The 140,520-nt window shown below is 42.1% G+C and overlaps 1 protein-coding gene and 2 long non-coding RNA genes across 8 annotated transcripts; all 3 read left to right on the plus strand.

Moving 5' to 3' along the window:
• The first annotated feature begins 4,869 nt into the window (after nt 1-4,869).
• Nucleotides 4,870-83,223, plus strand: LOC115499444 (putative adhesion G protein-coupled receptor E4P). The gene is made up of 17 exons (XM_032595722.1): nt 4,870-5,125; nt 9,124-9,216; nt 12,795-12,845; nt 15,236-15,355; nt 19,989-20,138; nt 22,803-22,843; nt 23,702-23,837; nt 24,432-24,539; nt 27,834-28,018; nt 28,609-28,776; nt 31,117-31,311; nt 40,571-40,806; nt 42,758-42,824; nt 43,640-43,731; nt 44,924-45,104; nt 47,062-47,157; nt 82,620-83,223. Exons 2-17 carry the CDS (start codon nt 9,186-9,188, stop codon nt 82,854-82,856), a joined length of 2,094 nt encoding a protein of 697 aa, XP_032451613.1. The 5' UTR covers nt 4,870-5,125; nt 9,124-9,185; the 3' UTR covers nt 82,857-83,223.
• A 5,075-nt stretch (nt 83,224-88,298) lies between these two features.
• LOC116737958 lies at nt 88,299-97,521 on the plus strand. Of its 4 annotated transcripts, none has more exons than XR_004343327.1 (4): nt 88,299-88,659; nt 96,816-96,937; nt 97,092-97,228; nt 97,482-97,521. It is a non-coding gene; the product is annotated as an uncharacterized LOC116737958 (long non-coding RNA). The 4 variants fall into 4 exon arrangements; XR_004343330.1 differs by having other exon boundaries at nt 97,156-97,228; XR_004343328.1 differs by having other exon boundaries at nt 97,092-97,256; nt 97,482-97,518.
• A 97-nt stretch (nt 97,522-97,618) lies between these two features.
• LOC115499716 lies at nt 97,619-107,499 on the plus strand. 3 transcript variants are annotated; one of them, XR_003964254.1, is made up of 5 exons: nt 97,619-97,656; nt 100,059-100,174; nt 103,085-103,186; nt 105,206-105,501; nt 106,387-107,499. It is a non-coding gene; the product is annotated as an uncharacterized LOC115499716 (long non-coding RNA). The 3 variants fall into 3 exon arrangements; XR_003964253.1 differs by having other exon boundaries at nt 105,206-107,499; XR_003964255.1 differs by having other exon boundaries at nt 103,136-103,186; nt 105,206-107,499.
• Nucleotides 107,500-140,520: the final 33,021 nt, after the last annotated feature.

Genomic DNA, 140,520 nt, shown 5'->3' on the forward strand with positions numbered 1-140,520 from the left:
AACATAAAATTCACATTTCAACTGTTTTTTAAAGCGTATAGTTCAAGGGCTTTTACGACAGTCAAAATGTGTCACTGCCACCCTGCAGGGCCACGTTAAACCATCTCTGGTGGCAAGCACATTTGGCACGACAGGTTTGTTTGAAACAAAAGTAACAGTACTTTCGACACAGGGTTTAGGGGCACTGACCCCCATGCAGTCGAAAATCTGTGTATATCTTCTGACTCCTCAAAGTCATGACTATTAACAGCCTATTGTTGACTGGAAGCCTTCCTGATAACATAAATAATCGATTACCACATATTCTGTATGTTATATACATTATAGACCACATTCCTACCATAAAGTAAGCTAGAGAAAAGAAAACATTAAGAAAATCATAAAGAAAATACATTTACAGTATTGTACTGTATTTATATCTAGAAAAAAAAAATCTGCGTGTAAATGGACCCATGCGGTTAAAAGCCGTGTTGTTTCCAAGGTCAACTGCGTATTCCAAGGGCAAGGTTCGGTTGCTTTCCAGGGAACCAGGTGCTGACCAGAACTGTTTCAGCGTTAAGTCCAGGCTGCTGTTCTGATGCGGCACAAACACTGGGCTCTGCTTGGTTCTTGTGTCCTGTTCCTGCAGGGTGGAGGGCCTCACCGTGTTTTGTATTTCCAGTCAACGCTCCTATGGACTACCGCCATTTCAAAGTACGGGAAGTTTGCAGAGAAACAACTGTTTTAAAATGACAGGCACAGGGGCGCCTGGGTGGCTTGGTCAGTTGGGCGTCCGACTTCGGCTCAGGTCATGATCTCACGGTCCGTGAGTTCGAGCCCCGCGTCGGGCTCTGTGCTGACAGCTCCGAGCCTGGAGCCTGTTTCAGATTCTGTGTCTCCCTCTCTCTCTGCTCCTCCCCAGTTCATGCTCTGTCTCTCTCTGTCTCAAAAATAAATAAAAGTTAAAAAAAATTAAAAATAAAAAAAAAATTAAAAATAAAATAAAATAAAATGACAGGCACAAAGGGGTGCCTGGCTAGCTCAGTCAGAAGAACATGTGACCCTTAATCTCAGGGTCATGAGTTCAAGCCCCACCTTGGGCATGGAGCCTACTTAAAAAAAAAAAAAATTGAAGAGCACTGGGTGGTATATATAAGTGATGAATTACTGAATTCTCCTAAAACCAATATTGCACTGTATGTTAGCTAATTAAACTTTAAATTGAAAAAAAAAAAAAAAACAGGGTGCCTGGGTGGCTCAGCCAGTTAAGGGTCCAACTCTTGATTTCTGCTCAGGTCATGATATCACGGGTTAGTGGGTTTGAGCCCCACATCAGGCTCTGTGCTGACAGTGTGGAGCCTGCTGGGGTTCTCTCTCTCCCTCTCTCTCTGTCCCTCCCCTGCTTGCTCTCTCTCTCTCTCCTCAAAAATAAATAAACTTTAAAAAAACTGCTTAAATGAAGAAAAAAAACAAAAAATAAACAAAGACTTTAAAAAACTAGCAGTGGTTAAACGGCAGCAAAAGGGGAAGTGGCATTAATGTTTTGTGCTTCAGGTCTACATGTTGGTAAAGGATGATGTTTCCTTCTTTGCTTGAAATGTGGCTTCCCCTTGCAAGACAGTTAATAAGAAAGACTTGGCTTCTGGTTAGAATGAGTAGAGCCATTGTATTTGCTAGATCACCAGCTCGTTATGAGAGGATATAGGGGCCCCTGGGTGGCTCAGTTGGTTAAGCATCCGACTTCTGCTCAGGTCATAGTCTCATGGTCCATGAGTTCAAGCCCCCCCCTCCCCTGCATCAGGCTCTGTACTGACATCTCAGAGCCTGGAGCCCGCTCCAGATTCTGTGTCTCCCTCACTCTCTGCCCCTCCCTTGCCTTGCTCACACTGTTAATTTCTATCAAAAATAAACATTAAAAATTTTTAAAAAAGAAAGGATATAACTCAGGAGCATCTGGACGGAAGAGATGCACAGGGTGAGATGTGGGGAAGGGATACAGCGTTTCCCCACCCTCTGCAGGTGCACCACCAAGCTCCCCAAATCCCCACGTGTTCACTAACTTGGAAGCTCCTTGTACCCCATCCTTTTGGGTTTTTATAAGGGCTTTATTACACAAGCATGCTCGATCAAATCGTTGCGGGCTGGTGGTTGAATGCAATCTCCAGCCCCTCTCTCCTCCCAATAGGTTGGGGGATGGGAATGAAAATTCCAACCCTCTATTTTGGTGGGTTCCCCCTGGCAACCAGCCCCCATCCTTAGGTGCTTTTCAAAAGTCACCTCATTAGCTTAAACCCAGTTGTGGTGACAAGGTTCTTGTCATGAATAACAAGACACCCATTTCAGTGTCTACGAATATAACAAAAGATGTTCCCATTGCTTTTACTGCTCAGGAAATTCCAAGGGTTTTAGGAGCTCTGTGCCAGAAACAGGAGGAAGCCCAAATATATATTTCTTATTACAAATCAAAATGTCACAGCAGAGCTAAAGGAAACCAACAAAGGATTGGGGGGAGAAGTTGCTAGCAATAGGAGGGAAGTCTTTTCAGTCCTTGGCTTAAATGGGCAAGGGGATGGAGAATCTGGAAAACGCCTCACCCTATGACAGAAGAATCTAATCATTGCCCTAATGAGCAATCTCTGCAGGAGAGGAGGAGCTTGGAAAATAAAGATTCCCATCTCTCTCTCTTCCAGCCTTATTCTCTCCTTCCACTGCTACCATTGGTCAAACTGGGTTGGAGACAGAGCACAAGGGAAGCCTGGTAATTCAGTCCCTGCAGGACAACCTCTCAGGGCACAGAGCAGGGTGAAGAAGGATGGAGAACAGATTCTTTCACAATCACCCAGAATGAATTGTTATGAGCTTGTTAAAGTTTGAGAAGCAGCCATACCCTGCCAAACTGTTCCCTAGACCAGGTATTTCCTTCTTTGGATTGGATTGTGGAACAGACTGGGATTCTGTTGTGGTGACAACCTACTGTTCCATCAAGGAAATCTGAGATATCCTAAGTAGGGATTAAAGAAGTTCATTGATGGATTCTTGTGTCTGATGGCTTCTGCTTTTGTTGTTTCCCAGCTTGTTCATCACCTCATGGACCACTCTACCGTTTGTCTGTGTCCCTCTCTGGGGCTTCACATTCAAACTCTCCAAGAGAGAAGCTGAATGGATTGGCCAGTCAGCATTCAATATGGAGAAATACTCTAAGGTAGATTTCTCTGCTTGGGCCACCTCATAGGTTGTTGGTGCTGGATGGTCCCATCAATTGTGGTTAGAAGGTGAAGTCACACAGTACCATGCCTGACAACGTGTGTAAAAACTTCTTTCAGTCCACTTTGTGAAGTGTATCAGTTAGCCTTGGCTGTGTAACAAACCACCCCCAAATTTCATTTGCTTCAAATAACAACCATATTGTTTTGTTCATGATTTTGTAGGTTGGTTAGACATTTCTTCTGGTCTAGTCTAGCCTGACTGGTCTCTGATGAGCTCTTTCATGCATTTGTGGTCAGTTGATGGGTCAGCTGGTTGCTGGATGATCTAGCATAGCCCTACTCCTACTTCTGTCACTGGCAGGTTGACAACCAGAGTGGTGGATTGCTAACTAATGAGCCTTCACTCTCTTCCTCATGGCCTCTCATCCTCTAGTAGACTAGCTTGGGCTCCTTCACATTAAGATTTTGGGAATCAAGTGCAGCAACAGAGGGCAAGCCCCACTAGGCAAGAACTTTCCAAATCTCTGTTTCCATCCTGTTGGCTGTTGTTCCAGTGGCTAAAGCCAGCCACACAGTCAAGTCTAGAGTCAGCATAGGAGGACCATGCACAAAGATGGAGTATTCTTGCATATGTTTGTGCAAATTGTCATATGCAGAATCAGGCTGCAAGCACTTAAAATGCTCAGAATTTCAGGGACTTCTCTTGGGGTCAGGCATTTCAGGTTAACGTTCAGATACTTTTCATGTTAGCTCAGCTGACAGTGATAAACCTAAGCTCTCTTTCATTTGTCATTCAAAAGAAACATTCTCAATATCGCATGGTGCAAATATTTTGAGTCTTACATGGAGGGGCTAACTGCCTGTGGACCATATCTAAGTGATTATTTGAATATTTTACTGCATTGACTGTAATTAATTTACAAAATAAATGTCAGGGATAATAAGGTGATACTTGATAAATGCAACAAAATCAAGATAAGGAGTAAATCACTAGATAAGGATTTACTCCTTGTGTGTATTTGGACTTGTTAAACTAGGGTTTTTGTTTTTGTTTTTTGCTGTACCTGTGCTGGCTCTTAGAAAGATTCTTCTGATATGAACTAGAAGAAAATTTCAGGACACCATGCTAGTGGGACCAATCAAGACTTTCATCAGCCTAGTAGATGAGTATAATCGGGATGAGTGACCCTATCTCAAAGTCCAAGAATATGGGTATGTCATTTTCCCAAGATGGTAAACTGAGAAGTGACACCATAATAAGGAACTGGATGGTACATAGATACACTGGCACAGTGGGATACACTCTCCCACAGCCTGGCCTTCTCTCTCTTGCTAAGAAGTTCACCAAATTAAAGAAGCCTCTCCAAAGTTGGATCCATTTTCTTGGTGTGAATGGAAGTTGATGCCACTCTCCATTACCTGATTTTCCACATGGAACACCATCATCATTTCCAAACTCATTTTCTGAGACACTTCAATACGATCCACCCTCACGTAACGCACTATTTAAATTACCCAAATGAGGGGCGCCTGGGTGGCGCAGTCGGTTAAGCGTCCGACTTCAGCCAGGTCACGATCTCGCGGTCCGTGAGTTCGAGCCCCGCGTCAGGCTCTGGGCTGATGGCTCGGAGTCTGGAGCCTGTTTCCGATTCTGTGTCTCCCTCTCTCTCTGACCCTCCCCCGTTCATGCTCTGTCTCTCTCTGTCCCAAAAATAAATAAAAACGTTGAAAAAAAATTAAAAAAAAAATAAATTACCCAAATGAAAAGAGAACTAAGGGACCCTGCATTATGCAAGCTGCCCAGTCAACACCCCCAGCCTTCTCATCCACCCACGAGACTCCTTGAGAAATTGGAGTTCCAGATAAGAAGCGATGTACTTCCTTCTTCATTAGCTCTGATAAGCTGCCAGGGTAAGAAACAAGAACTTTTCATCTTGTGGGTGAGTAAGAACAGATTAGTGTCTTTCCATAGAAAATAGAAAATGTTTCACAGGTTATGTTGGGTCTAGGAAAATGTCTGGTACTGCAGAAATGTTCAAGGAGACCTCGTTCTATATCCTGTTGCTTTGTTTATTGAAAGCTGCTATTGTAGGGATCGTTTTCTAGCTTCTGGTCGTGCAACACGTGGTAATGCAGAACATACTGAAATGCCTCGGTGCTCTCGACAGATGATGAATTATATATTAAGGGGCTTCAGGTGAATTAAAATCCAGGCATACCTTATTTTACTGCACTTTGCTTAATTGCACTTTGCAAATACAGCATTTTTTTTTTTTTTACAACTTGTAGGTTTGTATCAAGAAATCTATTGGCACTATTTGTTGGACAGCATTTGCTCACTTCGTGTCTCTGTGTCACACTTTGGTAATTCCAGCAGTGTTTCAAATTTTTCATTATTATTATGTTTGTTTGGTGATTTGTGATCACTAATATGACTCTTGAAAGCTCAGATGGTTGTTAGCATTTTTCAGCAATAAAGCGATGTTTCTGTAACGGATGTACATTTTATATGGATATAATGCTATTGCATTATGTAATAGGTTACAGTATAATGTACACATATTTTTATATGCACTGGGAAACCAAAACATTTATTTGACTCACTATATTGAGGGGGTCTGGAACCCACTCTGCAATATCTCTGAGGTATGTCTGTAATAAAGTTTCAAGAAACGAGCCTGAAGCAGACGTAGCATATAACCAATTTGTTACTGAAAATGAAGAAAACAAGACCCAGAAAGATGAATATGTTTACTGAGGTCACATAGTGAATTAACAAGCTTTGTCACTCCCCACGCCTCACCTCCACGATAAACACATCAGCACAATTAAATGCAAGGCTCACTGTCAAAGGATTGTCTATTTCGTTCACGGCCAAGTGACTCACTGTACAGGTCAGTGTTTTTCCAGCTGTTTGTGACCCACTGGAGGGGGGCAGGGTCATGAAACCAACTTAGTGGGTATTATAACCAGCATTTTAAAAGGAATGCAAGGGACTATAATTATAAAATATCAAATGTAGCATGTTAATTTGTGAAACTTGGTTCAGTTTGCCCTCTCTCTCTCTCTCTCTAATGAAAATGTATTTCTTATAGTGGGTCATGGTCAAAAATCTCTCCGAGTTAGCATTCTAGGTACGTAAAAAAAAAAAAAAAAGCCAGCCACAGAAAGACAAATACTGTATGATCTCCGTTATATGTAGGAGTTACAATACTCAAATCCATAGAAGCAGAGGGTAGAACGGTGGTTGCCAGGGGTTAGGGGATGGGGGAAATGAGAAGTGATGGTCAATGGGTACAAAATTTCAGTTATGCAAGATGATAAGTTCTGGAGATATACTATGCAACATGGCGCCCATAGCTAACAACAGTATTATATACTTACGATATGCTGAGGGGATAGATCTTATGTTAAGTGTTTGTATCACACATGTATGTGTGCATACACATAAACACACACAAATAACCACAAAGGGGCAGGAGGAAACTCTGGGAGGTGATGGATATCTTTATGGCCTTGATGGTGGTAATGGTTTCATGGATATATACTTAAGCCCAAACTCATTGAATTGCACACATTAAACATGTACAGCTGTTCACATGCCAATCATACCTCAGTAAGGTGATCTTAAAAAGCCCAAAAGAGGGGCCCCTGCATGGCTCAGTTGTTTGAGCATCTGACTTCAGCGCAGGTCATAATCTCATGGTTTATGAGTTCGAGCTCCACATTGCACTTACTGCTGTGAGCGCAGAGCCTGCTTTGGATCCTCTCTTCCCCCTCTCGCTCTGTCCCTCCCTGGCTCGTGCTCTCTTTCTCTCTCTCAAAAATAAATAAACATTTAAAAGAAGACCCAAAAGACCAAATCAGCATTGCTAAAGGTTTCAGTGGTTCTGAAAAACATGATCACCTCTTTCACATAAAATGCTCACTTTAGTTAAACCAGTTTCAAAAGAGGCCTCAGAAAAGAATTATCCTCATCTAGACATGATTTTTTTTTTAGTTTTTTAAAAAGTAAGCTCTATGCCCAACATGGGGCTTGAACTCACAACCCTGACATCAAGAGTCACATGCTCTACTAACTGAACCTGCTAGGTGCCCGTAGACATAGTTTCTTCACACAAAGAGTTTCCACAGTATATTTTGGAAGTAGGTTTTTGGAAGGGAAGAGAGCCATGAATCAAATAAAGGAAATGGATGTTGAGAGAAGGGAAAGCATCCAGGAGATTACAAGTATAAGTCCTCCAAGATTCCCAGGTACAGAATTTGACTTGCAATTATACGATTTGTCCATTTCAGATATTAAAAGCTGGTGGCCCACTGGTTCTGCAATTAGGGAAAAAGTAGAATTGAATGTCTTTATTTTTTTTTTTAATTTTTTTTTCAACGTTTATTTATTTTTGGGACAGAGAGAGACAGAGCATAAACGGGGGAGGGGCAGAGAGAGAGGGAAACACAGAATCGGAAACAGGCTCCAGGCTCTGAGCCATCAGCCCAGAGCCCGACGCGGGGCTCGAACTCACGGACCGCGAGATCGTGACCTGGCTGAAGTCGGACGCTTAACCGACTGCGCCACCCAGGCACCCCAGAATTGAATGTCTTTAGATAGAGCCCAGAATCTTCAGTTCTCCACACTCCTCCTTGCTTCCCCAAAATGGCCTTGCTTATTTATATTACATGTTTTGCACCTAGGAAATGCTGAGGCTTAGTATCTCACTGCACTTTATATGTGGGTTTTGGACTCAGCCTGACTTTTCCAAGTCTTAGCTTTGCATTGTGCTAGCAGTGCCACCTGGAGCAGGTGACAGACTCTCTTCAAGCCTCAATTTCATCACTGGAAGAGTGGGAAGATATTATATGATCTACATCACAAGGTGGTTGTGAGCTTTCAATGAAACAATAGTGTCAAAACACTTAGTAAGGGACTTAGCCCACCACAGAAGTTCCATAAATGTTTTGGGGACGTGAGAATAGAAGGCTAACAGAAGTATGTGCAGCAAAATTTGACTTGCATGCTAGATGCCAGCACATAATGTGTGACTAGCCTGTTCAAGCCATCAGGACTAAGACTTTTTTCTGAAAGGGGCCTTCTGAGGCCACTACTTTGTTCCTGGGGGAGCTTCACAGGACCCTGTGAATTCTCAACGCCTCTTGATAATGGATCAATCCTTAACACACAAAGTCGTGGTTATAATTGGTGTCAGGAAAGAGACATGGGAGACCTCCATCACTACCATTGTCATCACCACCACCATCATCACCATAACCACTACCACAGTCCAGCAATTGCACTACGAGGTATTTACCCAAAGGACACCAAGTACAGATTTGAAGGGGAACGTGCACCCTGATGTTTATGGCAGCACCGTCAACAATAGCCCAACGATGGAAAGAGCCCAATGCCCATTGACTGATGAATGGATAAAGAAGATATAGTGTAAATATATTCATCAAAAAGAATGAAAGTTTGCCATTTGCAACAACACACACGGAGCTAGAATGTATTATGCTAAGTGAAATAAGTCAATCAGAGAAAGACAAATACCATAGGATTTCAGTTATATGTGGAATTTAAGAAACAAAACAGATGAACATATGGGAAGGGGAGGTGGGGAAGAGGAGAGAGGGAAACAAACCATAATTGACTCTTAGCAATAGAGAACAAACTGAGGGTTGATGGAAAGAGGTGGGTGGGGGATGGGCTAGAGAGGTGATGGGGATTAAGGAGGGCACTTGTTGGGATGAGCACTGGGTGTTGTATGTAAGTGATGAATCGCTGAGTTCTACTCCTGAAACCAATATTGCAGTGTATGTTAACTAATTAAAATTTAAAAAAGAAAAAAAAAGGCAGAAATCAAAATGTTTTGAGAAGCATTGGCCACCTGGCCCCTGAAGTCTGTGACCATCCGAAATTGACTTTCATGGGGTTTATTCATTCCAGGAACCCTTGGCACGTCCTGTTTGAGAGTGCTTCTCAATTGTTGCTTCTGATATCGCAGTGCTATGGGAAGCAGGTGTCTGCCCCTGCTCTCAGGTGAGTGCAACAAAGAATTCTCTCTTCTCCCCATGACCCTGATATCCCAGTTTGGGTTGCTCCCCCAAATTTGTCACTTTGTGCAGAAATGACTGTGTGAGCCAGTCCTATTAGAAACTCTCACACTGAGTCTCTTAGTTGCTCTCCCCAAGCATAACTAAGACAAAGACTTGGATGTAAGTAGTTCACTTGGGAAGGGATCCCAGGAGGCACACAGGAGGGAGTGGAGGATGCCAGATGGGACAGAGACAAGAGCAGATGAAGGATGTGTTAACAATGAGTTACCTCTGTGGGTAACTGCCATTCAACACTGCTGGGGAGCCCCCAAGAGGGAATACCTAACGTGCCTTAGCAGGGCAAAGAGACTGGGCTATACACCCTTGGTCCTCATCTCTCACAGCTAGATAGCCACTCCAGCATAACTTCTGAACATTTGGGGCTTGTCCCCCACAGGCTGCAGAAAATGCTCTCCTACTGAAAGACAGAGTAAGTTATCTGTATGGATAGGAGCCTTTTCAGGGGAAGACTATGGGGGGGACACTTCAAGGGTCTGCTATAGTGATCAACCACCAAGAGGGTCCGGGGTTGGACCACTGTAGTTTAGTACAATGACCTGGGCCTATACCTACCCTTCTGCTCTGGGATTTTGAATCTGCAAGGTATGGGTTAAACCAGGCTTGTTAGACGATCTTATTAGCAAGCATGTGATGTCCGGTATATGTCAGGAGTGGGCAAACTTTTTGTATCAAGGGCTAGATAATTACTATTCTCAGCTTTGTGGGCCATGTGGTCTCCCTCTGAACTCCTCAACTCTGCACTGCCATACAAGAGTACCCCCAAGCCTTCCTCCACCTGATGGGCATGGCTGTGTTCCAATAAAACTTGATTTATATTGACCATGTAAGAACTGTAAAAACCATTCCTAGCTCACAGGCCATACAAAAACGAGCAGTGGTCTGAATTTGACCTGTGGGCCATAGTCTGCTGACCCCTGCCCCATAGGGACCAAGTAATATTTCTTTTTTGTGAAGAAAGCATTCACAAGGATATTGCTGGTATTTGGGCTTTTTTTTTTTTTTTTTTTTTTTTTTTTTTTTTTTCAGAAATGGCCATGTCATATGATTCAGCCTGTTATCATGAATCCTTAAAGGTCATGTTTTTGTCAGTACCCATAATAGGAAGCATAGTAAATATTACAGAGGAGGCAGAAAGAGCCTTATCTTGTCCAAGAGATCTGTCTCATTTTGTGATCATCCAAACGGGCCATGGGCAGATTTCTTACTCTTCCCCCGTTGTCATACTTAAACCACCTGGGGGCTGGTGTTAGCTGTGAAAGCCAATGCCTCCAGATTTTAGCAAAGGATCCCAGCACAGCCTGCTTGTGAGGAAAGAGAAAAAAAATCCAAGAAAAAACATTTTTCAAGTGCCTGGTTATTTGCCACCTATATGTACCTTGAGGGAGTGATATTAGGAAACATGTGGAAAGCTTTCTGCATTTCTTTTTTTTTTTTTTAATTTTTTTTCAATGTTTTTATTTATTTTTGGGACAGAGAGAGACAGAGCATGAACGGGGGAGGGGCAGAGAGAGAGGGAGACACAGAATCGGAAACAGGCTCCAGGCTCCGAGCCATCAGCCCAGAGCCTGACGCGGGGCTCGAACTCACGGACCGCGAGATCGTGACCTGGCTGAAGTCGGACGCTTAACCGACTGCGCCACCCAGGCGCCCCTCTGCATTTCTAAATTCATCCCCAACTTTAAAAAAAAAAATTTTTTTTAACGTTTATTTATTCTTGAGAGAGAGAAAGAGACAGAGCATGAGTAAGGGAGGGCCAGAGAGAGAGGGAGACACAGTCTGAAGCAGGCTCCAGGCTCCGAGCTGTCAGCACAGAGCCCGATGCGGGGCTCGAACTCACAAGCCACGAGATCATGACCTGAGCCTGAAGTCGGTTGCTTAACTGACTGAGCCACCCCAACTTTCATATAAAGCTTCATCTAAAAATGTGGGAGATATTTTTAAGTCATCCTCAAAATGGACCATGCCCCAAACATGCTCATCCATTCCAAATTTCCCACAGTCTTGGACTTTGAGGCTTCTTATGGTCTGTGCTATTCAGATCCCCTCTTACTCCAGAGAAAGCACTGGTTACTAGGAGTTAGACCTGGGCTGTGTTCTGCCATAGCCACCAGGCACGCGTTGGTCTTGAGCACTAGAGAACAGGCCAGCCTGAATGGAGATTGGCCCCACGTGCCAAATGCATCTTTGGTCTCAAAGACTATCTTACACGCAGGAAAGAATGCAAAACACTTTATGAATAATTTGCCACATCTGGATTGCGGGTTGAAATGATCACATCTTGACTATTGGGTCAAACACAATAATAAAATTAATTTCACCTGTTTTTCTCAGCCTTTAAAACGCAGCTACTAGCAAATTTAAAAGGACCCCCGTGGCTCACATTATATCTCCCTCGGACAGTGTGGGGCTAGAGGTCTAGACAGGTCTAGGTGCACTGTTGCATGTGGAAAGGAGTTTGGCAGTTGGCCTTTCGGTGCTACGCTTGGAGAAAAGCTTTATGAGCCGCTGACTTTTCAGAAATCGGGACGCACAGCTAATGATATTGTGATTTATAATGAGATATACGTCTTTGGGCTTTGTCCCCATTTGGGAATTTCCCTGAGGAGCGTGATGAAACACGTGTCTTCTGTTATGGTAATAAGGTGATTTGGGTCACTCACGGCAGGGCGGGGCTAGGGCTGGGGGCGGGGCGGGGGCGGGGAGCGGGGCGGGGGCGGGGAGGGTGGGGCGGGGCCGGGGCCGGGGAGCCAATCACGTAATCAGCAGGCTAGCCCTTTCAGCCCCACCTCCTGATTTTCGGGGAGGGGCGAAGAGCTGGAGGGTGGGTAGCCAGCCGAGGGTCAAGGGTCTAATCAATCTTGCCTGTGTGAGGAAGTCTCCCTAAGACCCGAGAGGCTGCTGGGGCTGGTGAAGCTGGTCTGCGGAGAGTGGCCTCCCGGAGAGGGCAAGGAGGCTCTGCGCCCTTCCCCTGTTATCTTGCCCCATCCCTCCTCCATCCAGTGTTCCTGCGTGATACCTTTTCCTAACAGGTCAGCAATCTAGTAACTGCAATGTTTCTCTGAGCTGCTCCAGCGCATTAATGCAGCAGGAGAGGGAGGTGACAACTTAGGCTTTCTACGGCTTCTGAAGGCGGGGGGGGGGGGGGGGGGCAGGCTTGTGGGAGCAAGCCCTTAACCTGTGGGATCTGATGCTGTCTCTGGGTAGATGGTGCAGAAGTTGAGCTGAATTGTAGGACACCTAGCTGGTGTCAGAGCACTGATTGCTGGTGTGGGAAACACCCCCCACCCCCCACACAAACTTTCGCACATTGAAACTGGGTGTAGACCCTCTTACAGCTGCAATCAGATGGCCCTGGCCCGCTTCACTAGTATATGATGCCCTCCCTGACCCTCACCTTTGTAATCTGCCTGGAAGAATCTGCAATGAAGTCAGCAGGGTATGCCCGGCCCTATCCCCATTGGGCTTCAGCCAAGCTGAACTGTCCCCCTCTCTCTGTTCCAGGTCTCACTGTCCTGCTGGCTCTGTCAGGATCACTTGTCAAAAATTCTGAAGGTGAGCTTACTCATTGCCAAATTCCAGGGAACGGAAATTAGGGTCTGCGACCTGCCTCAAGGAGGGGGAAGGAGCCCTTTTCAAGGGAGACCACATAAATCCCTGCTGCCTTCTTCCTTTTGCCTGCAGCTCCCAAGGACTGCCCCCCGCCTTTGCATCGTCATCGCCATTTATGTAACTCGTGCTTTGCACCAGGCTCAATGCTAAGCAAATTGCACACTGATCCCATGCAATCCTGACATTCCTACAGAGAAGGTCCTGACCGTATCCTCACTTGACCAGTGGCCCTCTGGAGAAGTAGCTGGCTCAAGGTCGCACAGCTGGTGGATGGTGGACTGTGCCCTTTCTTTCCCAGAGCCTGTGTCCAAGTCATGGCAGGAGATACTTTTGCTTTTCCCCATGTCCTGGGTTGCGTCCCTCCAGAAGCACACCCTGAGAAAAGGACCTGAGAACAAGTCATTTATCTGGGAGGTTGATGAGTTTGGGGGTGATAGTTCATGGGGTCTGGAGCCTACGACCAAGAAAGAATTCTTGAAGACATCTTTGTTGCAAAAAGGTGATTTTATTGAAGCATGGGGACAGGACCCCTGGGCAGGAAGAGCTGCCCCGGGACCATGAGGAGAAACTGGTTATATACGTTGGGGTTGTAGGAGGTCTAATCCAGGGGAAGTTTCTAGTGAGATTTTCATATTTCCTAAGAAGACTCACAGGATACTGGAGGCCTAGCTATTGTCAGGCTAGGGTTGTTTTTCCCTCTAACAAATCATTAGCATTAAGACAGTAAGGAGTTCCTGTAGAAACATTTTACTCTGCCCGCCTCCTCAAGTATTTGTCAATGGGCTGCAGATTATAAGGAAATTTAGTTGTATCTGCCATTTCCTTCTGCCTTTGTTTCCCACATCACTATGGAGGGGTGGTGGAGACTTAGGTCCTGCAGGACTATGGTCTCTATTAATTAACCCTGTGTTTTCCCCCTTCCCTTTGTTCTTGGGCACCCAGGAGAGCCAGAGGAATATCACACATATATTGCACCTGGTGGGGAGGCGAGGGTTGCAGTGGCCTATCAGCTTGTTCCCTCATCAGAGGTGATTCTAGGAAGTGCCAGGTGGGAGTGGGAAATTACCTGGGAAGGTGAGGAGCCATAAGGATCCATTGTCAAGCAGGTTGCATGTAACAATGGGAGCTGGGATGTACTAAGGAGTGTGCACCCCAGCGTTATTCCCCTTGATGAGTAAGGAAGCTGTTATCTTCTTAAACTTGTGGTAAAATATACATAACATAAAATTCACCATCATGATCATTTTAAAGTGTGCAGCTCAGTGACATCAAACACATTTACACTGTTGTCTAACCATCCCCACCAACCACCTCCAGAACATTTTTCCTCTTCTGAAACTCTTCCCCATTGAACAATTCCCCATTTGCCTTCCCACCAGCCCCAGGATCCACCATGTGCTTTCTGTCTTTAGGAATTCGACTCCTCTAGGGACCTCCTGTATGTAGCATCAAACAGTAGTCATCCTTTGATGACTGCTTTATTTACCCACCGTCATGTCTTCAGAGCTCACTCATGTTGTTGTAGCAGGTGTTGGAATTTCCTTCTTTCTTAAAGCTGAATAACATTCCATTGTATGGATGGGCCACATGGTGTTTATTCATCTGTCAGTGGACTCTGGGGTGTTTCCACCTTTTGGCTACTGTGAATAATGCAGCTATGAACACAAGTGTGCAAATATCTCTTCAAACCCCTTCTTTCAGTTCTTTGGGATATATACCTAAAAACAGAATTGCTGTATCATATGGTAATTCTATAAATTTTTTAATTATTATTTTTGAGAGAGAGAGAGCATGAGCAGGGGAGGGGCAGAGAGGGAGAGACAGAGAGAGAGAGGGAGAGACAGAGAGAGAGAGAGAATCCCAAGCAGGCTCTGTGCCATCAGCATGAGGCCTGATGCGGGGCTTGAACTCATGAACTGTGAGATCATGACCTGAGCCAAAATTGGATGCTCAACAGACTAAGCCACCCAGGCACCCCCCCCCACCTTTTTTTAAACACCCTGACTCATGTCAGTCATTGATTGAGGGATCTGCTCCATTGCTATCCTGCCTTGTGAGCACAGAGGACTCTGGTGGCCAGAGAAAGCCCTCAGGTAGAGAGACTCAGGTGCTGACAGTGGGAAGTTCTGTTGAGCATAAGTGATGCTGGTGGCTGAGGCTGGATGTGTGTGGGGCAGACACTGCAAGCATCTGTGTTCAGCAGTAGGAGGGGTGGGCAATGGAGGCTAACAGCGCTATTCTGCTGACCACAGCATCTGAGACATCGTAAGGGCTTAAGGAATATTTCTTGAATGAATGAGTACATGAATGGAATGATCCTGTGTTCTCTGCAGGTCTCTGTCCCAAGTGCCCTGAAAATGCCAGCTGCTCCAACAGTACCCACTGTGCTTGTAAAGATGGATTTCAGTCCGTGTCTGGGAGGAAGTACATTGAGCCCCATGAGAAGTGTGAAGGTAATGATGGAACCCACATCATCCTGGAATCCCTGGACGAGGCAGGGGCATGTGTTCTATGGGTGTGCCAGTGACGTAAAGATGAAGTCGTGCTACAGGATGGAAATGTCAGGGCTGTCTCAGTGCCCCTAGAGAAGTCCCTACCCTTTGTGTCCCCTTCACTCTCTCTGAGGCTGGCTTCATGTTTTTCTTTAGAGGAAGGTAGAGTTCCCAGGACCCTTGATGTTTCAAGCACTGGTTTTTGTTTGTCTGAGAATCCATAGGGGTGGGGACTGTGTCTGTTTTGTTCATTGCTGTATGCTGAGGACAGAGAATAATGTCACATAACAGAGACCCAATAAAAATGTGTAGTCCAAGAGAACAAATGAACAACTTACTATCTTGACAATATCTTCCATGATCTGGCCCCAGCTTAGTATTTCAGTTTCCCTTTTCACTACTCCCTTCTGCTCCAGCCTAAATAAGCCTTTCTCATTTCCACAAATTCTAAAGGTCTATTTGAGTACACCAAAGACAAAAACCACTCCTGGATATCTGACCGGTAGAGATGGATAACGGCTTGGTGGAGTTGTGTAAATTCAGAAGGCAAAGCGAACCATGGTAGACTACTTAGGATTTACTCTATTTTATTGTGGCAAAATATATGCAATGTAAAATGTACCATTTTAACCATTTTGGGGTGTATCTTTCAGAAGCATTAAATACATGCATATTGTTGCGCAACCATCCCCACTGTCCATCCCTAGAACCTGTTCATCTTCCCAAACCGAGATTCCGTTCCCATGAAACACAGACTCCCCACCCCTGGCTCCCACCATCTACTCTCTGTCTCTGTGGATGGGACTCCTCTAGGGACCTCCTGTGAGTGAAATCAGACAATACTGGATTTATTTATTTAAATTATTTTTTTTTAATTATAAAATATACACAACAAAATTTATCATTGTAACTATTTTTTTTTACTTGTGAAACATTTTTTGTTTTGGTATGTTTTTTTCTTTACTTCAAATTTGTATGTAAATTCCAGTTAGTTGGCATATAGTATATCAGTTTCAGGTGTAGGATTTAGTGATTGGTCACTTACATACAAAACCCAGGGCTCATCCCAACAAGTGCCCTCCTTAATCCCCATCACCCATTTAGCCCATCCCCCAACCCCCCTCCCTCCACCAACACTCAATTTATTCTGTCATTAAGAGTGTGTTTTATGGTTTGCCTCTCCTTTTTTCCCCTATGTTCATCTGTTTTGCTTCTTAAATTATACATATGACTGAAATCATACGGTATTTGTCTTTCTCTGACTTATTTCACTTAGCATAATTATATATATATACATATATATCATATAGATATGATATAGATATAGATATAGATATCACATCTTCTCTATCCCTCCATCAGCTGAGGACATTTGGGCTCTTTCCCTAGCTTGGCTATTATAGATAATGCTGTTACAAATATCAGGATGCGTGTGCCCCTTTGAATCAGCACTTTTGTTTCCTTTGGGTAAATAGTAGTATAATTGCTGGTTCATAGGATAATTCTACTTTTAACTTTTTGAGGAACCTCCACAGTGTTTTCCAGAGTGGCTGCACCAGTTTGCATCCCCACCAACAGTGTAAGAGTGTTCCCCTTTCTGCATCCTTGCCAACATCTGTTGTTTCCTGTGTTAATTTTAGCCATTCTGACAGGTGAGAATCACTATAACTATTCTTAAGTGTACAGTTCACTGAAATTAAGTATATTCACAATGTTGTGCAACGATCCCTACCCTCCATCTCCAGGACTTTTTTCATCTTGCAAAACTGAAACTCTGTCCCCACTGAACATTAACTTCCCGTTCTCCTTCCCCAGGCTCCCATGATCATACTTTCTGTCTCCATTAATTTGACTCCACTAGGGACCTTCTATAAGTGGAATCATAAAACATTGGATGTATCTATTTTTAAAGCTTTTTAAAACAGCTCAGGGAATTCTGTATTACCCTTTGCCCAATTCCCCTAAGGTCAGCTAACAATATGACCATACTACAATGATGAAAACCAGGGAATTAATACTGGTCTAATCGTGTTAAATAAACCACAGACTTTTTTTTTTTTTTTTAACCAGTTTCACCAATTTTTCTCTCATTGTCCTTTTTTCCTGCTTCAAGAACCATTTCAGGATCCTATTTAGTTGCCATGCTCCTGAGACAGCAATCTGTGACAGATATTTGGCCTTTTCTCATCTTCCACGACTTTGACACGTTTGGTAGGACACCAGAGATGCCCTTTTGCACTTTGCTCTTTTTTCTTGATTAACAGTATATCCTAGAAATTACTCCAATTCATGTAGAGATATTCCCCACTCTTTTACGTAGCTGTGTGGGTAAACCATAGTTTCTTCAACCCTCTTCTGTGTGTGAGGGCATTTTAGTTGAACACTTAGGCTCTTTCCAATATTTGTGGGAGATGTGTCTTCAGGGTAGAGTCCTGGAGGTGAGGTGGCTTAGTTAAGAGGTAAGTCCATATGTACCTTGATTAGCTACCCCAAATTTAATTCCAGGAGAGTTGTACCAATTGACATTCCCACCACCATTGCATGAAAGCACCTGTCTCCCCACCATCTTGCCGACAGAACATGTTTTCAGAATGCATTGCCAGTATGCTAGGTGAGAAATGGTATCTCAGTAGATTTTTCACGGTCATCTCTAATTATGATACAATTTTTAAAGTCATCTCTATGCTCAATGTAGGGCTTGAACTCACAGCCCTGAGATCAAGAGCCAACCAGGTGCCCCTAATTATGAACAATCTTGAACATTTTATGTTAGAGGATCATTTTTGTATCTTCTTTCTGAATTTCTGTTCATGTCTTTCCCCTATATTTTTTACTGAGTGTTTCTTTTTCTCCCAATTTTTTATTTCTTTATAGGTTAGAGATCTGGGTCCCTTGTCAGTAGTATACATGGAGAATATTTTCTCTGTGTTTGTCAATTGTCTTCAGACTTTGTTTATGTATTTTATTTAGCCATGCAACTAATTTAAAAAAATTATATAGGCAAATTTACTAAGGAACTTAAGTCTTCATTACAATGTTTTCCCCTACACTGAGATCAAAGAATTCACCTCTGTTTAATTCTAGTATTTGTATGGCTCCATTTTTACATTTGAATCTCTGATCCACTTAGAGTTTATTCTTAAGAATTGTATGAGACCCAGGTCTCATTTTATCTTATTTTTTAATAAGACCCAGAACCAGGATGAAGGGGAACCCCGTTTAAAGAAGGGAAATGTACAAAGGTAAAATGTGCACTTGTTAGACTGTTTGAGACTATTTGGTTCTGCGGCAGAAGACAGAAAAAATCCAATGGGATATGTAAAATGCATAAGATGTGTAAAAATAGGTATAAGTAGTGGGGTGCCTGGGTGGGTCAGTTGGTTGAACATCTGACTTTGGCTCAGGTCATGATCTCATGGTTCGTGGGTTCGAACCCCACGTCAGGCTCTCTGCTGTCAGTGCTGAGTGAGCTTTGGATCCTCTGTCTCCGTCTCTCTGCCCCTTCCCTGCTCATGCTCTCTCTCTCAAAAATAAAAACACTTAAAAAAATAGCTGTAAGTAGTTAGTGGGTAGAACGTGTGTGTTAAACATAGAATGGAATGGAGAGAACAACAGTATTCATGAAATAATAAATATACTCAAAGTACATAGGTGCTAAATGTTCATAGCACATAAATAAGAGGCATTTGATGCCCAAGATGTACAATATAAACAAAATATACACAAGCACTTAATATTTATGAGGTCTTAACTCAGTTACTCATTAGTGATAACCATTCCGGTCCATGTACCTTCTACCCAACACACACACCCCTAGACCAATAAAACCCATAATAGACTAATAGCAAGTTGCAGCTTTTGGCTAAGTGTGCTTGTCCTGAGTCCTTCCCACAGAGGGAACAAGTGTGAGTCATTGATTGGCTCAGGGCACCTTCCATCTGTGAGTCCCTTTGCTTGAGTCGCAACTCTGGTCCGTCAGATAGATGTGGCAGATAGATGCAGGACGTGTGAATATTGCACGTGCCAGGACTTAGGTAGCAAAAGGTGAGCCTTATGCTTCACTTGTACCATTTCTTAAAGGCATGTGCACCTGCCCTATCTCTTTCCCCTTGCTCCTTGCTGTGTGTTTTAAGTTGATATAGCAAACTGTGTGATCCAAGCATTGAAAGAACCACTCAACCTTCCTTCAGTGTTTTGACATACCACCATCATCAAAGCTCCATATGCACTAGTGTCTGTTGCTGGGCTTTTGTCCATTCCACTAGCCTACTTCTTGGTTCAGGCACCAGCACTCGTTCTATTGAGGCTTTAAAGTGTATTTTAGCGTCTAGCAGGGCAAATCCTCACTGCAGAGCTTTTCTGGCTATTCTTGCATGATTGTATCCACTGTCTTGCTCCTTAAAGTCCGGCTAGATGCTTTTCACTAGTTAATTTATAAATCCACTTGAGAAGAACTATCACCTCTATGATACTGAGTCATCTTATCCAAGAACAGGTGTTGTTTATAAATGATGCTGGGTAGCTGAGACTCCATGTACAAGGGAGGATGGTATAGTTTGAGAACAAAAAAGTGATGTTTCCTCTCGATTTGCAGATATCGATGAGTGTGAGACTGGTCTGGCAAAGTGCAAGAAGAAATCCTACTGCAGAAATGAAATTGGAAGTTACTACTGCAGCTGTGTCCCAAATTCTGTCTTCAACTTTGTGGCTGGCTTATTTAAATTAGATTATAAAGAGTGTTATGGTAAGGATTTCCAAATACTCTTTCCACTGTGAAAAAGGAGGGGTGAGGGAAGACTTTGAAAGCTCCATTCATTTCAGGCCAGGGTAAGAGAACAAATATGTCCTGGCCCTCGTCCTGCATCCCCCCTGTTGTCCCTGGTAATCTTTTCTCAGAAGGCACCACCCAAGCCCCCAGCACCAATCATCATCCCTGTGTAGCTGCCTTGTAAGAGTAAGTCTCCTGTCTGGGTCTCTTTCCTGGGCTTCCAAAATGACATCTCTGATTTTCTGCTGGACTTCCCTACTTGTTTCTCCTCTGCTTACTTTATTTTTTTTAATTTTTTAATGTTTATTGTTTTTGAGAGCAAGAGAGACACAGAGCAAGCAGGGAAGGGGTATAGAGAGAGGGAGACACAGAATCTGAAACAGGCTCCAGGCTCAGAGGTGTCAGCACAGAGCCCGACACGGGGCTCGAACTCACAAACCGTGAGATCATGACCTGAGCCGAAGTCAGATGCTCAACTGATTGAGCCACGCAGACGCCCCTCTCCTCTGCTTACTTTAAATTCAATTTCTATATTTATCTGTCTACATACTAAACCCTGCAAGTTCACATGGACACCTCCAATTCCCATCCATCAGGGCTTGCTCTAGCCTTCCCTCTGTCCTTTGTTGTAACTTTCTCTGACACAAGAACCTGGCTCTCGCTCACCAGAATATGCTCATTCTTGTTTTGAGTTCAATACATTGGACTTCTGACTCTACCACTTAACCAGATGACTTTTGCGTAATGCCCTAACTTCTATATGCCTCACCTATAAATGGGAATAACAATAACACCTACTGTACAAGCGATGTGTTGCTGCATAGTAAATTACACCAGTGGTCATGGCTTAAAAGAACACCTATTTTCCTACAGTGTATGTAGGCCAGGAATCTGGACATAACTCCCTTGGGTCCTCTGTTCCAAGGTTTCTCACAGCTACGAAGTGTTAGGCAGGGATGCAGTCTCATCTGAAGGCTCATCTGGGGGTGAATCTGCTTCCAAGCTCACTCACGTGGCTGCTGGCAGGATTCAGTTTTTTAAAGGCTACTGGGTTAAAGGCCTCAGTCCCTTTCTGGTGGCTGGTGAGAAGCTGTCAGCCTCTCTGGCTTGCTTTGCTATAGCAAGCACATAAGAATAGCTGGAAAGAGAGTGCAAATGAAAGAGAAGTTGAAGTCTTTTATGACCCAGTCTCAGCAGTGACATCCTATCACTTTTGCTGAGTTCTATTCATTAGCAGGGGTCTGATCAGGGGAGGAGGGATCCAAATGGCAGAGATCACTGAGAGTCCCTTCAGACACCTGCTTATCTCATGTACTGGGTGGAACAGAATTTCTCCAAATTTATGCCTATCTGGAACCTAGAGACATGATCTTATTTGGAAAGAAAGTCTCTACATATCTAATAAAATAAAAATGAGGTCATACCAGATGAGGGTGGGCCCTTAATCCAATATGACTGCTATCCTTATAAGAAGAGGGAAATTTGGGGGTGCCTGGGCGGCTCAGTCAGTTAAACACCTGACTCTTCATTTTGACTCCTGTCATAATTTTGTGGTTCATGAGAGCAAGTCCTGCACTGGGTTCCATGCTGACAGCACAAAGACTGCTTGGGATTCTCTCTCTCCTCCTCCCTCTGTCCCTCCCCCACTCACACATTTTCTCTCTCTCTCAAAAACAGATAAACTTTAAAAAAAAAAAAGAGGGAAATTGGATGTAGAGACACATACACTCAGACATGCAAAGACAGACACAGAGGCTGGGGTTCTGCTGCCACGAGCCAAGGAACAGAGAAGATTGCAACCGCCAGAAGCCAGAAGAAGCAAAGAAGGACCCTCCTTAGAACCTTCAGAGAGAGTGTGGCCCTGCCAATAACCCTTGATTTTGGACTTTTAGCCTCAAGAACCATGAAAAAGCACATTTCTATTGTTTTAAGCCACCCAGATTGTCGTACTTTATCACAGCAGCCTTAGGAAACTAACACACCTCGCCTACCCATTTTGATTATTAAGGTGTGTAAAATACTCAGTGCAGTGCTAGGTACCTAGGAAGGCTCAATAAATATTAAGTCACATGACCCTGTTCTGGAAACTTCTGTGTTTCTTTACACGAAATAGTGTGTATTAAGACACTTTATATACCATGTTGTGTATACAACTGCCGGTACTATTATTGCTTCTATAATATTAACCCAGTTAATACCCATTCCTTCAGGAAGGAAGCCTTCTCTGCACCCCACATGTGCTGGAGCTTCTCTGTGCACTCCCAAGATATCTCATCCTATTAAGAACATGCTGGTACCTTGAGATGACTTACTCATTTTTTTTCATCATTAACCTAGTGACTTTCCCACCAGACTTCAAACTTCTTTGTCTTCTTATCAACTTCTACCCATAAGGTTCAATACTGTTCTTGGCTTTTAGTAGCTGTGCAAAAAATACTATTGACTGAATTATTGGACTGGAGGCCCCACCCTAATTCTCTTTTAAATTCTACTGTAGAAGATACTTGGGACTTCTTAGAGGGGACTTGGGCAAGGATGGGAAGCATCAGAGAAAGACCCAACTTGAGAGTGTTTGGAAGAGAGATGTGAGCTAGGCATGTTATCTCCCACATCCCACTCAATGGCTACTTTTCTTTTCAGAGGCCACTGGTGAGGAGATACAGGTCTCAAGGGACATTCAGGTGAGTGAGGTGAAGCCTAGGTCTGGGAGACATCTGGCCAATCTTTCCATGTTATTCTCTCATTTAAATAACTACCACGGTTCCCTCTGCCGTTTAGGACACACCAGCTGTCACATAGGAATGATTTTGTCCTCTCTCCCAGGGTACATCAGAAAACGTCTGGGGACATTTCTGATTGTCACAACTAGGGTGCTACTGGCATTGAGTGGGTAGAGACCAGGCATGCTGTTATGCTACATTATCTGGTCCCAAATGTTAATAGAAATTGAGAAACCATGGGAAAGGCTTTTAGTGCCTCAGCTGTTGTTCAAAGACCAGCACCAGACATCTCGAGTTTCATTCCACCCCTATCATCACTTCCATCCCTGTCTTCCTCTGTAAAGTACTCTTCATGAGTTTCAGACACCTCACCCTTTAGGCCCTCGTGCTCCCATAAATACAATGGAGTGAATGATTCTCCCTTCACAGGGCTATGCATGATAAATGAGAAGACAAGCTCCAGGTTGAAAGCACAGAGCTTTGCCTTCTAGGCTCACCCAACCACACTCAAGTAAATTCCTGCTTTCTTTTTTTTTTTTTTTAATTTTTTTTTCAACGTTTATTTATTTTTGGGACAGAGAGAGACAGAGCATGAACGGGGGAGGGGCAGAGAGAGAGGGAGACACAGAATCGGAAACAGGCTCCAGGCTCCGAGCCATCGGCCCAGAGCCCGACGCGGGGCTCGAACTCACGGACCACGAGATCGTGACCTGGCTGAAGTCGGACGCTTAACCGACTGCGCCACCAAGGCACCCCTTAAATTCCTGCTTTCTTAAGTTCTAGTACAAGTCTACCTAATTAGCTTTATTTCTTTGCAAGGAAATTCTGATGAACAATGGAAGCAAAAATCACATTGCAAAAGTGGCGACCCAAGTACTTCAAGACACGGAACTGATCGTATGGACTGAGACTTTAGCTTTTCCAGGAAAGTATGAGAATTCTACGCTTGGTATAGGTAAGAAACAGAGCATTTTCCTTATGACCAAAAAAATTTTATGAGCGTGATCTTTTGTCAGACTTTGTGTTTATGTGATGTGGAGAATTCATTCAAGGGATTTTTCCCAAATGCAGACCTGCTCCAAAGTGACTTTTCTGGGAAAACTTTTAAATGTTTAGCTTCTCTTGCTTAAAAAAAGTAAGTCCCCCCCCCCCATTACCAGGTACTCCAGTATAAGATGATTTAAAATTTTTGATCTTTAAATATTTTTTTTCAATATATGAAATTTATTGTCAAATTGGTTTCCATACAACACCCTGATCTTTAAATATTGTATGTAAAGTCTGAGCTTGCTCACCCTAGTTCCAGCTTCAAGAAGCATGGCCATCTCCTCTCTTCCCCTGGGTGGCTGTGGCCAGTGCGTGCTGCTTAGGTCATTTTGACCATCTCATCCCTATCAGCCAGAGATGTGGAAGGGAGTGCCATCTGGTCTACCTTGCATACAGAAAAGGAAATCACCAGTAGGGTGCCTTTCAAAGAAGGGAGTTAGTTCTTCAACAAATTTCATATGTGTGAGAAGTGAACAAAGCAGGACTCTCTTAATGTTTCCAGTTTATGAAACCAAGAGGTGCAATGACACAAGTGAGAAGACTCTTCTGGAGGCTGGAAATAACACTATGGATATCAACTGTACTGATGCTTTCAAAGGAACCATAGGAGGTACTGTGTTCAAGTTGGATTCTCCTGACCTCCAAATTCTAGGCACTGTTGTCTCATTTCCAGGTGGCTGGGGCAGGAGGTGGGGACTTAAAGTTTTTGAGGCAGGGGGGGACTCTACATAGTGATCACTAACCAGGCAATTTGAGGGACACACTTGGGTGTGTACTTTATGACACACTGAGGTTCATACAGGTGTCCTTGACATGCTTCCTTAAAAGGGACAGGCTGATGTATGCTTGGTTTCCATATGATGGTCTGAAAAGACAGCACTAGCGGGTGGCAGATGATTGTTGCCTTGAACACTCTTTCCCTTGAGAAGTACTTTATAATCACCCTATTTAAAATTTTTTTTTTTCTTTTCCAACGTTTTATTTATTCTTGGGACAGAGAGAGACAGAGCATGAACGGGGGAGGGGCAGAGAAAGAGGGAGACACAGAATCGGAAACAGGCTCCAGGCTCTGAGCCATCAGCCCAGAGCCTGACGCAGGGCTCGAACTCCCGGACCGCGAGATCGTGACCTGGTTGAAGTCGGACGCTTAACCGACTGCGCCACCCAGGCGCCCCTAATCACCCTATTTTAAATCGTCCCCCAGTCTTCCTCTGTACTACGAGTTGGCAAACTTTTTCTGTGAAAGGACCAGGTAGTAAATTTTTTTTTCTCAAGTTTTTGTTTAAATTCCAGTTAGTTAACATATAGTGTAATATTAATTTCAGATGTAGAATTCAGTGACTCATCACATACATGCCCAGTGCTTATCGCAAGTTCCTTCTTAATCCCCATCACCCATTTAACCCATCCCCCTGCCCACCTTCCTCCATCAGCCCTCAGTTTGTTTTTCATAGTTAAGAGTCTGTTTTATGGTTTGCCCCTCTTTTTTCTTTTTTCCCCTGTATTCATCTATTTTGTTTCTTAAATTCCACATATGAGCAAAATCATATGGTATTTTTCTTATTCTGGCTGACTTATTTCTCTTAGCATAATACACTGTAGCTCCATTCACGTCTTTCCAAATGTCAAGATTCCATTCTTCGTTCTTATAACTAATATTCATTATATATATATATATATATATATATATACACATACACATTATATACATTATATATATATACATTATATATATATACATATATATTTATATACACACACACACACACACACACATACATACATACACACCACATCTTCTTTATCCATTCATCAGTCAGTGGGAATTTGGGCTCTTTTTGTGATTTAACTATTATGTACCCCTTCAAATCAGTATTTTTGTATCCTGTGGGTAAATACCTAATAGTGCAATTGCTGGATTATAGGGTAATTCTACTTTGAACTTTTGGAGGAACCTCCATACTGTTTTCCAGAGTGGCTGCACCAATTTGCATTCCCACCAGCAGTGCAAAAGAGATCCTCTTTCTCCACATCCTCACCAACATCTGTTGTTGCCTGAGTTGTTCATTTTAGCCATTCTGACAGGTGTGAGGTGTATCTCATTGTGGTTTTGATTTGTATTTCCCTGATGGTGAGTGATGTGGAGCATCTTTTCATGTGTTTGTTGGTCATCTGTATATCTTCTTTGGAAAAATGTCTGTTCGTATTTTCTGCCCATTTTTTAACTGAATTTTATTTTCTGGGTGTTGAGTTTGATAAGTTCTTTATAGATTTTGGATACTAACCCTTTATCTGATATGTCATTTGCAAATATCTTCTCCCACTCTGTAGGTTGCCTTTTAGTTTTGTTGATTGTTTCCTTCACTGTGCAGAGATTTTTTATTTTGTGAAATCCCAATAGTTTATTTTTGCTTTTGTTTCCCTGGCCTTGCTTAGGCAAGGTGATCTTTGTTATAACTACTCAAGCCTGACGTTGTAGTGGGAGAGCAGCGATAGACGATATGTAAATAAAAGGGCATGATAGTGTGCTAATAAAACTTTATGTACAACAACCAGTAGTAGGCTGGATTTGACTCTCAGGTCATAGTTTGCCACCCCTCCTTTATTCCATCATCTTATTTAAATTTCCACACAGAATCCACACTATGTAATATTTTCTTAATTAGTTTGTTGCTCATCTCCTGCTATAATATCAGCTCTCTGATGGCAGGAACTCAGCCTCTTTTCTTCATTGTTGTATCATAATGCCTAAAACACTATCTGGCACACACTAGATGCTCAATAAATATTTGAATGAACGAATGAATAAATTAATGAATGAATGCATGAAAAAATATTTCAAAGAGAAAGACCTGGTTCTCTGGAGAGAGTGAAATACCAGCTGCATTTTCTTCAGAAAACCCCAGCTTTCCACAGTGATTAATCTTCACTCCGTATTATGAGCTGTCTGATGGAGAAGGGAGAGGGAAAAGATCTTAAATGAGTTGATTTTTTAAATGGAGTAAATAATAATATAGGTGGTAAGTGGATTTGACTAAAACTGGGATGGTGGCTGATGAATAATTGCAGTTTAAGAAATGTTACATCATGTGGGGTACCTGGGTGGCTCAGTTAGTTAAGCGTCCAGCTCTTGATTTCAGCTCAGGTCAAGATCTCATGGTTCATGGGATCAAGCTCTGCATCAGGCTCTGTGATGGCAGCATGGAGCCTGCTTGGCATTCTCTGTCTCCTCTCTGCCCCTCCCCGACTCATGCTCACATGCACTCTTTCTCAACATAAATAAATAAACCTTAAAAAAAGAAATACTACATCATGCTACAGAGTATCATATGTGCATTTACCTTCTGTGAATTAAATTATTTTTGCATGAAAAAAGGAGGGGAAGAGGATGGGAGGGAGAGAAAGAGAAACAGAAAGAGGGAAGAATGAGAGAGAATGAATTAAATACAATGCATCATCCTGCATATCTTCCCATACTTTTCTAAATTGGATATCCCAGAGTGAGCTTGAGATGGACAATGGGAAGGTGTGGTTTCCTCATCCTACCTGAGTGCCACCTGCCTTTCTGAGGACAAACATCTGGCCTCATGGCTCTGATTTTGATATCTAAGTGCTCATGTATATTTTTACAATACATCACTGGATATGTTGCATGTATATCTCTTGTGTGTGGTGCATTATAATATGTATTAATTATGTATGCATGTGTATTAATATGTACTTCGTATACAAAGTGCTATACCCGAAACCACACATAATGTATTGATGGGGCAACATAAGAGCTTTCCAAGGGCAATTTTGACTGTATGTAACGTTTGCCTTATGACTCTCACGCAAGATACTAGTGTACCAATTTCCCATAATATGGATGCTTTCTAAAGCGATTTCTCTTCTGTTTTCTCAGATAGAAGTGCAGTTGCACTTATCACTTATCAATCTCTTGGGGATATTCTGAATGGATCTTTTTTTAATGATGGAAGAGGGACACAGGAAGTGAAACTGAACTCTCGTGTCACAAGTGGCACCATTGGTATGAAGGAAAAAGTATATCTCTCTGAACCTGTGTTCCTGACCTTCCAAAATATACAGGTGAGCAAACGCCAGGGCTGGATCTCTGTGCATTACCTCAAAGAGGTATGTTATTAGGGTTCTGGCAAGAAACTGAATCCAACTCTGCTTATTCAGAGTTAAGAGAACCAACAAGAAATGTTAAGGCACCCAGAGATTGCCACCAAGGGAAGTTATTATCATATTTAAGCCTAAAAAGGCAATGGAAGGGTGAGCATTATTGAGCCCAAGGAAAGCTGGAGGGTTGCCCTGCTGGAGATGGAGGCATCCTGGAACAGAAGAAGCATCTAGCAAAACACCTGACCTCCTCCTCCTTTCATCTAAGGACTTCTCACTGGTACCTCTCACTGGTTGTCCCAAAGACAAAGAACGTGGGTAAAGCAGTTCATAAGGGTCAGTCCCTGGGGCTCTGAGATGACCAGAGAATGGCAGAATAAATGAAGAATAAACCCCACAGTAAATGTGGTCATATGAAAGTCTTCCCCACGAGTGTTCTCCACGATAGGATTTTCTCTGATTCCAGTTTCCAAAGCAATGCATCCATGACTAACCTATAAAATTGAGATAATCAAACCAGAAAGAGCTCTACTCTCATGCTATTCTCTTTCCAGCCTGGTGGTGCAAGAGCAAAATATTTCTGTGTCTCCTGGGATGCATCAGAGGAGGGGGGCGCCTGGTCAATGGAGGGCTGCTCTCATGTGGGCAGCAACGATTCACACACCCGATGCAAATGCTTCCACCTTTCCAGCTTTGCTGTTCTCATGGCTCTTGTTCCCAAGGTACCAAGATTCATGGCCCCCTCCTGGAGTCTGTGTCCTACAAAGGGTGAGGTCATCCTCTCCATGTCTTAGAAAGAGACTCTAAGATAAGGAATCAAGTGGCAGTGGCTCCCTTGAGAGGTAATTCCAGGAAGCACCAGTAAAGGGACTGGGGAAGTGAAATGAGAAAAGAAAAGAAAAATCAAGCTAATGTGGACAGCATTATCAAGCCAGTCACCACCGTGGGCATCTGGAACTTAATTCCTTCTGGAGTATTCTGGGAATCAGTGTAGGAGACACACCTGAGTCATCCTAACTGAACAGTGGGAGAGCAGGGGTATTTATACACCACCTCCTCTCAGGCATTGGTTGAAAGCTGCACCCAGGGGTTGTTAATTTTGGCATTTCCATGGGCATGAGCAGAGTAAGCTTAAGCTATCAGATAAATCCTTCAAATATTGGACAGTTGGGTTGTCAGCCCCTGTCAAACATTGGACAGTTGGGTGGAATCTAAGGTGATCTGGAATCAAACATCCATTATTCTGCAAGCAGTGGTTACAGCTGGTCAGATGGGAAGGAAAGCCACTGACTATCACTAACGAAAAAGCATAGCTCCTTCAACTTCCCAGGCCCCAACTACAGCTACGATAAGCCATGTTTAAAGAAATTTGCCTAATTTCTTCCCCTATTTCTTTTTAGCTCTCATTTATTGAACAGTTACTGTATGACAAAACATTTTTTAGCTCTCATTTATTGAACAGTTACTGTATGACTGCATGATAAAATGAGGTCATGCATTATATTGCACATTTAAATGCATGACCTCATTTTATTCGCTCAACAAATTCGTGTATGACTGCTTACTATATACTAGATGCTGTTCTGGGCATTGAGGATACAGCAAAGAACAAAACAGATAAATCCCAACCTTCATAGAGATGGCTTTGGAGAGCCCTGTTGTCCAATAGGATCACCAGCCACACGTGACTATTGGGCACTTGAAACGTGGCTAATGTCACTGAAGAACCAAATTTTTTTTTAATGTTTATTTTTGAGAATAAGAAACAGTGTGAGCAGGGGAGGGGCAGAGAGAGAGAGAGACCCAGAATCTGAAGTAGGCTCCAGGCTCTGCGCTGTCAGCACAGAGCCTGACATGGGGCTTGAACCCACAAACTGTGAGATCATGACCTGAGCTGAAGTCAGCTTAACCGACTGAACCACCCAGGTGCCCCCCAAATTTTTAATTAAAAAAAAAATTTTAGAGAGTGTGTGAGCAAGGGAGAGGGGCAGAGAGAGAGAGAGAGAGAGAGAGAGAATCTTAAGCAGGCTCTGTGCTGAGCATGGGTCAGGGCTTGATCCCATGACCCTGGGGTCATGACCTGAGCCAAAATCAAGAGTCGGATATTCAACTGACTGAGCCACCCAGGTGCCCCTCCCTAAATTTTAAATTTTATTTAATTTTAATTTATTTAAATTAAGAAGCAGTGTGAAATGTTTTTCCATTCAACACAACTTCATTGGCAGGACTTCATTTCACTTCTATCATCAAAAATAATGGGATCTGGGGGTGTCTGGGTGCCTCAGTTAAGCGTCTGACTTCCCTTCAGGTCATGATCTCACGGTTCGTGGGTTCGAGCCCCACGTCAGGCTTTGTGCTGACAGCTCGGAGCCTGGAGCCTGTTTTGCTTCTGTGTCTCCCTCTCTCTCTGTATGAAATACACACTGGATTTTGAAGACTTAATGTGGAAAAAAAGTACCAAAGATCTCATTAATAATTTATTTACATTGATTGTAATTTAAATTGATTACACTTTTGCTATATTGATCATATTATATATAGTACATTGGACTGATAATATTTTGAACACACAAATTAATTTGAGCTGATTCTTTGCACATTAAACATTTTTTTAATGTTTATTCATTTTTTGAGGGGTGTAGAGGGGCAGAGAGAGAAGGAGACACAGAATCCACAGCAGTCTCTAGGCTCTGATCTGTCAACACAGAACCCAATGCAGGTCTCAAACTACACAAACTGTGAGATCATGACCTGAGCTGAAGTCAACCTTCAACTGACTGAGCCACCCAGGCGCCCTCTTTTCACATTTTAAAATATATGGCTACTAAAAAATTTTAAATTCCACATGTGGCTCACATATTTCTGTTGAACAGCACAAGGCTAGTGGTTTTGGGTTTTCAATAACCTTGTGTGGTAAATGCACCCATTTTGAAGATGGGAATATCAACTCTTAGATTAAGTCAGTTGTTGGAGAGACTGAACTGGGACACCCATATAACTCTCCATCAGGCACATAAGCACAGAGCTGGAAACTATAACAGATTCTTCACTTTGGCTCATAGGTGGATCCTGTGCTGACTATGATCACCTATGTGGGGCTGAGCCTCTCCCTGCTGTGCCTCCTCCTGGCAGCCCTCACCTTCCTCCTGTGCCGACCCATCCAGAACACCAGCACTTTCCTCCACCTGCAGCTTTCCATTTGTCTCTTCCTGGCCCATCTGCTCTTCCTAACAGGGATTGACCAAACTAAGCCTGAGGTAGGTGCTATTTTGTCTGTTGTCATAATCAAATCTAGCCATTTTGTCTTGAGGAAGGATGGGGAGAGAGACAAGAGTCAGCAGTGATAGTATTGGGGGAAAAAACAACTTTCCATTTCAATTCTCCTCATCTGTAACTCTGAATAAGACTGGTACTTTCTGAGAAGCCATTTAGCAAGCTGATAGAGAGTCAGACTGATAGCATTAACCAAGGTAACAGTAGCTGCTGTAACAAAGAAACTCCAAAATGTTTGTGGCTTAGCATAAGAGTGGTTAATTTCCCACTTATGTATCCACAGAGGGTGAGAAAACTGGTTTGAAGGGTGTCTATCCTCCAGCCTGAGGTTGGAGCCTTCTTTGTCTACCATACACAGCTTTCAAGGTCATCCAAGAGTCCTTTCCATTTTAGCCAAATGGAAAGAGAAAAGAACAAGGCAGAGTCCCGTGAGGGAAGTCTATATGGGCCATCTTGGAAAATGGTGCACATCACTTCCCTTCTCATCCTATTGGCTAGAAATCAGTGATGTGGTCACACCCAACTACAAAGGGTGTTGGGAAATGTAGTCTCTGGCTGGGAAGTCCCATCCCAGTGACATGTCTATAGTCTGGAATCAGGAGTGGAGTGAGTCTTGAATTTGGGGTGGACATTGGCTTTGCCACTGTTAGCTTTTGTCTTCATCATGATTACATTCATCATCATATTCAGGAAGAATTGGAGCTAAATGTTTTCCAAAGCTCCTTTTAACCCTAAAAGACTATGATCTCACAGCTAGAAGGTTGTGAAAGCAGTATTTCCCCCCTTCCCAGGGAGGCAGTATATTATTACAGTTAAGAGTAAGTATAGTCTTGGTGGAGGAGCCAAGATGGCCATTCCAAGATGGCAGAACAGCATGGAAGTTTTTTGTGTGTCTCGCGTCCACGAAATACAGCCAGACCAACACTAAACCATCCTGCACACCTAGAACACTGATCTGAAGATTAATACAACAATCTGCACAATATGAACCACAGAATTCAGCAGGATGCAGCACGGAGAGGTGAACCGGGGGAGAGAGAAGCCACAGAGGACAGGCAGTCACTTTTGCGTGTGGAGAGAGGATGGAGATGGGGGGAGAATATGGGGAAAACACCCCTCCCCAAAAGCAGCTGGAGAGAAGGTGGAAAGTTGGAAACAGCCTCAGGGACTGAACTAAAAAGGGAGACAGAATAAAGGAGAGGGTTTAAATTCCATTAAGACTGTAAACAGGGGGAGCGCAGAGTCTGAAACTCTGCAGCTGGATACCCGGCGGTGCTCTGGTGGGAAGGGCGAATCCCCAGGAGCAGAGTGGGGCCCGGGAGACTCTCAGGCCACACAGGGAGAAGTGGCTTCACTGCTGGAAGGACATTTGATAGAGGCTGTGAGGCCACCTGGGCCCAGCAGACCCTGGAGAATGGCCACATTCTCTGGTGCTAGAACAAGGTCATTAAGGGTGAAGGCTGGTGCCAGATGTGTGTTGTGATTTTCCATAATCCCTGAGGTGTTGCTGCTACACTGTCTTGTGAACTTTTTCTGGGCAGGCTGGCACCTGGCCGCAGTCTCTGGGCATCAGCAGCAGCATGGTCCCACAAGCGTTCCTGGATGTGGCCAGCACCCAACCATTGCTTAGTGAGGGGTGGAGGGGGTCAAAGCCACAGTCCCTCAGAAGTGGGGGGCCGTGGAAGACAGCTGCATCTGAGACAAAACTTGGGAGGGAGGTGCTACCTGGGGCTTGGTCATGGACAATGTAAAAGTGGGGAGTGGACAGAAGCCTAGACAAAGGACGGGTGTGCGATTGCTGATTGGGGAGAACAGAGTTCTGATACTAGAGACTGGGTAGCTGGGTGACGCCATTTTCACCACTCCTGCGCATGCACATACACACCTACAAGTCCCACAACAATCCACCCCAGTAAGCTAAGCAGCGCCAACTAGTGGAGAACAGAGCCATTACACTAAGCCCCGCCCAACTTCACCAACCTCACTCTTCAAGAACACAAATCTCACCTCCTGCTTAACTGATGGACTATATAAAGTGCTTCATAGTTTGACTTTTAGGGGAAAATGAAGTAATTCCAGTCATATTTCAGTCTGTTAGTACAACTATTCAATTTTCTTTCTTCCTTTCTTTTCTCTTTTTTGTTTCTTTTTCTTGAATACAGAAAGAAAAAATTCATTTTTATTTTCAATTTTTATTAAAAATATTTTTCTTTATTTTTTTCTACTATATTTTTTACTTTTGTGTAATTTTTTCAAATTCTGTTTTACTTCCATCATTTCATTTTAGTCTACTTCACTGTATTCATTTTTTCAAATTTTCAAATGATTTCCTTTTCCCCCCTCCTTTTTTCACTAATATATCAAACCACTTTCAACACCCAGGCCGAACACACCTAGGATCTAGCATCATTTATTCAATTTTGTGTGTGTGTGTGTGTGTTTGCTTTTAATTTTTTAATTTTAATATTTTCTTAATTTTTTATTTTAATTTTTTCTACCTCATTAATTCCTTTTCTCCCTTCAAAATGATGAAACAAAGGAATTGACCCCAAAAGAAAGAGCAGGAAGATATAACAGCCAGGGACTTAACCAACACAGATACAAGCAAGATGTCTGAACCAGAATTTAGAATCACGATAATAAGAATACTAGCTGGAGTCGAAAATAGATTAGAATCCCTTTCTGCGGAGATAAAAGAAGTAAAAGCTAGTCAGGATGAAATAAAAAGTGCTATAACTGAGCTGTAATCTTGTACAGATGCTGCGGCGGCAAGGATGGATGAGGCAGAACAGAGAATCAGTGTTATAGAGGACAAACTTATAGAGAATGATAAAGCAGAAAAAAGAGGGAGACTGAGGCAAAAGAGAACGATTTAAGAATCAGAGAAATCAGTGACTCATTTAAAAGGAACAACATCAAAATCATAGGGGTCCCAGAAATGGAAGAGAGAGAAATAGGGGTAGAAGGGTTATGTGAGCAAATCATAGCGGAAAACTTTCCTAACCTGGGGAAAGACAGATCAAAATCCAGGAAGCACAGAGAGCTTCCATTAGATTCAACAAAAACCGACCATCAATAAGGCATATCATAGTCAAATTCACAAAATAGACAAGGAGAAAATCATGAAAGCAGCAAGGAAAAAAAAATCCTTAACCTACAAGGGAAGACAGATAAGGTTTGTAGCAGACCTATCCACAGAAATTTGGCAGGCCAGAAAGGAGTGGGAAGATATGTTCAATGTGCTGACTCAGAAAAATATGTAGCCAAGAATTCTTTATCCAGCAAGGCTATCACTCAAAATAGAAGGAGAGAGAAAAAGTTTCCCAGATGGACAAAAATTAAAGGAGTTTGTGAGCACTAAACCTGCCCTGCAAGAAATTTGAAGGGGGACTCTCTGAGGGGAGAAAAGATGAAAATACATACATACATACATACATACATACATACATACATACATACATAAATACCAAAAGCAACAAATATTAGAAAGGACCAGAGAACACCACCAGAAACTCCAACTCTACAAGCATCATAATGACAATAAACTCATACCTTTCAGTACTCACTCTAAACGTCAATGGACTAAATGCTTCAATCAAAAGACTTAGAGTAACAGAATGGATAAGAAAACAAGATCCATCTATATGCTGTTTACAAGAGACCCACTTTAGACATAAAGACACCTTCAGATTGAAAGTAAGGGGATGGAGAACCATCTATCAGGCTAATGGTCAACAAAAGAAAGCCTGAGTAGCCATACTTATATCAGACAATCTAGACTTTAAAATAAAGACTGTATCAAGAGATGAAGAAGGTCCTTATGTCACAATTAAGGGGTCTATCCACCAAGAAGACATAACAATTGTAAATATTTATACACCAAATGTGGAACACCCAAATATATAAATCAATCACAAACATAAAGTAACTCATCGATAATAATACCATAATAGGAGACTTCAACACCCCACTCACAGCAATGGACACATCATCTAATCAAAAAATCAACAAGGATGGGGAGCCTGGGTGGCTCAGTTGGTTAAGCGTCCGACTTCAGCTCAGGTCATAATCTCGCGGTCCATGAGTTTGAGCCCCGCATCAGGCTCTGGGCTGATGGCTCGGAGCCTGGAGCCTGCTTCCGATTCTGTGTCTCCCTCTCTCTCTGCCCCTCCCCCGTTCATGCTCTGTCTCTGTCTATAAATAAATAAATAAATGTTAAAAAAAAATCAACAAGGAAACAATGGCTTTGAATGACACACTGGACCAGATGGACTTAACAGATATATTCAGAACATTTCATCCTAAAGAAGCAGAGTATACATTCTTCTCCAGTGCACATGGAATGTTCTCCAGAATAGACCACATACTGGGACACAAATCAGCCCTCAGCAAGTGCAAAAAGATCGAGATCATACCATGCATATTTTCAGACCACAATGCTATGAAACTTGAAATCAGCCACAGGAAAAAATTTGGAAAGGTAACAAATACTTGGAGACTAAAGAACATCCTACTAAGGAATGAATGGCTAACCAAGTAGTTGAAGAGGAAATTAAAAAGTATATGGAAGCCAATGAAAATGGTAACACCACAGCCAAACCTCTGAGATGCAGCAAAGACAGTCATAAGAGGGAAGTATATAGCAATCCAGGCCTTCCTAAAGAAGGAAAAAAGGTCTCAGATGCACCTTACACCTTAAGGAGCTGGAAAAAGAACAGCAAATAAAACCCAAAACCAGCAGAAGACAAGAAATAATAAAGCTGAGAGCAGAAATTAATGCTATCAAAACCAAAAAAAAGTAGAACAGGTCAATGAAACCAGAAGCTGGTTCTTTGAAAGAATTAAGAAAATTGATAAACCACTAGCCAGTTTGAACAAAAAGAAAAAGGAAAGGACCCAAATAAATAAAATCAAGAATGAAAGAGGAGAGATCATAACCAACACAACAGGAATAAAAACTATAATAAGAGAATATTATGTGCAATTATATGCCAATAAAATGGGCATTCTGAGGGGCGCCTGGGTGGCGCAGTCGGTTAAGCGTCCGACTTCAGCCAGGTCACGATCTCGCGGTCCGTGAGTTCGAGCCCCGCGTCGGGCTCTGGGCTGATGGCTCGGAGCCTGGAGCCTGTTTCCGATTCTGTGTCTCCCTCTCTCTCTGCCCCTCCCCCGTTCATGCTCTGTCTCTCTCTGTCCCAAAAATAAATAAAAACGTTGAAAAAAAAATTTAAAAAAAAAATGGGCATTCTGAAAGAAATGGAAAAATTCCTAGAAACATATACACTACCAAAACTGAAACAGGAAGAAATAGAAAAGTTGAACAGACCCATAACCAGTAAGGAAATCAAATTAGTAATAAAAAATCTGCCAAAAAACAAGATTCCAGGGCCAGATGGCTTTCCAGGGGAATTCTACCAAACATTTAAGGAAGAGTTAACACCTATTCTCTTGAAGCTGTTCCAAAAAATAGAAATGGAAGGAGAACTTCCAAACTCTTTCTATGAGGCCAGCATTACCTTGATTCCAAAACCAGACAGAGACCCCACTAAAAAGGAGAACCATAGACCAATTTCCCTGATGAACATGGATGCAAAAATCCTCAACAAGATATTAGCCAACTGGATCCAACAACACATTAAAAAAAAAACTATTCACCACGACCACGTGGGATTTATACCTGTGATGCAGGGCTGGTTCAATATCTGCAAAATAATTAATGTGATTCATCACATCAATAAAAGAAAGGACAAGAGCCATATGATCCTCTCAATAGATGCAGAGAAAGCATTTGACAAAATACAGCATCCTTTCTTGATAAAAACCCTCAAGATAGTAGGGATAGAAGGATCATACCTTGAGATCACAAAAGCCATATACGAAAGAACAACTGATAATATCATCCTCAATGGGGAAAAACTGAGAGCTTTCCCCCTAAGGTCAGGAACAAGACAGGGATGTCATTCTAACCACTGTTATTCAAAATAGTATTGGAAGTCTTAGCCTGTGCAATCAGACAACACAAAGAAATAAAAGGCATCCAAATCGGCCAGGAGGAGGTCAAACTTTCACTCTTCACAGATGACATGATACTCTATATGGAAAACCCAAAAGATTCCACCAAAAAACTGCTAGAACTGATTCATGAATTCAGCAAAGTTGCCCGATATAAAATCAATGCACAGAAATCGGTTGCATTCCCATTCACCAACAATGAAGCAACAGAAAAATCAAGGAATCGATCCCATTTACAATTGCACCAAGAACCATAAAATACCTTGGAATAAATCTAAGCAAAGAGGTGAAAAACCTATATGCTGAAAACCATAGAAAGCTTATGAAAGAAATTGAAGAAGACACAAAAAAATGGAAAAATATTCCATGCTCCTGGATAGGAAGAATAAATATTGTTAAAATGTCGATACTACCCAAAGCAATCTACATATTCAATGCAATCCTTACCAAAATAACACGAGCATTTTTCACAGAGCTAGAACAAATAATTCTAAAATTTGTATGGAACCAGAAAAGACCCCGAATAGCCAAAGCGATCTTGAAAAAGAAAACCAAAGCAGGAGGCATCACAATCCCAGACTTCAGGCTGTACTACAAAACTATAATCATGAAGGCAGTATGGTACTTGCACAAGAACAGACACTCAGATCAATGGAACAGAATAGAGAACCCAGAAATAGACCCACAAATGCATGGCCAACTAATCTTAGACAAAGCAAGAAAGAATATCCAATGGAATAAAAACAGTCTTTTCAGCCTGTGGTACTGGGAAAACTGGACAGCAACATGCAGAAGAATGAACCTGGACCACTTTCTTACACCATACACAAAAATAAACTCAAAATGGATGAAAGACCTAAGACAGGAAGCCATCAAAATCCTCGAGGAGAAAGCAGGCAAAAACCTCTTTGATCTTGGCCACAGCAACTTCTTAACACGTCTCTGGAGGCAAGGGAAACAAAAGCAAGAATGAACTACTGGGACCTCATCAAAATAAAAAGCTTCTGCACAGTGAAGGAAACAATCAGCAAAACTAAAAGGCAACTGACAGAATGGGAGAAGATATTTGCAAATGACATATCAGATAAAGGTTTAGTATCCAAAATCTATAAAGAACTTATCAAACTCAACACCCAAAACACAAATAATCCAGTGAAGAAATGGGCAAAAGACATGAATAGACATTCTCCAAAGAAGACATCCAGATGGCCAAACGACACATGAAAAAATGCTCAACTCACTCATCATCAGAGAAATACAAATCAAAACCACAATGAGATACCACCTTACACCTGTCAGAATGGCTAAAATGAACAACTCAGGCAACAACAGATTTTGGCGAGGATGCGGAGAGAGAGGAGCTCTTTGGCACTGATGGTGGGAATGCAAACTGGTGCAGCCACTCTGGAAAACAGTATGGAGATTCCTCAAAAAATTAAAACTAGAACTACCCTATGGCCCAGAAATTGCACTACTAGGTATTTATCCAAGGGATACAGGTGTGCTGTTTCAAAGGGGCACATGCACCCAAATGTTTATAGCAGCACTATCAACAATAGCCAAAGAATGGAAAGAGGCCAAATGTCCCTCGGTGGATGAAGGGATAAAGTAGATGTGGTATATACACACAATGGAGTATTACTTGGCAATCAAAAAGAATAAAATCTTGCCATTTGCAACTATGTGGATGGAACTGGAGGGTGTTATGCTAAGCAAAATCAGTCAGAGAAAGACAAATATATGACTTCACTCATATGAGGACTTTAAGAGACAAAACAATGAACATAAGGGAAGGGAAACAAAAATAATATAAAAATAGGGAGGGGACAAAACAGAAGAGACTCTTAAATATGGAGAACAAACAGAGGGTTACTGGAGGGGTTGTGGGAGGGGGGATGGGCTAAATGGGTAAGAGGCACAGATTCAAGGAATCTACCCTTGAAATCATTGTTGCACTATATGCTAACTAACTTGGATGTAAATTTTTTAAAAAAGAGTAAGTATAGTCTTGGGGTGCCTGGGTGGCTCAGTCAGTTAAAGCATCCGACTCCGGCTCAGGTCATGATCTCACAGTTCATGAGTTCAAGCCCCGCATTGGGCTCTGTGCTGACATGTCAGAGCCTGGAACCTGCTTCAAATTCTGTGTCTTCTTCTCTCTCTGCCCCTCCCTGCTCTCACTCTGCCTCTCTGTCTCAAAAATAAATAAGCAATAAGAAAAATTTAAAAAGATTAAGTATTGTCTTTAAAGATGGTTTGCGTTTCAAATCCATTTTTATTTTTTAGTTGTATGATCTTGGGTGAGATTTTAATCTCTTTGGGCTTTAGTTTCCTCATTAGAAAATGGGCAGAGATTGGCAAATGACAGTGCTGAGGCTGAGTCAGGCCTACCTTCTGTTTTTGTAAAAAAAAAAAAAAATCTGTTTTGTAAAATAGTCTTTTTTTTATTGGAACCATAACTACCAACGTCTGAGGGCTTGAGAAGAGAGATGTCCCAACTCAGATAGATAGAGCAAATTCTCTCTTCCTCCATAAAAATTTAATTTAGGCTCTCCATTGATTGGATGATGCCCACCCTCATTGGTTAGGGTGATCTTCTTTGCTCAGTTTACTGATTCAAATGGTAATATATACCTGAAACACCCTCACAGACACACCCAGGAATAATGTTTTACCAGTTATCTGGGCATTTTCCTTAGCTCAGTTGAGTTAACACAAAAAAATTAAGCATCTCACCTACCCAAAGGATAAGGGCCATGGAATATTCATCTACCAACTTTGATCCATCATGGATCTGAGGACTGTTTGTGTGGTATTTATTCCTCAGCACTTCTGGCCTGCCCCATCCATGGGGTAAGCATGGGCCAGCGAGAGCTCCCCAAAATGTGTTGCCCGTAGGCAAAATGTCGTGGGTGTTAGGATTGAAAATGCAGGGGGCATCTGGGTGGCTCAGTCGGTTAAGCCTCCAACTTCGGCTCAGGTCACAATCTCGCAGTTCATGGGTTTGAGCCCATGTCGGGCTCTGTGCTGACAGCTCAGAGCCTGAAGCCTGTTTCAGATTCTGTGTCTCCCTCTGTCTGCCCCTCTCCCACTCATGCTCTGTCTGTCTTTCTCTCTCTCGAAAGCAAATAAACATTAAATAAAAAGAAAATGCAGGTCAACATCCAGGAAAAGTCAACTGCTGAGGATCGGATCAGGTGGAGACAACACTGCTAACTCTCGTCTCCCCTGCAGGTGCTGTGCTCCATCATCGCTGGTGTGCTGCACTACCTCTACCTGGCCTCCTTCACTTGGATGCTCCTTGAAGGGCTACAGCTTTTCCTAACCGTCAGAAACCTCAAGGTGGCCAACTACACCAGTGCAGGCAAATTCAAGAAGAGGTTCATGTGCCCTTTTGGCTATGGGGTTCCAGCTCTGATTGTGGCTGTGTCTGCAATAGTAGGACCCCAAAATTATGGAACATATGATCGGTAAGAATGATGTGTGCCTTTAGGGTAGAAGTTGTGCCCATGGCTGATGCGAGATCTGAAATCAAAAAACATTTCAGCACATTTGCTGTTGTGAGTTATACATCAAACCAGTCCTTTTTTTTTTTTTTTTTTTTTTGAGCCAGAATTCTATTTTCTCTTCAAAATTCCTAGAGGAATGGTTCTCAGCATCTTTGGGGTTGGATCCTCTTAAGAACTTTGGTAAAACCTAGAGCCTATTTCCCCAAATAGGGAAATGTACCTTTCAGACAAATGTACTTACACATAAAATTTTGAATTCAGTTTAGGAAATTAGGGAGAAAAAAAAAGCACATTTGGGAAACTCAGGAACATAAAAGCCCACCTGTGGCCTCTATGTTCTGTAGGATTCTGAAAGAGTAGGTTGAATAGGTTGAGGTTAATCCCCCAAATGTAAAGAGTAACAACAATAGAAATAAATCTAGAGGTCCTGTTCTGTATCAGAGAGAACACAGTATTTTCTTATTCTCCCCATGACCCTGTGGAATCAGCACTGTTCGTTACTTCATACACAGGACACCTGGTACTTAGTCCATCTAAGAAACTTTCTCAAGGTCACAGCTAAAAAGAGAGTAAGTTCAGAATTCCCAAGGCAGCATTTTTAGCCTGACTAAAGAAGTTTAGAAAGCTCCATAAAGTTAGTTGAAGAAGCTGGTATATTGGCAATGGGGCTTAGGTTAGGAAGTAGGTATACATGTACTAAGGTATCATGTACAAAGGTGTCCCTCTTGAAAAAAAGAAGCCCCATCTCCAGCTTGAACCATACATCCTGCCAGAATGATTCTGGAGATACAGTGGCAGGGTAGATCAGGGGTTGGTAAACTTTATAAAAGGCCAAATTGTGCCTGTTTTTGTCTCTATGGGTCGTATGGTCTTTGTGGCAATTACCCAGTGTTGTCCTTGTAGTGAGAGAGAAGCCAAGTCATAGACCATATGTTAATGGATGAGTGTGGCTGTGTTTCAATAAAACTTTATCTATAAAAACATGGGGTGAACTGGATTTGCCCTGTGGGCTATTGTTTACAACCCTTAGAATAGAACTTAAGTGTGGGAGCTTTTCTGCCCACTCAGTGTTGGCAATTGCTTGTTAAATTGACCAGTTTTATGCTGTGAGGTCTCTGTTTAGAATAAATTATGCTAACTTTGCCAACATAAGCCATGACATAATAAAAGGTATTTGGGCAGCTGAGTATTTGGTATATGGAACATATTTAATTTGTGTTGGTAGTTTTTCTTGCTGTAGCTGTTACTATTTTTACTCTCTTTCTTATAGCAATCATTATTAGGGTACTGTTTATTGAGCCTTACCTCTTTGCCAGGAACTGTACTCAAATTTGTATACACATTATCTCATTTTAATCTTTCCTACAAGATCTATATTAGGAAAACTGCAAAATCCTGATGAAAGAAATAAAAGAAGTTTCAAATAAACAGAGAGATAGTCCATGTTCATGGATAGGAAAACTCAATATTGTCAAGAAGTCAGTCTGTCAGTTCTTTCCAACTTGATCTGTAGATTGAATGCATTCTCAACCACATTCTCAGAAAATTATTTTGTAGATATTGATAAAATTATTCTAATGTTTGTACAGAGAAGAAAAAGACCCTAAATAGCTAACACAATATTGAAGGAGAACAAAGTCATAGGAGTGACCCTACCTGACTTCAAGACTTTGCATATAACCACAGTAATTATTTAATCTTTTAATACTTCTGTTTGCCCCCACTCTACACTTGGGGAAACTGAGACTTAGAGCACACAGCTTATGTCAGATGAGGACCCATGTCTGATTCCACCTAAAGTCCAGGCTCTGAATTAAATGATTCCTGGCACTGGTTGGATCTTGCTATAGGAGTCTGAATTCAAGACCTTTGCCTTCTGAGAAATAGCTAATGCACACCTTTCTCTCAACAGCTGCTGGCTCAAGCATGATAAAGCGTTCATCTGGAGTTTTATGGGACCAGTGGCAGTCATTATCTTGGTGGGTGACTAGTGATAGTTATTGATGTGCCTGCCCTAGGTTTGCCAAGCATAGTGTGTTTCTTTCTGTTAAAGCAGAAGTGAGGTGAAGATAAGGAAAATATAGTCTAATGTGATTTACCCCTCTTCCTGAAAACACAGTCTTTGTATCTCTTTCCCAGGCTCCCTCCTGGTTCACTTGTTACTCTGATGTAATATAACCCTCTGCTGGAGATTCTTCTAAAAATCCCACATTTGTTCATTCAACAACTATTTAGTGGGGCATCTGTGTGGTTCAGTCGGTTAAACATCCAACTTCGCTCAGGTCATGATCTCGTAGTTTGTGAGTTTGAGCCCTGCATCGGGCTCTGTGCTGACAGCTCAGAGCCTGGAACCTGATTCAGATTCTGTTTCTCCCTCTCTCTATGGCCTTCCCCCACTCACACTCTCTTTCCCTCTCTTTAAAAAAATAAGTAAACATTTTTAAAAAAATTTTAACAAATATTCAGCAAGTATCTACTCTTCATAGAGTGATATGTTTTCCTGTTTGTAAGCAGCTTCCTGATCACGTCATTGTCCTGGCATACCTATCAAGAGTACTCTTTCACTTTCTAGGTGTCTTGGTTTGAATGATAAATTATATAGTCACCCTAATCAAGCACCAAGTGCCACAAGCTCATATATACACAATGTGCTGTATAAAAGACCAGACCATAGCATAGCATCCAACGAGGCCTGTATCTTTTGGGGAAAGATTCTTAGGTCCAACTCAAACTAGGTTGCATGACCTGGACTCCAGAGAAAATTCCAAGTCAACTTTTAGTTCTGTGTCCACAGATAAACTTGGTGTTCTACTTTCAAATCCTGTGGATTTTGAGAAGTAAACTTTCCTCCCTCAACAAAGAAGTTTCTACCATTCAGGATACCAGGTAGGAAGGCCCTAGAATCCGTGGTATCCACAGATTTTTTCCTACAGGACTACTTTTCTTTCTGACTGGGAATGAAAAACCCATATAAAAATCTAATATAAAATGTCCTGGTACTTGGTAAAGGGTAAGGGGGGTACAATTTCTAGAAATAAAAACTATAATTTTCAGGTAGCTTAATGTACTCCTTGATCTCTTTCCTCAACAAATATTCATTGGGTGCTCCTTTGTGTAGCATACTGTTAATATGAAATTCATGCCAAGAGTATCAATATTATCATCTCTCCCCAACCTCGTGAGTCCACCCACTTCTGGGGGCTCCATTATCCTTGGGTGTAGACACTCAGTTCTTACTGGCACTGATCTAAATAATTGGAAATAATAAGAAAAACTAATGTTAACTAGGAACTTGATAGATGATGGGAATTTACCAATATTGTTTCACTGAATGCCTATAACTCCAATCTATGAGGTGGGCATGACTACTATCCCCCATTGATATGAGGAGCAGGTACTCATGTTACCCAAAAGTGGGCAAGAGTCAGGTGCATTGGTGAGTCAGATGAACAAAACTTAAGGAGCATCTTTCCAACTTCAGACCCTGGCTTTGATCTCCTCTACTTATCATACAAACCAACATCTCCTAGCCTTGGTGTTTTCTGCCCTAGAGGGTCAGAGTGTCCCCCTTCTTAGTGTTTCCTCATCCTTCTACACATGTGTGGATGAGTGTAGGCTCACACACCATGTGCATGCACACACACACACACACACACACACACACACACACACACACACTCACTCACACACGTCAGCTGTCCCAGACAGTTGCCATCAACAACCCTTCTATTTGACAAAACACAATTTTCTTGAAGAAGCACAACAGCATGCTATGATCTGAAGTCATGATATCATCATCAGTACACATTTTCAGAACAACTTTCTAGAAGGCACTTTCCACACATCTTCCAATAGGTTCAGATAAATCATTTCCAAGAATAGGGGAAAGCATTATTCTCAGAAGCAGTGATTGAAAGCATGGGTTCTGCCTCATCTTCGAGTTGTATGACTTTGCATGAGTCACTTAAGCACATGAGGTGATGCGAAGTTTAAATCAGGTAATGCGTGCAAAGCATTTAGCACAGTGCCCAACATATAATGATCAGTGATAGTTATTATTACTCCTGTTCCTTCCCAGAGTCATGACATTTAAAGCCATTGCTCAGCTATTTATACTGGGCTGTTCTTGGGGCCTTGGCTATTTTATGGTTGAAGAGTTCGGGAAGGTGATCGGATCAGTCATTGCCTACACATTCACCATCATCAATGTCCTGCAGGGGGTTTTGCTCTTTGTGGTACACTGTCTCCTTAATCGCCAGGTAAGGCTAATTGTTTTATTTATCACCAGCTGAGTCCCACCATCTTATTGAATGGCTATTCACATTCTCACCCTTTTCTGATCTTTTATATTTGTATCTTGTGGTTGCCTTGATTCTGGGAAAAAGGTTTAGGTGCTGCTTGCGTATGCTGTGTGTTCTGGGTGCATCTAACTAAATTTCACATTCCAATCTATATCTTAAGAGTGTGCTTTTGTCAGCTGGAGATGACGGAACAAAATATCATAGATCATGTGGCTTGGACAACAGAAATATCTCTTATGATTCTGGAGGCTGGAAATCTGAGGTCAGGGTGACTGTGCAGTTGGGTTCTGGTGAGAATGCTCTTTTTTTTTTTTTTTTTCAGAAGTCCACCTTCTTGCTGTGTCCTTCCATAGGAGAGACAAGGAGAGAGAGCTTTTATGTTTCTTCTTAATGGGACACTAATCCTATTGGATCAGGGCTCTACCATTAGGACTTCATTTATTCTTAGTCACTCCTATAAAGGTCATATCTTCAAATACGATCATCCTGGGAGGTTAAGCCTTTAACATATGAATTTTGAGGAGACACAACTTAGTCCATAGCAGAGAATTTATCAGTCAGGATAAGGGAGATTATGCTGCAGTAACAAATAGCCACCACCCCCTAATTTCAGTGGGTGACAACAATAAAGTTTATTTCTTGCTCATGCTACATAACTGTGTCTTGATCTACATTGTCTTCACTCTGGGATACAGGCTGAAGGGGCAGCCCTTATTTGGAATATTGGTATTCTTGTGGCAAAGGGAAAGGAGATCCTGGCCAACTGTACCTGAATTAGTTCTCTTTCATTGGCTGGAGCTAGTCATGTGGCCATACCTGAGTTCACCAGAAAGAGGACACATAATCCTCTTACAGTGTAGTGCACTTTAGGGAGGGGCACTGGAAAATTTGGCATAATATGCCAAAAACAGAGAGACTTCAGCTCTAGTGTTAGGTTTTACACTGAGTAGGCTGCTGTGTGGGCAGCTTTCTTACCCTCTCTGAGCCTCAACTTCTCATCTGTGTATATGGTAATACGTGCCTCACAGGGTTGAGAATTAAATGAGATAATGCAATATGAGTCTCCTCGCGCAGTTCTTGTGAGGGTCATTATTATAATTTTACTCCTCATAGAATATTGGAAACAATTTTCCTGACTTCCCCACCCTCCCTTTGCTATTGAGTGGAACTACCATCAATTAAGATGCTTGTGGCAAAAAGACCATCGTAACACTTTATTAATTTCTCTGTCGTCTTCTAGTGCCTTCTCAATGCTTGGTACTCCTCACACCCAAAAATGAAGTACACCTTAAGTGTCTTGGTAAAATAATGTTGAGTATTAAGTATTTAAATATCTTTTTCAGACATGTTAAGCAGGTTACATGAAGGGAATCCATGTAATCACAGGGGGTGTTTGTACGTAGTGGTTAGTTTGGGGCCCTGAGTAAGAATCATGAGGTGTTGAATTCTGTCTGTATGACCTTGGGCAAGTCCATGTACTTCCACAAGCTTCAGATTCTTTACCTTCAATTGCTGATAAGGGAAGAGCCTTTCTCCTTTGGTTTATGGAAGATGACATTGCATATGGTGCAAAGTGTATTGAACATAGCTTCATCCTTATAATCACCACCAGCAGCATCACCATAATCACCTTCACCATCCTCCTCCTCCTTGTTCTCAGCATCATCATCACCACCACTTTGATGAACCACTGGGTTCAAAGTCTCTCTGTAGAGACTTTGTAGTGCCCAACATCTAGTAAATGCCTTTTCCACAATGAGAAAGTTGAATTTCAGAATGAATTAACAAGAGGACTATACAGAAAAGTAATGAAAAGGCAGTCATAGGGCTTGGCATCTATATCTTTGGCCTCCTATTTGGGGTCCTTTCTCTCTAACCAAGCTCTGGACATGACACAAACCCCTATATTCCTCAGGTGCGAATGGAATACAAGAAGTGGTTTAGTGGGATCTGGAAAGCGATTGAGACTGAAAGCTTTGACGTATCTCGCTCTACGATCCAAACCAAAATGGTAAGTGAGACCAGCTTCTCTGCAGTGATGTGTACTTGCTAAACCCAACGTCTCCTACAACCAAGAGCTTCCTGGTCCTTGATCTAAAAGAAAAGAGAAATTTCATTAGCTTCCTGCATTATGCTGCTGGTTTCTGGTTTTTGAGACCAAAACCAGTGGAGTTCTGCTTGCTTGCTTGCTTTCTCTCTCTCTTTCCCTTTCTCCCTCCTTCCCTCCCTCCCTTCCTTCTCCCCTCCCTCCCTTTCTTCCTTCATCCCTCCTTCCCTCCTTCCTCCTTCCTTCCCTATCCTCTATCCCTCCTTTATCATCCCTCCTTCCCTCCTTCTTCCCTCCTTCATTCATTCCTTTATTCCTTCCTTCCATCCCTGTCTTTCTCTCTCTCTCTTTCTTTCATCCTCTCTCTCTCTTTCTCTCCCTCTCCCAAGTCTTTCCACAAATTTGGATATTCCACAAATAATCCAAATGATAATTTAACAACATTCATTTAACAAATATTTATTGATTATCCAGTACATGCTAGATACTGTATTAGGTGTTGGGGAAACAGCAGTGGACACATTGACAAAAATCCTTGCCCTCACAGGACTGATGTTGGAGTGGGGTGGGGGGGGCTGACAATAAACCCCCAAGTGTAGATTATACAGTACATCACAGAGTGATGTGTGCTATAGAAAAATACAGAGCAGTGAAATCAGGACGCATGGGGTGAGGGGAGTTTGGTTTTCAGTAAGGTGGTCACAGTGACAGCCCTTCACAGTCTCTGTCACTACATTCTATTTTAATTATCTGTGTGATGTGCCTCTCTGTATGATATTTGTCTTAGTCTTAAAAACATTGAAGTATTTGCTTTTGGTCAGCCTCTGCTCCCCTGTAAGTTTCACTGTTGTGGTCACTATTGTTTTCCTTCTACCTAGAGCAATGCCTGGCCCACAAAAGATGTTGAGTGTCTAAATTCCTTGCTTACAGATGAGCAAACAGACTGGGAGAGTCCACATGATTTGCTCAAAGCTACTCAGCTGGGTAGAGGGTTCCAACTTGGGTCTGTTTTTCTCTGAAAGTTGACAGCTTTCCTTAGTTGTCACCACAGTTGTCACCCCAGATTGTCAACAATATTGGGACCAGCTTGATAGGACATGCACTCTCATATTAAGGACAATTCTGCTTAGTGGCTGCTGACTATGTCCTATCAGTGTATGCCACAGGTTCACCTCTTGGCTAGAATCAGCAGCGGCCAAAGGATATGTCAACCTGAACTGTGTAAAAGAACTTTCCCAATGCTTGTAGTCCCCCAAAACATGTCACATAGTAGAATCCATAGTGTGGATTCTGGGGTTCGCCAGATTTGAGTTCGTATTTTGACTCTTTCAGATTTTGGGCAAATAATTTAACTTCTCTGAGCCTCAATTCATTCATCGTTGAAATGCCCAATTGATTGAGGAACGAAACAATGTACATGAAAGCACTTTGCTCTACTCTGAACCATGTCAACGCTGCTTTTTATTAATACCAAATTATCAAAAGTCAGCTACATAGAAGGCCCCAAACAGTAATCTTGTCCCCTTATCTTTGGACAACACTTTTCTCTGTAAAAAGCGCATATCCATCCTTACAGTCATTACTGATCCTCTGTAGCATTTAAGTGATTCGTCACTGTTTGAATGGAGCCAACATGCCTGGGTTCAAGTGACAACTCCACCAGTTCCAGGCTGCATCAGCTTACGCTAGCAACTTAATGTCTCTGTGCCTCAGTTTCTTCATCTGTAAATGAGGATGATAATAGTATCTATCTCATCATGAGAAGTAAGTGATGTCATATGTGCTAAGAGCTCAGGACGCTGCCTGGTCCACAGTAAACACCCTGTAAATGTTTGTGAAAAAATCAAACAAATAAAAAGACCATTGCAGATGGTGTTTGGGGACAGGAGAGGCTGTAAGCCATATATTAGGACCTCTTTACTGAGCTTTGGACCTTAAAGAAATTCTTGATTGTTCTATCTAGGCACTGCTGGAAGTCCTAGGTAATTTCTGAGGTGTTAATTTCTCTTCAGTTTTTTCTACACATTATTTCCCCCCAAATAGGAGGAACCAACAACATCATCAGAATTCTATCGCAGAAGAGACGCTGCGTCTGTTCAACCACAGCCTCAGACTCTGATCTCTGCTCTTTGGCTAAAACCAGCAAACTGAGCTGCTGTGGACAGCGCCCTCTGTGGTGACACATGGATGGGACAAATGCCACCATCTGTCTTTCTCCTGAAAGCAGTCGTGACTCTTTTCCCTATTTTGGCTTCTGTCTCCGTAGAAAGAAAGGGGTGTCGAGAGACTACTGAGACCCCCAAACCCAGAATTGCATATCGTGTGCCATTAAATGCTCAGAGAATTCTTTAACAACGAGGGAAATAAGGGGATTTTCATCTTCCAGCTAATACTACCTTGCCCAGGATTTATTGGCCAACATCTGGATTCAGCTTGCAGATTTCTCTCTCTGAATTTTTGGCTCCACTTTATACTCCTGAAGATCTTGCATCACTCAACATTTTCATAGTTCAATAACTCCCATATGAATAAATATTAAAAACAGGGTTGTATTCTTGCGTTGTAAAAATACACCTCCATCCCACTCAGGAGGGCGTCCTAAGGAAATGTCTAGTGGTCAGGAGACCAGCACTGTCTTCTTTGCTTGATGACTTTCAAACCTACTCATATACTCAGGTTAATTTTAGTGTGATCTCAAGCACTCGTTTTAGTAGCACATATACTTAATGTCACATCATGTCCTCATGGAAATGCTCCCAAACCAATAGCGGCGGGGGGGGGGGGGGTGTCACAGCAGTCCTTTGGCCTTATGTATTTAGTTTTAACATTTCTAATTTTGTTTTCAAAGTCATTGGATTTAGTGTGCTTTTCAGCACCAAAATAAATAAATGTATGGCTAACTTTGTTACCAGCCAGTATTTTAAAAGCAACTTTAAATAATAACAGCAGGAAATGTAAAAATAGCAGCTGAGACTCACCGTGATTCATTTGAAGAGATTTCTTGTGCAGTTTTTAAGGCATGAACCAAAGACTGTCCCTTTTTCTGCTTAATCAGCTTAAGTGTCTCTTCCACGTTGTGGTGGTGCAAACAGAACGCATGATTCACTCCACTTGCCGGCTTTAAAATTACGTGATTCGTCTCAGGGAGACAAATTGGGGAGATTCACGTGGTTTCAAAATGCATGCCTGCGGTGTGACTTTTTATATCCTGCAATTTCAAATATACACGAATAGAACTCGCATGAAATGCAACCTTCCTGGGCAGTTGACAAATCCTTGTGCTTAAGCCCCACTAATGTCGCTGCTGTTTTTGCATCCAAAACAGTTGCAAAAAGTGAATAAACAAGCCAAATGTTCTAGGCGCTTCGGGTTTGGACCTCTCTATTCAATATTTTCACTTCCTCCCAACATCAGGTCGGCTTTCTTTCTCTTATCTGCCTTGCTCACCCCCTTCGCTTTAAGAACTACTGTCTTCATCCTTTGAGAGCCCTTTATTCTTCTAGACCTCAGTGAAATTCCTTACTCTGTTACTGTCAGTATGACGTGACTTACCCTATATTTTGTGTGCTATTGCACACATGATACGTGTGTGCTTGTAAATCATTCCTGCCTGGACTATAAACTTCTGGAAGGCAAGAATGATAGATGTTTTAATGATCAATTGCAAGGTGGTAAGTGATAGTTTCCCTGCCTCCACCTAGAACATTAATTCTCAAGCTCTGCACTGTTAACATTTTGGCCTGGATAATTCTTTTTGCGGGCAGGAGCTACTGTGCATTGCAGGATTTGCAGCAGCATCCCTGGCCTCTACCCGCTAGATGCCTGTAACCTCCCCCATCCCACACACATCCACTGTGACCATCAGAAATGTCTCCAGACATTGCCACCTGGGAACAGAAGTGATCTTATTGAGAATTACTGGCTTAGGCATTAGTTCATAGTGAAAAAGTCCTTTGTGGTCACCCAGCTGTTCCAGGAAATGAATACTCAATCAGAATGTGGTGATTACGCACATGCTCTGCACTCCAAGGGGGTGGTACGTCTGGGGAACACCTCTTGTCTGGCCAGCTTTCTTTTCTGGGAACTGCCCACCTCACTGTGGCAGAGACTATTCATCAAAACCCACATCTGCTTCTTTGCAACATGTACTTTTGCTTAGAAGGGTCCCCTGCTTGGGTTTGTGCTGCAGAGGAGAGGAAATAAAATTAAGAGATTCCAAGCCGGGGGCTCTTAAGATTTTCTTTTATTGCATCACAGAATACTTTGAGAGTCAGATTTTTAAAAAGTGAGTCTTTTCCCTGCAAAAATACATATAGGCAGTGCATGAATCATGGATGTTCTCAGTTGCAACTGATAGAAATCTAGCTGCTCTGGGGGCGCCTGGGTGGCGCAGTCGGTTAAGCGTCCGACTTCAGCCAGGTCACGATCTCGCGGTCCACGAGTTCGAGCCCCGCGTCGGGCTCTGGGCTGATGGCTCAGAGCCTGGAGCCTGTTTCCGATTCTGTGTCTCCCTCTCTCTCTGCCCCTCCCCCGTTCATGCTCTGTCTCTCTCTGTCCCAAAAATAAATAAACGTTGAGAAATCTAGCTGCTCTGTTTTGCTGCCCAAATGTGGCCTGAAAATCAGCAGCATAGTGACATGCAAATCACTTGGAAATTTGGTACAAATGCAGAATCTTAGGCTCCATCCCAGATCCAGTGAATAGGACCCTTCTTTTTAACATGATCTCCAGGAGATTCTATGCAAGTCAAAGTTTGAGAAACTTGTGGTCTACGGATCTGCATCATCAGCATGGCCTGGGATATTGTTAAAAATGCAAATCTCAGATGTCACCTGAAAATCACCACCAGACACAGAATCCCTACAGTTGGGGGCCCAGGAATCCATGGCTTAACAAACTCTACAGGGGATTCTTTTTTTATGTTTTGAGTTTTTATTTAAATTCTCGTTAGTTAACATGTGGTATAATATTGGGTTCAAGAGTACAACTGAGTGATTCATCACTTACATACTACACCCAGTGCTCATTACAAGTGCCCTCCTTAACACCCACCACTCATTTAGCCCATCTTCTGACCTTCCCTCCAGCAACCCCCAGTTTGTTCTCTCAGGGGTTGTCTCCCTTTTTTTCCCCTTCCCCTATGTTCATCTGTTTTGTATCTTAAATTCCACATATGAGTGAGATCTTCTGGTATTTGTCTTCCTCGGACTGACTTATGTCACTAAGCATAATACACTCTAGCTCCATCCATGCTGTTGCAAATGGCAATATTCCATTCTTTTTACGGCTGAGTAATATTCCAGTGTGTGTGTGTGTGCGCGTGCATGTCTTTTTTATCCATTCATCAGTCGATAGACATTTGGGCTCTTTCCATAATTTGACTATGCTTTTTTTTTTAATTTATTTAAATCCAAGTTAGTCAACATCTAGTGTAGCAATGATTTCAGCAATGGAATTGAGTGACTCTTCACTTACGTGTAACACCCAGTGCTCATCCCAACAAGTGTCCTCCTTAATGCCCCTTGCCCATTTAGCCCATCCCCTCACCCAACACCCCTGCAGCAACCCTCCATTCTCTGTATTTAAGAGTCTTTTACAGTTTGTCTCCCTCCCTGTTTTGATATTACTTTTGCTTCCCTTCCCTTATGTTCATCTGTTTTGTATTTTAACTTCCACATTTGTGATATTTGTCTTTCTCTAATTTCACTTAGCATAATACCCTCTAGTTCCATCCATGTTTTTGCAATTGGCAAAATTTCACTCTTTTCGATTACCAACTAGTACTCCGTGTGTACCCACACACACACACACCACCGCCACTGCCACATCTTCTTTATCGATTCATCACTCAATGGATTTGGGCTCTTTCCATACTTTGGCTATCTATTGTTGATAATGCTGCTATAAACACTGGGGTGCATGTGCCCCTTTGAAACAGCATACCTATGTTCTATGAATAAATACTTAGTAGTACAATTGCTGGGTCATAGGGTAATTCTATTTTTAACTTTTTGAGGAACCTCGACACTGTTTCCCAGAGTGGCTGCACCAGTTTGCATTCCCACCAACAATACAAAAGTGTTCCTCTTTCTCCGCATTCTCACCAACATCTGTTGTTGCCTGAGTTGTTCACATTAGCCATTCTGACAGGTGTGAGGTGGTGTCTCATTGTGGTTTTGATTTGTATTTCCCTGATGATGAGTGATGTTGAGCATTTTTTCATGTGTCTGTTAGCCATCTGGATGTCTTCTTTGGAAAAGTGTCTGTGTCTTTTTCCCATTATATCCTGGATTATTTGTTTTTTGAGTGTTGAGTTTGATAAGTTGTTTATAAATTTTGGATACTAACCCTTCGTCAGATATGTCATTTGTGAATATCTTCTCCCATTCTATCGGTTGTCTTTTAGTTTTGCTGATTGTTTCCTTCACTGTGCAGAACTTTTTATCTTGATGAAATCCCAATAGTTCATTTTTACTTTTGTTTCCCTTGCCTCTGGAGACATGTCAAGTAAGAAGTTGCTGCAACTGAGGTCATAAAAGGTTGCTGCCTGTTTTCCCCTCTAGGATTTTGATGGCTTCCTGTCTTATGTTTAGGTCTTTCATCCATTTCATTTTTGTGGTATAAGAAAGTGGTCTAGTTTCATTCTTCTGCATGTTGCTGTCCAATTTTCCCAACACCATTCGCTGAAGAGACTGTCTTTTTTTCCACTGGATATTCTTTTCTGCTTTGTCACGGATTAGTTGGCCATATGTTTGTGGGTCCATTTCTGGACTCTTTATTCTGTTCCATTGATCTGAGTGTCTGCTTTTGTGCCAGTACCATACTGTCTTCATGATTACAGCTTTGTAATACAGCTTTAAATCCAGGATTGTGAGGCCTCCAGCTTTGGTTTGCTTTTTCAGGATTGCTTTGGCTATCCAGTGTCTTTTCTGGTTCCATACAGATTTTAGGATTGTTTGTTCTAGCTCTGTGAAAAATGCTGGTGTTATTTTGATAAGGATTGCATTGAATATGTAGATTGCTTTGGGTAGTATCGACATTTTAACAATATTTGTTCTTCCAACCCAGGAGCATGGAATATTTTTTCAATTTTTTTGTATCTTCTTCAATTTCTTTCATAAGCTTTCTATAGTTTTCAGCATATAGGTTTTTCACCTCTTTGGTTAGATTTATTCCTAGGTATTTTATGGTTCTTGGTGCAATGGTAAATGGGATTGATTCCTTGATTTCTCTTTCTGTTCCTTCATTATTAGTGTATAGAAATCCAACCAGTTTTTATACATTGATTTTATATCCTGTAACTTTGCTGAATTCATGGATCAGTTCTAGCAGTTTCCTGATGGAGTCCTCGGGTTTTCCAAACAGTGTATCATGTCGTCTGTGAACAATGAAAGTTTGACTTCCTCCTTGCTGATTTGTATGCTTTCATTTTCTTGTGTTGTCTGATTGCTGAAGCTAGGACTTTCAACACTATGTTGAATAACCAGTGATGAGAATGGACATCCTTGTTGTGTTCCTGACCTTAGGGGGAAAACAGATGATATTAGCAAATATTATTCCTGTATCTCAGGCATAAATCCCACTTGATCATGGTGAATAATTCTTTCAATGTATTGTTGGATATGGTTGCTAGTATCTTGTTGAGGATTTTTGCTTCCATTTTCATCATGGAAATTGGTCTGTAGTTCTCTTTTTTAGTGGGGTCTTTGTCTGGTTTTAGAATCAAGGTAATGCTGGCCTCATGGAATGAGTTTGGAAGTTTTCCTTCTATTTCTATTTTTTGGAACAGCCTCAAAAGAATAGGAGTTAACTCTTCTTTAAATGTTTGATAGAATTCCCCTGGAAAGCTATCCAGCCCTAGACTCTTGTTTGTTGGGAGATTTTTTTATTACTGATTCCATTTCTTTGCTGGTTATGGGTCTGTTCAAAAATTTTTAATGTTTTTTTTTAATGTTTATTTATTCTTGAGAGAGACAGACAGACAGAGGGTGAGCAGGGGAGGAGCAGAGACACACACACACACACACACACACACACACACACACACACACACAGAATCCAAAGCAGGCTCCAGACTCTGAGCTGTCAGCACAGAACCCAATGCAGGGCTTGAACTCATGAACTGCAAGATCATGACCTGAGCCGAAGTCAGAAGCCCAACTGACTGAGCCACCCAGGCGCCCCTCTGTTCAAATTTTTTATTTCTTCCTGTTTCAGTTTTGGTAGTTTATATGTTTCTAGGAATTTGTCCATTTCTTCCAGATTGCCTAATTTGTTGGCATATAATTGCTCATAACATTCTCTTATTGTTCGTATTTCTGCGGTGTTGGTTGTGATCTCTCCTCTTTCATTTGTGATTTATTTATTTGGGTCTTTTCCTTTTTCTTTTTGATCAATCTGGCTAGGGGTTTATTAATTTTGTTAATTCCTTCAAGGAACCAGGTCCTGTTCATTTATTTGTTCTGTTTTGGGTTTTTTTTTTTTAATTTCGATAGCATTGATTTCTGCTCTAATCTTTATTATTTCCCGTCTTCTGCTGGTTTTGGGTTTTATTTGCTGTTCTTTTTCCAGCTCCTTAAGGTGTAAGGTTAGGTTGTGTATCTGAGATCTTTCTTCCTTCTTTAGGAAGACCTGGATTGCTGTATACTTTCCGCTTATGACCGCCTTTGCTGCATCCCAGAGGTTTTGGGCTGTCGTGTTTTCATTTTCATTGGCTTCCATGTACTTTTAAATTTCCTCTTTAGTTTCTTGGTTAACCCATTCATTCTTTAGTAGGATGCTCTTTAATCTCCATTTGTTCATGGTCTTCCCAAATTTTTTCCTTTTTTAAATATGAAATTTATTGTCAAATTGGTTTTCATACAACACCCAGTGCTCATCTCTTATGGTTTGGCTTCTTCCCTCTCTAACCTTTTTTTTCCTTCCCCTCCCCCATGGTCTTCTGTTAAGTTTCTCAGGAAACACATAAGAGTGAAAACATATGGTACCTGTCTTTCTCTGTATGATTTACTTCACTTAGCATAACACTCTCCAGTTCCATCCACATTGCTACAAAAGCCTTTCATTCTTTCTCATTGCCATGTAGTATTCCATTGTGAATATAAACTACAATTTCTTTATCCATTCATCAGTTAATGGACATTTAGGCTCTTTCCATCATTTGGCTATTGTTGAAAGTGCTGCTATAAATGTTGGGGTACAAGTGCCCCTATGTATCAGCACTCCTGTGTCCCTTGGGTCAGTTCCTAGCAGTGCAATTGCTGGGTCATAGGGTAGATCTAGTTTTACTTTTTTGAGGAACCTCCACACTGTTTTCCCAAGTGGCTGCACCAGTTTGCATTCCCACCAACAGTGCAAGAGAGTTCCCATTTCTCCACATCCTCGCCAGCCTCTATAGTCTCCTGATTTGTTCATTTTAGCCACTCTGACTGGTGTGAGTTGGTATTTCAGTGTGGTTTTGATTTGTATTTCCCTGATGAGGAGTGACGTTGAGCATCTTTTCATGTGCCTGTTGGCCATCTGGATGTCTTCTTTAGAGAAGTGTCTATTCATGTTTTCTGCCCATTTCTTCACTGGATTATTTGTTTTTTGGGTGTAGAGTTTGGTGAGTTCTTTACAGATTTTGGATACTAGCCCTTCATCTGATATGTCATGTGCAAATATCTTTTCCCATTCCATTCGTTGCCTTTTAGTTTTGTTGATTGTTTCCTTTGCAGTACAGAAGCTTTTTATCTTCATGAGGTCCCAATAGTTCATTTTTGCTTTTAATTCCCTTGCCTTTGGAGATGTGTCAAGTAAGAAATTGCTGAGGCTGAGGTCAAAGAGGTTTCTTCCTGCTTTCTCCTCTAGGGTTTTGATGGTTTCCTGTCTCACATTCAGGTCCTTCATCCATTTTGAGTTTATTTTTGTGAATGGTGTGAGAAAGTGGTCTAGTTTCAACCTTCTGCATGTTGCTGTCCAGTTCTCCCAGCACCATTTGTTCAAGAGACTGTCTTTTTTCCATTGGATATTCTTTCCTGCTTTGTCAAAGATTAGTTGGTCATACTTTTGTGGGTTCAATTCTGGAGTCTCTATTCCATTGGTCTATGTGTCTGTTTCTGTGCCAATACCATGCTGTCTTGATGATTACAGCTTTGTAGTAGAGGCTAAAGTCTGGGATTGTGATGCCTCCCGCTTTGGTCTTCTTCTTCAACATTACTTTGGCTATTTGGGGCCTTTTGTGGTTCCATATGAATTTTAGGATTGCTTGTTCTAGCTTCGAGAAGAATGCTGGTGCAATTTTGATTGGGATTGCATTGACTGTGTAGATAGCTTTGGGTAGTTGTGACATTTTAGCAATATTTATTCTCTGAATCCATGAGCATGGAACGTTTTTCCATTTCTTTGTAACTTCTTCAATTTCCTTCATAAGCTTTCTATAGTTTTCAGCATACAGATCTTTTACATCTCTGATTAGGTTTATTCCTAGGTATTTTATGATTCTTGGTGGAATTGCGAATGGGATAAGTTTCTTTATTTGTCTTTCTGTTGCTTCATTGTTAGTGTATAAGAATGCAACTGATTTCTGTACATTGATTTTATATCCTGCTACTTTGCTGAATTCATATATCAGTTCCAGCAGACTTTTGGTGGAGTCTCTCGTATTTTCCATGTATAATATCATGTCATCTGCAAAAAGCGAAAGCTTGACTTCATCTTTGCCAATTTTGATGCCTTTGATTTCCTTTTGTTGTCTGATTGCTGATGCTAGAACTTCCAACACTATGTTAAACAACAGTGGTGAGAGTGGACATCCCTGTCGTGTTCCTGATCTCGGGGAAATCTCTCAGTTTTTCCCCATTGAGGATGATATTAGCTGTGGGCTTTTCATAAATGGCTTTTATGTTTAAGTATGTTCCTTCTATCCCGACTTTCTCAAGGGTTTTTATTAAGAAAGAATGCTGAATTTTGTCAAATGCTTTTTCTGCATCGATTGACAGGATCATATGGTTCTTATCTTTTCTTTTATTAATGTGATGTATCACATTAATTGATTTGCGAATGTTGAACCAGCCCTGCAGCCCAGGAGTGAATCCCACTTGATCGTGGTGAATAATTCTTTTTATATGCTATTGAATTCGATTTGCTAGTATCTTGTTGAGAATTTTTGCATCCTTATTCATCAGGGATATTGGCCTGTAGTTCTCTTTTTTTGCTGGGTCTCTGTCTGGTTTAGGAACCAAAGTAATGTTGGCTTCATAGAATGAGTCTGGAAGTTTTCCATTCCTTTCTATTTTTTGGAACAGCTTGAGAAGGATAGGTATTATCTCTGCTTTAAATGTCTGGTAGAATTACCCAGGGAAGCCATCTGGTCCTGGACTCTTATTTGTTGGGAGACTTTTTGGTAACTGATTCAATTTCTTTGCTGGTTATGGGTCTGTTCAAGTTTTCTATTTCTTCCTGTTTGAGTTTTGGAAGTGTGTGGGTGCTTAGGAATTTGTCCATTTCTTTCAGGTTGTCCAATGTGTTGGCGTATAATTTTTCATAGTATTCCCTGATAATTGCTTGTATTTCTGAGGGATTGGTTGTAATAATTCCATTTTCATTCAGGATTTTATCTATTTGGGTCATCTCCCTTTTCCTTTTTAGAAGCCAGGCTAGAAGTTTATCAATTTTGTTTGTTTTTTCAAAAAACCAACTCTTGGTTTCATTGATCTGCTCTACAGTTTTTTTTAGATTCTATATTGTTTATTTCTGCTCTGATCTTTATTATTTGTTTTCTTCTGCTGGGTTTGGGGTGTCTTTGCTGTTCTGCTTCTATTTCCTTTAGGAGTGCTGTTAGATTTTGTATTTGGGATTTTTCTTGTTTCTTGAGATAGGCCTGGATTGCAATGTATTTTCCTCTCAGGACTGCGTTTGCTGCATCCCAAAGCATTTGGATTGTTGTATTTTCATTTTCATTTGTTTCCATATATTTTTTTATCTCTTCTCTAATTGCCTGGTTGACCCATTCATTCTTTAGTAGGCTTTTCTTTAACCTCCATGCTTTTGAAGGTTTTCCAGACTTCTTCCTGTGGTTGATTTCAAGTTTCATAGCATTGTGGTCTGAAAGTGTGCATGGTATGATCTCAATTCTTTTATACTTATTAAGGTCTGTTTTGTGACCCAGTATGTGATCTATCCTGGAGAATGTTCCATGTGTACCTGAGAAGAAAGTATATTGTGTTGCTTTGGGATGCAGAGTTCTAAATATATCTGTCAAGTCCATCTGTATCCAATGTATCATTCAGGGCCCTTGTTTCTTTATTGGTCTTGTGTCTAGATGATCTATCCATTGTTGTAAGTGGGGTATTAAAGTCCCCTGCAATTACCACATTCTTATCAATAAGGTTGCTTATGTTTGTGATTGTTTTATATATTTGGGGGCTGCCGTATTTGGTGCATAGACATTTATAATTGTTAGCTCTTCCTGATGGATAGACCCTGTAATTATTATATAATTCCCTTCTTCATCTCTTGTTACAGCCTTTAATTTAAAGTCTAGTTTGTCTGATATAAGTATGGCTACTCCAGCTCTCTTTTGACTTCCAGTACCGTGATAGATAGTTCTCCATCCCCTCACTCTCAATCTGAAGGTGTCCTCAGGTCTAAAATGAATCTCTTATAGACAGCAAATAGATGGGTCTTGTTTTTTTTTTTTTTAATCAATTCTTTTACCCTATGTCTTTTGGTTGGAGCATTTAGTCCATTTACATTCAGTGTTATTATTGACAGATATGGGTTTAGAGTCATTGTGATGTCTGTAGGTTTCATACTAGTAGTGATGTCTCTGGTACGTTGTGGTCTTTGCAACATTTCACTCACAGAGTCCCCCTTAGGATCTCTTATAGGGCTGGTTTAGTGGTGATTAATTCCTTCAGTTTTTGTTTGTTTGGGAAGACCTTTATCTGTCCTTTATTCTGAACGACAGGCTTGCTGGATAAAGGATTCTTGGCTGCATATTTTTCCTGTTCATCACATTGAAGATTTCCTGCCATTCCTTTCTGGCCTGCCAAGTTTCAGTAGATAGGTATGCCACTAGTCTTATGGGTCTCCCTTTGTAAGTTAGAGCCTGTTTATCCCTAGCTGCTTTCAGAATTTTCTCTTTATCCTTTTATTTTGTCAGTTCACTATGATATGTCGTGCAGATGATCGATTCAAGTTACGTCTGAAGGGAGTTCCCTGTGCCTCTTGGATTTTAATGCCTGTTTCCTTCCCCAAATCAGGGAAGTTCTCTGCTATGATTTGTTCAGGTATACCTTCAGCCCCTTTCTCTCTCTCTTCCTCTTCTGGAACTCCTATTATACAGATATTGCTCCGTTTGATTGCATCACTTAGTTCTCTAATTCTCCCCTCATACTCCTGGATTTTTTTTACCTCTTTTTCTCCGCTTCCTCTTTTTCCATAATTTTATCTTCTAATTCACCTATTCTCTCCTCTGCCTCTTCAATCCGTGCTATGGATGCCTCCATTTTATTTTGAACCTTATTTATAGCATTTTTTAGTTCCTCATGACTATTTCTTAGTCTCTTGATCTCTATAGCAATAGATTCTCTGCTGTCCTCTATCCTTTTTTCAAGCCCAGCGATTAGTTTTATGACTATTATTCTAAATTCTTGTTCCATTATATTGCTTAAATTGTTTTTGATCAATTCGTTAGCTGTTGCTACTTCCTGGAGTTTCTTTTGAGAATTCTTCCATTTCATCATGGTGGATAGTCCCTGGAGTGGCGCAGAACTGCAGGGCACTTCCCCTGTGCTGTCTGGAGTAACTTGTGTTGTGGGTGGGGCCACAGTCAGACCCGATGTCTGCCCCCAGCCCACCACTGGGGCCACAGTCAGACTGGTGTGTACCTTATCTTCCCCTCTCCCAGGGGCAAGACTCACTGTGGAGTGGTGTGGCCTCTGTCTGGGCTACTTGCACACTGCCAGGCTTGTGGTGCTGCTTCGATGGGATCTGGCATATTAGCCAGGGTGGATCCGCAAGGTGCAGAGGCAGGAAGGGCAGACTTAGCTCGCTTTGCCATGGGTGATCCCCTGCAGGAGGGGCCATGCGGCACCAGGAGGGAGGCCGATCCATTGGAGTGATGGATCCACAGAAGCACAGCGTTGGGCATTTGCTCAGTGCAAGCAAATTCGGTGATGGGAATTGGTTCCCTTTGGAATTTCGGCTGGTGGATGGGAGAGGGAGATGGTGCTTGCCAGTGCCTTTGTTCCCCGCCAAGCTGAGCTCTGTCTTCCAGGGCTCAACAACCCTCCCTCCCAGTGTCCTCTCGCCCTCCCTGCTCTCCGAGAGCAAAGCTGTTGACTTTTAAGATTCCAGATGTTAAGTCCCACTGGCTGTCAGAACTCATGGAGTCCAGCCCCTCCACTTTTGCAAGCCAGACTTGGGGGCTATGCCTTGCCCAGTGGGCTGCCCCTCCATGGCCCCAGCTCCCTCCTGCCAGTCCGTGTAGCACACACTGCCTCTCCACCCTTCCTACCCTCTTCTGCGGGCCTCTTGTCTATGCTGGCTCCATAGAGTCTGTTCTGCTAGTCTTCTGGTGGTTTTCTGGGTTATTCAGGCAGGTGTGGGTGGAATCTAAGTGATCAGCAGGACAAGGTGAGCCCAGAGTCCTCCTACACTGCCATCTTCTATCCTCCCAAATTTTTTCTTGTGGTTGATTTCAAGTTTCATAGTGTTGTCGTCTGAAGATATGAAAGATGTTATCTCTATTTTTTGTATTTTTTGAGGGCTGATTTGTCCCAGTATGTGGACATTCTGGAGAATGTTCCATGTGCACTCGAGAAGAATGTGTATTCTGTTGCTTTAGGATGAAATGTTTTGAATATATCTGTTAAGTCCATCAGTCCAGTGTGTCACTCAAAGCCATTGTTTCTTGGTTGATTTTCTGCTTAGATGATCTGTCCATTGCTGTAGGTGGGGTGTTGAAGTCCCCTACTATTATGGTATTATTATCAATGAGTTTCTTTATGATTAATTGATTTATATATTTGGGTGTTTTCACATTGAGGGCATAAATATTTACAATTGATAGATCTTCTTGGTGGATAGTCCCCTTAATTATAATATAATATCCTTCTTCATCTCTTGTTAAAGTCTTTATTTTAAAGTCTAGATTGTCTGATATAAGTATGGCTACTCCAGCTTTCTTTTGATCACCATTAGTATACTAGATGGTTCTCCATCCCCTTTGTTTCAATCTGCGTGTTTTTAGGTCTAAAATGGGTCTCTTATAAGCAGTATATAGATGAGTCTTATTTTCTTATCCATTCTGATACCATATGTCTTTTGATTGGAGCGTTTAGTCCATTGACATTGAGAGCGAGTACTGAAAGATATGAATTTAGTGCCATTGTGTTGCCTATAGAGTTGGTGTTTCTGGAGATGTTCTCTGGTCCTTTCTAGTCTTTGTTGCTTTTGGTCTTTCTTTTGTCTTTTCTCACTCAGAGTCCCCCTTATAATTTCTTGCAGGGCTGGTTTAGTGGTCATGAACTCCTTAGTTTTTGTTTGTCTAGGAAATTCTTTAACTCTCCTTCTGTTTTGAATGACAGGCTTTCTGTATAAAGAATTCTTGGCTGCATATTTTTCTGATTCAGCACATTGAATATATCCTGCCAACCCTTTATGGCATAGGAGATTCTTATGTATATTTAAGTTTGAGAAACACTGTCCTACTCAAAGCATGGTCCTTGTGCCAGCAGCACAAGCATGGACTGCACTTGTTAGAGATTCAGTATTGCAGCCTTCACTCTAGACCTACTGAATCAAACCTGCATTGTAACAAGACTCTCAGTAGTTATGAATATTCATTCACACTTGGGAGGCACTGCCTCAAGCATAAAGACATTTAATGATCTCGCATGACAAGGAGTCCAAGTGTGAACAATTGAAGTCTGGTGAAGCATCCTGATGAGGTCATCAAAGACACAATCTCCTTGCCTTTTCCATTACATTAAAATGTTCATTACAAGCAGCTGGAGAATATCCTGGCAACTAGTCTACATTCAAAGAGTAAAGAAGGAGCTACTGCAGTAGCCATTTTACTGGTTCCTCAACATCTGCTCTCATGTCTCTTATCAATGTGGCATCCAGCTGGGGTGATCAGCTGTCCCATTTTTCCCAGGACTGAAGAGTTTCCCCAGATGTGGGAAGTTTGGTGCTAAAATTGGGACAGCGTAAGGAAAACTGGGATGGTTGGTCACCTGAACTCGCTTCAATACAGAAGTCAGATCAGGTTACTCCTCTTTTCAAAATCTGAGTTCCTATAATCAAAATCCAGAGTGGTCATGGAGCATCTCCACGAATCAGGCACTTGACCACCCTTACTTCTGGGAGTCAGCATCCTACTATTTTCCTCCTAGTTTCCTTGTAGTTCTCTTTCCAGCTGAACTGCTCTCCTCACTCCTTCTCAAACAGAACAGACTCACTCCTGACTCAGGAATGGCAGAGGGCTTTCTGTTCCCTCCCAGAATATTCTAATGTCTTCTAATTCTAATTCAGAATATCCCTAATGTCTTCATGATTCATGTGCATTGCAGGTCTCTCTCCAAACACCACCTTCACAATGAAGCTGTCCCTGATCGTTTGATGGTTAATGGTCCCAGATTTCTCTATCACCTTTCCTTACTCGACAGTACTCAGCACTGCTAAACATACATTTTGCTTATTTGCTTTACTTCTTCTGTTACTCTACCAGAGTGTCCATGCCATGAGGACAGGGCTTTTGTTTGTTTGTTTCATTCACTGCTGTATACTCAGTGCTTACAATAGTATCTAGCACATGGTACGTGCTCAATAAATATTCTTGTGTATGATGAACTTGCTGATTGGTCCATCCTGTTCCTGGTTTAGTTCTTACACTTTCTGCTACCATCTGTCTTGATCATCATTTCTCATCCCCATGCCTCCTTTTATTTATGTTCTATTTATGCTCACACACAGATATTTACCTGATAGAAAAGACAGAAATCTTGTTGATGGCTACATTTAGAATACAACATTGCTAGTGTGTCAGCTTTCTTCCATGATACCTGTCCCTTTGGCACAGAAAGTGCACCCCACATGCCATATAACTTTATCCCCACTGGCCATTGCCAATTGCAATAGTGTGGCCACCCAGGAGGGGTCAAGTCATTGACTTTTTGTCTAACCAATCAGATGTCCTCTCTTAAACATTTGAACAAAGAGACCAGAATGGACCTAGTGGGTGTTCAAAAAACAATATTATTCTAACTATTAAAGAGAAATTCATTTAAAGACACTTGTTAGAGAACAGTAAGGCAGACTTTTTTCAAGAGGGGTAAATTTGCGATGGGTGTAGGGACCAGTGCAATAGGGTCTTGTAGTGGGGAAGGAGATTGGACTCAGTTCTGATTCCATCAGAGATAAGTAGAGATTTATATACAAGGATCAGGGTCAGGGAATGGAAAATTACCAAGAGGAAACATCAGGGGTCAGAGGCATTCTTACCCAGGGCAAGTGAGGATAGTAAGATAAGGAGGGTGTTCAGACACCAAGGGTGGGGGATGTCTGCTGAATTGATTTAGGACACTTGTTCAAACTGGATTCTATAAGGGCAGAGAGGAAAGCCCGGGTTGAACCTAGTCTAGCTGAGGTCTGGAAGACGGTCTCTGAAGTCCCATTGAGTTGGCCATCAGGAACCATGTTCACCATCTGGAGAAAGTCTTCAGAGTGAAGACAACTGAACCAAGTTGTAGGGAAAAGGAACAGTAAACATATGACTCTATAGCACAGCAGTTAATGGCTGGAGCTGACGGTCAGAGGTACCCGAGTGGGGAATTCCATTTTCAACAGACCCTGGTGAAAGTCGCTCAACCCTCCTGACCCCTCTCTCCCCCCTCTCCTGCCACAATGTATGAAATCTCTGAGTTCTCAGTGCTCCTCTTGGAATAGCACAGTATTCCCTCAATATTGATGTCAACTCCAGATTTCACTACCTAGGACATAGACAAGATGTTTAATTTAGCTTACTTACTAGAAAAATCATCCACTCTTCAGCAAGAAGTGGAGGGTGGCAGCAGGTATCTCTAATGGGGATCTGGGCTACCCGGCGGGTGAGATCAGACAGAGGGAAGTTCTAAGAAGTGAGCCCTTTGAGTGTAAGGAACTAGGAAAGAGGACAAGTCTTATTTGTATGTGTGCTTGCAACAGTCAGGGTCAGGGTCAGGGTTAGGGAGAGGATAAGAAAACCCATTTCAATGTAATTTCTGCATGGCAAAAATACCATGAAAAGCAGGAAGAAAAGTCACTTCTCTACTTCACAAATCATATCCTAAAAGTCTGAATTATAGAACTGAAATGTCCCTATTTTACTATTATTTGTTAACTCATTCTCGCATTTACTTACACTAAATTTCACACATTAATATTTTATATCTAGTTCTGTGGTTTTGATTCAGTTCATTTTTTTTTCTCTCCCTGCCGAGCTTTACTGAGGTATGGTCAACAAATAAAATTGTATATAATGAAAATGTACCACGTGATGTTTTGATATACATTGACACTGGGAAACAATCACCACAGTCAAGCTAATTAACGCACCCATCCCCTCACATAGTTACCATTTTTTGTTTTTGACGAGGACATGGATGATGCCCTGTCAGTATATTTCAGGTATACAAGCCAGTATTGTTAGCGCTAGTCTCCATGCCCCCAGAATTCATTCATCTTGCACAACTGAAACTTTACATGCTTTGACCAGTATCTCCCCATTTCTCCCTGCCCCCAGCTCCTGGACCTGTCCTACCCTCTGCTGTTAGGTACTTGACTTTCTTAGATTCCACATATAAGTGAGATCATGCCATATGTGTCCTTCTGTGACTGGCTTATTTTACTTAGTATAACATCCTCCAGATTGATTCGTGTTGTTGCAAATGACAACATTTCCTTCTCTTTTCAGGCTAACAAGTGTGTGTGTGTGTGTGTGTGTGTGTGTGTGTGTGTGTGTATGACACATCTTCTGTATCCACTCATCCCTTGATAGACCTCAGGTTGTTTCCATATCTTGGCTATTGTAAATAATGCTGCAATGCACATAGGAGTGCAGGTATGTTTTACATGTTGCCAAGCATGCAGCTTTGGCATGGTGGGTGCTGGCTTGGCTCATTAGTGCCCCAACGTCAGCAATGCTCTACTTGCCTAGTCCTTATTTCTGGGTCCCACGAGTGATTAAGTGACCAGAGAATTCTGCGGTGAGCATGATGTGGATACCCATGGTGTATAGAAATTTGTATTTGTGATGTTGCCTTTAATTAGACTTTGACCTGACCTGTGGAAATTACACCAACAAATTGTGGTCCTCTTGAAACCTCCAAGACTCCTTGAGAAATAGGAAATAAGATTCTACAGTTCCCTCTCTGTTATCAGTTAGAAGGTGGGGGAGCTATGACCAAGAGGAGAAACTCTCTCCTGTGTGGTAAGTGTTAAACATCTTATTTTCTTTGGTTCTAGAACAGCTATAGTATTCAATTGGATCTGATGGAGGGCTGGCCTGAGGGGCAGTTCCTGAGAGGGGCATGTCCAACTTTCTAAGACTGTGTTAACATAGGCACAGTCAGTTTTTAAATTGTTTTTATTTGCTTGCAGATACAAAGTCCAATATCCTTAGAGGTACAAAGAATATCAAAAGTAGTGGTCAACTGAGGACCATTTGGCACCCCCACAGCAGACAGTAATGTTTGCACACAGTTTTGGTGGTCATGATCTGGGGTGACAGTGTGCCTGTCACTTAGTGGGTGGAGGCCAAGGGTGTTACCTAACACCTTCCAGTGCAGCCCAGCTCCTGCAATGAGGAATTATCCAGCCCAAAATGTCAATAGTGCTAAGGCTGAAACACCTTACCTTAAAGGAAGGCATGAGAATTAGAAAAAAAAAAAGAAAGTTTAATGGTACGAGCTAAAACAATAACAACAAAAACCTGCCAAATGGGGGCGGGAAAATTCATAGAAAAATTTATTGGCAAAAAAGTCAAAATCTCCATGAAATTTTGACCACTAATATGGCTGACCTTTTTTTTTTAAGTTTCAGTATAGCATATCTTGCTTCTCTGGACTTGTCAGCATGTCTATATGAAAATCAGAAGGTGACAGAGGACTTGGAATTTGGAGACAGCTTCAGCCAGTGCACGAGGCTCTTCAGGGAGCCCCAAGTCATTTAAATGGAGTTGGAAGAGTATTGAATTCTCTGTGTAGTGTTAAAAGAATCTGTTCCAAATGGGCAGTGAGGGAATCTTACCATTCTCTTTCTCTCCTCTCTCTATGGCACAAAACAGGACACTTTTTGGTCCCCGGGACAGTTGGTGTAGTAATCACAGTGTTAATAAAAGGGGAAAGATCTCAGAAACTAAGGTTGTGAAGGAGCGCTTAACAAAAAAGCCTGGTGGGGGTGTAGCACTGTGACAGGCTGGGCTCTGTTGCTTACCTGCTGTGGTATCTTGGGCAAGTTCCTGAACCACTATGACCCTCAGATTCCTTTGCTGTAAAATGGGGCAGATAAGAGGCTCTGCTTCTTGAGAATGTCAGGGGGGAATCCATGAGATAGTCTACCTGGAAGGTGCTTATCAGGGGTAAATGGTTACTTCACCCTGGCTATCACTGTTGGTCATACTCCTTCCCTGTGTACCTGCTCCATCTGTTGTAGCTGTCCACATCAAAACCACTATTTTTAAATTTAATTTTTTAAAACTTATTGAGACATAATTGGCACATAACATTGTATAACTTTAAGGTGTATACCATGTTGGTTTCATATGCTTATATATGGCAATGGAATAACCACCTTAGCTTTAACTAAACTCCCATGGCATCACATAATACCATTTCTATTTTGTTGCAGGAACAAATGAGATGTGGTCTGTCAACTATATATTACCATATATTACCATATAATACCATATATTAAGGTATATAATACGGTGCTGCTGTCTATCATCACTATGGTGTGCATTAGATCACAGACCTTACCTGTGTACTAGTTCCAAGTTTGTGCCCATAAACATCTCCCCATTTCCAACCCACCCCCCCATCCCTGGTAGCCACCATTCAACTGTCTGGTTTTATGAGGTCAATTTCAGCACCACTATTGAATTGGATTGGTAGGAGATAGACTTAAACAGAGAGGTAGAATTACAGGACTCCACGGTCTTACATTCAGGAGAGGACATGTTGCTTCTTCAGCGTTTAAGGAGCCTCACCCTGGCTGATGGGTCCAAATGGTCCCCCTTCCCCTCTGCTCTCCTATTGTGTCTTCTCTTCTTTCCCCTTCCCCCTGGTAAAATCTAAGCCAGAGTTACAGGGCAAGGTGAGCAGGGACGAAAGTGTTAGGGAGTGGTCAAGCTGTTTTAGTTCCTTCTGGGGAAGGCACTTGAGGTCTGCAGTAACCACATCCATAACTGACCACCTGGGTCCTGCTACCTCTCAGGATCTTTGAGTTGCCCCTAGTTTCTGGGGTATAGGGGAGGGGGCTGTTCCCCTTAAGCTGACCTTGGAGTTGATGGTGGTTCACAACCCACTTGGGAAGTTCCCAGGTGTGATCTGAAACCAGCTCCCTTGCTCAAGGGCAGGGAGACACTGCAGAAAGAGGCAGGCCCCTTCAGGTATGGAGGTCACAGTTTTAATAAGCAAAGGGAGCTTACATATGATGTTTGTCTTGGGCAGGAGCAAGACAAATAGATCCCAACATTCATCTGCCAAATCTTGTAAGTTTATAGAAAGAGAGGAGGCCTTAACTGGGTTCAGTCACACATAGACCACATCAATATCCCAAGGCTATGTCCTTAGAACACCCTCTGGAAGCAGGAAAGGAAAGAGGAACCCATATTCCAAGGAAAGGGGTCGGAATAAGGAGGCTCTGAGTGCCTGGTTTCTGCTCATGGGTCAATCTGTGGTCATGTCTTTTCGATGACCTTCCCCAACAGTTGAGCTGGCAGGTTTAAGAAATAGAAGCAAAGTCTGGGTCCTAGTGGTTTTGTCAAACAACCAGAACTGACTCATACAAAAAAGCCAAGGTGGGGTTTAACTGCTAAGGCAATCAAACTTTTTGCTTAAAAAGCAGAACTTTGTTCATTAGTAAATGGACATTTGGGCTCTCTCCATAATTTGGCTATTGTTGATAATATTGCTGTAAACATTGGGGTGCATGTACCACTTCAAGTCAGCATTTTTGTATCCTTTGGGTAAATAGTATTGCAACTTCTGGATCTTAGGGTAGTTATATTTTTTAACTTTTTGAGGAACCTCCAATGCTGTTACCCAGAGTGGCTGCACCAATTTGCATTCCCACCAACACTGTTCCTCTTTGTCCGCATCCTCGCCAACATCTGTTGTTGCCTGAGTTGTTAATGTGAGCCATTCTGACAGGTGTGAGGTGGTACTCAGTGTGGTTTTGATTTGTATCTCCCTGATGATGAGCGACGTTGGGGATCTTTTCATGTGTCCATTTGCAATGTGGATGTCTTCTTTGGAAAAGTGTCTATCCATGTCTTCTGCCCATTTCTTCACTGTATTATTTTTTGGGAGGTATTGAGTTTGATAAGTTCTTTGTAGATTTTGGATGCTAACTCTTTATCAGATATGTCATTTGCAAATATTCTGTAGGCTGTCTTTTAGTTTTGCTGATTGTTTCCTTCCCTGTGCAGAAGCTTTTTATCTTGGTGAGGTCCCAATAGCTCATTTTTGCTTTTGTTTCCCTGGTCTGTGGCAGTGTGTCTACTAAGAAGTTGCTGTGGCCAGGGTCAAGGAGGTTGCTGCCTGTGTTCTCCAGGATTTCGATGGTTTCCTGTCTCACATCTAGGTCTTTCATCCATTTTAAATTTATTTTTGTGTTTGGTGTAAGAAAGTGGTCCAGTTTCATTCTTCTGCATGTCACCATCCAGTTTTCCCAACATTTGTTGAAGAGACTGTCTTTTTTTTCCCCACTGGATATTCTTCCTGCTTTGTCAAAGATTAATTGACCCTATAGTTGTGGGCCCACTTCTGGGTTCTCTATTCTGTTCCATTGATCTATGCACCTGTTTTTGTGCCAGCACCCTACTGTCTTGATGACTATAGCTTTATACCTTAGCTTGAAATCTGGAATCATGATGCCTCCAGTTTTGTTTTTCTTTTTCAGGACTGCTTGGTTATTCATGGTCTTCTGTGGTTCTACACAAATTATGCTAAGTGAAATAAGTCAGTCAGAGAAAGATAAATACCACGTGATTTCAGTCATATGTGGAATTTAAGAAACAAAACAGAAGAACATATGGTAGTGGAGGGAAGAGAGAGAGAAACAAACCATGAGAGAATCTTTTTTTTTTTAACATTTATTTATTTTTGAGACAGAGAGAGACAGAGCATGAACGGGGGAGGGTCAGAGAGAGAGGGAGACACAGAATCCGAAACAGGCTCCAGGCTCTGAGCAATCAGCACAGAGCCCGACACGGGGCTCGAACTCACATACCGCAAGATTGTGACCTGAGCCGAAGTCAGACGCTTAACCGACTGAGCCACCCAGGCGCCCCGAGAGAATCTTAAAGATAGAGAACAAGCTGGGGGTTTATGGAGGTGGGGGTGATGGGCTAGATTTGTGATGGATATTAAGAGGGAGCAGTTCTCAAACAACAGCAGACAGATTTGTGCCCGTTTGTCAAGGCTGTCCCCCAGCTGTGGAGAGGGAAACACCACTCTGTCCTTGCAGGTCTGAGCTCTTTCCTTTGGCTCTAGTTGCAAATGGATGCTTTCTCCACCAACATCCCCACACACCACCTTTTAAGTAGACTTTGTTGTGTTTTTTTAAGAGTTTTTTAAAATTTGCTTTTTAAATATTTATTTATTTTTGAGAGACAGAGAGAGAGCGAGAGAGCACAAGTGAGGAAGGCACAGAGACAGAGAGGGAAACCCAGAATTCAAAGCAGGCTCTAGGCTCTAAGCCAACAGCACAGAGCCCAACGCAGGGCTCAAACTCACAAACTGCGAGATCATGACCTGAGCAGAAGTCAGATGCTCTAGCGACTGAGCCCCCCAGGCGCCCCAAGTAGACTTTGTTTTTTAGAGCGGTATTGGATTCACAACAAAGTTTAGCAGGAATAGAGAATTTTTATATACCCCCACCCCCTCCTTGCACAGCCTCACCCACTATCAACATCTGGCACCAGATGGTCCTTTTGTGAACCTACAATGTCATGTCAATATCACCCAAAGTCCATAGTTGACACTAGGGGTCACTCTTGATGCTGTACCTTCTATGAGTTTTGTCAAATGTATGATGACGTGTATCCACTGTTATAGTAACAAACAATAGTTTCACCACCCTAAAATTACACTAAAAAACTCATCTATAAAGGGTGCCTGGGTGGCTCAGTCAGTTGAGTGTCCAACTTAGGCTCAGCTCATGATCTCACAGTTCATGAGTTCAAGCCCTGCATCAGACTCTGTGCTGACAGCTCAGAGTCTGGAGCCTGCTTCGAATTCTGTGTCTCCCTCTCTTTCTGTCCCTCTCCCGCTCACATTCTGTCTCTCTCAAAAATAAATAAACATTAAAATTTTTTTTAAAACTCATCCATATGGGTTGTTTAAAATGTCCTTTTATTTTTTTGAGGTGGGGCATGGAAGAGCACAGGGGGAGGGAGGGAAGGAGACAGAGAGAGACAGAGATAGAGAATATCTTAAGCAGGCTCCCTGCCCAACACAGGACCCGACACAGAGCTCAATCCCGCAACCCTGGGATCATGACCTGAGCTGAAATCAAAATGTTGGATGTTTAATTGACTGAGCTACCCAGGCACCCCTAAAATGTCTTTTAACAACAATTTTATATATCTAGGGAGTACATCATGATAGTTTGATATACATATACATAATGAAATGATTACCATATTCAAGCTAATTAACATATCCATTTCCTCACATTTACCTGTGTGTGTGTGCACACATATGTGAATGTGCCTGAAATCTTTTAGCAAATGTCCAATATATATTACAGTATTATTAACTAAAGTGATCATGCTGTACATTAGGTGTCAAGACTTATTCATCCTACATAACTACAACTTTGGAATATTTGACCAGTGTAGATGGATACTTAACCGAATAAAAACCAAAAACTACTATAAAACTGGAAAGTATTGAAAGACAGACATGCTAAGGAACTGAGTCTACTGAGACTTCCCTTCTTAGGATATGAATCAAGTGAAGATTCTCAGAATTGGTCTCAAGTGGGGTTTGCAAATTCAGGGGAATCTTATTTCACAGAGATACTTCGGAGCTCATACACATAGGGGGGTGTGGGACGGTCCCAGAAAAGCTTTAAGCCCTCTCAAACCTCTGTCAATGAGAGGAAATACCTCCTCTTTCATGGTTCATGTCAAATTTTGTTTATCACATGGCTTAATGTTGGGGAAAGGCAATGAAAAGCAAAAATCTTAACCCAGAAAGATGTGCCACAAAAGTCTAAGAGGAGCAAACCGGTTTTATTATGGAATAAGTGTTAACCAAGCATGCTTTTGCTTTTCAAGTGCCTGATACTGGGCTTCCGGGCTATTGGTAGATTTATCCTGCCAAAATGCAAGCTCAAATTTGTTTGAATAAAGGACGTTGACCTTGCAAAGGCTTCTTCCCTTCATATAACAAGCCTTGTTTCTGACAGGGCATCAGGGATTCCTACCTTGTTCTCACAAACCTCACTTCCCAGTTAACCGCTGGAAAGCACAAAAAGAAAGCAGTGCTAGTTACACTCTACCTGCAGAGTGTGGAGGAGGGCTGTCCTTGCAGCTGCATCCAGAGATATGGAAGAAACACGGAAGGTGGAAAGGCAGTATGAGTAAGGAATCACAACGCTGGTAAGCACATCTCCCCTTGCCCATTGCCAGGTCTGTTCTAACGAGTTTGTACATCACCCCACAAAATCCTCCTGGCTGTGCTGGAGTATAGATGTTCCCACCTCTATTTCAGAAAAAAGTGTATAAGGTCTTGGCCTCCTAAATGTTGGAAGAGCCAGGAATTGGACTCTCCAACTTGGTCCAAATGTGCATTCTTCTCTCAACCAGTACACAAACAGCTGGTCATTCTGGAATTTCATTGATGTTATTGTTTTCTTCATGGACCCACAGTCCAAAGTTTGGAGCTAGCCAATTTCATTAGGTACTACGATGTCAGAAGAAATAAAGAAGATGTGGCTTTAATTTTAGATTAGAGACATCTCTTTATGTCTTAAAAATTTTCGAGGAAATACAGGTCAGCAAGAAGATAATATAAACCATCTATGATTCTGGAGAGTCAGAGAAAGCTACTCTAGCTTAGTGTATTAGTTAGGGATTGTTGCATAACAAGGGACCACAAACATCACACTTATAATTCATAGTTTCCATGAGTCAGGAGTCAGGGCATGGCTTTTCTGGGTGTCTCACAAGACTGAAATAAAGTGTTGACCAGGTCTGGAGTCTCATCTGAAGACATGAACAAGGGAGAATTTGTTTCCAAGCTCACATGGTTTGTTGGCAGGATTCAGTTCCTTGTGGGATGTCTTGGGCCTTGGTTTCTTGCTGACCGGAGGCTGGAGGCCTCCCCCAGGCCCACGTGGGCCTCTTTCTAAGACAGCTTTTTTGATCAAAGTCAGTAAGAAAGCGTCTGCTAGCAAGGTGGGAGTTATAGCCTTACGTAGCATAATCGTGAACATGATACCCCATCACTTTCACCATATTCTATTGGTTAGAAGCAAGTTGCCAGACCAGCCCAAATATAAAAGGAAGCACTTCCACCAAGGTGTGGATACCAGGAGACTGGGGAGTGGGTCATGGAGTGCCATCTTAGTTTTCCACCATGCTCAGTGAGGTGGTTCCTGCATTGGATGCTCATTAGGATCATGTGGGACATTAAAAAAAGGAAAATACTAGTGGAAGACCCACTTGGGGATGGAGCCTGAGCATCAGTAATTTTAAAGCCCCCCAAGTGATTCTGATATACTGCCTGGGTTGAGAAGTACTCGGTATACTGCTTAAGGGCCAGACCTAGTTGACTGACCTGGGTTTAAAAGAACACCTGGTAGATGCATGGCCTTGGGTTAGTATCTTTATCTCACTGAGTCTCTGTTTCTATACCTAGAAATCTTGTATATATAAATGTTATATAATATATAATTATACATTATTTAAAATACATATAAGTTACATATGCTCCTATATGTGTATATGTTATACTTGTATATTATATATATATACACACACACACACACACACACACACACACACATATATAGAGGTCAAGATATCCTAACCTCCTCTTCAAAAAAAATAAATTTGCAGTGATACCATTCATATGATCTTTATTTTGTGTGTGTTTGTGTGTGTATGTGTGTAAAATATGCTATTCCTATTTTAAATATACTAATGTTGCCAAGAATGTGACTTTACTCTTAATGTTAAGGATGGAAGGGTTTTTTTTTTATTCTTTTTATTTTTTTTTAATGTTTATTTATTATTGAGAGACAGAGAGACACAGAGCATGAGTAGAGAGAGGGGGAGACCCAGAATCAGAAGCTGTCAGCACAGAGTCCGACGCGGGGCTCCAACCCACAAAGTCAGTCACCTAACCAACTGAGCCACCCAGGCGCCCCTTTAAATTCTTTTTAGTGTTTATATATGTTTGAGAGAGAGAAAGAGAGACAGAGTGAGAGCAGGGGAGGGGCAGAGAGAGAGAGGGAGACAGAATCCGAAGCAGGTTCCAGCCTCCCAGCTGTCAGCACAGAGCCCGATGCGGGGCTCGAACCCACAAACTGGGAGATCATGACCTGAGCCGAAGTCAGGCACTTAACTGACTGAGCCACCCAGGTGCCCCTGGGAAGGTTTATTTTTGATACGAATGTGTGCAGATGCTGGTATTTCATTCCATGGGGGGTATATTATTTTGAGTCCTTTGTGGTTCCTCATGGCTCTAGGCTCAGAGAGCAGAGGGCATAGGGAAACTTCAGTTACCTACAGCTGGGTGGGAAGGTTCTCTCAGAGCTTGATACTGACATTAATCAAGGTGTACATAAAGGAAGCACTGAGTACACTCTTTCCCTTTTCATGGAGTGTATGCTGATAAAAAAAAAAAACGCAAGGGAGCTAAACCAGAGTGCATATTTTCTGCAATCCATGAGGCTAAAGGACCTCACCAGTCTCATTCACTGCTATGGCTTGGCTCATAATAGGTGCCCAAAGGGTATGTGCATTAATGATTTCCTGTAATCATATGGTAACTCCTTAAGGCAGTCGCTATTATTATCCCAATCTTGTAGATGAGGAAATTGGAGATAGGGAAGATTAAGACACTGGTCCCAGGTCACCCATAGCACCTCACACATAGCAATCGGAATCCCAAACACCATGATTCTTGCCAACATCGTTTTGAATGCACTGCCTCTCTTGGTGATTTGGAAATTGTTCTGTCTGCTCTGCCTTCCCTTCCTGGCCTGTGATTCAGTGCTGGGTTGAAGAGCAAAGGGCAACAGCCCACACCCACTTGGAAGGCTAGTATCAGAAAACAGAAAATAACAAACATTGGTGAGGATGTGGAGAAATTGCAGCCCTTATGCATTGCTGGTGGGAATGTAAAATGGTGTAACTAGATGGAACTTTTTTGGTTCCTCAAAAAACTTAAACACAGAATTACCATATGACCCGTAAATTCCACTTCTGGGTATACACTCCAAGGAACTGAAAGCAGGAACTAAAAGAGATATTTATACATCCATGTTCACAGCAACATTATTCACAGTAGCCAATAGGTGGAAACAACCCAAGTGACCATGGACAGATGAATGGAGAAACAAAATGTGGTCCATCCAGACAATGCAATATTATTCAGTCTTAAAAAGAAAGGGCGTTCTGATACCTGCTACAATACAGATGGCCCTTGGGGACATTATGCCCAGTGAAACAAGCCAGACACAAAAGAAAAAATGTTGTATTATCCCATTCATAGTTGGTCCCCAAGGGAGACCCATCCATAGAGACAGAAAGTAGATGGTGGGATCCAGAGGCTGGGGGAGGGGAGTTAGTGTTTGCTGGGAACAGAGTTTCCATTTGGGAAGATGAACAGGTTCTGGAGATGGATGGTGAGGATGTGAATATGCTTAATGTCACTGAAGTGTGTGCTTACCCATGGTTAAAATGGTAAATTTCCTGTTATGTGTATTTTATCACGATAGGAATAAAGAGTGAAGGTGGCTGGTTAATTCCTAGTTTACTTTTTGAACTTGGCTAAATGCCCAGGGGGTTGGCCTTTTTTCTCCACACTAATCAGGAGTAGTCAGTCCATGAGCATTCAGGCTTTTCTTTTTGGTATTTGGTGCAGAGGATTATCATATTGGAGCAGGCGGGCAAGTGGATGTTGCTGTTGACCAAACATTCTCTGTGTTTTAGACATTGAAACAGGGACGCTTAAGAACTGCACACTGAAGAAGACATTCAGGCTGAAGGCGGAAAAACAGACCATGGATGTTCACTGAACCACCATTGAGCAGGAAAGCTTGGGAGGTAGAGTAAATGGTGGCCCTAGAATTTAGACAGTAGTCCAAGAATCTTCCCAATGGAATTTCATGTTGCTCCTATAAAGCAGTTCCTAGAAGCCCTTTATTGTTACTTAGTAAGTTCTGCGACGACAATATAAAGCCAGAGTCTGGGAGATTCGCATTGGGCTTTCATAGCCAGAAAAAGAAAAGCATCCAATTTCCTATTCTGTTTACTTGGGATGTGTTGGAGCGAGACTAGAGGGGATATTAATGATTTCCCAGGTTGGTTCCTGGCTTAACTTGCCTCTACCCTGCTCAAGGCTGGTTTTCTTAAACGTGAATGTCTTTTCCTTGCACCTGAACAGTGAATGGCTCCCAATTTCCTAGAGAAAGTTGACAAACCTTTTAGCACTCTCTTATTTTAACTTCTGAATATCTGTTTATATTTTATGCATTTATTTTTTATTTAAGTTTTACAATTTTTAAAAATTTTGGGGGCGCCTGGGTGGCTCAGTAGGTTAAGTGTCTGGCTCTATTTCAGCTCAAGTCATGATATTACTGTTGGTGGGGTCGAGCCCCACTTTGGGCTCCACGCTGACAGGAGGGAGTCTGCTTGGGCTCTCTCTCTCTCTTTCTCTGCCCCCCCCTTTGTCTCAAAATAAATAAATAAACTTAAAAAATACATAGAAATAAAAACATAATTTTTAAAAATTTTTACTTGAGGTATAATTGACACAGAACATTATATTAGTTTCAAGTGTACATCATAATGATTTTATATTTGTCTAGCTCATTTTTAAAACTGTGCATAGTCTATCTTTCATTACCTTTACGATTTTTCTTTGATTACTTTTCATAAGACCTTACTCTCCTGCGAATTTACCTGCTAGCAGTCTTTTCCTCCTCATTCACTTCCTTGCTCCCTCCTTCATTTCTTCCCTGTACCCCCTTCTTTCTCTCTCCCTTCCTTCCTTCTTTCTTCCTCTTTTTCTGTCCCTTCCCTTTCCTTCCTTCTCTCCATCCACCCATTCATCCACCCATCTGTTCTTCCCTGCATCCATCCATCCACCCATGCCTCTATCCATTCTGCCATCCATCTACTTACCCACTCATCTATCTACTAACCTTCCTGCTTTCTCACCTTCCTTCCTTTTTTCCTTCCCCTCTCCCTTCATTCCTTCCATTGATTCATTGACTTAGCTCGAAAATTTTCAGGAATATAATAATGACTTCACCTTTTCCTAGCTCCAACATAAAGTTAGTTATTTAATATCTTTAATCTGTTCCTTGACTGTAAAATGCCAAAGAAAATTATGCCTATGCTTATCTTAAGAGTGGGAGTAAGGATGAAATTATCATTTAAAAGAAAAAATACATTAAACATCAAATAATTATGACTTATGTGAATGGCTCGACAAATTGTCCCAAAAGGCTAAATAAATGGGAGCAAAAATTATTTTTTTCCAATGGTCTAGCATCCTATTCAAAAATGAGCATTAACACAGATGATCCCTTACATCATTTATTTTGCCATCAAATGGGCATCATTGAAACTAGGTGCAGTTTTCTTCTTTATCCCAAGTGCTGTTGCATTTATATCTTATGCTTCTATTGGTCTCCATAATTGATGAGAGCTTTGCATCTGAGGAAAACCTAATGATGAAGGAAAAATTGCATAATTTCTACCTGAACTCCAAGGTAGTAAGTGGTACAACAGGATCCAGGAAGAACACCTCACTCTCCATATCCATTAATTTCGCATTTTACCATGAAAAGGTGTGTGACAACCAGGTGACTCTATTACATCCGGAGGCATTTTGTAATTAAATGAGAATATTTCCATGCCGAAGAATTCACCAGTGAGAAGTCTTTAAAAATGAGGTAGAGGGGCGCCTGGGTGGCTCAGTCGGTTAAGTGGCCGACTTCGGCCCAGGTCATGATCTCGCGGTCCGTGAGTTCGAGCCCCGCGTCAGGCTCTGTGCTGACAGCTCAGAGCCTGGAGCCTGTTTCAGATTCTGTGTCTCCCTCTCTCTGACCCTCCCCTGTTCATACTTTGTCTCTCTCTGTCTCAAAAATAAATAAACGCTAAAAAAAATAAATAAAAAAAAAATTAAAAAAAAATAAAAATGAGGTAGATTCTCACTTGGGGCACCTGAGAAGCTCAGTGAATTAGATGTCTGACTCTTGAATTCAGCTCAGGTCATGATCTCACAGTTTGTGAGATGAAGCCCCAAATCAGGCTCCAAGCTGAGAGGGAGGAGACTCCTTGGGATTCTCTCTCTCCCTCTCTGTCTCTGCCTCTACCCTGCTCATTTGCACTCTTGTGCTCTTTCAAAATAAATAAATAAACTTTTTTTTAAAAAAAAAAAAGAGTGTCACTCATCTATGAGACATGGTGTTGCAAAATCCAAAATGAGCCAAAGGTGATGTGGTGCCTTGGAAATTGGGGTACCCATGAGCTGTACTGGGGAGATAACTTCAGAATCAGCCCCTCAACTGTCCTCCAAGGCTCTGGACCGATCTGACTGGTCAAATTGGTCCAAATAAAAGTGGTCAGGTTTTAAGAAGGCACCAATCCAGAGCTAGCACAGGAGATGAGTGACATTTCAATAGAGTTTCTAGATTTCAGAACTTTGCCAAAATTAAAAATGATTCTGCTTTCTTCAAAGGGGTTCTACTTGCTGTGTAACTGATTACCCCAGAACTTGGCAACTTAAAATGATATGCATTTATTATCTCACTCGGTTCTGGGAGTGAGGAATCCAGAATGGCTTCTTTGGATGGTTCTGGCTCAAGGGTTTTCATCAGGTTGCAGTAAAGATGTTGGCTGGGGTTTGTCACCTGAAAGCTTCACTGAGGCTGAAGGCTTTGTTTTCAAGGTCGTTCCCCCACGTGGCTGTTGGCTTGAGGCCTCTTTCTCGCCACCTGGGGCTCTCTGAGAGCTGCCTCAATGTCCTCATGGCATGGCAGCTCGCTTCTGTGAGTGCTCCGTGAGAGACTGTACTTAAGGGAGTAGAATTAGGCTTGGCATTTTGATGGGAGTGCCAAAGAATTGACGGACATTTTTTCTTTTTTTAAAATGTTTATTTATTTATTATTTTGGAGGTGGGGAGGGGCAGAGAGAGAGAGAGAGAGAGAATTCCAAGCAGGCTCCACACTGTCAGCATAGAGCATGACGTAGGGCTCAATCGCACAAACCATGAGATCATGACCTGAGCTGAAATCAAGAGTCAGATGCTTAACCACCTGAGCCACACAGGTGCCCCAAGAATTGATGGATATTTTTTAAACCACTAAAGGGAGATTATAGCTTCTGGAGCTGAACAGTATGCATTCAAGTCCCACCTCCCTTCCCACTCACTTCTTAGGAAAGTTACCAGCCTTCCATGCTGAGTTCAGCCCAGAATGCTGTGGTTCTGCTACTGATAATAGCAACATGCATTGTTGACATGTGGGACAAATAAGTCAATGTATATAAAGCCCTTAAAATACTAACCAACCTCAGCAAATGGTACTGGGAGTATTGGATATCTGCATGCCAAAGAGTGAAGTTGGACACCTACCATATACAACATGAACACAAGATGGATCAAAGACATAATGTAAGACCTAAAACTATAAAACTCCTAGAAGAAACATGGCAGCAGTGCTTGATGACATTGGATTCCACAAGTGTTTCTGGGTATGACCCCAAAAGAACAGGAAACAAAAGTAGAAATAGACAAATGGAGTATATCAAACTAAAAACTTCTGCATGTGAAAGGATACAGTCAATGGAGTGAAAAGGTATCCCAGGGAATGGGAGAAAATACCTGATAATGGATTAGTATCCAGCATACATAGAGAATGTCTACAATTCAACAAGAACAAAATAACTCGATTTAAAAAAAAAAGGGCAAGGAATCTGAATAGACATTTCTCCAAAGATGCTATACAGATGACCAAGAAGCACATGAAAAGATGCTGAATGTTACTAACCATTAGGTAAATGTAAATCAAAACCACAATGAGATATCACCTCACACCCATTAGTATAGATATTATATATAAAAAAAAAAAAAACAGCGTGAGGACATAGAGAAACTGGAACCACTGTGTAGTGCTGGTTAGGAATATAAGATAGCACAGCCACTATGAAAATAGTATGATGGCTCCTCAAAACCTTGAACCTAGTACTACCATATGAAATAATACAGAATAGTATTTCACTTTAAAAAGAAACACAATTTTGATATATGCAACAACATGGATGAACCTTAAGGACACTATGCTAAATGAAATATGCCAAACACAGAAAGACAGTATTTACTTACTGTAATATTCCACCTGCATGAGGTCCCCAGGGTAGTCAAAGTCATAGAAACAGAAAGTATAAGGGTGTGTGCCAGGTGGTACAGGAAGAGAAATGAAGAGTTGTGTTCTAATGGGTATAGAGCTTCAGTTTTACAGAATGGAAAAATTCTAGAGATGGGTTACACAACAATGTGAATATACTTAACATTACTGCACTGTCCACTCAAAAATGGTTGAGATGGTAAATTTTATGTTATGCATTTTTTTACCATAATAGAAGCTTTTTTTTAAAAAAAGTCTGACACATGGTAAGCATCCCCAAACTTTAGATACTGTTACTTTTTAGGCTTGACCTTTGATTTTTTTAAAAAATTCAATTAGATGGGAATTTCAGGACACAAGCAGTGGTGAGCACTTAGAATATATTTTTGCTGCCCTTTTATTTCCTATCAAAGATATTCCTAAGCAGTATTCAGACACCATTCCCTCTTTTCCAGCTCCTGGCTGAACATAGGATATCTTTTTTTTTTTTCTTACAAACACCCTTAGACCTAGATTAAGGAGAGAAATAGACTTTGTCTCCAGCATGTAATCAAACTTTGTGGGCATGATTGAATGTGTGAAAGTATTTTGGCCCCGTTTATACCTCCCAGTGGGGCCCATTATAGTAAAGTTGTTCATTATAGTAAAGTTTGATAGGGCAAATCTTTTTATGTGTCAAAGAACAGTCAGCCAACATTTTTGTGTACATACTGTATTTGGGGGGGGGGTGTTACTTAACCTCTTTGTTTCTCTGTCCCCTAACACATAAATCTGGGACAGTAACAGAACCTACACCACAGATTGCTGTGGGGGTTAACCGAGTTATTCTATGTTGAGTCTGTACAATGGTGCCTGCAAATGTAGATATCTGTCAACGTTATCTGTGGTGGTGATGAGGACAATTACAAGGGACAAAAGAACTATTAGTTGGGAATTCAACAGATATAGTCTCTTCTCCAGGAAATCACATTGCCTTGACATCAAAAATGATCTTTTTCCTTCCTCTTCTCATTTACCTTACAAGTGAGACACACAGTCAGGTAGGGTGGTTAAGATTCATAAGCATCCACTGGACTGAGAACCATCTGCTCAAAAATGGTTAAGATGGTAAATTTTGTGTTGTGTTCTGTATGTTTTACCACGTTAAAAAAAAAAAAAAAGCTGCCTGCATTTAAAAACTGAGATTTTGCACGACAATCCAGATTTCCAGGTTTTTGTATTTTGATTTTTTTTTTTTTTTAAGAATGGAAGCACTGGCGATATTGAGCTCACATTCTTGTGTGGAAACCATTGCTGGGGCTGAAAGTAATGTGGCTTTCCAGACGGGTCACGTGGCACAGTTCCAACCCCTGTTTATTCATTCCCTAACGGTGGCCTGTTCGACAGATACATGCTGCCTGCCTGACCCTCCACAGGCATTTGAGTTTGCCACCATGAGCTGACGTAGAGAAGTATCAGGAGTCAACCTAAGCATCCTGCTCTGCTCAACTGTGTTCTGTTTACCTCGCATCCCCCTTCCCCAGGGAATGGTGGACATTGTTCTCCGTGCACCTATCAGATTCTCCCAACCCTTGTCTCCCCTGCAGGTGCTGTGCTCCATCATCGCTGGTGTGCTGCACTCCCTCTACCTGGCCTCCTTCACCTGGATGCCCCTTGAAGGGCTACAGCTTTTCCTAACCGTCAGAAACCTCAAGGTGGCCAGCTACATCATTACGGGGAAGTTCAAGAAGTTCATGTATCCTTTTGGCTACGGGGTCCCAGCTCTGATTGTAGCTGTGTCTACAGGTGTTGGACACAGCAGTTATGGGATACATACTAAGTAACCACGGTGTCTTTGTCATGAGGAAGTAATAATATATGTATGAACTCCCATGTATTGAACATCTACTACCTGCTCTGTTGTAGGTGCTGTGGGCACCCCAGGAAGCAAAGCAGACAATAAGCAAATAGACATGGAATATGATATTGGGCTACAATAGGTGCCACCACAGAGAGGCAAACTAGGGAAATGGGAATGTGGTCAGGGAAACCACTGAGAGGTAAACTTCGTATGTCATATGTTATTTGACTTTTTAGATGTCTTACTTACTGTATTAATTTCCTATTGCTGTGCTAACAAGTTAGCTCAAACTTGGTGACTTAAAACAACGCAAGTTTATTATCTTATTTTGAATTCTGTAGGTCAGAAGTCCAACCAGGTATCACTTAGCTAAAATCAAGGTGCCAGCAAAGTGCATTCCTTTTTGAGGTTCTAGGGGCTTTTCCAGCTTCTGGGGGCCACCCACATTCTTCAGCTTATGTCCCCCATCCTCTATCTTCAGGGCCATCAACATTGCACATCTCTGACCATCCTTCACATCTCTTTCTGACTTTCTTCTGTCTCCCCTTTCCCCTTGTAAGAACACTTGTGATTACATTGGATCCACTCAGGTAACCCAGGATAATCTCCCCCATTCCAAAATCCTTATGTTCAATTATATCTGCAGAGTCCCTTTTGTGTCACAAAGTAGAAATTCACAAGTTCTGAGCATGAGAACATGGATATTTTGGGGGTGGAGAGAGGCTCACATTATCCTATCACACCTACAAATTGACCTTCTTTTTTAATTTCTTCTATCTTGCAAAATTAAATTTAGTAACAAGTGGGCAACCCTGGGTTTAAGGTGTTGATAACTTTTGGAAAAGGAATAACGCACAAGAGTATCCATTGAACTAATCAGTGAACAACTTCCTTTTGAAATACAACTTGAAAAGGCACTGTCATTTATGGATAAAAATTGGAGTTGAAACTAAATATTTTTGTTACCAAAAGCCAAATATACATTTATCCTATTTTTGGTCCATTCCAGTGGTTTTCAACTAGGGGTGATTTCATGCCCCACAGGGGACATTCAGCAGTGTCTGGAGACCTTTTTGGTGGTCACAACTTGAGGGAGGGGGTGGCCAGAGATGCTGTTAAATGTTTTGTGATGCACAGGCCAAACGCACAGTGAAGAACCACGGGCCCAAAATGCCAGTAGAGCCAAGGCAGGGGAGCTCTGGTCTATTCAAAGCCCCTGCTCTGAGTTTGTAACTGAATTCTGATAGTGGAAGGACATGGTGGCATTCATTGAGTCCTCTATGCTTAACTGAATGTCCGGGGTTACAATGCCCAGAAGGTAAGTCTTCCATGAATGCTAATCATTGTTAATTTTTTCTCAGTGTTAATGGTTGTCACCTATTATATTATTTGTTTCCCCCTGACCCAGTTGCTGTACCCATTTTTCCCGCAATGTTTTAGTTTAGGGAAAGGTTTTTTAAGTGCATTTTCTTCTTTTTATGAAGAGCTGGAAAGTTGTTTATTCTCTTTTTCAGCTGCTGGATCAGCTTCCTTTGAGCCTCATGTGGCCTGTTTTTGTTATTATTTTGCTGGGTTTATAATTTTTGTCATTACTTTGAATGTAGAAAATATGTTTCACTGATGTGACAAAGGGATAATTTGATAATGACCTGTTTAAATTTTCTCTAGAGTCCTTGAACTTAAGGCAGAACATGCCAAGAGATTGTAGACCCTTTTCTTGTGGAAAGAGTAACATCTGAGTTGAAACTGAGACATCACATGAAATAAAGTTTCTGATGTTTATCTTGCCTGCACCACTGATGATGTGGCTTTTTAAAAAATATTTGGCCAAGTCAGTTGGAGAAAGACAGATATCATATGTTTTCACTCATGTGGATCTTGAGAAACTTAACAAGACTATGGGGGAAGGGAAGGGGAAAAAAATAGTTACAGAGAGGGAGGGAGGCAAACCATAAGAGACTCTTAAATACAGAGAACAAACCGAGGGTTGAGGAGGGATGGGGGAGAGGGGAAAGTGGGTGATGGGTATTGAGGAGGGCACTTGTTGGAATGAGCACTGGGTATCGTATGTAAGCATGGTAATCTACCCCAAAAACCAAGAGCACATTTTACACTATATGTTAGCCAATTTGACAATAATTATATTTACAAAAATAAAAATAAATATTTTTTTTAAGTTCAAAACCAAAAGAAATAATTTTGGCCAAGGTCAATCACCTTTTTGAAATTATAATGAGAATATTTAACATGAGCTCTATTCCTGTTAGTAAAAGTTTAGGTGTAAAATGCAGTGTTGTCGGCCATAGGCATGATGTCATACAGCAGAGGTCTAGAACATAATCACCTTGCGTGACCCAAACTTTATACCTCCTGAATCATAACTCCTGATAGCCTCTCTCCCCCTCACCATCTCCTGAGACCACCATCCTACTTTCCACTTCTATGAATTTGACTTGAGTTTGACTGTTTTAGGTACCTCATGTAAGTGGAATCATACTGTATTTGTCCTTCTGTGACTGGCTTAGTTCACTTAGTGTAACGTCCTCAAGGTTAATCCATGTGGTCACATATTGTAGGGTTTCCCTCTCTTAGGGCTAAATAATATTCCACTGTGTCCATCTGATTATCCAACTAGCTATTTCTATCATAAATTATTTATCCATTCATCTGTTAACGGACACTTAGATTGTTTGCACATCTTGGCTATTGTGAATAATGCTGCAATGAATGTAGGAGTGTCGTAGACTCTGGGTCTGGAGTTCTCTCCTGTCCAGCAATGCAGGATTGAAATGCAAGAGAGGCTTATGTCTGGGAGGAGACAAGAGCTCTGAGTAAGGGTCCTTGCTCCATTTTTATTAGGATCAGAAGGCTTATAAGCACAAAAAGACAATGAAACTGTGAACATTAACTCATGGGCATGGGGGAAAGGGGGTTTTGAAGATATGTGGTGTTAGACGGTTGGGTTAATACAGAACAAACTCCTGGCCCCGGGGGGATGGTTGTTTACAGCAGACATGAGGCCCCACCTTTGTTTACCTAAACTTGCCTAGGGGATAATAAAGAGCATGCTACCTCAGGGTCAAGAAGGCATCTTTCTTTTGTTAATTAGCTCAGGCTCTGGGAGACTTTGCTGCTGATCTAAAGTCCTTTTTCCCATTTTCGTCCTTCCTTCCTGTAAAAGCAGCTTTCTGCTATTGTACTAAGCTGGGGGGCGTTTCTGCCCTGAATACCTAATCTTGTTTACCTCATTTTGGATGCTTCCATCCTGAGATTTCTTATTCCTGTACCTTTGTGTCCTATACTGGGGGCCTTTGCCCTGTTTACCTAACCTTGTTTACCTGATCTTGGATGCATGCATCCTGTGACTTTCTACTTCTTTATGCCTTGTTAATCCATCAGTGCAAGTTCAGGGAATTCCTGTTATTCCCCACATAGGAGTATGTGTATCTCTTTGAGATTCAGATTTCAATTCTTTAGGATAAGTACCCAGAAGTGGGATTGTTGGATCATATGTCAGTTATATTCTTAGTATGTTGAAGAAGCTCCATATTGTTTTCCACAGCAGCTACACCAACGTATTTCTACCAACAGCACACAGCATTCCAATTTCTCCACGTGCTTCCCAACACTTGTTATCTTTTTCATTTTCAAATAACTTAAAATTCACAAGAAGTTGTAAAAATAGTACAGAGTCCCACATACCCTTCACTCAGCTTTCCCTAAAGATATTAGGTTTTTTTTAATGTTTATTTATTTTTGGGAGAGAGAGAGAGAGAGAGAGACAGAGAGCAAGTGGGGAGGGGCAGAGAGAGAAGGAGACACAGAACTCAAAGCAAGCTCCAGGCTCTGACCTGTCCACACAGAGCCTGATGTGGGGCTCCCAATCCATGAACTGGGAGATCATGACCTGAGCTGATGTTGAACGTTTATCTGACTGAGCCACCCATGTGCCCCAAGATGTTGAAAAACATTTAATACATGATTTTAAAATACGATTATACAAAAGGCATGCCAATGGGGGAGGAAACAAAACCCTCAAAACCTTAGAGAAGATAAGCACCAAAATGGAAATAGTGCTTATCTCTGTGTGTGAATTTCTTCTCTGGAATTTCAGATAAGTTCTGTTTGTTTTTCTGCATTTTCCTAATTTTGGATAATGACCATATGTTGCTTCTCTGATCAGAAAAAAAAAATGGAAGCTAATTTTTAAAAAATCAAGGTGTATACCCACTGAGTTTTAGAAATCCTAAACATATTTTATAAGTTTTGAGAATGAATACCTGTCATTTCCTATTAATTAAAAATATTGGGGGGGCGCCTGGGTGGCTCAGTCGGTTAAGCGTCCCACTTCAGCTCAGGTCATGATTTCCTGGTTTGTGTGTTCTAGTCCCACGCTGGGCTCTGTGTTGACAGCTCAGAGCCTGGAGCTTGCTTCAGATTTTGTGTCTCCCTCTCTCTGCCCCTCCCCTGCTTGTGCTCTGTCTCTCTCTGTCTCTCAAAAATAAACATTAAAAAAAATTTTTTTTTAAAGGTGATCCGCCCCCAGTGTCAGGAATGCCAAGGCTGAGAAACCCTGAGTTAGGAGAATAATGCTTTTTCAGTTTTGCCATTTTTATAATTTGGGGAATTTATATGGTCCAGGTGAAAATGAAAATTTATCCAGTATATGAACCTCTAAGGATGTATTTCTGCTAGGAATCATTTTCAGTACTTAATAGTATGAAATATATATTGTACTTAATATTGTATTAACTTATTGTTTTACACAGGTGTCATTTAGGTATGTAGGAAGAACAATAGATTGGGAGATAGCTGCCATTGAAAAGATAATGTTATAATCACAGACCCCAAAAGGAAGGGAATGCTGTGTCAGGAGTGGGGAGATATCCTGGGGGAAACACCGGAGTTGGCTAGCAGGCAGAGGCACAGGGGAAATTGTAGGCAAGCGCCTTTATTGTGGGGTGTGTGGAAAGGAGGTGAGGCAGGGTACACAGGTTTAGGATGGACTAGTTTGAATAGCCAGTGGGCTCCTGGGTATAGGGGCTGTCCTGGGTTGTCTGGTACCTGGTCCTGGGGTAGTTAAGGCAGGTGGATAGTGGCCTAGAGTGTGAGAGCCCCATAAAGGAGGTGGTTGAGGGTGCGGGCCCTGGGTTGGTTGGTTTGCATTTGAAAGGTACACTCTAAGAATTGACTAACCCCATAAGGGGCAGTCCCTCCACAGGGTCAGTAGGATTCCAGTTGTGACAGCAACTGAATACAGATAATAAAAAAACATAGTTAATACACTCATAGTATATAATTATAATAAATGCCATTATGTTAATATTATGAATGTTGGAACATTTCCCATTTCATTATACCAAACATAAATTACTTTTTGTGTATATGTATTACTTTCTATAAATAATTACATGGCATAAATTATATCACAGTCACATTATACGATGCTAGCATTACATATCAGTGATCCCTTTAACACTCCTGCCAGAGGTTACCATGTTTAACGGTCTGACATTCTTAGTCCCAAGCCTTGAAGCAAGAGTAAATATGTGATAGAAAGCGTTGCCATGAGCCATAGAGCTGACGTTGTTCTGCTTCTTGGTTTTGGCAGGATGCTGACGTTCAAAGCCGTTGCTCAGGTTTTCATTCTGGGCTCTTCTTGGGGCCTTGGCTTCTTTCTGGTGGAAGGAGTGCTGGACCCTGTCAGGTTGGTGATGACCTTCGCCATCATCAGCATCCTCCAGGGCGTCCATGTCTACTTGGTCCACTGCCTTCTGAATCACAAGGTAAACCAGTGTCTCCTTCCCATGTTCCATGGCCCCTTGGTGTCTCATGTTTTATTATTTTCTGTCTCCTGGGCTTTTCCATTGCTTGCATGGTGGTGTATATGTGTATGCACGGGGCTCTTTCTTCCATATCATAATGTTTGTCCCAGAGACCACCTTTTCAGGATTTATCTTTCTTGCTTCCAATCATTTGAATTTGCACTGAAGCAGCAGAAACTGGATAGAGCCATACAAGGTCCACATTATCTGACAACGAGAAAAAAAATCACAAATGAGGAAAACATACTAAATTCTGGGGCAGGGTGGGGGAAGCCTTGCTTAGGACTTAACTAGGCAAAATCCCTATGCTATGAAAACAAGTCTGAGTTGTTATATTTGAAACTGAGTTTATAATTGTAAATGCGGGCTACTTCTTAGAATGAAAAAAGAATCAAATGTTGGTTTTTAGAGGGGCATTATTTTATGCGTTATGATGTGGTAGCTACGATATAATGATTTTTATGTGATGCTCGGCTTTTGCAAACTGCAGCTTCACATAAATTATCTGGGGATTTATTAATTTCCCAAGGATCTCTGAATCTTTTTTTTATTTAACTTTATTTTTTATTTTTTAAAATTTACATCCAAATTAGTTAGTATATAGTGAAGCAATGATTTCAGTAGATTCCTTAATGCCCCTTACCCATTTAGCCCATCCCCCCTCCCACAACCCCTCCAGTAACCCTGTTTGTTCTCCATATTTATGAGTCTCTTTTGTCCTCCTCCCTGTTTTTATATTATTTTTGTTTCCCTTCCTTTATGTTCATCTGTTTTGTCTCTTAAAGTCCTCATATGAGTGAAGTCATATGATTTTTGTCTTTCTCTGACTTATTTCACTTAGCATAATCCCCTCCAGTTCCATCCACGTAGTTGCAAATGGCAAGATTTCATTCTTTTTGATTGCCGAGGAATACTCCACTGTGTGTATGTATACACACACACACACACACACACACACACACACACACACCACAACTTCTTTATCCTTTCATCCATCGATGGACATTTGGGCTCTTTCCATACTTTGACTATTGTTGATAGTGCTGCTATAAACTTGGGGTGCATGTGTCCCTTCAAAACAGCACACCTGTATCCCTTGGATAAATGCCTAGTAGTGCAATTGCTAGGTCGTAGGTAATTCTATTTTTAGTTTTTTGAGGAACCTCCATACTGTTTTCCAGAGTGGCTGCACCAGCTTGCATTCCCACCAACAATGCAAAAGAGCTCCTCTCTCTCCGCATCCTCACCAACATCTGTTGTTGCCCGAGTTGTTAACGTTAGCCATTCTGACAGGTGTAAGGTGGTATCTCATTGTGGTTTTGATGTGTATTTCCCTGATGATGAGTGATGTTGAGCATTTTTTCATGTGTCGGTTGGCCATCTGGATGTCTTCTTTGGAGAAGTGTCTATTCATGTCTTTTGCCCATTTCTTCACTGGATTATTTGTTTTTTGGGTGTTGAGTTTGATAAGTTCTTTGTAGATTTTGGATACTAACCCTTTATCTGATATGTCATTTGCAAATATCTTCTCCCATTCTGTCGGTTGCCTTTTAGTTTTGTTGATTGTTTCCTATGCTGTGCAGAAGCTTTTTATTTTGATGAGGTCCCAGTAGTTCATTTGTGCTTTTGTTTCCCTTGCCTCCAGAGACGTGTTGAGTAAGAAATTGCTGCAGGCAAGGTCAAAGAGGTTTTTGCCTGCTTTCTCCTCAAGGATTTTGATGGCTTCCTCTCTTACATTGAGGTCTTTCATCCATTTTGAGTTTATTTTTGTTATGATGTAAGAAAGTGGTCCAGGTTCATTCTTCTGCATGTCGCTATCCAGTTTTCCCAGCACCACTTGCTAAAGAGACTGTCTTTGTTCCATTGGATATTCTTTCCTGCTTTGTCAAAGATTAGTTGCCCATACGTTTGAGGGTCCATTTCTGGGTTCTCTATTCTGTTCCATTGATCTGACTGTTCTTGTGCCAGTACCATACTGTCTTGATGATTACAGCTTTGGGGCGCCTGGGTGGCGCAGTCGGTTAAGCGTCCGACATCAGCCAGGTCACGATCTCGCGGTCCGTGAGTTCGAGCCCCGCGTCGGGCTCTGGGCTGATGGCTCAGAGCCTGGAGCCTGTTTCCGATTCTGTGTCTCCCTCTCTCTCTGCCCCTCCCCCGTTCATGCTCTGTCTCTCTCTGTCCCAAAAATAAAAATAAAAAAACGATGATTACAGCTTTGTAGTATAGCTTGAAGTCTGGGATTGTGATGCCTCCAGCTTTGGTTTTCTTTTTCAAGATTGCTTTTGCTATTCAGGGTCTTTTCTGGTTCCATACAAATTTTAGAATTATTTGTTCTAGCTCTGTGAAGAATGCTGGTGTTACTTTGATAGGGATCATGTTAAATATGTAGATTGCTTTGGGTAGTATTGACATTTTAACAATATTTGTTCTTCCTATCCAGGAGCATGGAATCTTTTTCCATTTGTGTCTTCTTCAATTTCTTTCATAAGCTGTCTATAGTTTTCAGTGTATAGATTTTTCACCTCTTTGGTTAGATTTATTCCTAGGTATTTTATGGGTTTTGGTGCAACTGTAAATGGGATCGATTCCTTGATTTCTCTTTCTGTCGCATCATTGTTGGTGTATAGGAATGCAACTGATTTCTCTGCATTGATTTTATATCCTGCGACTTTGCTGAATTCATGAATCAGTTCTAGCAGTTTTTGGTGGAATCTTTTGGGTTTCCATATAGAGTATCATGTCATCTGCAAAGGGTGAAACTTTGACCTCCTCCTGGCTGATTTGGATGCCTTTTATTTCTCCATGTTCTCTGATTACTGAGGCTAAGACTTCCAATACTATTTTGAATAACAGTGGCTAGAATGGACATCCCTGTCTTGTTCCTGACCTTAGGGGGAAAACTCTCAGTTTTTCCCCATTGAGGATGATATTAGCGTTGGGTCATTCATATATGGCTTTTATGATCTCAAGGTATGATCCTTCTATCCCTACTATCTTGAGGGTTTTTCATGCTATATTTTGTCAAATGCTTTCTCTGCATCTATTGAGAGGATCATATGGTTCTTGCCCTTTCTTTTATTGATGTGATGAATCACGTAATTGTTTTGCAGATATTGAACCAGCCCTGCATCCCAGTTATAAATCCTACTTGGTCGTGGTGAATAATTCTTTTAATGTATTGTTGGATCCAGTTGGCTAGTATCTTGTTGAGGATTTTTGCATCCATGTTCATCAGGGAAATTGGTCTATAGTTCTCTTTTTTAGTGGGGTCTCTGGTTTTGGAATCAAGGTAATGCTGGCCTCATAGAAAGAGTTTGGAAGTTCTCCTTCCATTTCTATTTTTTGGAACAGTTTCAAGAGAATAGGTGTTAAATCTTCCTTAAATGTTTGGTAGAATTCCTCTGGAAAGCCATCTGGCCCTGGACTCTTGTTTTTTGGCAGATTTTTTATTACTAATTCGATTTCCTTTTCGTTATGGGTCTGTTCAAATTTTCTATTTCTTTCTGCTTCAGTTTTGGTAGTGTATGTGTTCCAGGAATTTGTCCATTTCTTCCAGGTTGCCCATTTTATTGGCATATAATTGCTCATAATATTCTCTTATTATTGTTTTTATTTCTGTTGTGTTGGTTGTGATTTCTCCTCTTTCATTCTTGATTTTACTTATTTGGGTCCTTTCCTTTTTCTTCTTGGTCAAACTGGCTAGTGGTTTATCAATTTTCTTAATTCTTACAAAGAACCAGCTTCTGGTTTCATTGATCTGTTCTACTTTTTTTTTTTTTTTTTTTTTTTTTTTTTTTGGTTTCGATAGCATTAATTTCTGCTCTCATCTTTATTATTTCCTGTCTTCTGCTGGTTTTGGGTTTTATTTGCTGTTCTTTTTCCAGCTCCTTAAGGTGTAAGGTTAGGTTGTGTATCTGAGATCTTTCTTCCTTCTTTAGGATGACCTGGATTGCTATATACTTTCCTCTTATGACTGCCTTTGCTGCGTCCCAGAGGTTTTGGGTTGTGGTGCTATCATTTTCATTGACTTCCATAAACTTGTTAATTTCTTCTTTAACTGGTTGGTTAGCCCATTCATTCTTTAGTAGGACGTTCTTCAGTCTCCAAGTATTTGTTACCTTTCCAAAATTTCTCTTGTTGTTGATTTCAAGTTTCCTAGCCTTGTGGTCTGAAAATATGCATGGTATGACCTTGATCTTTTTGTACTTGTTGAGGGTTGATTTGTGTCCCAGTATGTGATCTATGCTGGAGAACATTCCATGTGCAATGGAGAAGCATGTATATTCTGCTGCTTTAGGATGAAATGTTCTGAATATATCCGTTAAGTCCATTTGGTCCAGTGTGTCATTCAAAGGCATGTTCCCTTGTTGATTTCTGTTTAGATGATCTGTCCATTGCTGTGAGTGGGGTGTTGAAGTCCCCTACTATTATGGCATTATTATCAATGAGTTTCTTTATGTTTATGATTAATTGATTTATATATTTGGGGTTTCCACATTTGGAGCATAAATGTTTACAATTGTTATGTCTTCTTGATGGATAGCCCCTTAATTATGATATAATTCCCTTCTTCACCTCTTGTTACAGTCTTTATTTTCAAGTCTAGATTGTCTGATGTAAGTATGGCTACTCCGGCTTTCTTTCATTGACCATTAGCATGATAGATGGTTCTCCATCCCCTTACTTTCAATCTGAAGGTGTCTTTAGGTCTAAACTGGGTCTCTTGTAAACAGCATATAGATGGATCTTGTTTTCTTTTATTTTTAAATATTTTTTAATGTTTTATTTTTTTGAGAGAAAGAGGGAGAATGAGTGGGGGAGGAGCAGAGAGAGAGGGAGACACAGAATCTGAAGCAGGCTCCTGGTTCTGAGCTGTCAGCACAGAGCCCTATGTGGGGCTTGAACTTATGAACCATGAGATCATGACCTGAGCCAAAGTTAGAAGCTTAACCAACTGAGCCACCCAGGCACCCAGATGGATCTTGTTTTCTTATCCATTCAATTATCCTATTCTTTTGATTGGAATATTTAGTCCATTAATGTTTAGAGTGAGTACTGAAAAGAAATGAATGTATTGCCATTGTGTTGCCTGTAGAGTTGGAGTTTCTGATAGTGTTCTCTGGTCCTTTCTAATCTTTGTTGCTTCTGGTCTTTTTTTTTTTTTTTCCATCTTTTCTCCCTCAGAGAGTCCCCCTTAAAATTTCTTGCAGGGCTGGTTTAATGGTCATGAACTCCTTTAATTTTTGTTTGGGAAACTTTTTCTCTCTCCTATTTTGAATGACAGCCTTGCTGGATAAAGAATTCTTGGCTGCATATTTTTCTGAGTCAGCACACTGAATATATCTCGTCACTGCTTTCTGACCTGCCAATTTTCTGTGGATAGGTCTGCTGCAAACCTGATCTGTCTTCCCTTGTAGGTTAGGGACTTTTTTCCCTTGCTGTTTTCATGATTCTCTCCTTGCCTGAGTATTTTGTGAATTTGACTATGATCTGCCTTGTTGATGGTCGATTTTTGTTGAATCTAATGGGAGTCCACTGTGATTCCTGGATTTTGATGTCTGTGTCTTTCCCCAGGTTAGGAAAATTTTCCACTATGATTTGCTCACATAACCCTTCTACCTCTATTTCTCTCTCTTCCTCTTCTGGGACCCCTATGATTCTGATGTTCCTTTTTCATGAGTCACTGATTTCTCTAATTCTTAAATCGTGCTCTTCTGCCTTAGTCTCCCTCTTTTTTTCTGCTTCATTATTCTCCATAAGTTTGTCCTCCAGGTCACTAATTCTCTGCTCTACCTCATCCATCCTTGCTGCCGTGGCATTCATTCAAGATTTCAGCTTAATTATACCATTTTTTATTTCATCCTGACTAGCTTTTATCTCCACAGAAAGGGATTTTAATCTGTTTTCAACCCCAGCTAGTATTCTTATTATCATGATTCTAAATTCTGGTTCAGACATCTTGCTTTTAGCTGTATTGATTAAGTCCCTGGCTGTCGTTTCTTCCTGTTCTTTCTTTTGGGATGAATTCCTTCGTTTCATCATTTTTAAGGAAGAAGCAGAAAAAAATTAAAATTAAAAAATTAAAAACAACACGAAAAAGTCAAATAAAGGATGCTAGATCCTAGGTGTGTTCTGGTCTGTTTTTGAAAGGAGGTTGATAGATTAGAGAAAAAAAGAGAAAGATAAAAAAGGAAACTTGTAAATTTGAAAAAGTGAATACAATGAAATAGAATAAAATGAAATAATGGAAGTAAAAAATAGCATTTGAAAAATTTACAAAAAAAATAAAAAATATAGTAGAAAAAATTAAAGACATATATTTAATAGAAATGAAAAATAGAGATAATTTGTTTCTGTTTCTGTATTCAAGAATCAGAAAAAAAATTGAATAGATGGACCAGCAAACAGACTGAAGTACGATTGAAATCACATCGTTTTCCCCTAGAAGTTGGACTATGTAGCACTTTATAGTCCATAAACTATGCAGGCAGAGAGACTTGTGTTCCTGAAGAGCAAGATTAGCCCAGTTGGGTGGGCTTAGTGTAACAGCTATTCTCCACTAGATGGCGCTGCTTAGCTTACTGGGTGGACTGTTGTAGCGTGTGTAGGTGTGTATGCGCATGCGTGGGAGGAGTGAAAATGGCATCACCCAGCTACCCAGTCTCTAGTATCGGAACTCTGGTCTCCCTGATCAGCTATCATGCACCACTCCTTTGTCTCCAGCTTCCATGCACTCCCCACTTCTGCACTGTGACCAAGCCAGCAGGCTGCAGGTGGCACCTCCCTGCTGAGTTTTATCTCAGATGAGGCTGTTTCCCAACCCCTCACTTCTGAGGGACCGTGGTGTTGACCTGTTCTGACCCCTGCAGGAGGATCTCACCAAGCAATGGCCGGGTGTCGGCCACACCCAGGAACATTCACAAGACCGTGCTTCTCTTGATGCCCAGAGACCGTGGCTGGGTGCCAGCCTGCCCCCCCCAAAAGTTCATGCAATCTTGTAGCAGCAGCATTTCAGGGATTATGGAAAATCACAACATCTGGCACCAGGCTTCAACCTTCACATCCTTGTTCCACCACCAGCAAATGTGGCTGTTCTCCGGGGTCTGCTGGGACCTTTGCCTGTGGGGTGGCCACACAGCCTCTACCAAATTTCCCCCCTGTAGGGGGACTGCCTCTTCCCATGTGGCTTAAGGACCTCACTCTCTCCTCCTGGGGATTTGCCCTACCCACCCGAGCACTGCCAGGTAAAGAGCTGCAGAGTTTCAGATTCTGTGCTCCCCCTGTTCGTAGAGTCTTCATGGAATTTCTGCCTTTTTTGTTCAGTCCCTTGCATACTTTTTCTTTTCTCTCCAGCTGCTTTTGGGGGGGGGGGGAGGGATGCTTTCCATTCTCTCCTCCTGTCTCCATCCTCTCTCCACAAGCAAAAACAGCTCCCTGCCCTCTGCAGCTTTCTCCCCCAGTTCACCTCTCCATGCTATGTACCTGCTGAGTCCTCTGGTTTGGGCTGTTAATCCTCAAATCAGTTTACTAGGTGTGCAGGATGGTTTAGTGTTGATCTGGCTGCATTTCAGGGACGCGAGACACACACACACACACACACACACACAAAACCTTCCATGCTGTTGTACCATCTTGGTCCCTCCCTGTGTTTTCTTTTATCTCATTAATTTTCCTTAAAGCAGCTATTTTGAATTCTTCTCCAGGTAAATCCCTTGAGAATAGTATTGGTTGTTGGAATATTATTGGTAGGATTTGGTGGAGTCATGTTTCCTTATTGTTTTCATGTTTCTTTGAAGTTTTTCCTTGCTGTCTTTGCATATGAAGTGTAGTTACCTCCTGTGGTTTTTACTAACTGCCTCCAGGGAGAAATACCTCCTGTCAGCCCAGCTAGAGATCGAGGCTTCCTCAGATCTTCTGGGGTCATGCCAGTTCCATGCCTCTTGCTCCCTCTTGTGGCACAATTCTTATATTTGTGTGCTTTGTCCCTACCCTGCCAGGCACCAGACCAAGTGCTAACAGACTCTGGTCTTGCTTTTCCCAAAGGTAACACTACCTGCTGCTGCTAAAATTGTAGTCTCTCCCTGTCTGCCAGAGATTACTCTCACTGCTCTCTTCAGAAGCAGGCAAAGGGAGCTGACCACGGAATGGAGCAGTGAGGGTGAGGAATACAGAATACTGGTCGTGTCTGTGGGCCACCCAGTGACTCCTGAGTGGACTTCTTGATGGTTTCCACAACACAGTGAGTAGGAGCTGTGTCCCCCTCATGTATTCTGAGATTCCTTTCTGCCATTCTGTCAAGCTCTTCCCACTCCCCTACACCCTACCCCAATCCTGGAACTCCTGATTTGGTACCCTAACTCAGTACTTTTTCTTTTCTAATGGGGCACTTGTAGAAATCTGGACTTCCAAGAAGGCTCTCTCATACATGGGTGGTTGTCTAAGTCCGTGTTTTCCAAGGTCTCCTGGACCATGGCTAAAAGGGACTGCAGCAAGTTAATGGGCCACTGCAAGGACCACAGCTGGGACCACGGTATGTCTGTCTGTTACCCAATGCAAAGGTGAGTGAGACGCCTCACAGATTCCCCTGGCATATGGTGCTGGACCCCCCCAGCTCCTACAAGCTACTTTTGTTAATGAATGGATGCTGGATTTGTGTTGGGGGAGGGGGCTGGGGTGCAGGAAGAGGAGAAAAAACAAGGGTCTTATGCCACCATGATGCTGACATACAGCAGTTTATTTCTTTTTATTTAAAAAAAAATTTTTAATGTTTGTTTATTTTTGAGACACAGAGCATGAGCAGGGGAGGGGCAGAGAGAGAGGGAGACAGAATCCGAAGAAGGTTCCAGTCTCTGAGCTGTCAGCACAGAGCCCGATGTGGGGCTCAAACTCACGGACCACGAGATCACGACCTGAGCTGAAGTCAGACACTCAACCAACTGAGGCACCCAGACGCCCCTGGTTAGTACAGACATTTTAACAAGATTTTTTCTTCCAATCTATGAACATGGAGTGTTTTTCCATTTCTTTGTGTCCTCTTCAATTTCTTTTATTTTTTTAATGTTTATTTTTGACAGAGCATGAGTGGGGGAGGGGCAGAGAGACAGGGAGACACAGAATCCAACGCGGGCTCCAGACTCTGAGCTGTCAGCACAGAGCCCAACGTGGGGCTCAAACTCACAAACTGTGAGATCACGACCTGAGCTGAAGTCGGTCACTCAACCAACTGAGCCACCTAGACGCCCCATACAGCAGTTTTTTCTTAAAATAAGCTTTCCACTTCTTTCTTCCTCTTTTCTCACCTCCAGTGAGGTGTAGATGGGTTTTTTTGTGTGTTTTTTTTTTTTTAGTTGTGTCCCATAGATCCTGAAGGCTTCCTTTATTATGCATTCTTTTCTCTTTTTTACTCCTCTGATTGAATATTTCAAATGATCTGTCCTCAAGATCGGCCGTTCTTCTGCTTTGTGTAGTCTACTGTTGAAGATTTCTGTTGAATTCTTCAGCCATTGTATTCTTCAGCTCCAAAACTTCTGTCTAGTTCTTTATGCTTTCTCTTTGTTGAATTTCTCACTTTGTCCTTCTTTTGTTTTCCTGATTTCAGTGACTTGTGTTCACTTGTAGCTTTCTGAGCATCTTTCTTTTTAAGTTTTTATTTTAATTCCAGTTAGTTAACATACAGTGTTATATTAGTTTCAGGTGTACAATATAGTGATTCAACAATTCTGTACATCATCCAGTGCTCATCACAAGGGCACTCCTTAATCCCCATCACCCATTTCACCCCAGCCACCTCCCCTCTGGTAACCATCATTTCTGAGTATCTTTCAAACAATTACTTTGAATTCTTCTTAAGGAAATGTACGTATCTCCATTTCTTTGGGGTCAGTTATTAGAAGTTTCCTGTGTTCCTTTGGTGGGGGCATGTTTCACTCATTCTTTTTGATCCCTGTAGCCTTGCATCAGTGTCTGTGCATTTGAATGAGCAATAACCTCTTCTAGACTTGATGGACAAACTGCAGTAAAGGGGGAAGACCTTCAAGCAGGAGCGTGTGCTAGCTTTGGATCAGGGGGTGTGAGGAAGGCACATGATGTCTCATCAGCTCAAGCTGCTGAGATCCACACCATCAATAGCTGTGTGGCCCTTGGAAAGTACTGCAGGGGGGTTCACAGTGGCTGTAAGGGCTGTAGAGGACCTCAATGTCCCCTCCTGGTCCAGCAGCTTGGGTCAGGGAGCAGTGGTGGCAGGGTCCGGGGCATGCACATGCTCCACAGGAGGGTCCAGCTGCACAGGCCTGTGTAGTGCCCAGGAGTGGTTGCAGACACACGTGCAGTGATGGAAGTCTGGCCAGCCATAGGTGCACTGGTAGCTATAGGAGTTCTGGCTGTCAGCATACACTCTTGAGGCTGTAGGGGGTCTTTCCAGGGGTGTATACAGGGCACTGGAGGCAGTGAAAACAGCTGGGCTGGGGGCGTGCAGGTGAATAGCTGGAAAGGCCAGCTGCAGGTAAGCACAGGGGTACAAGTCAGTGACAAGAGACAGGGACAAAGCTGAGCCCACAAGTAGCTAAGGGGGTCCTGGCTGTCTGGTACACAGCAGTGGATGCGGGTAGTAGGAGTCAGGCTAGCGGGGTGCAGGTACACAGCTGGAGGGGCTAGTTATAGGTGAGCACAGAGGTGCAAGCTAGTGACTGGAGATAGGGCTGAATCTGGGTCACAAGCAGCTATAGGGGTCTGGCTGTGGCCTGCACTTGGGTGGCTACAGGCTATCACCAGGGGCATGCAAATGGCAGTAGAGGCCTGGGACAAGCATCAGGCCAGCAGCACGAAGGACACGGCTGGAGCTAGCACCTGTGTGTTGGGGGGGTCAGCTGCAGGGATCTAGGCAGGTGTCATGCACTCAGCAGCTGCAGAGAGAGGCCTGAGCTGGGCTCCAACATGCATCCCAGGCTCCAGCAGGTACACGGAGAAGGGCATGGGAGGTATCCTGGTGGCTGGTGTCCAAGTAGGTCGGAGAACAAGAAGCCGGAGGGAGGCACCATAAGAATGTCCTGAAGGAGAGGGACAGAGCAGCAAGGAAGTGAAAGCAGTTTCATCCCCAGGACAGAAAGCTGCCGGGACTGCTCGCTCCCTCCAGAAGGACATCATACGGGTGCCAGGCCTGGAGATGAGAATGTTTTGTCTGGTGCCAGATGTACTCATGACCCAGTATGGAAAACACTGCAGGTGCATGACCTGTCAAGATGCCACATACTATGTCGTATGTGCTTGCTGTTATCAGACAATTTGCAAAAATAAAAGAGGCTTGAGCCAGGAGACCGATGCTTTGGCTCCTGGAGAGTCTCACCTTTAGGACCTCTCTTCAGCTGGTGCCTGAACAGGGAACCTGAAGGGGGACGTGTGCAGCACCACTGAAGAAGGGCCCAGGGAACCGAAGGAAACTTTGGAGCTGGGGAAGCTCATCCTTCAGGATTTCTGCAGGGTAAGTACAGGGGATTCCACCCCATCTAGTTATCACTTACATATTCAGCTCTTGCAGACTTTATTAAGGAGCTCAGGGGTAAAAGTGAAACGATCGGCGTTTCAGGATTTGTTATACTTAGTAAAGAAACATCGTTACCAGTTTATGCCTCTGGCAAAGATGCTTTGAATCAGAAACAATGGAACTTGGTTTTATGTGCTTTGTGCCACGCTTATCAACAAGAAGCCATCCCTCTCTCCCTATGGTCTTTATGTAATTTAAGTTCCCTGGCTTTGCAGCCCTTGCAGTCAGAATCAGGGGAAGAAGGGGACATTGGTCATCACAACCCCTCACTGGCTGAAAGTGATCATGAGCTCATAGATAGTGACTCAGGGCCCGAGCCCGTATCCCACCACCAGAGGAATAGAAACCTACAGGTCCCAGGTTCATGGCCCAGAGATAGTCACAGCTCAGGCTTCTGTACTCCTGCCTCCCTCATTGCCCCACGGCCCTGAACCCATCCATCCCTTTGAGGAAACTAAATGTTCCACTTATTCAAAAAACCCATTTCTTGGTATCTCCACTCATAGTATCACAATTCATTTCCCCCTTAATGCAGGTGCTTCAACAAACTAAGGCTGCAGGGGACACTGAATTAATGTATGCCTGCAGCTTATCCTGTCAACATTACCCAAATTCCTCCTAATCAGAAATATCCTCAGGGAGGGCAATGAGTTTATCTGGTTCCTTTCGGTTTTAAGGTTATTAATGACTTGAAACAGGCTTGCACGCAATACAGTGTTAATTCCTCTTATACGTTGGGATTGGTGTCTGGTTTAGCCAATTCAGAGCGACTCATTCCATGGGACTGGGCGGTCCTAGGTCGCACTGTCCTAAGCGCTTCTGAATTTTTGCAGTTTAGGACTTGGTGGGAGGAAGAAGCACAGATACAGGCCCGGCATGATGCCGCCCTGAATCCTCCTGTGCCCATTACCGGAAAACAACTTACCAGGAGCAGACGAGGGTTGGCATACAGGTTCAGCTTCAGTATGATGTTCAAGCAGTGATACAAGTTAGATTGTGCTGCCTGAATGCCTGGGAGAAAATAGCTACCCCTGGACAGGCTACACCCTCTTTTGTTCAAGTCAAACAGAGTCCTAACAAGCCCTATGTAGATTTTACTGCTGGGCTAAAGGATGTTATTATAAAAAGCATCTCTCAGGCAGGCTTACCGGATCTCCTCTTACAGCTGCTGGCTTTTGGTAATGCTAATAAGGAATGCCAACAAGCTTTATACCCAGTGAAGTCTCAAGGAGGTGATTTAACTGATTTAAAGGCCTGTCAAGATATCAGCTCAGAGGTCTATAAAATGTGCCTTGAATAGCCACTGCCAGCAGCCCCTGGACTTTACGAGCAGTCCAAGCATTTTCGCTGTGGCAAAATGGGACATTATAAGAGGGATTGCTGACAGCTGAGTTGTAACAACTCCCGTGATCTACCTCACCCCCAGAATGAAATTCTAAGCCTCCTGGGTTATGCCCTGGATGCAATGAAGACTATCATTTTGTAAATCAATGTAGATCTAAATTCCATAAGAATGGAGCTCCCCTGCCATCTTGGTGGGGGAGACAGGGATAATGCCCCCCCCCCAAGGCCCGAATGTAAAGAATATGGGGAATCAGATTCCACATTATTACCCTGTGAGCTACGGGACTTACCATGCAAATCTATCCATGACCTTCTCCATGCCACATGAGGGAGTGCTGCATTAGATATTCCTGCCCCAGAGTCTCTGGTCCTCAAACTCTCCATGGGAATTTATAAGGTTAAAACTGGGATTTATGGGCCTCTTCAGGGTCCATTGGCCTTCTTGTTGGATGAAGTAGTCTTACGTCCAAGGGAGTTCATGTCTACTTAGGAATTATAGAAGCTGATTTTAAGGATGAAGTTTTAGTAATGATTAGTACTTCAGTTCCTTATCATGTCTTGGCAGGAGATCGCATTACCCAACTACCGTTGTTGCCTTACATTGCTTTAATCTCCTTGCCAATAGACTGGCAGGGAGGGTTTGGATCTACGGGCAAACAGATATCTTGGCAAACATTTCTAAAGGACAGAGGCCTGAGATGACCTTACAAATTAATGGAAAATCATCTACTGGCCTGGTAGACTCAGAAGCTGATGATGTCACCATCATTGCTTCTAAGTTTTGCCCTAAGAATTGGCCACTCCGACCTATATCCACAGTCTTTACAGGTGTAGGAAAAGCTACTGACATCCAACAGAGTGTTGAAAGTTTTCTATGTGAGGGGCCTGAAGGCCAGGCTGCTACTATCCAGACTTATGTTACTGATACAGCCATTAATCCATGGGGAAGAGACCTCCTAAGTCAATGGGGAGCATGTATTAATATTCCTTATGTTTCCCCTGCTGCAACCAATATGATGTCCAAAGTGAGTTATAATCCATTAAAAGGGCTTGGACGACAAGAAAATGGGCGTATGGGAACAATTACTGCCGAAATGTGGCCACCTTGTGTGGGACTGGGATAGCCTGTACAGAATTCAGGTTTAGTGTAAGAGCCACTGTTCCTGAACAACGTTATGCCTTAGCATTAGAATGGTTAACAACTGCCCTGGTGTGGGTGGAACCGTGGCCCCTTCCAAAAGAGAAATTAGAGGCTCTAGAACAATTAGTGCAAGAACAATTGGATGCAGGTCATGTAGAAATGCCCACCAGTCCATGGAATTCTTGTGTGTGTGTGATAAAGAAAAAATCTGGGAAATGGAGAATGTTGACTGACTTAAGGAAGGTAAACAAGGTTATATGGTCTATGGGACCTTTGCTTTGCAACCTGGGCTCCCGTCTCCTACCATGATTCCTCAGAACTGGTCATTAATTATAGTAGATTTAAAAGATTGTTTTTCACAGTTCTTCTACTGCCAGATGATAGAGAAAAATTTGCCTGTTCTGTATCTTCAGATAATCATATGGTTCCTGTGTGATGCCATCCATGGAAAGGGCTTCTGCCAGGTATGCTTAATAGCCCTACTATGTGTCAGCATTTTGTTAATCAGCCACTTTCACCATTACTTATTCAGGTCCCACAGGTGTTGATTATCCATTACATGGATGATATTCTTTTTGCTGCAGAAACACCTACACAGATAAAAGATCTTTATCAGACCGCTGGGTTATTGTACCCAAATACAGCCTAATAGTAACAACAACAACAAAAAAGTGCAAACCCAAGATCCCTTTCTTTATCTTGATGCAAAAATTCACAAGGAAACCATCATTCCCCAAAAAGTACAGATTGGCTGAGATAATTTGAAAGCTTTAAATGATTTCCAGAGGTTACTAGGAGATATAAATTGGTTGCGACCTGCTTTGGGAATCCCGACTTACACCTTATCTCATCCTTTCCAAACATAAGCCCGTGATCCCAACCTTAACAGCCCTAGGGTCCTCACAAAAAGGCAGAAGCTGAATTACAGTGGATTGAAAATCATATTCAAAATTGTCAGCTCACTCGTGTTTGAAGTAATGTTCCTCTTCAATTATTGATTTTTCCTACTCCACATTCTCCAGCTGCGGTCGTAGGCAGGATGAGGGAATCATTGAATGGCTGTTTTTACCAAGTAAGGACTCTAAAATTCTTACCATGTATCTGGATAAAATTGGGAATGTAATTTGGAGAAGCCCATCCCGATTACGTGTGCTTAATGGTAGCAATCCCTCTTCTATAATTATTCCCTTATCATATCAACAAACTGATATGGCTTACCAAATTAATATACAATGACAAATAGCTTTGCCTGATTACGTAGGGAAATTAGACAATCACTGTCCGAGGGACAAAAATTTTGTCATTTCTCAAGGTTACATCATGGATTTGGCCAAAGATAATTCGAGAGTGGCCTTTAGCAGATGCTGACACATATTTTATAGATGGAAATGGGCATGGTAGAGCTGCTATACATGGTCCTATCTCTAAGGCCTGGAAGACACCCTATACATCTACCCAAAAAGCTGAATTAGCAGCCATTATAGGATTGTTGCATCTTGTACCTGCCTCCCTCGATATTGTGACAGATTCACAATGTGCACGGTTCACAGTCCTAAATATTGAAACTTTACATATTGTGCCACGAAATGAATTACATCATCTGTTTTTGCATTTATAAGAATTAATATGGCATAGGCAACGCCCTTTATGTATCACTCATATTCGCAGTCATTCTAACCTTCCTGGCCCGTTATCCTTAGGAAATTCCATTGCTGATGACTTATTACAAGGCACCTTACAAATGGTACAACAGGAGCATTTGCTTCACCATACTAATGCTCAAGGACTTGCCCATAGACACTATAACACATGCTGAGTCAAAAGACATCGTTAGTGCCTGTCCTTGTTGCAACCCCCTCACTGTGGCTCCACATACCTCTGGAGTGAATCCTCGTGGACTACAGGCAAATGAACTTTGGCAATCTGATGTTACCCATATTCCTGGTTTTGGTAAGCTCTCTTATGTGCATGTTACTGTGGATACCTTCTCCAGATAGATCTGGGCCACGGCATATACCGGAGAAAAGGCTAGGCATGTTAGTGCTCATTTTCTTGAAACCTTTGCAATTCTAGGTATCCCACAATACATTAAAACTGATAATGGCCCGGCATATGTATCTCATAAGTAGCCCACTTCTTTGCAGCCTGACAAATTATTCATCTTACTGGCACTCCCTATAACTCTCACAGTCAAGGGATCACAGAACATACTCATCAGGTACTTAAAAACATGCTAATTAAACAAAAAGGGGGAGAAGAAGAAGGACTTAGACCTACACCATGGGAACAATTACATCCGGCCTTATATACTTTAAGTTTCTTGGACATATGAGGACCCCATACATGTCCTTCTGCTGAGATACACTGGTACAAGAAAAAGGTCACCCCTGTTTACCAGCCGGTATATTGGAAAGATGAGAAGGGACACTGGGAAAAGGGAGAAGTTGTTGTGTGGGGCAAAGGGTATGCTTATGTCTTTACAGATCAAGGCCACCAGTGGTTACCCAGTCACCAGTTGAAACCCAGGCATGAGCTGATCCAAGCAACCGCAGTTCGACATGACCCCACCAAAGAGTTTCACAGATGTCCATTGAGAAACCAATAATTGTGCCCAATGCACCACACCCTGCTCCTGAGGAGCATTAGGACCTCTTAGCCTCCTACTCGGGGACAAGTTAAGAGGTTGATGCATGCTGCTGAAAAAATCTTGATGCAGACTCGCAGCCCACAAACTCCTGCTCACCTTTTCCTTGTGATGCTCATGGTTATCACTACTACAGTAAGGGCTGATAACTATATTTACTGGGCTTATATCCCTCATCCACCACTCAATTGGCATAAGTTGGTACAACTCCCCCGTGCCGGTATATACAAATGACACTGAATGGACACCTGGGCCATTTGACAGCAGAGAAACACATAGGCCCAATGAAGAAGGTACTGTTATGGATAATTATGCTATAGGGACTGAAGGTCCTCCTATATGTTTTGGTTACAGGAAACACTGCCTCAAAAGTAAGCCTCAAGCATGGCGATCTATTATTAAAAAGGGGGCCCAGCACAAACCTATTTTCTTACTCTCAGCCCATTCTCTGATTGGCTCCAATCTTAATGACACTCCTCCAATGCTTCTGTCTTGTGCTACTCGTACATTGTCAGAATGGGATGGATGGGTGACTTGGGAAGCATGTAGAGGGGAGATAGGGTGAGTTCTTTTAAATACTTCCTATGGAAGCATCGTTGATTGGAGCCTTCTGGGCTCAGTTCCCCTTAAAAACTCATTACAAAATCTACGATGGTGTGTTCATAATCATACTATCAGCACCACTGCTAATGGCTCAGTCGTTTGGCATGGTGAGGGATTTTCTGCGCCCAGCCCTCATTTACGACAAGGACCATTACAAAAGCATATAAGGAAATGAACTGCTGCCCTCCACCCTTTACATACCTGCAAGGGCACATATTATAAAAACAGCCCCAGCACTATTTCTACTCTATCCTTCACGGTCAATAGTACCCGGTACATATGGGCTTGTGTCCGTTTGCCATACGTACTATTAAAAGCACAGATAGTTTGGAATGATGCTGAGGCCCTTATAACTTGTGTTAACTGCTCATTATACACCTGTCTTAATTCTATACCCTTTACTATGTCATCCAAAAGCTTATATTTACTTAGAGCATGCACTGGCCTGTGGCTGCTGGTTTGCATGTGTCAACCATGACAACATTCTCCAGAAATGTATCTGATGGACCAGGCTCTACAGCGAGTTCTTCACTGATCCCAAAGGTTTGCTGGAATACTTGTTGCAGCTCTCATATGCATTATTGCTGTGACTGCCACCATAGCCACTGCAGCTGTCTCATTGCACCAATCTGTGCAGATGGTACAATTTGTGCAACAGCATGAGAAATTGCACCACCTTGGAAGACACAGCAGGACATTGACAGTAGATGGTCCAGTGAGATTGCAGACCTACAACAGGCTGTGATATTGCTGGGGATCAATTAGTAAGCCTACAAAGGCAAAGATCATTAAAATGTTAGTGGAACACTACACCAATGTGTAACCCCATTGCTGTTTAATAACACTAAATTTCCATGGAATGGCGTTAAGAGACACTTGCTCAGACAATCTAATGTGTCCATGGACATTTAACATCTGCAAGCAGGGATATAGGAGACTTCCAAAACAAATCTGGACATGTTATCTGGTTCTAAGATCTTAGAAAGCATATCAGAGGGATTGGGAAAATTAAATGCTATAGAGCATATTGGGATTTTTAGTTTCTCTACTGCTATTCTGTTTGTATTAATATGCAGTGTATTTATCTTTGCCTGTGCAGTCTGGTGCCAGGGACAATGAGCCTGTCAACGGACTGACAGCTTGGGTTATACAATGTCCTCCTACAGCCCATTGTATACAAACAAAAAGGGGGAGATGTTGGAGAACAAGAAGCCGGAGGCACCGTAAGGATGTCTTGAAGGAAAGGGACAGAGCAGCGAGGAACCGAAAGCAGTTTTATCCCCAGGACGGAAGGCCACCGGGACTGCTCATTTTCTCCAGAAGGACATCATACAGGTGGCCAGGACTGGGGATAAGAATGTTTTGTCTGGCACCAGATGTACTCATGACCCACTATGGAATACACTGCAGGTGCACAACCTGTCAAGATGCCACATACTATGTTGTAATGGCTTGCTGTTATCAGACAATTTGCAAAAATAAAAGAGGCTTGAGCCAGGGGACCAATGCTTTGGCTCCTGGAGAGTCTCAGCCCCCTGCTTTGTAATTCTCTCATCACCACACCTTCAGGACCTGTCTCTCTACACAAGTATGTGAATATCTTTGGGTTTTCAGATACTGTGCTGGCCAGTTGTTTGAGAGAGCTGCTGGGGTCCTCTGGAGAGCAAATCACTTGGAACCAATGTCGCTCCTGCTGTATGACTGTTACTGGCAGCCAAGGCTCTTCTTTTTTGTTCCTAACCTTCTCTGTACATCTCAGGTTTGCTAGTGTCTGAATGAAGTGCAACAGAAGTAGGTCCCTTGTGTGGTGCCCCAAAAGCCTGGAGAAACTGGTTGGTCACCCTGCTCTCCCTTTTCCAGTTAGGGAAATGCTTTCTGGCCAGAGTGTTCCTGCTTGGCACTGAGCAGTACCCAACTGGAAGACCAGTGATGCAAGCAAAATTAAGATATTTTTCCTTTCCTTTGTGTGCACTTATGCTCAGGGTTTTCTTCCCCACTGTATTGCTGTTATTTCCTAAGTGGACCCCTGAGCTATCCCACAGAGCTTTTTGTTTGTGGGTAGATGGCTAATCGTAGATCTCTGTGGGAAAACAGAAGCTAGGGCCTCCTACTTCACCATCTTGGTGATGCCACTTCAGCTGTCTTAGTATGCTAAATGAGTTAAAGGAAATCATGGGAAAAAAATTAAAATCAGGAAGATGTGAATGAATATGGAATATCAACTAAATTACAGAAATTATTCACACACACAAATAGAAATTCTAGAGTTGGAAGTACAATAGCTGAAATGGCAAAAATTCACTAGAGGGATTCAGCAGCAGGTTTGAGCAGGCAGAAGAAAGAATTCATGAACTTAAAACAATTGGAAAATTAATCTGAAGAACAGAAAGAGAAAGTGCACAGAGGGAAATTTGAAGATATAAATGCTTATGTTTAGAAAAAGGACATATCTCAAATCAGTACAATAATCTCCCATTTTATGATCCTAGAAAAAGAGCAAACTATAAGCAAAGGTAGACGGGAGAAGTAGAAAACCAAAGATTAGAGTCAAGGTAGATGAAAGAGAATGGAAAACAATATGGAAGTCAATGGAGGCAAAAGTCAGTTTTTGGAAAGGATCCGCAAAATTGACAAGCTTTTAACTAAATGTACTAAGAAAATAGAAAATCCAATGCAAATAACTAAAATCATAAATGAAAATGGATACATAATTACCAACAGTACAAGAAACAAAAAGTATCATTAGAGAATATTCTGACTGAAGTATATACCCTCCATGAGATGGATGAATTTCGAGAAACACAGAGTTCCAGAACTGACTCTAGAAGAAATAAAAAACCTGAATAGACCTATTACAAGTAAAGAGATTAAATCAGTAACCAAAAATCTCCCAACAATGCAAAGTTCAGCACAAGCTGTATTATTGACAAATTGAAGAGTTACCAACCCTTCTAAAATTCTTCCAAAAAAATGACAGGAGGAAATACCTCTTAAATCATTCTATGAGGCCAATATTCAATATCAAAGCCAGAAAAGAACAAGAAACTATAGACCACTATCTCTTATGAATAGAAATGAAAATCTTGAATAAAACAATAGCAAACAAAATCCAACAGCACATTATAAAGAAAATAAATACTGCAAACAACCTTCTGCCCATATGTTTTACACATATCTTAGGTGAAATTTACTGTTGTAAAACACAAACTATAAATATTCACTAAAGAAAAATTATAGCCCGAATAGTCCTCTATCAATGAGAAAATTGAATGTGTAGTCAAAACATTCCAAGAAAGAAAATCTCAGTCCCAATTGCTTTTACTGTTGAACTCTACCAAACACTTATGAAGGAAACAATACCAATTCTACACAATATATTCCAGAATACAGAGGATGAGTCAACACTTATCAACTCATTACATGAGGGCAGTGTTACACTGCCACCAAAACCAGGAAGAAGGCATCACAATGAAACTACAACCCAATATCCCTTACAGACATAGATCCAAATATCATAAACAAAATGTCAGCAAACAAAATCCATCAATACATAACAGGTGTAATAAATCACAACCAAATTGGGTTTATTCTCATAACACAAGGTTGATTCAACACAAACCATCAACTTAATTCACCTTAAAATCAAAAGAGGGGGTGTCTGGGTGGCTCAGTCAGGTAAGCGCCCGACTTCAGCTCAGGTCATGATCTCACAGGTCACGAGTTTGAGCCCCATGTTGGGCTCTGTGCTGACAGCTCAGAGCCTACCTGCTTCAGATTCTGTGTTTCCCTCTCTCTCTCTCTGCCCCTCTCCTGCTCATGCTGTCTCTCTCTCAAAAATAAATATTTAAAAAATTTAAGAGATCAAAAGAGAAAAAATACACAATCATCTTCAAACTTAATATTTTTTAATATTTATTTTTGAGAGACAGAGAGACCCAGTAGGGGAAGGGCAGAGAGAGAGTAAGACACAGAATCTGAAGCAACCTCCAGGATCTAAGCTGTTAGCACAGAGCCAGATGCAGGGCTCGAACTCATTAAGCTGAATTCAGATGCTTAACCAACTAAGCCACCCAGGTGCCCCAAACTTAGTATTTTTAAGATGCCAAGTTTCCACAAATTTATAGATTCAATATCTCAATAAAAATATACAATATTTTTGTGTAGAAATTGATAAGTTGATTCTAAATTTCACATGCAAATGGAAAGGAACCAGCATAGACAAACAACCTTGAAAAATAACAAAGTTGGAATATTTATAATACCTAATTTCAAATCTTATTATAAGGCTACAGTGCCAAAATTCTGTGGTATTGGTATAAAAATAGGCACACACAAAGGGGTGTCTGGGTGGCTCAGTGGTTAAGCATCCAGCTCTTGGTTTCAGCTCAGGTCATGATCTCCTGGTTCATGAGTTTGAGCCCCACATCGGGCTCTGTGCAGAGCCTGCTTAGGATTCTCTCTCTCCCTCTGTCTCTATCCCTCCCCTGCTTGCTCTCTCAAAATAAATAAACTTAAAAAAATAGGCACATACATCAAGGGAGTAAAAGTGGGTCCAGAAACAGACCCAGGTAAAATTAAAAAAAAAAAAAAAAAAAAAGATTCCCTTTCCAGAAAGCAGCCGACTAGAAACTTATTTTATTAAATTTGTATTGAGAGGAGGAGCCAACATGGTGGAGAAGTAGGGGTATCCATACTTCCCACTTCTCTCAAACAAAGAAGGGCTGAAGCCAAAGGACTTTGAACCCCAAGAGTCTGGAGGAAAAGAGACTGAGTCTACCAGGGAGAAACTGGTACAACCTGATGGGCCATAGGTGGGTGATTGCGAACTGGGGGAGATAAAAGGGGCCATGTAGGCACGGAGGGGAGGGATCCTCTTTTGCAGAGAGACAAAGGCATGTGAAAGAGCAGCTGGGGAAGTGTAGGACTGTATCTGGACAAGAGATAAACCTCAGACAAGGATGGAGAGGGATCCCATCTCTAAGTGCAGGTTAAAGGATCTCTAACTGCAGATCCCATCCTCAGACTGGAGCCGGCTGCCCTGTTCACACACCTGGGGAGGAGAGGAGCCACTCCAGGGTTCAGTGGGAGATCAGGGGCACAGTCTGCAGGAGAAACCAGTCCCCTCCTCTGAAGTGCTGTGGCACAGGACAAAACCAGCTGGGACCTCATATCAGGAGGTTCTTCCCCAATACCAGGGTACATAGAGTAGGAGTTTAAATCCCAGCCAAGCACAGGGACAAAGGAGTTGGCAGAGTGAGACAGCCAGCCTTGTCTGTGCCCTCAGCACAGTGAGGACGGCTCCAAAGGAGCCCAAAGGAATTCCCAAAGGAATGATTTGGGACACTGGGTTGTGGAGAAGAGACTGAGGGGTCACCATTTTTCTCCCCACCACCACCAACACGGGGCCTCAGGGATCAGTCCATGGGGCCCACAGTGGAGGCGGGGCCAGCCTACACCAAACCACGCCCCTCCATGCTGGGTAATTACATATCTACTGGAACGGGATAGATGCTGTGGAACCAGACAGACCCCCCCCCCCACGCCCCACCCTTCCTGGCCAGTGCTGCTGCATTGCCTGGATTAATTCAAGGACAATTTTTGTTATATAGATATATTTTCCCATCCATTTCTCCTTCTTATCAATTCCCTCCTCTAGGCTGGTTACTCCAGTTATTGGTTTGTTTAAACAGACATATTTAATCCATTCTCTTGATACATGTTCTACGCCCCCTTCTTTACATTCCATTCTCTCTCTCTGGAATAATCAAGCAGTATAGTTTCTCTGTCTGCATAACTTTATCTTTGTTTCTTTTTCCCCCACCTCCTTCCTTATTTTCCTTTCTCTCTCTGGATTAAGCCTTTTAGTCTCTCTGCCTGGTCAATGTTTATTTTTTCTTCTTCCCCACCCCTGTCATTTCTTCTTCTTTACTTGTAGCTAGTGTTTCTGGTTTTTTGCTTTTGGATTGTCTTTAGTTTTTCGTTTTTTTCTTTTTGTTTGTTTGTGTGTCTTTGTTTCCTGTTTGTCTGTATGTTTTCCTTTCCAGGGCTACCCAGGGAACAAACCAAAGCAAACCTGGTGGAGGGTCCAAAACATCACTACGAGTAGGGAAATAAAATAACCAAAGTCACAACAACAGAGAGCAAGTAACACTCTCCAAAAAACACCTCTTGAAGGGCCAGGCCCTGGACAGTGTATGACCTTCCCCCCTTTAATATAGCAGTGCTCACAGGTGCAGAGCACACAACATAAGGGACAGAAAACTAGCCAAAATGACCAAACAGAAGAATTCTCCTCAAAAGAAATTCCAGGAAGTAGCGACAGCTAAAGAATTGATCAAAACAGATATAAGCAACATAACTGAACAATAATTTAGAAGAATCATAAAATTAATCACTGGGCTTGAAAAAAGCATAGAAGACAGCAGAGAATCTATTGCTACAGAGCTCAAGGGACTAAAATATAATGATGATGAATTAAGAAATGCTATAAATGAGGTGCAAAATAAAATGGAGGCAGCCACCGCACAGATTGAAGAGGTGGAGGGGAGAATAGGGGAATTAGAAGATAAAATTATGGAAAAAGAGGAAGCTGAGAAGAGAGATAAAAAATCCAGGTGTATGAGGGGAGAATTAGAGAACAAAGTGATGCAATGAAATGGAACAATATCCGTATCATAGGAATTCCAGAAGAGGAAGAGACAGAGAAAGGGGCTGAAGGTGTACTTGAACATATCATAGCTGAGAACTTTCCTGATCTGGGGAAGGAAACAGGCATTGAAATCCAAGTGGCACAGAGAACTCCCTTCAGACATAACTTGAATTGGTCTTCTGCATGACATATCATAGTTAAACTGGAAAAACACAAGGATAGAGAATTCTGAAAGCAGCTAGGGATAAACGGGCTCTAACATACAAAGGTAGACAGACACATAAGGGTAGTAGCACACCTATCTACTGAAACTTGGCAAGCCAGAAAGGATTGGCAGGAAATCTTCAATGTGATGAACAGAAAAAAATGCAGCCAAGAATCCTTTATCCAGCAAGTCTGTCATTCAGAATAGAAGGAGAGAGAAAGGTTTTCCCCAACAAACAAAAACTGAAGGAATTCATCACCACTAAACCAGCCCTACAAGAGATCCTAAGGGGGACTCTGTGAGTGAAATGTTGCAAGGACCACAAAGTACCAGAGACACCGCTACAAGCATGAAGCCTACAGATAACACAATGACTCTAAACCCATATCTTTCTTTTTTTTTTTTTTAATTTTTTTTTCAACGTTTTTTATTTATTTTTGGGACAGAGAGAGACAGAGCATGAACGGGGGAGGGGCAGAGAGAGAGGGAGACACAGAATCAGAAACAGGCTCCAGGCTCTGAGCCATCAGCCCAGAGCCTGACGCGGGGCTCGAACTCATGGACCGCGAGATCGTGACCTGGCTGAAGTCGGACGCTTAACCGACTGCGCCACCCAGGCGCCCCTAAACCCATATCTTTCAATAACAACATAATGTAAATGGACTAAATGCTCCAACCAAAAGACATAGGGTACCATAATGGATAAAAAACGACACCCATCTATTTGCTGTCTACAAGAGACTCATTTTAGACCTGAGGACACCTTCAGATTGAAAGTGAGGGGATGGAGAACTATCTATCATGCTACTGGAAGTCAAAGGAAAGCTGGAGTAGCCATACTTATATCAGACAAACTAGACTTTAATTTAAAGGCTGTAACAAGAAATGAAGAAGGGAATTACATAATAATTACAGGGTCTATCTAACAGGAAGAACTAACAATTATAAATGTCTATGCACTGAATTTGGAGGCACCCAAATATATAAAACAATTAATCGCAAACATAAGCAACCTTATTGATAAGAATGTGGTAATTGCAGGTGACTTTAATACCCACTTACAACAATGGACAGATCACCTAGACAGAGAATCAGTAAAGAAAGAATGGCCCTGAATGATACATTGGACCAGATGGACTTGAGAGATATATTTAGAACTCTGCATCCCAAAGCAATGGAATATGCTTTCTTCTTGAGTGCACATGGAACATTCTCCAAGATAGATCACATACTGGGTCACAAAACAGCCCTCAATAAATATAAAAGAATTGAGATCATACTATGCACACTTTCAGATCACAGGGCTATGAAACTTGAAATCAACCACAGGAAAAAGTCTGGAAAACCTCCAAAAGCATGGGGGTTAATTAACATCCTACTGAAGAATGAATGGGTCAACCAGGCAATTAGGGAAGAAATAAATATGAAAATGAAAATACAACAATCCAAATGCTTTGGGATGCAGCAAAGGCAGTCCTAAGAGGAAAATACATTGCAATCCAGGCCTATCTCAAGAAACAAGAAAAATCCCAAATACAAAATCTAACAGTACACCTAAAGGAAATAGAACCAGAACAGCAAAGACGCCCCAAACCCAGCAGAAGAAGAGAAATAATAAAGATCAGAGCAGAAATAAACAATATAGAATCCAAAAAAGCAGTAGAGCAGATCAATGAAACCAAGAGTTGGTTTTTTGAAAAAATAAACAAAATTGATAAACCTCTAGCCTGGCTTCTCAAAAAGAAAAGAGAAAGGACCCAAAAAGATAAAATCTTGAATGAAAATGATTTATTATAACCAATCCCTCAGAAATACAAGCAATTATCAGGGAATACTATGAAAAATTATATGCCAACAAACTGGACAACCTGAAAGAAATGGACAAGTTCCTAAACACCCACATAATACCAAAACAACTGGGAATAGAAAATTTGAACAGACCAATAACTAGTGATGAAATTGAATCAGTCATTAAAAATCTCCCAACAAATAAGACTCCAGGACCAGATGGCTTCCCTGGGTAATTCTACCAGACATTTAAAGCAGAGATAACACCTATCCTTCTCAAGCTGTTCCAAGAAATAGAAAGAGAAGGACAACTTCCACACTCATTCTATGAAGCTAGCTTTACTTTGATTCCTAAACCATACAGAGACCTAGCAAAAAAAGATGACTACAGGCCAATATCCCTGATGAATATGGATGCAAAAATTCTCAACAAGATACCAGCAAATCGAATTCAACAGCATATAAAAAGAATTATTCACCATGATCAAGTGGGATTCATCCTGGGCTGCAGGGCTGGTTCAACATTCACAAAATCAATCAATGTGATACAGCACATTAATAAAAGAAAAGAACCATATGATCCTGCCAATCGATGCAGAAACAGCATTTGACCAAATTCAGTATTCTTTCTTAATAAAAACCCTTGAGAAAGTTGGGATAGAAAGAACATACTTAACATCATAAAAGCCATTTATGAAAAGCCCACAGCTAATATCATCCTCAATGGGGAAAAACTGAGAGATTTCCCCCTGAGATCAGGAACACGACAGGGATGTCCACTCTCACCGCTGTTGTTTAACATAGCGTTGGAAATTCTAGCATCAGCAATCAGACAACAAAATGAAACAAGAGGCATCAAAATTGTCAAAAATGAAGTCAAGCTTTCACTTTTTGCAGACAACATGATACTCTACATGGAAAACCAAACAGACTCCACCAAAAGTCTGTTAGAACTGATACATGAATTCAGCAAAGTCGCAATATACAAAAATCAATATAGAGAAATCAGTTGCATTCTTTTTTTTTTTAATTTTTTTTCCAACGTTTATTTATTTTTTTGGGGACAGAGAGAGACAGAGCATGAACGGGGGAGGGGCAGAGAGAGAGGGAGACACAGAATCGGAAACAGGCTCCAGGCTCTGAGCCATCAGCCCAGAGCCTGACGCAGGGCTCGAACTCACAGACCGCGAGATTGTGACCTGGCTGAAGTCCGACGCTTAACCGACTGCGCCACCCAGGCGCCCCAAGAAATCAGTTGCATTCTTATACACCAATAATGAAGCAACAGAAAGAGAAATAAAGAAACTGATCCCATTCACAATTGTACCAAGAACCATAAAATACCTAGAAATAAATATAACCAAAGATGTAAAATATCTGTATGCTGAAAACTATAGAAAGCTTATGAAGGAAATTGAAGAAGTTACAAAGAAATGGAAAAACATTCCATGATCATGGATTGGAAGAATATTGTTAAAATGTCAATACTACCCAAAGCTATCTACACATTCAATGCAATCCCAATCAAAATTGCACCAGCATTCTTCTCGAAGCTAGAACAAGCAATCCTAAAATTCATATGGAACCACAAAAGGCCCCAAATAGCCAAAGTAATGTTGAAGAAGAAGACCAAAGCAGGAGGCATCACAATCCCAGACTTTAGCCTCTACTACAAAGCTGTAATCATCAAGACAGCATGGTATTGGCACAGAAACAGACACATAGACCAATGGAATAGAGACTCCAGAATTGAACCCACAAATGTATGGCCAACTCATCTTTGACAAAGCAGGAAAGAACATCCAATGGAAAAAAGACAGTCTCTTGAACAAATGGTGCTGGGAGAACTGGACAGCAACATGCAGCAGAATGAAACTAGACCACTTTCTTACACCATTCACAAAAATAAACTCAAAATGGATGAAGGACCTGAATGTGAGACAGGAAACCATCAAAACCCTAGAGGAGAAAGCAGGAAGAAACCTCTCTGACCTCAGCCTCAGCAATTTCTTACTTGACACTTCTCCAAAGGCAAGGGAATTAAAAGCAAAAACGAACTATTGGGACCTCATGAAGATGAAAAGCTTCTGTATTGCAAAGGAAACAATCAACAAAACTAAAAGGCAACTGGGGCGCCTGGGTGGCGCAGTCGGTTAAGCGTCCGACTTCAGCCAGGTCACAATCTCGCGGTCCGTGAGTTCAAGCCCCGAGTCAGGCTCTGGGCTGATGGCTCAGAGCCTGGAGCCTGTTTCCGATTCTGTGTCTCCCTCTCTCTCTGCCCCTCCCCCGTTCATGCTCTGTCTCTCTCTGTCCCAAAAAAAATAAATAAACGTTGAAAAAAAATTAAAAAAAAAACTAAAAGGCAACTGATGGAATAGGAAAAGATATTTGCACATGACGTACCACATAAAGGGCTAGTATCCAAAATCTATAAAGAGCTCACCAAATTCTACACCCAAAAAACAAATAATCCAGTGAATAAATGGGCAGAAGACATGAATAGACACTTTTCCAAAGAAGATATCCAGATGGCCCACAGACACATGAAAAGATACTCAACATCACTCCTCACCAAGGAAATACAAATCAAAACCACACTGAGATACCACCTCACTCTGGTCAGAGTGGCTAAAATGAACAAATCAGGAGGCTATAGATGCTGGTGAGGATGTAGAGAAATGGGAACCCTCTTGTACTACTGGTGGGAATGCAAACTGGTGTAACCAGTCTGGAAAACAGTGTGGAGGTTCCTCAAAAAATTAAAAATAGATCTACCCTATGACCCAGCAATAGCACTGCTAGGAATTTACCCCAGGGATACAGGAGTGCTGATGCAGAGGAGCACCTGTACCCCAATGTTTATAGCAGCACTTTCAACAATAACCAAATTATGGAAAAAGCCTAAATGTCCATCAACTGACGAATGGATAAAGAAGATGTGGTTTATATATACAATGGAATACTACTTGTCAATGAGAAAGAATGAAATCTGGGCATTTACAGCAACGTAGATGGAACTGGAGGGTATAATGCTAAGTGAAATAAGTCAGGCAGAGAAAGCCAGATACCATATGTTTTCATTCTTATGTGGATCTTGAGAAACTTAACAGAAGACCTTGGGGGAGGGGAAGAGGAAAGAAAAGTTACAGAGAGGGAGGCAGGCAAACCATAGGAGACTCTTAAATACTGAGAACAAACTGAGGGTTGATGGGGGTTCCGGAAGAGGGGAAAGTGGGTGATGGGCATTGAGGAGGGCACTTGTTGGAATGAGCACTGGGTGTTGTATGGAAACTAACTTGACAATAAATCATATTTTAAAAAATAAATAAATAAAATAAAACAACAAACCCACCACTAACAAAAATTAAGTCAAAATGGATTAAAGAATTGAGTATAAGTACCAAATTATAAAACTCTTAGCAGAAAATGGAAATTTACAATAGCCAAGACATGGAAAGCAATCTAGTCCATGGATGGATGAATGGATAGAGAAAATGCGGCATAGATCCATCAACTGGTCAATAGATAACAGACTATTTTTCAACCATTTTAAAAAGGAAATATTGTGGCACCTGGGTGGCTCAGCCAGTTAGGCATCCAGCTCTTGACTTTGGCTTAAGTCATGATCTCACAGTCTGTGGGTTCAATCAAGCCCCAGGTCCAGCTCTGTGAGAACAGTGCAGATCTTGCTTGGGATTCTTTCTCTCCCTCCTCTCTGCCCCTCCCCTGCTCAAGTTCTCACTCAAAAATAAACCTAAAGACATAAATAAAAGAAAATCTTGCCACTTGTGACAACATAGATGGACTTTGAGTACATTATGCTAAATGAAATAAGGCAGACGGAGAAAGTGAAATACCATATGGCCTCAGGAGGGGGAGGGAAATGAATACTGGTGGTCAAAAGGTACAAACTTCCAGTTATAAAATAAGTCACAGGATGAAATGTTCAGCATGGTGACTATAGTTAACAATACTATATTGTGTATTTGAAAGCTGCTAAGAAGAAATCTCACCACAAGAAAAAAAGTGTAACTTTGCGGTATTCGATTTTTTTTAAGTTTATTTAAAAACAGAGAGATTCTTTCTGCCCCTCCCCCGCTCATGCTCTGTCTCAAAAATAAACAAACATTTAAAAAAAGATTTTTTTTTTAAGATAAAGACAGAGATATAGGGTGCCTGAGTAGCTCAGTCGGTTAAGCATCGGACTTCGACTCAGGTCATGATCCCCTGGTTTGTGGGTTTGAGCCCCGCGTTGAGCTCTGTGCTGACAGCTCAGAGCCTGGAGCCTGCTTCAGATTCTGGGTCTCCCTCTCTCTCAGCCCCTTGCCCCACTCATGTGTGCGCTTTCTCTGTCTGAGAAATAAGCATTAAAAAAAATTTTTAAGAGAAAGTGTGAGTGGGGGAGGGGCAGAGAGAGAGGAAGAGACAAAATCCCAAGCAGGCTCCAGCTGTCAGCCCAGAGCCTGAGGGCAGGAACCATGAGATCGAGTCAGATGCTTATGGGGCACCTGGGTGGCTCAGCCGGTTGAGCGTCCGGCTTTGGCTCAGGTCATGATCTCCCAGTCTGTGAACTCGAGCCCCACCCCGAGTTGGGCTCTGTGCTGATAGCTCAGAGCCTGGAGCCTAGTTCAGATTCTGTGTCCCCCTCTCTCTCTGCCCCTCCCCCACTCATGCTCTGTCTCTCTCTGTCTCAGAAATAAATAAACATTAAAAAAAATTTTTTTTAAAAGAGTCAGATGCTTAACCCACAGAGCCACCCAGGTGCCCCAATATTAGATGTTAACTAGACTTATTGGGGTGATCATTTTGCAATGTATATAAATATTGTATGATGGAGTACACCTAAAACTAATATGTGTCAATTATATCTCAATAAAAACTTTTTAAAAAAGAAAACAGAAAATTTTCCTTTTCATTGGTTTTGTCACTGAGATTTTGGAAAGGATGTCAAAGCTCAGGCAACAAAAGCAAAACCTGACTTCAACCTGGGGACCCAAATATCCACCTGCCCATTCATTCACCCCATCAGTGTCCATGACATTCAATTCAGTGACCAGGTCCCAAGTTGAACGAACACCTTCCTGGGTAACTCAGTTCTCCCCCATTGTTTCCAAATTCACTTGTTGGTACTGATCCCCTGTCTAAATGCGAGCATCCTTCTGGACACCCAGCCACCTCACATTCATACTGATGAGCCATTCACCATCCTGAATTCACCAAAAGATTCTCACTGTCCCATAATTGCTTATCATCTCTCAGATCTCAGAGAAGATATTATTTCCACAGGGTGTCCTTTCTTGACCCAACAATCAAAATTATAATACTACATTTTCCCCTGATTTTTGTGCATTTTTTTTTTTACTTAGATGTATATGATGATCTCTTTCACACTTTTTCTCACTAAATTAGATGCACCTTGAAGAGAAGACTAGTGTGGGCTTTAAATGTTTTACATAGAGGTATTCAAATATTGCTTTGTATTAGTAGGTGCTCACGTGATTTATTGAAGCATAAATGATTCCAACTCTACAGTTAATTACAAAACATTTCAAATAAAGTCACTTAACTCTAATTACACAATGATATAATCTTCAGAGTGGTCTACTGCCCTGTATTAACTAACTGCTAAGATTTAATCCAATGTCCCTTCCCTGTAATCCAATTATGTTTCTAGCCACAATAATCCATTTAAAATGCAAATCTAATCAGAGCACTTTCTTTTTAAGCCCTTAATTTCTGCCTTCCTCAGATTATTTTCAGAAAGGCAGCCCTAAATCTCATCTCATTCCAGTTGTCCTGACCTAATTATTAACACAATTTCATTACCCAAGATATCCCAATAGCTTATAGTGCTTTTTAAACTGATTTACAACATTTTCACTCTTGAGGTGCCATTATGTATTCTGAGTGACATTTTTAAGGTTGTAGCCATTTTTCATATATTAAATGTAAATTTAGATTTTTAAAACAACAAAGAGTTATTAGCAAGTATGCCATAGAAACTGTTATTTGACTTTTACAAACCCCTAAATTCAGCAGTATGAGTAAGCCTAGTCTGTGGATCCCGGAACAATTGCCAATGGTTCCAACCTCTCCCCTGGCTCACACATGGACCATCCTTCCCACACTGACCCAGCACTGAGCTCGTGGGTCTCTTCACCTCCAGCCGATACTAATCACGCTGCGTGATGCAAACCGGTTTCCTTAAAGATGCAAACAAAAGCACCAACACTGTGACCATCCCCTTCTCAACTTCAGATACACTGATTACCACTTAATACCAAAGGCAAAAATGAAACTCCTTTCTCTAACAAGCACAGATCTGGTTCGCCTTGTCAGCTTTACCAAACAGCATTGGGAAGCAGTTCCTCATGGGGCCATCCCAAGATATAACAGGGTGCAACGGCTGTCTTCAACCAGGAAGAATGGAAGTGAAGAGAGACTTCCTCTCTCTGACCTCAGGAAGCTTGAAGGGGGAGGGAGCACGGGAGGAGCCAACCTGTGAGAGACCCTCCACTTTGACCTGAGACAAAAGAGCCCACAGGCGGGTGGGAATTCTTAGACAGCATTTGTGCTGGTCATGATAATCCAGAGAATTTGGCCTCAAGGCAGTGAGTATCCTGGGGCAGTGAGTGGCCAGTGGAAACATAACTAGAGTGGAGAGAGCCCCAGGAACCCAGCTACCTCGGGGATTTTCTCAGAGATCCCTTTACTCTCTCTTCACGAAGCGGAATATCTACTGTGCCCCGCCCTCACAGCACTTACTTTCTGATGGCTGAGCCTGTTATCCAAAATTGTTCTTCCTTCCAAAAGCTGGCCCCAAACCTGGGTATACGTCCTCTCACGCTTAGAGTCCACTGCTGTTACCAGTACCTCAGAGGAAATGGAGGGATCCGAAGTCATCATGTGGCATCACCACATTTTAATTGTGATTAACATCAGATGATCTGTTTTAATTGTTCTCAGCCTGGATGTTCATTGGAAGCACCTGGAGAGTTTACAACTACTGATGGCTGGGTCCGGTCCCAGCACTTCTCTGCTGATGTGGGATCCAGCCTGGTCCACGGGAGATTTACAAATCCCCAAGGGTCTAAAGGATGGGAAACCACTCCTCTAGCTGTGTGGGGGAATGTGGTCCGGGACCTTGACTTATGTGAAACACACCTGGGGTGCTTGTAATGCTGTGGGTCCCTGGACACATTCCAGACCAAGTGTATCACAATGGCTGTGGGAGGGGCCAGGACAGCAGAATTTATTTTGTAAGAACTCCAAGTGTTTTTTAACCACAAGATTAAGGACTTTTCTCTCATTTCAGGGTTGCTCAGACTTTGCAGCACCTTAGAATTACCTGGTAAAATTGGAAAGGACTGGTGTCTGGACCCCAGGCAGGATCAGTTGTATCTGTAGGTTAAGGGAAGGGGGTGTGGAAGGCAACAGCACTTTGAAATTTACCTAGGCGACATAAATATGCAACTAATTGTGACAGCCACAGCATTAAGGTTGGAGAACAGCGAATTCATGGCAACCCGTGAAGAAAGAACTAATTAAATTACTTTCTGGATCACCTGGTGTGAGTAGCTCCTTGAGATTGGTGACTTCAGGGGTGGGAGGCACGAGGAATTCAAGAATGTGGAATGGGGTGATTGGCTCTTAAGAGTGGGAGGCAGCTTAAGGAAGAGAATAACAATTCTGGATAGACATTATCTCTCCGTGCACTGCGAGAGGAAAAAGGGGTATCAGGAAAAAATGCTCTGAGTGACTCATTTATATTTGTGATGTTTAATGTTTTTTTAAGTTGCAGTTTATTTATTTATTTAAAGAGAGAGAAGGAGAGAGCAAGTGGGGAAGGGGCACAGAGTGGGGGTGGGGAGAATCCCAAGCAGGTTCCACACCACCAGCGCCAAAGTCAGACGCCTAACCGACGGAGCCACCCAGGTGCCCCTGTAATGTTTAATATTTTAAACATTGTGATGTGAACAGCGAACCAAGCTGTAATCCTTGCTCCCACGAGGCTGTCCATTGTTGCAAGATGCACCACGGATTAATTTTACCGATTTATATGTTTATTTACAGGCAAGTGCACAGCATAGACTCTCCAGTGCGTGATTCAACACTAGATTTCTAAGATCCCCCCCCTACTGTTCTGTCAGTTATATTTGTAGATTCCTGTGGCTGTGTGGAGGCATGTTGGCTGCAGAAACCACAGTATCTATTCATTCTCCAACTGGTGACTAGGTATGAGGGGGGTCTGATAATGATAATTTGATATACATCCACATTGTGAAATTATTACCCCAGTAATTAATATATCCATCACCTCACTTAGCGATCATGTTCTTGGTAACACTTGAGATCTACTCTCTAAGCGAATTTCAAGTGCACAATACATAATTATTAGTTATAATCACCTTGGTGTACATTAGGTCTCCAGAATTTATTCATCTTATGACTGAAAGATTGTACCTTTTAATCAAATCTTCCCTTTCCCCCCCCCCACCACCCAGCCTCTGATAAACTCGACTGTATTCTGTGTTACTGTATGTTTGACTGGTTTTTTTTGAGATTCCGTATAAAAGTGAGATCTTGTAGCATCTGTCTTTCTGTGTCAATAGAATTGCTTTTTGTGTCAAAAGCGATACCACGTGCTTTTAAGGCTGGAAGCAATCCGATCATGTACAACTAGTGGGTGGGACAGCTTGGCAAGGTCTCTTGAAGTTGTGCATGTGATGACCCTTTCTTTACATTTCACTTAATATAATATCCTCCAGGTTTATCCATGTTGTTGCAAATATTTCTTTCTCATGGGTGAATAATATTCACAAATATGTATATATACATAGGTTATATAATAATCACATTTTCTTTATTCATCTGTTAATGGACACTTACTTTGTTGGCATACCTTGGCTACTGGGAATATAATGCTGCAGTGAATATGGGAGTTCAGATATCACTCCCAGATAGTTATTTCAAGGGCCGCTGGGTGGCTCAGTCAGTTAAGCATCCGGCTTTTGATTTCAGCTCAGGTCATGGTCTCACAACTCATGAGATCAAGCCCTGCATCAGGCTCTGCACTGACAGCACAGAGCCTGCTTGGGATTCTCTCTCTCCCTCTCTCTCTCTGCCCCTCCCCTGCGCTCTATCTCTCTCTCTCTCTCATTTTTTTTAAAAAGAAAAGACAAGACCATCCTTTCCCCACTGTGCATTCTTACTTTGTTGAAAATTAGTTGACTATATGTATGGGTTGATTTGGGGACTCTCTGTTCTATTGGTGTATCTGTTTTTATGCCAGTACCATAATGCTTTGAACACTATATTTTTTTAATACAATTTGAAATCAGAAAGCGTGATGCCTCCAACTTTTTTTTTTTCCTCTTTGCTCAGAATTGCTTTAGCTATTTGGGATATTTTGTAGTTCCATATGAATTTTAAAATTGTTTTTTCTATCTGTGAAAAATGCCATTGGGATTTGGATAGAAATTGCATTGAATCTGTAGATGGCTTTGGGCAGAACGGGCTCTTTAATAACTATCTCATAATCTATGAACACAGGATATCTTTCAGTTTAGGTATGTCTTCTTCCATTTCCTTCTGAGTTTTATACTTTTCAGTATTACAGATCCTTCACCTCTTTGAAATAAGAAAAAAATGAAACGCAACAAACCAAAATGGTATGAGCCATGCCTGTGGTGTGGCAGCGTGAGACAGAGAGGGTTGAACCAAAGCAGTGAAAACTCAGAGAGAAACTGTGGCCGTACAGAGTCCGGAAGTGACAAGGAGAGAAAGAGGGAGCTGAGGTCAGGGAGGAGACAGCCAAGGATGGAGAAAAGAAGCCTAGCCTGGCCAAAAAGCTTCCAGAAGTGACAGATAGCACATTGCACTCAGGCTGGATTTAGAGTGGGCCCTATATGCAATGGCTGGTGTTCTTGTAGGAAGAGAAGACACAGAGACATGGAGGCACAGAGACCCTGTGAGAGATTCAGGCAGAGATTGGAGTGATACTATCGCCAGAAGCTGGAAGAGGCAAGGAATGATTCTCTGCTGTTGATAAACCATGAATCGACTGTAGGACTCCCCCATTTATGCCCACTCAAACTATCAAAAGCTGATAGTACGTTGTCTTTGAAATCCTAATTATCACGTGGCTTATCACACGGATGTCCTGGAGATCAGTGACCATGTCCGATGCCATCATGTAAGCTTTCCAGGTCCCCAGTTATCAATCTGAACACTTTTTTTTGCAGTTTTACACCTTTATTTGACAATCACTGACTAACTATCATCCATATTAACTGTCTGGAGATTTTTGTGAGTGGTGACAGGTACACAGGTAACCAGCATATAGAGCTGGTCTGGTGAATCTTCATCCTCGTTATGTATTCCGGACCGCCACACACAGATACAGGATGGAACAGTCCTTCTTCCTTTGGCCCAGGCAGCTTTGTTCAGCTCACATCTGGAGTTTCCATCTCCGTCGTGGCAAATGTCCAGATCTCTTTGAGTGCCAGAGGGGCACACTTCTGGAAACCCACTCCACGAACGCGCTTGTGAATGTTGCTGTGTTCTCTGGACCCTGCCTCCTTGATGGCAGAATGGCCCTTCTCGCTACCCTTCTTTGTGGGAGCCATTCTGCCAGGTCCCGGTTGGAAAGGAACACCTTCATTTTTCAGTATAACTCCCTGGAATCATAGCCTACATCTGGGAACCGGCTGGGAATGATTTAAATGCATGGAGGAGAAAACCCAACTAAAATCAAGATAAAGCAATTTAACAGAATTTACAAATGGGAAGATTCAATGAGGGAAGAAATCAGCTGTTGATGGGACTAGAGTAGATTATGTCCAGACACAGATACATGCAGAATACAAATGAGGGGGGACAGTTAATTAATACAAATTAAGTGTCCGACTTCGGCTCAGGTCATGATCTCGAGGTTTGTGAGTTCAAGCCCCACATCGGGCTCTGTGCTGACAGCTCAGAGCCTGGACCCTGCTTCGGATTGTGTCTCCCTCTCTCTGCCTTCCCCCGCTCTCACTTTGTTTCTATCTCAAAAAAAATAAACATTAAAAAAAATTTTTTAATGAGTGGGGGCAGGTCTTTCCCTGCCAACCCCCACACCCACCCCTACTGTGCTCTCCTCCCAGGTGGACTCAAACCCAGGCAGGCACTCCTCCTCTGTGACCTCACTCAACTCTGACTCCCAGAACTCTATATCTGGCAGGTAAGAACCTGTGTACTCCAGCTCCAACTCCTGTGCCATAAAGGGCCCTGTGCCTACTGGGCTAGGGTGGGGCCATGAGATGTCCTCCTACCCCAGGACATTGGATAAGAAGATTAACTCATCCTGAAGAGTCAGATCTGCCCCAGTCCTGTGCCGGAATGAGCCTCTACCACAAAGCTGCTTGCTCTGGGAGGGAACTTTCACTAAGTTAAATCCAGAGCCCGTGGTAGGAGGCACAAGACATACCTGTCCGCCTCCTCTCACTCTCTACCCTTTTGTGTTCCTGTCCTTGACCCTCTGAAATCAGCCTTCCTCCCTTGCCTCTGCCAAAACTACTCTATCAAAAGTGTAAGGAAGTCCAGAAAATGCCGGATCCTTCTTTTCCTTCCTGACCCTAGTGAGAAGGTCTCCCCCTCTGACTTCTGTAATATTCCACCAAGTATTTGTTCGGCACAAATAATTACAACGTTTGTTGACCGAATGAATTGTCCATAAATAAAATGAAGTGTTTATTGGAACATTCTAGCATGTCCTATGCTGTGAGGCAGACAAGTTTCATCCAGAGCAAAGGCACTGAGCCTGCTGGCAAAGCTTTGTCTTCTCTCTTATCACATGAAATCCAATCTCTTACCCACCAAACCACCCACTATTTCATGTCTTTGTGTCCCAAAAGAGTTTAATAAAGAGCCATCTTACTATAACAAAGCATCGTGGTAGGGAGCGAGAAACAGGGTTGACAATGCAACAGAAAGTGGAACGTGCCTCACTGGCGAGTACCCTCCCCAGGGCCACCCCACTCGACCCTTTCACACAATCTTCTCCTACTTTTCCTCTAGTTGTCAGAACGTCCCTCTTGGCTTCTGGCTCTCTCTGCCTCCCTGGCAAGCCTGTCTGCCCCCAAGGCCTCAGCCAGCCTGTCTCTTGCTTTTCTCACTTTCTGAGTCTGTCTCCAGATATCTCCGAGTGTTACCGGTTGTCTGTAGACGGGTGGTGGGGGACAGAAACCCACCCCGGGGACCGTCCCTGCCCAACCTGAAGATGGCGCTGTGCAGAACTCCGGTCTGCCAGGTAGAGACCCAGCACCACCCACACCACCCAGCGCAACTACCTGTAAGGTATTTGTAAAGTCCAAAGTACTTAACATCTCCCCATCGCTGCTGCAGGCCTGGAGGCCCTGCAGTCTCCTGTATGCACAGATTTGCTGGGGCTTCTCCAAGGTTCTGTCCCATTGATTGCACCTGGTCTCACTGCCAGGATGAGAAGTTATCCTTGTGACCGGCCTCTCAAAAATGCAGCTGGTCCGCCTTACAGGAAGTGCAGCCCTTTCACGACACCTCTGCTTGGACTCAGCTAAATGGACTTGTCTTTTCTTCTCTGAAGTCCCGGCCATCATGTTTCTTTTGAGCTTCCCCTTTGAAAACAAAATGAAACAGGAAATTTGAATAAGATGGGGGATGAAGGCCACCAACCACAAAGAATGGTCTACACTCATCTGTATCTTCCACCCTCCTTTATCCACAGAGAAAGGTGTCTCGAATTGCACCATTGTATCACCATCATCTGGAGGGTGGTTAACACTCAAGATTTCTGGACCTCAAGCCAAGTAGGTCTGGGGTGGGGCCAAGAATCTGCATTTCTAAGGGTTCCCAGGAGGTGATGGTGATGCTGGTGCGAGAACAGTTCCTGGGATGATATCAAAGAGATGTGAGTCAAGGACAGAAAGCTTGAGGTCATTACCCAGTGCCAACTCCAGACCCTTTCTCCTCCACCACCTTCCCTGTAGGATGTGCCCATCTTACCACACTTGTCAATGTCAACCACACACATGCTGGCTCCCCTCCACCCACCGTCATTTGGACACAGGGATCACAGGTTTCTTAGTATCCCAAGGCTTCAGGCTTGCAGTATCTCTTAACTGGGGTCTGAGACACACAACAACCTGGTTCTCCTACCTCTAATGCCTCATCCTCAGTGAAGTCTTGTCCCTCCCAACCCTTAGATACTCACTCACTCTCACTTGCACACTCAAACCCCATTGTCACTCAACTATCCTCCTGTTCATGAATAAATAACCAGAAACACCATATTCCCATCATATGTTTTTTGTTTGTTTGTTTGTTTGTTTGCACAAAGACCTCCATTGTAAAACCATTTTTCAAGGTTCTGGCAAGAACATTCTCCGTGCTCCTCCCTGTTAATGTCAGCTCCTCTTTCTGACTTAACACAACAATCGATGCTTCTTAGAAGTCAATCCTGCTCTCACATTTGTTATACATCCGCACCCCTGTCTAGGCCATTCATCCATTTCCCTGGCTTCCAAATACCATTAATGGAACTAGAAATGCCCATAGAGTCAGTGCAGATCTGACTCTGACCCTGATACCCAATACCCACTCTCCCACTCACCTCATCAATAATGACACTGATGACTCCACAAACAGTGACCAGCTCCGAAGTTGAACCAACCAATTCCCCCCCAAAATTCACTGCTATCTCAGTGTCCCCAAACCCACTTGCTAGTACTAATGTCCTGTGTAAACCTGAGTGTCATTGTTGCCACACCACACACTTTGAACAATAAACCATACATCCGCCCTCCTGAATTTACCTAAAGACTCAACTTCCGAATAATTCTTGAGCACTTTCAGTTTCCTATAAAATCCCACAACCTCGGTGACCTTTCCTGATCCAGCAACCAAAATTACATTTTCTGTGTTGATTTTTCTCAGTGTTTACTTCTATATGTATTACTATTTCTTTCATATTGCTTTTCTACAAACTGGATACTCGGCAAAGAGATGTGTACTTTAATGTTTAATTACACATGTGCAGTGGTTACATCCATAACCACTTACTGTTTCGCCATTGAAGGCACTTGGATTTATTTATGGAAATAAATTATTCAAACTCAAAAAAATACTTTCTACACTTTTTAAATAAATTCACTCCACCACAATTGCAATGACGTATCTCTCTTGTGGCATACTGCACTAAATCATCACTGTCCGAGATTTTTTAATCCTTTCTCTCTGGAATTTATTATAGCAATTCCCCTTAGCCACCGTTTCAGGTTTCAGTTACCTGAGGTCAACTGTGGTCCGAGGTCCAGAAGGAACGGTCTTCCTTCTGATGCGTCAGTTGTAGTCTCAGGCTACATCACAGTGCCTACCAGCACTCATCTCACTCCACCTCATCACCTAGGCATTTGATCAATCTCACATCATCACAATAAGGTGAGTACGGTACAGTTACGTATTCTGAGAGAGACTACATTCACATAACTTTATTACAGTCTATTGTTATAATTACTCTGTTTTATTATTGTTGTTAATCTCTTACTGTGTCTACTTTATAAATTAAACTTTACCATAAGTATGCATAGGAAAAAAACATATATAGGATTCAATATTATCTATGGTTTCAGGTATCCACTGAGGGTCTTGGAACGTGTCCCCTGGGGACATGGGAGGAGTACTATATAAGACTCTAATCACAATAATCTGTTTAAACTGCAAACCTAATCAATATGCCTTTCCTTTTAAACCTATCATTTATTTTTAAAGGGAAGCCACAAATCTCATTTCATTCCTTTTGTCCTGCCATAATTATTATTATACCACCCCTTTCAATACTCAAGAGGTCCCAGTTTAGAGGAAAAATTGTTTGATCTTCCCATTTATAGAGCACCTAATATATGCCAAGTTGTGCACTAAAACCAGAATTTAACTTAACAAAAATCACTGCCCACCCCACCCCCATTTATTTTAATCTCAGTAAGAGGAAAGAGTTAATACACAGAATAATGAGTATCTAATATCATGTCAGGTATAATTAACTACTGTGGTAAACAGGCTGATACAGACGTAGAGAGAGGGGTGGAGGAGGAAAGTAGGGAGGGATAACAGGACAAAGAAATTAACTACAATTATTTTTTTAATTTTTTAATGTTTATTTACTTTTGAGAGAGAGACACACACAGAATGTGAGTGGGGGAGGGACAGACAGAGAGGGAGACACAGAAGCCCAAGCAGGCTCCGGGCTCTGAGCTGTCAGCACAGAGCCTGACACGGGGCTCGAACCCACGAACCTTGAGATCATGACCTGAGCCGAAGTCGGACGCTTAACCCACTGAGCCACCCAGGCACCCCAGAAATTAACTACAATTATTGATGAAGAGATTAAGGTGGGACTAACTGAGGACATATTTAAGCAAAGAATTGAATTAAAAAGAAAAAAAAAAAAGACCAAGCACATGTGTGTAAAGAATTTTCCAGAGAGGGGAACAATGTAAACAGTGGAGGACAAAAGGCTACTTCCACTTCCTGGTGATATTGTTGGTTAAAACAAAACCACCAAACAAACACATCTAAGCCTATTTTCCCAAGAAAACTTCATATACTAAATAGTAATAGTGCAACACCTTGAACATTACTTAAAAAACATTAACATCTGAGGGATGCCTAGGTGGCTCAGTTGGTTAAGCCTCTGACTCTTGGTTTCAACTCAGGTCATGATCTCATGGTTTGTGGGATCGAGCCCCAAATCAAGCCCCAAGCTGGCTCTATGCTCACTGCACAGAGCCTGCTTGGGATTCTCTCTCTTTCTCTCTCTGCCCCCGCTCCCCAACTTTAAAATAAATAAATAAACTTTTAAAAAATGAACACCTAAGAAACAGCTTTCAATTAAGATATCTTCTTCCTTTAAAATCTCCTGTCAGCTCACTTAAAGAGGTTTCACGGAAGGAGAAGTGTACCAGGGCTCCTGGATGGCTCAGTTGGTTGAGCGTAGGACTCCAGCTCAGGTCATGATCTTGCAGTCTGTGGGTTCGAGCCCCACATCGGGCTCTGTGCTGACAGCTCAGAGCCTGGAGCCTGCTTTGGATTCTGTGTCTCCCTCTTTCTCTGCCCCACCCCCCACTCACAATCTGTCTCTCTTTCTCAAAAATAAATAAACATTAAAAAAAAAAAGGATTGGGATACCAATGGGCACTCATGTCAACAATATGGACTCCACACTCACCAGAACGGGCTGGTCTGGAGAACAGGTGGGTACAGTTTCCTCCATGGCTGCCAAATTGTCCTGATGCCTCCACTCCTGATGTGAGAACCCGTGGCTTGCTGCAAAATGTGTGACTTCTGCCTCTGAGCCTGAGGCCCGTTTTATGGAGGAAGGGAGTAGATAATCCAATGAGTGGATAATGGAGAAGCAACATCCTGTCTCCTATCAACTGGAGTTGAGCAGTTGCAAAATCTTTTTATACAAAGACACAAATATTGGGTTGCCCAGCTGGCCCACTTGGAGGGGCATACGACTCTTGATCTTGGGGTTGTGAGTTTGAGCCCCACATTGGGTGCAGAGATTACTTACATAATAAATAAACCTTAAACACACACACACACATACACACAGATGTGGGGCTATTGATATTGTCAGCTGTTGTAGATGAAATCATTAAATACATTTGTGTGTGAGGTACATTTGTATCTTGTGGTTTCTGTCCACATTTTAATGTTTCCTGTTTCCTCCCACTATGGATACAGTCCATAAGAACAGTTTCTATGGAAGTTTCTATGTATAAAAATTTTCATACAACTTATGTTTTATTAGGAAAAAATTAGAAACTGTTTAAATGTTTCTCGGTAAAGGTATGTCCAAAATATTTATTAACAATTCTATGGAATATATCACAAAGACATTAAAAATAAGTTAATAATTTGTGCATTTATAATTCATCTTATTGCCAGTAAATTTGAGAGTATTTCAACCACCTTACACTTTCCCTACCCTTTGACCTAAATAGTTAATGTTCCTTCACTCTCTTCATTTTACTGAGTTTGATTTAACTCTTTTATTATTATATTGTTCTCTTAAACTTACCAGTTGCAATCATATATAAATCTTTATGTGCTTAATGATTATGATTCCTTTATTTAATATAGTCTAATATAATTAGTTTTACCACCTTCCCCAAATGCTAATACCTTCCAACCCTTCCCATTACATTTTTAAGCTTTCTGACTCTGTTTTGCCGTTCTCAGGCACCTTAATCCTGCATTATGGTAGGGTCCCCTCCCTAAGGAAAGAAAAACAAGCAAACAAACACCTCAAGGCAACCTGGTTATATGTGTAAGTAACAACATCCCTCATGACCTTGTAACATGAGACCACTTAATCAGACTACATGTTTGTGTCTTACCATCTATGGGAGACACAGAAGTAAAAAATGTAGAACAAAATTATGCCATGACCATGTGGTGTTTGGAGCTCAGTTCTTTGGGTACGAACCCAACTGAGTTGTTCTGGCACGAATAAAGTTGCTTCCTGGAAAGAAAAGACTTGGGATCACGACTCTGTGTGAGAATCCCACTACAGTATATATTTTAGTCTCCAAGAGAGATTTCCAGAATTGCCTCATAAAGCAAAGTTCATTTGGGGGTGCCTGGGTGGCTCAGTCTGTTAAGCATTCGACTTGGACTCAGGTCATGATCTCTCTCTCTCTCTCTCTCTCTCTCTCAAAAGTAAATAAACATTAAAAATTTTTTTAAGTTTATTTGTAATTATAAATTATCCTTTCCTTCTCTTTGTTCCTTCCTGCAATCCTGGTTTTCAATCTGGGATTCCACTTGTTTGGATTAAAGAACTCACTCTAGTATTTTTTTCTAATTCAAGTGTGCTAATAATGAAATGTTTCATTTTTTAAAGTTTTTCTTAAGACATCTTAAAAATTTTTTTAATATTTATTTTTAAGAGAGAGAGAGAGACAGAGCACGAGTGGGGGAGAGGAAGAGAGAAAGGGAGACACAGAATCCCAAGCAGGCTCCAGGCTCTGAGCTGTCAGCACAGAGCCTGATGAGGGGCTCAAACCCACAAGCTGTGAGATCATGACCTGAGCTGAAGTTGACCGCTTAACCGACTGAGCCACCCGGGTGCCCCTTTTAAGACATCTTTATTGTGGGCAATATTGCTGCTGGGTATAGAATCCTGGTTTTGATATGACATTTCTTTTAGCATTTTACTTTCTTTAATGTTTATTTATTTTTGTTAAAGAGAGACAGAGTGCAAGCAGGGGATGGGCAGAGAGAGAGGGAGACACAGAATCTGAAGCAGGCTCCAGGCTCTGAGCTGTTCAGCACAGAGCCCAACGCAGGACTCGAACCCACGAACCATGAGATCATGACCTGAGGAGAAGTTGGACACTTAACCCACTGAGCCACCCATGCTCCCTTCTTTAGCATTTTTTAAATGGTACTCTGTTGATATCGATCTTATTTAAGTTTTGTTCCAATACTACCAGTTAGCCTTTTTCTTGTTTATTTGGCCTCTGCCTTCTCTAAAATCTGTTTTTAGACAACGGCATCTCCTGTGTAATTGACTTTGCTTATGTGATGTTGACTTAATTACATCCGTGGGGTGATACCTTTCATCAGCGTGGAACAGACTGTGGGTCCTCGCCTCTGACATCATCCTTCCCCATGATCTCTCCGCTCTCCTGATCTCACTTTTTTTTTTTAACTCTGTCCTGAGCTTACTAATATCATTCACCCTGTAGTTTTGTTGGGATATTTGCTCTTGAACCGTCTTCCGGTTTAGTAATCTTGCGTTTTGCTAGAAGGAATCAATTCCTTCTTAATTATTTAAATCCTTCATTTTCGTTCTACCATAAACATAATACATAACTTTAAAAAGAGAGCAGAGCAGTTTCACAATGAGGAGAAATGTTTTCATTTTGAAGCGGAAAAATACAACTTGAATCATAAGCTTAAATAAGTTCATCAAAATTCACCAGTAAGACGGGGGGGCGGGTGACGGGTAGTGGACAACCTGGGTGAGAGAAGAAATTGGCATTATGCACATCTGGTAAAGTACATCAAGCCGAATTATGTAAATAATTCTGTCCAATAAAAAATAAAACTGAACACCCACTAGAAAAACGGCTCAAAAATCCTAGACTAGGAACCCCATCAAAAAAGGATAAACAAATACAGAGTTAACATGTTAAAAAAAAAAAAAAAAACACCTGTTTAGTTTCAAGGAAATGCTAATAAAAGTCACAATGAGACCCACATTCGCTGAAATGAAAAACCGTAATCCTACAGGCTGCCCGGGCTTATCGGGGACAGTCAGATCATTCCTGCAGGGAGAGTGAGAATCTAAATTAGCAGAACCGCTTTGGAAAACCAGCAGCACCCAGTGAAGCCATACACACACCTGTGCTGTTTCAGGTACACACACGTCCCCAGCACTGCGTCCGCAAGTCTGAGCAGCGCCCGGCTAGAAACTAACCCAACGTGCGTCTGCAGGGACGGACATTCTCCCAGGCGTCTGCACCCACCCAACTCCAGCCATAAGAACGCACGAATTACTGGGATTGAAGAGTAAGAACAGTCTCAGAAGTGCGACGCTGAGCCACAGCCCCTCGGGAACAGCCCCAGGACCGCGGGTCCCAGGTGGGGATTGACGGCCGCTCCAGGACCACGCAGGCAAGGCCCCCTGGACACTGGCGCCCCACATCCAGGCCCCAGGGATTTCCAGGAGAGTTACTGCAGCGCGCAGGTGCTCGCTCCCAGAGCTGCTGGGGGAGGGTGGCTTGGCTGGCAGCTCCTTCCCCAGCCACCACCCCTTTGAGCCTCTCCCGGAGGAGGCCGAGGACTCAGCTTTTCTCCCCAGGGGAACGGGGGATGTGGGGGTGCCTAGGGGCTCCGTCAGGTCAATACAGGCGGGGAATCGATATTGGAGAGGGATCCGTCTCAGCCCAGAAAGCAGTGCAGAAGAGGAGTGCGAGGCTCCCCGAGGCCACCAGCCCCTCCCCTCCATGTGTTCAAGGTCTCTCATGATGCAGGATGGAGACAGAGGTAGAAAGAAAGGGGCTGGTGTGGGTCAAGTCTCCCTGTGCCAATACATTCTGGTATACTTGCTGGGGAATCTAGAATTCTGTTTGTTTGTTTGTTTGTTTGTTTGTTTGTTTGTTTTTGAGAGAGAGACCGAGAGGCAGAGTATGAGTGGGGGAGGAGTACAGAGAGAGGGAGACACAGAATCCGAAGCAGGCTCCAGGCTCTGAGCTGTCAGTACAGAGCCTGATGCGGGGCTCGAACCCACGGACCGGGAGATCATGACCTGAGCCGAAGTCGGATGCTTAACCCACTGAGCCACCCTGGTGCCCCTGTAGAATCTAGAATTCTAAGTCTAAACCTGGTCTTCCAGGCTGTGACGAAGATACATTTGCAAAGTAGGGCAAGGGGAGTCCTTGACTTGGGAGTGTGTTTGCTATGAACATCTAGGTATGTGAGTGGTACTGGCACCATTTGTAACCTTGCTCAAAAACCTGACAATCTCATAGGAAAGAGCACAAGGGGAAATAAAAGAAGTAGAACACAGGATTCTACTTCTTGTAGAATAATGGGATAGTATTTTAAAATATTGTACACATGTATACTTTCCAAAGATAAAGGTTGAGTTTCCAAAGTCAAGCCAGTCGTTCCAAGAATGAGAGCCCAGGGTCTTCCAAATAGGAGACCCAGTTAGTGAAATGAACACCCAATGTCTCCTCTTCTTTGACTGTTGCATCTGAGCAACAGTATCTCCTTGCCTTGTCTTCTAACACTTGGACTCATGTAGGTTCTGTCTTCAGCCCAGAGCTCCTCCCCTTGCTCCAGAAAAGGCTCAGCCAAGCCTGACAACCATCTCCACTCCCACCCCAAAAGTCCCCTCCCTCCCCCCCCGGAAGAACTTAGAAATCCTAAGCTTTGGCCTCAAAACACGGAAAAGGCTCCTGCCAATCTAAATAAGTTGGTCTGAGATGCATGGTTAGGCGCAGATTAGAATATTTGCAATACGTGCAACAACGTAGTCCCATCTGTTTACTCATCACTGTTATGGAATCTCTCTACACATGTGCTCATGCAGAGTGCCACTCACATGTTTCAGGAGCTTAAAGTGTAGGAAGAATATATGTATTTAATTTATTTGTGATACATGGGTACAGACCTTGTGATATGTCATGTGTCCCAAGCATTTTCAAACGTCAATTCCTTTAATACCCTAAATAACCTTACACTCCATCTACTCTTAAGATCACCATTTGACAGGGGCGCCTGGGTGGCTCAGCTGGTTAAGCATTGGACTTTGGCTCAAGTCATGATCTCTAGGTTCGTGGGTTCACAGATTGGAGCCCCATATCAGGTTCTCTGCTGTCAGCATGGAGCCCACCTTGGATCCTCTGTTCCCTTCTGCCCCTCCCCCCCCATGCCCATGCGTTTTCATTCTCTCTTTCCCTCTCTCTCTCTTTCTCTCTCTCCTCTCTCTCTCTCTCTCAAAAATAAATAAACATTAAAAAAAAATACCAGGGGCACCTGGGTGACTCAGTTGGTTAAGCCTCTGACTTCGGCTCAGATCGTGATCTCGGGGTGCGTGAGTTCGAGTCCTGCGTCAGGCTCTGTGCTGACCACTGGGAGCCTGGAGCCTGCTTCAGATTCTGTGTCTCCCTCTCTCTCTGCCCCTCCAATGCTCACAATCTGTCTCTCTCTCTTTCTCTCTCTCTCTCTCTCTCAAAAATAAATAAACATTTTAAAAAAAAAATGTTTAAATCACCAATTAATTGGCAGAGGGAGAATCAAGGCAAAAACAAGGTATGTAACTGACCCGAAGTCCCATACCTACTAAGGGGTGGAGCTAAAATTTGAATAGAAGCCATTTAGTTAGCTCTTTATTCCGTGCTCATACATATGACATTTTCTTCCCAAGTCTTCACGCTATAAAAAACTTTCATGTGAAGCAGTTATGTATTTCTTATCCAATAATGTCATTATTTTATATGTAAGTGAAAAACAAAACACCCAGAGAGTAAACATTCTCACACATACACACCGAAGTTTAATTCTACTAAAATCTCTTGTTCCTGATACTTAATACAGAAAAAATTTCAAAATGTTTCTTCCCAGCCTGAGAGGGTCCCCCAGGAAATCCCATTGGCACCCTCTAATAAACAAAGGATGGGCTGAGAATGGGTCTCGGGGAAAAGGGTGACCTCAGGAGTTACCACTGAATCACACTATTGGTGTGAGAGCCTAAGCAAGTGGGATTTAGGCTCCATAGTGTTTCAGCCTAGGTGCTAATTTTCTAGATGTGTTTTGGAGGCTAGTGTTGAAGTACAGGAAAAAAGGATGGGTCCCTGCATCTTTGGGGAAATGGGAAGAGAGAGACAGAGATAGAAAGGAAATGACCATTTACCTCCACAGCATTTTGGGATGGGGGAAATCCAGCCTAAAAGACACAGTCTTGTGCCTGGAGTAACTCTAGGGGTTGCATCTTCTTTGATCAAAACATACAGCCCATCTTCATGGACCTGCTTCATCTAAAAAGGATAAAGGAAGGAGGAAACACTTTAGTGGTCTTGCTTGACAGTGGTATTGGTGAGGGTAGTAGCTGTGACTGGCTCATCTTTGCAGCCCCAGCAAATAGACTCTGGAACAAAATAAGCTGAACGAAGTCAATGGGTGGTTGGGCTTTCAAAGTCTAGAATAAAGTGCAGAAAGAGAAGATTTGCAGGAAACACTGGCCACTCTGGGGGATGGCCATGCTCCTTTTGTCCCTACATACTTGTTTGGGAACATACAGAATCCAAGGTGAAGTCTGTCCCTTGGATAAGCAGAATTTCAAGGAGGTAGGAGTGTGGTCCCTGGTGCTCAATAAAGTCAAACTTTGTGCAGTGTCTGGACATGTTGTCAATGAGAAGTTAAATTCTATCTGCCCCAAAATCATTAACTAGGCCTTAACAGAATTGAAATAAATATCTTGAAAAGTTATTCTGGTCATTGAAGTCTTATTCACAATAGCCAAGATATGGAGATAACCTAAAAGTCCTCCTATGGATGAATGGATATAGAGGATGTGGTGTGAATATATATACATATAATGGAACATTACTTAGCCATAAAAAAATGTAATCCTGCCATTTGTGACAGCATGGATGAACCTGGAGGGCATTTTGCGAAGGGAAATAAGGCAGACAGAGGAGGATAAATACTGAATGGTATTACTTATACGTGAAACCTTTTTTTAAGTCAATTTCATAGAAACAGGATGGAATGGTGGTTCCCAGGGGTTGAGAGTAGGGAAATGACTCCTCATTGTACCCTTTGGGCCAAAGGGTACAAACTTTGGGAAGGATGAATAACTTCTGGGAATCTAATGTAGAGCATGGAGACTACAGTTAACAATACTGTATTATATACTTTGAAGTTGCTGAGAGAGTGACTCTCTAATATCGTCATGATATACCAAAAAGAATAATTATATGAGTTGATGGAGCTGTTCACTAACCCTATTTTGGTCATCATTTTGCAGTATATATGTGTATCAAATCAACATACTGTATACCTTATACTTACACACTGCTGTATGTCAATTTCATCTCAATAAAGCTGTAAAAAAAACAAAAGGTACTAACACAACTGGATATCTACATTTAAAAGGATGAAGTGAGAGGAGACTGAGTGGCTCAGTCAGTTGAGCTTCCAACTCTTGAGCTTCTAGCTCAGGTCATGATCCCAGGGTCATGGGATCAAGCCCCACATCAGGCTCTGCACTGAGCATGGAGTCTGCTTAAGATTCTTTGTTTCGCTCTCTCTCCCTCTGCCCCCTCCCCTGCTTGCGCTCTCTTTCCCTCTCTAAAATAAAATTTAAAAAACAAAAATAAAAATAAGTAATAAAAAGATGAAGTTAGACCCCCTCCTTCACACCTTATACAAATATTTGCTTACATCTTAGATATGACAACAAAAGGACAAGCAACAACAACAAAAAATAGATAACTAGGACTTCATCAAAATTGAGAACTTTTGTGCAAACGACACTATCAAGAGTGTGAAAAGACCACCTATAAAATTGAAGGAACTATCTGTAAGGCATAAAAGGGTCTAGTATCAGAGTATAATAAGAATTCTTACAACTCAACCACAAAAATCAGACAACCCAATTTAAAAATGGGAAAAAGCCAAGAACCATGAAATACCTAGGAATAAACCTAACCAAAGAGGTAAAAACTATGCTGAAAACTATAGAAAACTTATGAAAGAAATTGAAGAAGACGCAAAGAAATGGGAAAAAAAAATCCATGCTCATGGATTGGAAGAACAAATATTGTTAAAATGTCGATACTCCCCAAAGCAATCTACACACTCAATGCAATCCCTATCAAAATAACACCAGCATTCTTCACAGAGCTAGAACAAACAATCCGAAAATTTATATGGAACCAGAAAAGACCCTGAATAGCCAAAGTAATGTTGAAAAAGAAAACCAAAGCAGGAGCCATCACAATCCCGGACTTTAGTCTGTATTACAAAGCTGTAATCATCAAGACACTATGGTATTGGCACAAAAACAGACACATAGACCAATGGAATAAAATAGAATAGATAAACCAGAATTGGACCCACAAATGTATGGCCAACTAATCTTTGACAAAGCAGAAAAGAATATTCAATGGAATAAGGACAGTCTTTTCAGCAAGTGATGCTGGGAAAACTGGACAGCAACATGCAGAAGAAAGAACCTGGACCACTTTCTTACACCATTACACAAAAGAAACTCGAAATGGATGAAAAACCGAAATGTGAGACAGGAAACCATCTCCTCTAGGAAATCCTAGAGGAGAAAACAGGCAACAACCTCTCTGACCTCAGCCTCAGCAATTTCTTACTCAACACATCTCCAGAGGCAAGGAAAATAAAAGCAAAAATGAACTATGGGGACCTCATCAAGATAAAAAGCTTCTGCACAGCAAAGGAAACAATCAACAAAACTAAAAGGCAACCAACGGAATGGGAGAAGATATTTGCAAATGATATGTCGGATAAAGGGTTAGTATCCAAAATATATAAAGAATTTACCAAACTCAACACCCAAAAAACAAGTAATCCAGTGAAGAAATGGGCAGAAGACATGAATAGACACTTTTCCAAAGAAGACATCCAGATGGCTAACAGACACATGAAAAAATGCTCAACATCACTCATCATCAGGGAAATATAAATCAAAACCCTAATGAGATACCACCTCATACTGGTTGGAGTGGCTAAAATTAACAACTCAGGCAACAACACATGTTGGCGAGGATGTGGAGAAAGGGGAACCCTCTTGCACTGTTGGTGGGAATGCAAACTGGTACAGCCACTCTGGAAAACAGTGTGGAGGTTCCTCAGAAAATTAAAAATAGAATTATCCTACAACCCAGCAATAGCACTACTAGGAATTTATCCAAAGGATACAGGAGTGCTGATTCATAGGGGCACATGTATCCCAGTGTTTATGGCAGCACTATCAACAATAGCGAAATTATGTAATGAGCCCAAATGTCCAACTGATGAATGGATAAAGAAGATGTGGTTTATATATACAACAGAATACAGAATGCAATGAAAAAGAATGAAGTCTTGCCATTTGCAGCAACATGGATGGAACTGGAAGATACTATGCTAAATGAAATAAGTCATCCAGAGAAAGACAGATATCATATGTTTTTACTCATATGTGGAATGTGAGAAACTTAACAGAAGACCATAGGGGAAGGGAAGGGAAAAAAATAGTTACGGAGAACAAGGCAAACCATAAGAGACTCTTAAATATAGAGAACAAACTGAGGGCTGATGGGGGGGATCTGTGGGGGGAGGGGAAAATGGGTGATGAGGT

The sequence above is a fragment of the Lynx canadensis genome, chromosome A2 (genome assembly GCF_007474595.2).
Source record: "Lynx canadensis isolate LIC74 chromosome A2, mLynCan4.pri.v2, whole genome shotgun sequence".
NCBI classification, from domain to species: Eukaryota; Metazoa; Chordata; class Mammalia; order Carnivora; family Felidae; genus Lynx; species Lynx canadensis.

What these genes read in the sequence shown, in the direction of transcription:
- LOC115499444 (XM_032595722.1), top strand. Translation starts at nt 9,186, where the DNA reads ATGGGAAGCAGGTGTCTGCCCCTGCTCTCAG. An exon ending in AGGTCTCAAGGGACATTCAG is followed by an intron (nt 22,844 to 23,701) that starts GTGAGTGAGGTG and finishes TTTCTTTGCAAG; the next exon opens with GAAATTCTGATGAACAATGG. An exon ending in TTTCAAAGGAACCATAGGAG is followed by an intron (nt 24,540 to 27,833) that starts GTACTGTGTTCA and finishes CTGTTTTCTCAG; the next exon opens with ATAGAAGTGCAGTTGCACTT.